The sequence below is a fragment of the Cryptomeria japonica genome, chromosome 3, assembly GCF_030272615.1.
Source record: "Cryptomeria japonica chromosome 3, Sugi_1.0, whole genome shotgun sequence".
Lineage (NCBI taxonomy): Eukaryota > Viridiplantae > Streptophyta > Pinopsida > Cupressales > Cupressaceae > Cryptomeria > Cryptomeria japonica.
The window spans coordinates 607,697,258-607,841,436 of NC_081407.1; the positions used below are offsets into that span (position 1 = coordinate 607,697,258).

At 38.3% G+C, this 144,179-nt stretch overlaps 1 protein-coding gene across 3 annotated transcripts; it reads left to right on the plus strand.

Moving 5' to 3' along the window:
* Positions 1-46,233: 46,233 nt before the first annotated feature.
* Positions 46,234-103,788, plus strand: LOC131063904 (uncharacterized). Of its 3 annotated transcripts, none has more exons than XM_059218467.1 (5): positions 46,234-46,393; positions 59,560-59,994; positions 102,169-102,302; positions 102,879-102,964; positions 103,054-103,788. In XM_059218467.1, exons 3-5 carry the CDS (start codon positions 102,240-102,242, stop codon positions 103,370-103,372), a joined length of 468 nt encoding a protein of 155 aa, XP_059074450.1. In that variant the 5' UTR covers positions 46,234-46,393; positions 59,560-59,994; positions 102,169-102,239; the 3' UTR covers positions 103,373-103,788. The 3 variants fall into 3 exon arrangements, with proteins under 3 accessions (XP_059074450.1, XP_059074451.1, XP_059074449.1); XM_059218468.1 differs by lacking the exon at positions 59,560-59,994 and adding an exon at positions 81,974-82,022; XM_059218466.1 differs by lacking the exon at positions 59,560-59,994 and having other exon boundaries at positions 46,235-46,393.
* The last annotated feature ends 40,391 nt before the right edge of the window (positions 103,789-144,179 follow it).

Below are 144,179 nucleotides of genomic sequence, written 5' to 3' on the forward strand. Positions count from 1 at the left end.
AGAGGCTAAAGGACCGAAATACGGGAGAGAGGAAATATTTTTTAGAGTGGTGGCACAAGCAAGTAAAATACAAAAGTGGAGATTTCAAACTTTTTCGAGACGTTGAATCTGGAGGATTTTATTGATTGGATTGGAGAGTTGGGGGTCTACTTTGAATTTGAGGATATTAAGGACCCATAGAGGATTAGGTTAGCACAAATTAAATTTAAAGGGCATGTTGCCTTATGGTGGAAAGAGTTGCAAAGAGACATAGTGGAGAATGGTGAAATGAAGATCACCCGGTGGAGACAGATGGTTGCAAGATTGAAGGCTAAGTTTGTTCTGAGAGACTATGAGTTGGAATTGTTCAAGAAGTTGTAGAACCTGAAGCAGAGAAACATGAGTGTGAAAGAGTATACTGGGGAATTATACAAGGTGATGATCATATCTAGACATAGAAAGATGGATAGGGAGAAGGTGGCTAGATACATAAATGGACTTGCATTTAACATTCAGGATGATATGAGTATGCTAAAGATTTCTACAATTGAGGAGGCTTACCAATATGCTTTTAAAGTTGGAAAGAAAGTGAAAAGAAGACAACAGAATAACCCTAGAGAAAAAGAGATATCTAAAGCAAATGAGTGATAGTTTAGAGAAGCAGAAAGTGGATGAAGAACCAAAACCTAAGTGGAATAAAGAATCAGATCAAAAGACAAAGAGAAAAGGTAGTGGTAGTAGCAACATAGGATTTTTGGCCAAATGTTTCAGGTGTGGAGAGACCAAACATAGATCTTATGAGTGCAAGCAAGCGGTGGCAAGAAATTGTGTGACAAATGAGGATCAGGAAGCTAGAGTCACCAAATCTGGATGTGCACCAAAGCAGGGAGAATCACTTATGTTTAAGAGAAACTTGATGGAGCAGAGCAGTGAAGATACCGAACCTACTCAGAGGAATCTTTTTTGGACTGTATGCAAAGCAGGTGGTAAGTGTTGTAAGGTTATTGTAGATAGTGGAAGTATTGATAATTTGGTATATGAGGAGATGATAGAGAATCTTGGATTGCAAAGGCTTACACATCCTTATCCTTACAAGGTAATTTGGTTACAAGATGATCAAAAGATAGAAGTGAAGAAGCAGTGTTTATTGCATTTTAATATTGGACCTTTTAGGGATGGGGTCTTATGTGATGTTGTGTCTATGAGCGCTTGTCATGTTTTGTTGGGTAGACCTTGGCAGTTTGATAGAAGAGCTATTTATGATTGTAGAAGAAACCTGATCACTATTGAGAAGGATGGGCAAAAGTTCACTTTGACTTTCTTGAGGGAGAAGGAGAAAGAAGTGAGAAATTTAAGTCTTGGGAAGATTTGCAGTAATGAGAAGTCAGTTGCAAAGGCTACATCGGTTGGCAGCATGGATTTGTAGAAGAATTTAGTAGATAAGACTAATAGTAGGATGGAACTGGATGGTCGTAAGGTTATGGTGGCAGACCGGATGAAGTCTTGTGGTAGAAATAAATCTGAGTTACATAGTAAAGAGAGAAGCAGTAAGTAGAGATAGTATGCAGGTAAGAAGCAAGGAAAGAAGAATAAAGAGAACTTGAAGTTGGAGAATATGGCTAAGGTTCCGGAAGAGGAAAGGAAGCGGTTTGCAAACAAGGAAGATGTTTGGATCTGAAATGAGCATGGGATTTATATTCTAAATCATTTTCAATGTTCATGAGTTACCACTCATGGAACATCTCTTTCTACCTGGGGTGTCTAGTGCAGGAGCATCCCCAGTCTCTGAGAAGTCTTGCATCAACCAAAAATATTTCCTTAGTTTTGTTCTTGTTCAGTTCATGTAGTAGTTTATGTGTTTCTTTCAGTGTATTCTAGTAACTGTTTATCTTTCATTGCGGATCAAATTTTTGGATTCTAGGCATGTTATTGTGTATTATTTTAGATTTCCAGTTCATTTGGGTTCCTTTCCAGTGAGTTGTTCCTTCCGGAGTAACTATTTTTGGGTTCCAGAGCAGTTTTGAGCTTATCGTCTAAGTTGGAGATTTCTTCTTTTTCGGAGTGATTTATTGGATTGCGGATCGGTTTGGCACCACACTCGATATTCTTAGGCCCTTGGCTAACCTTCCTTTGTAGTCCACACTTTTGGATTGTTCTTGGTGGATGAGATCTTCACATTTTGGGGCCGACCCATCTTACACGTTTCATTTTCCTTCCTTGGTTAATGTAATCTTTTGTGGCCGACCTGCATGTGTTTCGGAGGATATACATATTGTTTTATAAAGCCATTAGAGGGATATCAATTAGTATGAGGTTCTAAATTCATGATTAGAGATTGGGATAACTCTAAGAGTTCCGAATGGATTGTAATTTGGCATGTTAGCCTGCATGTAACCGGTTGATTACCAGATGTTCTATGATGAATATATGACAATGTAGATGTCTAATTATGTAATATTTCTATGTGTTGTTGTCGCTCCCATTGTGTTACTCTTGCTACATGATCTAGTCAATTCTCTTTGAGGACCCATTGGACCATGGTTGCATCACATTATATTAAATAAATATAGATCTATCAAAAAATGATAATTTCAATATATATACCAATTACTAGGTTCAAGGCTAGAGCTACAAAATTTATCTAAGTTGTGCACACAAAAGTGAATCTAGCACACAAATATGAACTTCCCTACAAAAATAATTTGTCTAAACTATGTTGACTAAACATGATTTAGCTCAATTTGATATAAAAGCATTATTAAAGTGATATGAGGTTGAGAGATACCATTTGGGCGACAAAAGAATATTTTTTCTCATTTGGCCAAACCCTTAGGCAAACCCATTTAATAATAATGAATATCAAATATAGCATGCAAGCATTCGATATGTCTAGAATTGTGACATGATGATGCAATTAAGATGCTCTGTGATTATCTCATATGAATGTTTATTAATGATCTTAAATGATCTATAAATGGATTAAGACAATGTCCTTAAATGCACCATATTAGTGTGCAATTTGGAACACATCTTGCTTTATTCAATTCATAATGACTAGTAAGGGAGGAGAAAATAGGCCCTATTCAAAAATCAAAAAATAAAAGTTTGGGGTTCAAATCCAAGTGTGTACAATTAATCTAAGTCAATTGTGCACATTTGAATTTGAACTAAGGTGATGAACAATGTATTTTGGTAAATAAGAAACACATTCTAATTAATTATACAAGGAGAGCGTTTCAATTTTGTAGATCTAACAGAATTTCAACAATTTATTGACTCGTCCGTCAGCAACACCTAAAAAAAAATCAAAATGGAGAAATGAATAGAGAGAAGTATTAACCCCACACGCACATGCGCGCGCGTGTGTGTGTATATACATACATATACATATACATACATATAGATACATAAATACATATACATATATTATATATACATATATATACATATCTACATATACATATACATATACATATATACATATACATATACATATACATATATATACATATATACATATACATATACATATACATACATATATATACATATACATACACATATATATACATATAAATATAAACACACACACACACACATATACATATACAGCATAATGTATATGTTTATATATCTATATATGCATGTATGTATATATGTACATATATATGTACATCCATATATGTGCGTATATATATATGTATGTCTATGTGTGTATGTGTATGTGTATGTGTATGTGTATGTGTATGTGTATGTGTATGTGTATGTGTATGTGTATGTGTACACACACACACACACATCTATATGTATGTGTGTGTGTGTGTGTGTACATATATGTGTATATATGTATATATGTGTGTGTGTGTGTGTGTGTGTGTGTGTGTGTGTGTGTGTGTGTGTGTGTATGTATGTATGTATGTATGTGTCATGCCTGTGAAGTGTGATACCTATGATACCTGCAACTGCAACGCAAAACACTCAATAGATCATTACAAGCATGGTTAATGAATTTAAAGCAAAGAAAGATAAAACCATAGCTAAGCGATCTATTACCTCCTAGTAAATGCGAGTATGAATTTTGCTCTCAGATCTGGTTAGGCAAATTCCAGTGACTTGACTACACCTAGATGGAGGATTTAAATGATAAATGATTCATTTAAGCTAGAAATGATAATGATTAAGCTACATGATTCCGTGATTATGCTAGAAAATATGCTAAAATGATGCAATTAAGCTACGATAACAATGCTCAGATGATAGACTAAGATTGCATATGCCTATAATAGCAATGCATGAGATGCAAAATGAGATGGGATCCTTATTGCTCCAAAATGGGGTCTATTTATAGGATTTCCAAGGCTAGGGGTGAGGTGGTAGGAATCGACGGTCGAGATTAAGTCTGAAGATATCAATGGTGAAATTGGAGGAGGTTGGAAAAGAGGTTGGATGAAAGGGAACATTTGTCATCTCTATGGTGACAAGTGTCAAGAGGCTTCTAGAAGAGGGGACATGTGGCCCAAGAATGCCATGTGTCTCAAGGGGAGAGTATCCACACCATAAGAGGTTAGGATAGAGAGGTTAGGATGTGCAAGCTAAGGTAGGTTTAATTAAACCCAGGTGAAGAGGGAAAAAGATTGATGCGGTAGGATAGTTAGCAAATCATGCAAATCAATCATAGAAACATATGAAATCAAAAGACATAACTTGAATCACACAAAAACAAGAATGAGATGCATATGTCTCATAAACCTTATGCCTTCTCCTTCATATGGAGCTTGATGAAGTGAAGGTGCCCTTGGATGATGCTCCACTTGATGTTCTCCTTTTGCTTGCTTGATGTGGATGGCTCTCCAATGTTGTGCACAAATGAGATGGATCTTGAGGGATGATGGGGATGAGATGATCAAGTATGGATGGGAGATGATTTTGACATGGCAAGGGTGCTAAGATGACTTTTCTAGGCTCAAATTAGCAGCATAAGATTACTAAACTTGGAGATGATGAATGAAGGGATGGAGTCCTCAATTTATAAGAAGAGGAGAGGAAGAATGGATAGCTAGGATGGATCTGAGATGAAGGGCTAGGATTTCTTGTGAGCTCACGCAAGGCCCAAGAGAGGGTGTGGAGACAAAGAGATATGCCTTAAAGGCATTTTTTGTCTCCACACTCCTCAAGGTGCATTGGGAAGACTTCCCAATGTGCCTTGAGGAGTGTGGTCCCAATGCATCTTGAGGAGTGTGGAGACAAGAAATGCCTTTAACCAATGTGCCTTGAGAAGAGCAAGGTGCATTGGGAAGACTTCCCAATGTGCCTTGAGAAGAGCAAGGGATGGGACATTCCTTGAAGAATGGGGAGGAGGAATTTAAAATTCTCCAAAAAGGGATGATCATGGGGATTTGAGGAATAAGAAGGAATTAAAAATTCCTTAGGGGAGGAGATGCCTAGAGGAATGTGAGATTTTGAAAATCTCACATTCACCTAGGAAAAGAGCATTTAAAGCTAGTGGTTGGATGGAAGGCACAAGGAGTTGACTTTGTGGCTAATCATGATGATTAGCCACTAGCAACTCATTAGGAGCGGGATTAGAGGAAAGATTAGGTGGGATGGGATTTGTAGGAGGATTTGACTAGGAGAGAGAATGAGTGGAGGGAATTAAAAATTAGAAGAATAAGGTTAAGTGAGTTTAGGGAATTTCTAGAAGGATTTATTAGGTTAATGATGCATTAGGAAGATGATTTGTAGGAATCATGTAGGTTAACTAATTAATTGAAATTAATTAGCTAAGAGGAAGATTTGTGAGGATTTAATTTTTAGAAGAATAAAGAAAGGGATTGATTTATATTAAATAAATCAATCACATACTATAGTGACAATATTAATTATAATTAATTAATATTGAGGAGACTTTGAATTAACATAGTTAATTAATTAATTATGTGAGGAATTAAAAATAATTAAAATAACTCTTGAATTCATTTTGTCAACCAATTAATGGGTCCCTGCAGGTTAATCCCCCTTTAAAAAAAGAGGAGGTTAAATGGGAACCGCCAAGCAAGGAATGGATAAAAATAAACTTTGATGGGGCATCTAGGGGAAACTCGGGAACCTCAGGAGTGGAAGTAGTTGCAAGAAATGATAAAGGGGTCATCCTTTTCAAGGGTGCACGATGACTGTAGGATGGAACAAATAATGAAGCAGAGGTACAGGCCACACTTATGGTAACTGAATTGGCTATAAACATGAAAATCCTAAAGTTGCACCTGGAAGGAGATTCCCAAGTGATCATCAACGCAATTGCTAAGGGCAATACCCCATCATGGAAATTATCCCATTGGGTGGAGATCATTCGAGAAAAACTCAACCTCTTTGAGGAGTTTCGGGCCTCCCACATCAGGCAAGGTGCCAATGCAGTGGCAGACCTTCTCTCCAACATTGGATGTGACATGACAAGCCAAATGGCCAAGTGGTGGAAGGGAGATGGCAGAGTGTGGAAGTGGATTTAATGCAGTCCTACAAGAATGAAATAATCAATATGCACGCAAGGCAGCCCATAATGACAAGTACACCCTCTCAAAGGCATTGTAATTAATGAGGCAGTTACCGAGTGCAGAGTATCTGTTCGAGATGATGGCGGAGGGCAGCAAATCTGCTGCGAAATCTCGTTCCTTTTATATCATTGATTATGCATTTATGACCCGTCGCAAATGACAGCAAAGGAATTACTATTTTGGTTTGTGAGAGAAGTATTATCAAATAATTTGATTAATGAGAGTTTTTATGTCATTTGCATTGTAGTGTTTGGAGATAATAGTTTTGTGCAGGTTCAATGGAGGCAAATTATACTCTGAGAACCGAGAAGAAATTGGTTCCTTTTCTGGGGACGGTGTCGGATAAAAGAATGTAGGGACTCTTCAAATACAAAGAAGAGAAACTGTGGAGTGCAATGTGTCTAATGTTGGGGGAGGAGTTGTCGCACATTCACTTCCAGTATAGGACGAATATGGAGGTTTACTCCTTGATTATGGCCTGGGCATGCGAATTTGAACTAGAGGTGGAGAAAATAAAGCTCACAATGACAAAGTTGATTGACGGTGACTATCTAATCAACCTTGACTCCATTTTGGAGTGGGTTGTCCCTCAGACAGGAATCCGTATTCGAGAGGGAGATGTTGAAGAGGAGATATTACCTTTTGTTCGAGGGCTGGAAAACTGAATAAAGGAGCAATGTCGTGAGCGAGCTCGCATAGGCTGGGAAGCCATGAAGCTCTGCGTCAAACTAATTAGAATAGATGAAGTGTTGAAATCCCTTAAGGTGGTGGTGCATATGGAGGTTGGGAGAGAATTGCGAGACTGATTTGAGGAAGGGCGAGCGGTCCAATTTTTAGCAAGTCTAGAAGGAGACCCTCATTTTGGGAGTTTGGATTGCATCCCAAAAATGAAGACCGAAGCAGCAAAAGGAAAAGCACTGGCAGATATTGTAGATGAGGAGGAGAAGCAAACGAACAAGAACGATACCGACTGAGTAGCAATGGGTCTATAAATTTGTTTTACTTTACTTCTACTGTTGGTTTTTAAAAAATACTATATTTTATGGATGACTGTAATATTTTAGTGTAGAGATGCACAGTATTGGTGTCTTATTTCCTTGTTTTTAGCTTTGAATGCTCCCCATAGTAGGTTAGGACTGTTAGTTTTTGGGCCGATGTTTAAATCTGGTATGACCTCGAATGATTGTATCTATTTTTTTTAATCAATATACCACAAAATTACCGATCAAAAAAATAAAAATAATAATTAAAATAATTATTTTTAAGTGTCTACATTTTGCCCCTCTTTTACGCAACGACAAATTTGGTGATGTATAGAAGATAGAAGAGGAAAAGGATGCCCCAACATAAAGCATGGGAAATGTAAGCCCCCTCGAGAATTTTTTCAAAAAAAAATGCAAAAAATTCTTGAAAATAAAGGAAAAAGAATTTGGATGGAAGAGGTAAGCGAGGAAGAAATATGAAGCAGTCGTGAAGAATTTGGAAAGAAGAATAGGAGATGCGAGACCGCTGAGGAAAATGGGCCCTCACGGGGACCCATATAAGCCACAACGGGCCCAATGAGGGGTCATTATTACACACAAGCCTTGGAGCCACTCAGAGTGAAGAAGAGGAGAAGGAGAGATCGACCACATTCTAGTTCGTGATCATTGCGTCGAGAGGATCCGATGATTCGACTGACTGACAAGCTATGGACCACCGGTGAGTGGGACTATCCCTCTTTTGAAAATTTTGATTTTGAGTAAGTTTTAGGGCTAGAAATTGGGGTCTAGGTTAGGCGAGGCGCACACACTGATTGTTGTTTCAACGTGCACGTCCCTAGGTCAGCACGAGCGCTAGCGACCAATGTAGGCACTCGCTGGTGGGTCAGGTAGAATAGAAGATTTGGGAGGGGAATGGGGGGATCAGCGCGGGTGCTCGCGCGAGCAGTCACTCTTTGATGCGAGAATAGCGCTTCAGCGCGGGCGTCCAAGGGATTACATGGGCACTCCCACTGAAGTGCGGGCACTCTCGTTGACAGGCCCGTGAGGTGGGTAAATAGAGGGCAGGGTTCTTCTATTGGTGCGAGTGCTTGCAAAATGGTGCGAGCGCCATGATTTTGGTGCGAGTGTCTGGTAAATCAGCACGTGCACCTGGGATGGGGGAATGACATTTTGGCTTAGAATTTTGGAATAGGGGGAAGGGTATGGTTGGTTCCGGAGGTCAAGAGGGGGTTTGGAGATGTGAAAGTAATGATTTGGTGTAATGGATGCAAGTGGAGAGGGGACCACTAGCCTCGAGAGAGCATTGGCCTGCGACGATGAGCCTGTACCATGAGCTAGGCCGCGATGAGTTGGAAGTTCTAGATGCGCTGGAATTGCATTATGTAGGCAAGTGGCCTAGGATACGGGCGCACATTGCTATGATGACTACGCTAGTGGAGAGGTGGGGTAGTTGGTATAACACCTTTCGTTTGCCGATTGGAGAGGCCACGGTCACCTTGTTAGATGTGTGGAGGATCTTGAAGATCCCTGCTTGTGGTGTGATCCCTGAGTCTCAGTTGGATGTTGTTGATTTTTATCTACGGGAGATGTGCGAGTATGAGATGTCACCAATGTTAGATAGGAGCAGGATGCACCTGGGCTAGGCGATGGGTGTTCGTCAGATTCATCGATTGGTGTTGGTGATTTGCGGCTTCCTGAGTGGGCGGATCATTCCAGATTTGGGCGAACATGGATTCCCTCTAGGGTGGAGTAGATGTGTTTACTTCATGGTTCATGATGGCATTCAGTATGTGTGGGGGTCAACGATGCTAGCCCAGTTGTATCATGACATGCATCTAGTGGTTTACAGGGAGTATGTCGGTTTATCTGTTGGGGTCACACTCTTACACATTTGGGCATGGGAGCATATTGCGGTGAGTCGGCTAGTGGGGGTGTAGGACAGATGATGACAACAGTCGTTTATGGACAGGTACAAGGGACTGATGCACTATACATAGATAGTGTCTGTGTGGTTCTGGAGGAAGATTTTGGATGAGCTCACGCAGTTCACCTGGAGACCATTTTTGGGATGTGAGTGGTGGAGGGATGACTGACGGCTTCATTGGGCGGGAGTGGAGATGTGGATATTCGAGAGATCAGTCTATATCATGGAGTATTATGCTCCATTCAAGGTAGCTCGATAGCTTGGACAAATACAGGATATAGTGGGGGATATTTTTGTGTATCCCTGGATTACACGAGAGGTGAGGTATCGGGGCCTACAGCGAGTCCCTTGGAGGGCTGGACGATCTTCTAGACAACATTTCATATAGTCTAGGATGAGCGGATGGGGGCAGAGGAGGATCCAGGCATGACAGGTGGTTACAGGAGCTGGTGGGAGGGGCACTTGTCAATGCGGCTTACCATTCCTAGAGTTTTGGATGATGAGGAGCTACAGTCAGGGGTTGATCAGGTGGTGGGTGGGGAGGATGATGGTCCAGAAGAGAGAGTTGTGGTTCATGCAGGGCATGGTGTGGGTGGACAACAGAGGAGAGTTTGGGTTATGTGGAGGCGGGATCCAGAGGAGGGAGAGGGAGAGGTTGCAAAGGCTGCGGTTGGCGAGGGAGGGAAGGTTGTACCTATGGATGTCCCTGAGGCATAGGTAGAGGAGAGGGGAGGGGTGTCGCAGGCTTATTTTGATCGTGTTCAGCAGGAGTGGGATGCCTATAGAGTGAGGCTTCATTCAGTGGAGGACGAGCTATATGTAGAGAGTTCTCAAAGGGAGAGCATGGGGGCAGAGGTGGAGCGGTTGACACGGGAAGTAGCTGATCTGACAAAGAGTCTCCATACTGCCAGGACAGAGGTGGGTGCCTTGAGGGCAGAGGGGGAGGAGGCAAAGAGGATGCTAGAGGAGGCCTGGACAGGGACAACCATAGTAGGACTGCAAGATGCCCTTCGTCGGCAGGATGTCGAGTTAGAGGGGTTACAGGTCAGAGTGTAGAGGGCAGAGACAGATGCGACACGGTTGCGGGGGGAGAGGGATGCAGCCTGCCAGGCATTGGTTCCTGTAGGATTGGCATAGATATTTTATGATAGTATGCAACAACAGGAGAGGGCAGAGAGGTCAGCCCGAGAGGCACAATATTATAGGGGTCTATATCACGGAGTAGTGTCTACAGGACAACGAGCAGCCTCATACACTAAGAGTGTGTGGTCTCACAGGGGGATCAGTGGGTTTTCGGCCACCAGCAGGGGGAGCAGGAGGATCAGGTGGGGGAGGTACAACAAAGGGGGGTGGAGAGATAGGAGGGGAGAGCTAGCTCCTTATTTTGCTTGTGTATTATATTTTGACCCTTCAGGGCGATCATTGTATCATGACAGACACATTTTCCTCTTTATATATATATACATGATTTAATTGGTGATAGATGATGTGTATCCTTTATTGTGAAGGATTTTTTTGTTTTTCTTATGATGTCATATATGGATGCAATTATGGGTGTGTTATGCTGACTTACTTGTGATGCAGAGTGGATGCTTATACATGTATGTTTATGATGTGTTTCTAACATATTTTTGGATGAAGGATGAGTGATTTTTATGCTTAATGTATATATGCAAATGTGTGATGGATTCCTAGATGTGAAAATGATTTATGATGCAATCTAAATGTTTTGTGAAAAAATGACTATCTAGATGAAATAAGTAATGCAATCTATATGATGTGAATGAATAATACAAAGAGGGAATATGCCAATAATAACACAATGATCTTAGATAGAAGAATATGGAATAGATGGGAAATGGGGGAAATTGAGAACTCCGTGGGATTATTGAGTTTAGGATTTTATAGAATGATAGTGAGATTTTGTGCACAACAAATGTGGAGAGCCAACCTAGTTTGATATTGCCTGGGGTGACTTGCACCACTGATTATAGGAATCAGGATGCTATGAGAAAGCTAAGGCATGGACTGACTCTCAGATAAACGGTAATTCCTTACACACAGTTATGCAAGTGTTAAGAAACACTAATACGAAGTTGTGGGTATGTGCAAGGAGACCCTCAAACACACAGATAACTCTTGTACACGAGAAGGTAAGTGTTGACAAACACTAATACCAATTCGTTGGTTTATACAAAAGAAATCCAAAACATGCCATTCTATGAAAAATATGCCCCAGTATGCGCCTTTTGTAACATACCTGGATATGGCAAATCCAGGCAGTCGTAAATAGTTGCAGTCGTAGGGAAAAAGATGCAAGTCTAAATGAAAAGATCCAACAAAATCTAGCAAGTCACTTCTTTGTGACCAAATGATACCTCTTGCCAAGAGTAGGACTAGGATGGAGGATTAGGTTGCCAGGCGAGGGAAGGAATCATCCCTAGGGTAAAGTGGACTTGTGGATTTAGACAAGTGATTTTATGGTTTTTGAAGAGTGACTTGCGGGCTTGGGATTGTTTTCAAGACTTCTTGAAGCTCACACAAAGGCACAGAAGCTCAGCTTAATGGATCATTCCTTGTTCATGACTCAGGCGAAGACTCATCATCATACGCGTGTTTTATTGGGAGGCGGAAGGAAAGGAATGTTGCGAATGGGAGAACTGGATGGCGGGTGATTTGTAGTGTCAACCTAATAGACAATGAGTCCAGTTATTTAACTTGGCGCCTACATGGAGGTTTTCACCAAGGTACTTGTCCATAGCACCACAAAGTGGTTTTCACTGATGGAGGAATTTGTTTCTTTTTATTTTTTTTTCTGACTTTTTTATTTTTTTGTGTCACCGGGTGCCTATTTGCCAGGTTTTCACCAAAGTGATGCTTTTTTCAGGATCTTTTTTTTTTTCTTGATTTTTTTTTTTTGATATTTTTCACAATTGAAGACTTTCTAAGGACTAGGCATAAAATCTTTTGAGGTGCATGATATTCATTGGATCATCCAAAGGATCGCCTTCAAGAGTAGCCAACTGATAATCTCTTGATCCATATTTTGCTGTGATTACACATGGTCCAAGCCAATTAGGCTCGAACTTGCCTTTCTTTTCTCTTTCTTGTAGATTTTTTTGATTCTCCATGAGGACAAGATCACCAATTTGGAATTATCGGGTTCTGGCTTTTTTGTGATAACTCATGCGCGGACGGTTTTGATATACCCGGAGATGATTCAAGGCTTTGAGGTGCCTTTCATCTAGCAATTCTAGCTCTTGTAAGTGGGAAATTCTGTATTCTTCATCTGGTAAGATATTTTGCAGCAATACCCTTAGAGAGGGGATCTCAATCTCAAGGGGAAGGATGGCTTCGGAGCCAAAGACCAAGGAATAAGGGGTGGCGCCTATGGGGGTGCGAATGGAGGTGCGGTAGGCCCACAAAGTGGGATGGAGTTGGAGGTGTCAATCACGGCCAGCTTCATTGACTGTCTTTTTGAGGATTTTTATTAGGGTTTTATTAGGAGCCTCAGCTTGGCCATTGTGTTGGGGGTAATATGGAGTGGAAAAGCGATGTTGGATGTTGAATTTTTGGCAGTGTTCTTTGATATCCTGGTTTTTAAATTGTCTGCCATTATCTGTAATGATAACTTTTGGGATGCCATATCAGAAGATTAGGTAGTTCAGGATGAATTTGGATATTTGCTTGCCAGTGGTAAAAGTAAGAGGGATAGCCTCTACCCACTTGGTGAAATACTTGGTGGTGGTGATAATGAATTTATGTCCATTGGAGGATGAAGGGTAAATTTTCCCAATGAGATTGAGCCCCCACTATGAGAAGGGCCATGACGTAATGAATGGCTGCAATTCTTGTGACGGTGTATGAAACTTGTTGCCATGTTGCTAGCAAGGGATGCATTTTTTCACATAGTTATATGCATCTACTTCCATTTTAAGCCAATAGTATCCTATTCTCAAAAGTTTTTTAGCCAATGTGAGCCCACTTGAGTATGCCCCGTAGATGCCCTCGTGTACTTCATGTAATGCCCAATCCACTTCTTGTTTATCTAAACACCTTAGGAGGGAACCATCAAAATGCCTTCTGAATAGGGTGTCTACAAGGATGTTGTAACGAGTACATCGGCGAATGAATGTTTGTTGTTGGGTTTTGGTGAGATGTGGGGGAATGGTGTTGTCTTTGAGAAAAGCAAAGGTTTCTTGGTACCAAGGGGACTCGGGACCAACGAGAACACACACCATTTCAGACTCTGGTAGGTCATATGCTGGTATAAATAATTGCTCAACCAAGAATTCACACTTTTGACTATGTGTTGACATTTGAAGGAGGGAGCCAATGGTGGCCATTGCATCTGCAGCCCTGTTGTTTGTTCATGGGATTTGATCAAACTTGATTGTCGTGAAATGTTGCTTAAGATCTTCAACCATGGTATAGTAGGGAAGGAGTTTATCATCTTTTGTCTGGTACTCATCATTGACTTGTTTTATGACAAGCTGGGAATCGCCATAGACTTGTAATTCCTTTATTTTCTAGTGGATAGCCAAGCGCAAACCTATGATGAGTGCCTCATATTTCTGCTATATTGTTGGTACATACAAAGGCTATCTTGTATGATTTTGGGATTCCATCTCCTTGAGGTGTGATCAATAATATTCCTACCCCCAATCCATTTTGGGTGCAAGAGCCATCAAAGTACAATCGCCATGTGGAAGATGTGGTAACCGTCATAATGAACTCATCTGGTAATTCTGTGAGAAGAGGATGGTCACCTGGAAGTGGAGCTTTAGCCAACTAATCTGCAATGACTTTTCCCTTGATTGCCTTTTTGTCCACATATTCAATGTCAAACTCGCTTAAGAGCATGACCCATTTAGCGGTTCTGCCAGTGAGAGCAGCTTTTGACAAGAGATGTTTAAGTGGATCAATCTTAGCAATTAGTTTTGTTTTGTTTTTTAGCATATAGTGTCAGAGCTTCTGTGTGCTAAATACCAATGCCAATCATTCTCTTTCAATGGGGGTATAATTGAGTTCATACCCCACTAGCGTCCGACTGATGTAGTAGATGGCATGTTCCTTCCCTTGATCATCTGTATGTGCCAGTAATGCCCCCAATGCCACTGCAGTAGCACATATATACAAAATATGGGGTTTTCCTGGAGTAGGCGGCATCAATAATGGAGGTGATGCTAGATATTCTTTTAGTTTCTCAAAGGCCTTTTGGCATAAGCAGTCCCATTTGAATTGTGTGTCCTTGTGCAAGAGGTGTGTAAATGGATGGCACTTATCTTCTAGTTGTGAAATAAAGCGTATAACAGATTGGAGTTTCCCCTGAAGACTGCGGAGTTGTCTGAGAGTTTTTGCTGGAGGCATTTCCATGATAGCTTTTACCTTTGCAAGATCGACCTCGATGCCTCTGCGAGAAATAATGAATCCTAATAGTTTTCCCGATATGACTCCAAACACACACTTTTTGGGATTCATGTGTAGTTTTTCTTTTTCTAATCTTTCAAAGATCTGCTTTAGGACGAGGATGTGTTCTTGCCTTGTCTTAGATTTTCCTAGCAGATAATCCACATAGTCCTCCATAATTTTGTGCAAGAGGTCATGAAAAATTATTGTCATGGCACGTTGATATGTAGCTCCCGCATTTTTTAGGCCAAAAGGTATGACTCGGTAACAAAAGGTACCCCATGGTGTTGTGAATGCAGTTTTATGTTGATCCTCATCTGCAATCCTGATTTGGTTGTATCCGGAAAATCCATCCATAAGCAACATCATCTCATGTCCTAATGTAAGGTCCACAATCATATCTATATTGGGGAGCAGGAAATCATCTTTAGGACAAGCTTTATTTAGATCTCTAAAATCTGTGCAAATGCGGATGCCCCTGATGGGTTTGCCGACAGGTACAATGTTGGAGACCCATTCAGTGTAGTCTATGGGTTTGATGAATTCTGCATCTAACATCTTTTGGAGTTTCACCTTGACCAGGAGAGCAATATGCGGGTGCATTTTGCGCAATTTTTGTTTTACAGGTTTTGCATCTGGGTGGACAGCAAGATCGTGAACAACCAAGGCAGGATCCAACCCTGGCATGTCGACATAGGACCATGCAAAATTGATTTTTACCTCTGTAAGGAAGTTGATGAAATCTTGTTTCTCTTTTCTATAAGGGACTTAGCAATGAGCACATTTTGTGGGATGGCTTTGGTGCCCATGTTGATGCTATCTGTTTCTTCTATCAACAAATTTGATATGTCCTATGGAAGGTAACCAATGGTAGGGAGGTCAAGTCCCTCATCGTCAAGTTCCTTTTCCAGGTTTTCACTTTCGGATACGCCCTTTGTTTTTATTTTTTGCTCATCCAAAGGTTCCTCTGAGAGGTTTTCACCTAGGGAATCATGTTTTTTGCTTTGATTATCTTTTTTGCGGCTAAGGGCATTGACCTGACTACCAAAGTATCCCTTTTCATGAAGTTGAATACCCTCTACTCTGTTACAATCTTCCAGATTTTGCACCGTCATGAGAATAATGAGAGCGTTATAATCGGCGCAGATGTCTAATGTGGGTTTGTCTTGTTGGCCCCAGTCTATGAGTTTAGGGTGGACAAGATTAAGCTCATGTGAAGTGGAAGGGGTTATGGGGGTAATGGTATTGACATGAGTGTCAAAGAAGATATCATTTTCATATTCATAAGGCATTTCGTGGAGCTCCTCTTCGTCAGCGCTTTCGATATCCAAAGAAGGACTAGAAGGGGCACCAACGATAGTAATCTTAGGCACCGGGTGTACCCCAAGCCTCTGTTGTATTTGTAGGAGATAGGATTTATGGGTGCTTTTCTTCCTTTCTCCTCTGGTCCTAGGCCATGTCCTTTGTAACCCATTTTTTCAACTATGGCTGATGCTTTTGGATACATCTTTTTGGATATTTTTGTTGGATCTTCATCTTCTTCCTAGTACAACCATGAAGAGACATCTGCTTCGAGGCTCTCCTCATCAAGTGGGCCCCATTGCTGGAAGGTAGTGTTTTGGCATTGCATGATTGGTTTCAGGTCTTTTTTGAGCTCTTTCGGTTTGCTAAATGACTTAGGACAGAGGGGGAGGTTGCCTATTAATAAAACATCCTCCAATTTGTACTCTCCATAGCCATTGTCCAAGATTTTGATTTGGGTATCCGATTGGGATGAAGTGGAGGCAACATTTGATGTGTCAGACGGAGGCGTTGGTGAGGGTCTATTTAATGGGCAATGATATGGATGCTTCCCCTCTAAGAGTTTGCAATATTGAAAAAGGTTGGGGATCACCTTTGATAGTGATCTCTCTTCCATTAAAGGGGAATTTGATGCATTGGTGATAGGTGGAGGGCATGGCCTGGAAGGAGTGAATCCATGGTCATCTGAGGAGAATGTTATAGGGGAGATCAAGATCTAGTACTTGGCAAGGGGTTTCAATTGTAATAGGGCCCACTTGAAGAGGTAAGGTGATCATGCCCTTTGAAACTCTCTCTGCATCATCATATGCTTTTATGGTGATCCTTCCTGATGTGTCCATCAAGTCCTCAGAAAGTCCCAATTGTTTTATTAACTTGTATGTACACAGATTAAGTTTGGATCCACAATCTATCAAAATGCGTTTAACCTTGTGTTTTTGGATAAGGGCTTCAATGTGCAAAGGTTTGTTGTGATCTTCATCTACAAGAGCATCTTTGGAGGTAAATACAAGGTGTTGATGGGCAGCAAGGTTTCCAATGAGAGCATGGAATTGAGTAGCATTGATGTTATCAGGAACGCAGGACTCAAGGAGGGCTTGTTCCAAAATTTTCTTATGTACAGGGGAAGTCTTGAGAAGTTCCAGAATGGAAATCTGCGCAGGGGTCTTCCCAAGTTGGTCCAGGAGGTCATATCAGTGGGTGGAAGACATGGGTTGGGGGTTTGGTGGGGGAGGAACTCCTTGGACGGTGACTTTTCCTCAACGTGTGGTTACATTACAGTCATTTTAGGGATGGGAGGTGGAAGGCATGGCACCTTGAATGACTATCCTAGCAGGGTTTGGTCTGCTTTGGGAAGGGGGAGGGTTAACTCTTTGGATAGTTATGACATTAACATGGTTGTCTGCAGGCTCGATGCGACCTACTAAAGAATCAAAGTCGGTTATGTGATTGGTGTAGTCATAACCCACTGCATTAGATGATGAGCTTTTTCCTTTATCATGCTTCGGGAAGGGTTCCTGGTACATTTTAAGTTTGTCTTTGTTATTACCAGGTTTCGCATTTGCTGCTTCAATCTCACCCCTATCAATGAGATCTTGTATGTAGATTTTGAGCTTCATGCACTTTCATGTATCATGTCCCTTGATACAATGATACTCGTAATACTCATTCTCATTATACCATCTAGGTTTGGGTTTATTGGGGTCAAATGGGCGAGTGATCAGAAAAACCACTGCGCCTGCTTGGACAAGTTTTTGAAACACCATTTCAATAGGTTCAGCAAGAGGAGTGAAATCTCTTGGAGTCCTGTTATTTGATCGGGGTGGTCGTCCCTGGACTGAGACATTGTTGTGAGTTTTTTGGGATTGATTTTGATTGTTTTGAGTGTTGAATTGGTGATTATTGGTGGTGGATTTTGGGGGAGAAACAACTGTTTGGACCTACTTTGCATCAATTACACCATCGTTGACCACATTTTTGTTTTTAGACCAGAATTTTGGTTTGTCGTTATGATAAGAGGAAGAACTTTGTGTCAATTTCTGGTAATGTTTCAAGGTTCCTTCCTCCAACAAGACATGTTCAAGAGTGAGGCCCTTATCGGTCAATTTTTGGAAGGATTTGATACATTGGGATGTCAAAGGTCTTGAAAGTTTGAGTACCAAGTTCTTTTGAAATAATTTAATTTGATGTTTCTATGGCATGTCCCACTAAAAGTTCTTGATAAGATATCGCCATCTTTGTAAGAAGTTGGCGAAAGTCTCTCTGAGCCTTTGTTTTGTGTTACATAGGTCCATCATGGAAACGTCATTAGCCATGTTGTAGGCATAGTGAGCTACAAATTTATCTACCAAGTTTGGAAAGGAGACAATGGAGCCTTGTGGTAGAGATGACAACCATGCAAGGGCGTCTCCTGTGAGACTCTTGGGAAAGAGTCAACAAAGATATAGGTCACTATAAGAGACTTCTTGACATAAGATGAGAAATTCCTGGACATGGTCGCGAGGGTCTCCTTTGCCTTCATACTTGGTGAATTTAGGAATCTCAAATCCTGGAGAGTAAGGTGCAACTAATATAGACGGTCGTAAGGACAAGGACAAAATTCCTTAAATGAGTAAGGTTTCCTCTTGTTAATCCCTTCTTTCATGTCCTTGATGATATTTTTCATGTCTTGAATTTCCTTGATGAGGTCTTGTTGTGGATTTTGATAATGATGAATTGTATTTGCCCCAAGAATTGGATGAGTCAAGGAAGGTGCACCACCACCAATGTATTGATATGATGAGGAGGTGGGAATGTGAGATGTGATGACCTATGTCGCGGGGATTTGGGTGATAGTTGGTTCCGAACCGCAAACTGTTGTGATGGGATTGAGTACGACTTGGATAAAATTTGCAACATTGTTGACAAGAAGGGAAGTTTGTGGAATAGAAATATGTGGTTGAATGGAGGGAGGTGGTATAGAAGCATGTTGGAGAATAGATGAGATCAAATTTGATAGTGGTATAGATGGTGAAGAGGAAGAAGGTGGGATGGAGACCATGGTGGGAGGTGTCGCAGGTGGCATTGATTGAGTTTGGATGATTGGTGGGGCTGCAATTGATTGAGTTTGAATAATAGGTGCAACATTTTGTGTGGGAGCAAGGTCTCCTTGTGGTTGTTGGCTGAGAGTGGATTTATCAAATTCGGGTGGAAGTTGAGCTCCATTTTCAAGGAGAGTCTTTAGAAGTGCAGTAGGATTGTGTTGGATGAACTTTTCAATCATCTCTTGGTTATAAGAGTCTGCTAGGAAAGTTTTCACTTCTGGGGAGAGTTCATCTTGGCTAACCATGTTAGGATTTTGGCTTTGATCTTGATTGCTAGGTTGCCCACTTTGTGTAGGATCTTGCGTGGGATCTTCATATAGGACACTAATGTCCAGCATGCCATATTGTTGTTTAGCCATCTTTTTCTTTTGGGATTGAGTTGTGACCATACACAAATAACCTTAGGAAAGCTTGGAGGAAGAAATCTTTGATGAAAGGACTTAGCAAGATATTTGTGGAATTTTGGATTTTGTCTTTGAAGACAAGGGATTTTGCTGATTGGTGGGGTTCTTGGATTAGAGCTCGGATTTGATTAGGATTGACACCTTAGTCCTTGGATGAGGATTTTAGGTGGTGGATGAAACCACAAGCAAGGTAATGACCAAGTTGGGTAGAATTTAGACCTTGGAATGATGATTAAAAAGCCTCTCTTCCACCAAGGGTTAACTAATGACCCTAAGCAAAGTAAAGGTGTGAGTTAAGAGTCTTGATCGACTCAAAAAGGATTAGGCAAAAGATACTTGGAGAGGATTCTTCTTCAAGCACGAGAGCCAATTGATTAATGATGAGGTCTAAATGGAACTTCACAAGGTATGTAACCTTAATGTGAGGTTAAATTAGATTAAAGGATGATTGGATTTGGATTTTGATAATTGATTTGATAGTGGTGGGAGATTGATTTGATGTGCTAAGTCCTTAGGAAATTTGAGGATGATTGATTGAGGAGGTGTGATGGTGATGACTTAGAAGAAACTTGATGACTAGGTTGTTCTTGGCATGAACATGACTCAATAGAGGATCGATTCGAATGGCAAATTGTATGAAGGGACATGACCACCCTGATTTTGATGATAGTTGGTGTTTTAAAGGATGAATCTAAACCTTGATGGAGATCATGGACTCTTAGTTTCTCACTTGGGCTTATGAGTCATGGGACGAACGAAGTTTGGACGCAATTTTGGACTTTATGGGTAAGGACTTGGATAATTGTTTGTGTCTTGACAAGTGTTTTTGCAAAGTGTTTGGGATTAGTGAGGTGTTTTTAGTCTAGTCTTGGCAAGTATGTATCAAACAAAGAAAACACAATGATCAAATGCATATTATCTCAAAGACACTCATGCTCATGTATAACACTCTTAAGGCTGGCAAGGACAATAGTCGTTGGATCCCAATTGGTTTCCCAGCTACGCTTACCTAGAGCGGACACTTAGATGCTTGACCCCACTGGCTCCCCTCCACGGCACTCACTTCTCTGGGGCAGCCAAGCATCAATTCCCATGAAAACTCCTCATGGTGAACTTTGTGTCTCTACTAAGGGTCATAAAAATATGGGCGGCTTCAGAGGTCCGACCTCCTACACCAATGACTAGAAGGTTTTTGGCCACTATGAACAAGGCGTTTAGTAAGTCTTCCCGTTAGGAACTACCCTTCGTAGTTGTGCAAGTGCAATTGAGGCCTATAGCCCAACAAAGCACCAAGAACTTAGCAGTCACACAAGCGTGATTGAGATCTCTAGGATCCTACTAAGTACCCAATGTGAGAGTGAACTCTCATATAGCCCCAACCATTGACCCTTTCGTAGTCAATGACCTATTTATTATAGTAAGTTGGGAACCCCAGGTCCGGGTGTACTCACTTGGGTCGTTCCCCTCTTACCTTCTCAAAGAGCAAGTTGGGAGGGCAAGTCCGCTAAAGGTAAACATGCAATCAAATAAGAAAAGGTTGGAGGGTCTGGATTTCTGATCGTCTAGCTAGACGAGAGCATACTCTCCTACCTTTACGTTTTTCTTAAAACACATAAAACAATGGTTCATTCCCTTTTAACTAACATCTAGGTGCCTAACTACAAAAATGCACAATGTTTGGTTGAGTCTGATAGGCAACCTACAAAAAACTTGATTAGTAGTTTTTCTAACTTTTTAGGTCTTGGAAAATTGATTAAACTGCAAAACTAAAAAAAAAAAAGACTAGTACCTACTGCACTGCACATACAACAGATGCACTGAAGTGCAGTCAGTTGCGTTGAAGCGCCTGTGCAGGCGCACGCCAAAACTCCTGCGTATGCGCTGAACTAAATAGAACCAGTAAACAAAAATGACAGCCAACACAGGATAGAGAACGGTTTTATACCTGTCTATCGCGCTGATTAGAAACGCTCGTGCTGAAACACCTGCACTCGTGCTAAACCTTGAAAACAGATACCTGGGGGATTAGTGGGTAAAATTTTCAAAATTTAAATTCAAATAGTAGAGCGAGAATTTTGAAAAAGCGGTCGCGTTGGTTTGAATCGCTCGCATCGAAACACTTGCGATCGTGCCGAAATGCTTGTGCACACAACAAAGAAACAAACAGAGAGTGAATTTTTTAAATTTAAAAAATGAGAAGGAAAAAAAATTTAAATGTTAGGATGCGGTCGCGCCGATGCGTGTTAGCTCACGTTGATGCGCCTGTGCTTGCACCGAAACAAGTTTTATGTCGCGCTAAACCCGAGTCGCTTGCACTGATTTGCAGCCTCTTGCGTTGTTCTGGAATCTGCGTCTCACAACTCACAAAAACATTAGTTTCTAGGGACATGGGTCCCACCGGGCATGCCAAAATGAAAAGGGGAAAAGATTGATGAGGTAGGATAGTTAGCAAATCATGCAAATCAATCATAGAAACATATGAAATTAAAAGACATAACTTGAATCACACAAAAACAAGAATGAGATGCATATACCTCATAAACCTTACGCCTTCTCCTTCGGATGGATCTTGATGAAGTGAAGGCGATCTTGGATGATGCTCCACTTGATGTGCTCCTTTTGCTTTCTTGATGTGGATGGCTCTCCAATGTTGTGCACAAATGAGATGGATCTTGAGGGATGATGGGGATGAGATGATCAAGTATAGATGGGAGATGATTTTGACATGGTAAGGGTGCTAAGATAACCTTTCTAGGCTCAAATTAGCAGCATAAGATTACTAAACTTGGAGATGATGAATGAAGGGATGGAGTCCTCAATTTATAGGAATAGGAGAGGAAGAATGGATGGCTAGGATGGATCCGAGATGAAGGACTAGGATTTCTTGTGAGCTTACACCAGGCCCAAGAGAGGGTGTGGAGACCAAGAGATATGCCTTAAAGACATTTCTTGTCTCCATACTCTTCAAGGTGCATTGGGAAGACTTCCCAATGTGCCTTGAGAAGAGCAAGGGATGGGACATTCCTTGAAGAATGGGGAGGAGGAATTTAAAATTCTCCAAAAAGGGATGATCATGGGGATTGGAGGAATAAGAAGGAATTAAATATTCCTTGGGGGAGGAGATGCCTAGAGGAATGTGAGATTTTGAAAATCTCACATTCACCTAGGAAAAGAGCATTTAAAGCTAGTGGTTGGATGGAAGGGACAAGGAGTTGACTTTGTATACACCTAAAAATGGTCTGAAGACAATTAATTGAATAAACAATTATTTAATTAATCCTCCTCCCCACCAATTTAATTGAATTCATCAAGAATTTGATTAAATCCTCCCTTTTCATCTACTTTTTAATAAATCTAAGGATTTATTTAATAGTTTCATTTCAATGACCCCCTTTGATTAATTAATTCAAATTAATTAATTATTTCCCATCAAAATCATTTCTTCTAATCTCCTAATTAATTAAAACAAATCAATTTATGAGTTGTTGAGAATTAATTTGTCTTTTCCTATTATTTGAATTTCTAAATTAAAATTACCCACATGCCTCCTAACTTCTAACCACCTAACATGTGTGTGTGTGTGTGTGTGTGTGTGTATGTATGGAAAAACCTTTGAGTAAAAAATTGACCTCTGAACCTCTACTTGTAGACACCTAAAATTAATATTTAATTAATTTAAGCCTGTCAACATAATTAATTGAATTAATTGTGTTATCCTTATTCTTCTCAGTGTTAATTAAATCTAATTTAATTAATCCTATCACTATTGTCCAATAATTAATTTATCAAACAAATTAATTATTCCCTAATTCTTCTAAAGTCCCTCCAATAATTATTTCCTCTAAACCCACTCAGTTAATTAATTTTAATTAATTAACCTATTCATGTGATTCCTACAAATCACTTTTCCTAATCCCACTCAACCTAATTAATCTTTCTAGAATCTCTCATAATCATGCTTATCATTATCCTTCAATTTTATATTCCCACTCATGTCACATCAACATTGAGTCTCTCAAAGAAATTCAAATTTCTTTGAATCCCGCAATGCATCCTTATTTTGGAATTTTTAATTCCTCATTTTGAATTCAAATTTCTCCCCCCTTTCCCCAAGAAATTTTATATTCTTGTTTATTTTCCCAAGGCATCCTTGATCCATGCCTTCCAGTTCAAATCAATCTCAGCCCTTCATGATCAAATCAATCTTGGCTCTTCATTGGCCTCCTCCAATCTATAAGTTGGATGATCCTTTCCTCACAATGGATCCACTTCTTCTCATAGCATCCTCATGCTTATCTTTTCTCCTCTCTCTTCTTCTTTTAATCCTTCAATTCAAATCCATCCAAAATCCTATCAAATCCTAACAAAGCTATCTCGTTGACCACTTGGAGAGCATTCTACACACCCATCAAGGACCACTCCACTCAAGTGAGGAAAGGGGCACATTCTTCACTTCACCGAAGGTCCAATCCGAAGGAGAAGGCAAGAATTAGCAAGGTATAAATTGTCATTTTATGTTTATGTGTTTGAATTCTTTATTTGAATACTAACCATCTAATCTCACCTTGATGGTTTTTCCCCTCTTCATTCTGGCATGCCCAATGGGACTCACGTCCCTAAATTTAATCTTTTTTGCAACTTTTTGTGAGTTTTTGCTCGCAGGTGTCGAAACCATGTGAGTGACTGTAGAATAACGCAACCGCCACGGGATCAACGCATACGCACACGCTTTGGCGCGTGCACACATGCTTTAGTGTGTGGGATAGGAGTTTGAAATTTTCTGACCTGCCCCTTTACAAGTCTGCAAAACAACGCGAGCACCACAGGAACAACGCGTCCGCTTCTAGCATCATCCTATTCCTTCTCCTCTTTTCCCTTCTTCCATCTTCTCTTTCTATTAGTTAGTTTTTGCATCTAACTTGAAAACACACTAACAAGGCTAATTTTTTTTTTAAAGAAAAACATTAGTTAGTTTTTTTTGCATTTAACTATCTTTTTTATTTTGGATCTGTCACTTTAGCGCGAGCACTCTGCGAATAACGCGAGCGCTCTGGCAAAATCCCGCCTATTTTTGAATTTTTGAAATTTCAAATTTTGGTTGTGCTAACCTGCTTCAGCACAAGCACACATGCTTCAGCACGACCACCATCAGAACAACGCATCTGTCAGCAGGTATATTTTGGCATTTATTTCACTAACCTGCTTTAGCACGAGCGCACATGCTTCAACATGACCACCATCAGAACAACGTGTCCGCCTCAAGTATATTCTATTTTTTTTAATTTTAACATTTTTCTGCATTTTTTGTTTTTTCTCTTCTCGGACCCCCTGTAGTGCATACACAAGCGTTTCAGCGCCTCCGCAGGCACTTCAACGTGAGTGTCTACAAAACAGCACGAACGTTGTTCCTGATTTTGTCTACTAATTAGATTTTTGAGTTTTACAGGTCCTGCCTGAGCAATCAAAGACATAAAACAAAACTACTAATCTGATTTTTTGTAGGTTGCCTAAGGAAAACCAACTAAACATTGTGTTTTTCTTAGTATTCTTATTCTAGGCACCTAGATTTAATTAAAGGGTAAAAGAACTCTTGTTTTTTGTGTTTGAGGAAAGTGTAGAGGTGGGAGAGTATGCTCTTGTCTACATAGACAATTAGAAATCTCGACCCTTGAACCTTTTCTTGTTTGCTTTCATGTTTTACCCTTAGCAGGCTTGCCCTCCCGATTTGCTTAGGCATTGGTGAGAGGGGAATGACCCAAGTGAGTACAACCGGACCTGAGCATTCTGACTCACTATAATAAATAGGCCTCTTGAGACAAAAATTTTAGAGGACGGAGCTATTTGGGAGTTCACTCTCATATTGAGCACTTTGTAGGGCCCCTTGAGGTCTCAATCACGCTTGTGTGACTACATCATGCTTGGTACTTTGTAGGGATATAGGCCTCAATTGCGCTTGTGCGACTACAAGGAGTAGTCTTCTAACGAAAATCCATATTAAAAACCCTAGGAATAGAAGCCACTCGGTTCACCTCTAAAAGGTGGATAATCTTTGTGCAAGGGAGATAGTAACTCCCCCAAGAGACTTGCCATATTGTGCCCCCATTAGCATTTGGAGTCGGCTAATACGACATTGGGAATCCATTACATGAGACCCAACGGTCGTATTTTGATTAGCTATTGGGTGTGTACTTGAGTTAGCAAGCAAAGGTTTTCCTCCTCATCCAACTTCCTAGGGTAGCACGTTGTGTTTTGTTTATTTATGTGCGTCAGTGGCCAACATGTATTCATTGCTTGATATCTCTTGCAAAGTCAATCATTCCTCCAACCAATCAATCCTCCTCCTTTCCAAATTTCATCTTTCCATCATCAAATCTTTTATCCATTTCTATCTATCCAAGTAATTCTCCAATACCCAATCCACTTTCATCCATTCAAACAATCATCCTTCCTCAACCAATATTCATTCTTCCTCTAATCCAATCAAATCTCCAAAATTCCAATCAATCAAATCCATCCATCTTTCTAATCTAGTTATCCAATCCTTCATCAATCAATCATCCAATCCTTTAATTCAATCAAATCCAATTCATCATCAATTCCCATCTAAGTCCTAATCTAAAGTCTAAGGTATAATCCTAATCCAATTCAAATCCTAATCCAATCTCAATCCAATTCAACCCAATCCAATCAAGTCCTAATCCAAGGACCAATCCATTCAAATCAATCCATCCTTAATCAAAATCCAAAATTCCTAAGGCCTAATCCTCATATTCATCCAATTCTCATCTAATCCTCCATTCTCAACATGGCTACCTAGAATTTTAAAGCTTGGTATGAGCAGATTCTCATGGAAGTTCACGAATCACCTCAATCCGCCTACCAAGTCAATCCCATAATCTCTCACTCACCTATCATACCTTCATCCATCCCACCTCAGCACATTGCACCCAATATCAATCTATACCATATCTCTTATCCTTCCTCTACCTTTGACAAGGGAAATCCATCTTATTCCCCATCCATACCTCCATATTATCCCTCGTTTGCACCCATATCACAATCCCCATCCTTTTGAAACACATTCATTACCTCTACTCCCCATCCAAATCCTTTACTCCATAGTCCTCCAATCATTATTTCTAATTCCAAAATCCATTATCCTAATCCTCCATCCAATCCCAATCCTCCACTTAATCCTAATCCTCCAAAATCCGTATTATCCACATCCTCTAAGTCCATCATCCATAATCTTATCCAAGACGTGCTAGCAAAGGAGAAAAAATCCCCACCTCGAAGAAAAGTGACCAAGTCTCCTCAAGTCCTCCATCCACCCCAATCACCTCCACCTCAAAACAAATCCCAATTCCCTACACTTCATGATACCCCCATTTCCCCATCTACTCACATCAAAGCTTCCATATCCTCCTCCATCATACAATCCACGCAGCTCCAAACATGCCAAAAGTTTGTTCTAAAGCATTCTAGCATAGATTCCTCTCCTCTTTGAGATCAAATCATCTCTCCATCTCATGATTCCTCTCCATCTCAAAATCCATGTCTACCCTCTACTCCATCTAATGATCCCATCCCCTACACTCCCTCTCATGATCATACGATTCCTACATACAATCCTCTCTCACCATCGCATGATCCTCTTCCATCACATGATCCAATCACCCCCCCTAATCAAGATCAAAGTATCCCTTCATCTCCATCTCATGATCCCAATCCATCTAAAGATCCTAATCTTCCTTCCACATCCCATCCCCCTCAAAATGGACTCGCATCTTGTTTTTGAAATAATAGGTGTCCTCAAGCTAATGCTCAAGATGTTGGTACATCCTCTATTCCTCCTAAATCCAAAGGCCCTTCATATAAATCAAAATCCTATCATCCCTCGTCATCCACATCCATTTTGGGACCCTATACTCCAAAGCTAAATCCTCCATTCCTTCCATCCATTTTGGGTCCTTACATCCCTCCATCTGCCACCCTATCACCTCAAATAATCCTAAAGCGAGATCAACAAAGGCACACATCATTGAATGCCTCCCAACACTCTCCTTCCATCATCCCACCATCCATAAAATCCTTAAGTCATTCATCCTCACTCACCCATCCCATTGATATTGGAAGCAATTTGGATGCCCAATCTAAAAAGCATAAAGCTCAAAATCCACAAAAATCAAAGGATCAACATGTCCCCTCAGAACGACATTCTCAAATGAAAAATATGATCTGAAAAAAAAAATCAAAAATACCACAAAGGCCACAAATTCCCCAAAAGAAAAAAATCAAAAACTATGTGGATTCCCAAATTACTCAAAGAAGAAATGCATCCCAAAGTAAAATCAAAATTGGCATCCAAACTTGCTAATCCAAAAGCTCCATCCATTCATAAGTCCTCCAATCCTCTATCTTCAAAATCCATTTTGGGTCCTTATGTCCCAAAATCCACTATCCCAACTCCATCGTCCCCTTCTTTTATTTTGGGTCTTCATGTCCCAAAATCCACACTTTATCCTCCATCTAATCCAAAATCCTCTCCTCCACTACTCCACCACCCATCAAGGTGTGTGCATATATTGATCTTCCACAAATTTTTCAAAACCCAATCCATTATCCACCATCCATTTTTCACAATCCCATTCTGTTAGTCCAATCCTTTGCAAATCCTATATTCCAATCCTTATCCATTTCATCTCCCCAATCATTGTTACCAACATCTATGAGCATACCTCCAGTTCAAAGAAATACTAAGGGATACCATATATGGAACTATATGCTTGAGTCCTCCCTTCCTCTTTCACGCATCCACTATCTTCCATATCCACTCATCCTCATCCTCATCCATCAAAAAACTATTCCAAAAAGGGGAAAAAAAAAGTAAAGAAAAATCATTTCATCCAATGGTGAAAACCACTTCTTGTGGCGCCTTGGGTAAGTACCATGATGAAAACTTGGCAAAGCATCATGTGTAATCCCCTCATCCTCTTTCACCCTACACTTGGGAGAAAGCTTCATCCATCTGAATCCTATCTAAGCCCATTCTCCTTTCCTATCCTTGATTTTGATTATCCTATCAATATCCTCCATCTCATATCCCTCATCCTATCAAAATGAATCCTCCATTCTTATCTTTGATCATGATCATATAGGGGTAAAATAATGCTTATGCGTTCTTTGGAAATACACAAAGCCTCAATCCTCTACCATCCATATCCATTACACATTATCCTTCCATCTCATACATCATGATCCACCATCCTTACATCCTTAATTCCACAACCTCTAGTGTGAGGCATTGTACCCCCTTTGCAGAATAGTCCTTGGGTCTCCATCATCTTATCCTCCATCCTTTATTCCTCCATATCCCATCCATATCCATCCACTTGATCCATATGCCTCCTATCCAAACAAATATCTCTCTCCATCCATCCATCCATCCTTTTACCAATCCTTGGTTCTCCCTTGTCATAGGTTCCAGTCAACCAAATCCTATCCACCAATCCACCCCATCCTATCAAATTTCTAATCCAATCCTATCTCATCCAATCATATTCTCCATCTCTTCCAATTCAATCATTAATCCCATCCTCAATCCAATCCTATTCAATCATCCATCCCCCTTTTCATCCTATCTAATCATTAATCATTCTTCCAATCCTATCCAATCCATCGAACTGAGCTCTTATCATCTACCTGAACTTACACTGACTTGTGCCTAATCCAAGCACCCATCCATACTTTGATAATAAAATCCAAGCAACAATCCTCTATAGCAAACCTTGCACATCCAACTTGTCTTTTGTCATCCATCAATCAATCCATCATTCTGCCCATCAGGACAAATCCTTCCCATGTCTGGTAGTTCATCCAAATCCACACCCTGCCCATCGGGATGAATCCTTCCCATGTTTGGCAATTCATCCATCACCTACCCATCGGGATGCATCCTTACCTAGTCCGACAGTTTATCCAAATCCATGTCCTACTCTCGGCAAAAGATGCCAGTTTGTCATGTGCCTGTTGTTTGCATTGTTGATCTTGCTGCTTTGATTTTTATCTTGTGTCCCAGGACCATACTTGCTCATGGCTTCCTTGATCATCCTTTATCTTGGTATGTCTTGGCTGGTGTATAATGGGGCATAGTTTTCATGGTATGGTGTGTTTGAAGGTTTTCCTTGTACGATCCAGCAACCCTGCATTAGTGTTTATCAACACTTGCATGATTATGTGCAAGACATACCTGTTTGACTAAGTATCAGTCCACATCTTGGATCTTCATATCATCCTGGTTCTTATAATCAGTGGTGTAGACTATCCATGGCAATATCAAATCTAGGTTTTCTCTCCATATCTGCTCAACAAGAAATCCTATCCACTCATTTCATTTCATTCATCCATCTCATTCCAATCAGAGACTCCAATTTATTTATCTATTTTCATCCTCCTCCTCTCTTCATCTAGTCCTCTAATCCATTTCGAGAGCACACCCGTGTTCTTCGAACCCACATGCCTTCTCGAGGGGACATACAACTACTTCCTCGTCATCCTTCCTCCTTGTCACTCTTCCTCATCTTATGACTGGGGCATCGTGCTACTAGTCCTTATCCTTTTCTTCCACTATGTTTTATTCTTCTTTGATATAACATCATTTCATGACGCTATATTAAAGAGGGGCAAAATGTAGACACCTAAAATTAATATTTAATTAATTTAAGCCTATCAACATAATTAATTGACTTAATTGTGTTATCCTTATTCTTCTCAGTTTTATTTAAATCTAATTTAATTAATCCTATCACTATTATCCAATAATTATTTCCTCTAAACCCACTGCTGACTCTGAATTTTACTTTGGAAACAAACAGCCTTATGAGAAATTCAGTGGTGGGGGACCGATTGCGCAGGTTTCATTGAATAACCTCCAGGATTGACAAGTCGGCTCTTCCTTGGTGCTTTGAGGAAAGGGAAAGAAAGAAACACCTTAAAAACAGTAAAAACTAGACTACTAAGGCGATACGCCAGATCATAAAAGACATGAGCATACAAAATTCAAAAAACATATGACTTTCATAAGCCCATTCAACAATCTACAAGTCCAAATCAAGAACATAACCAAAGATACAATTAAATTTCTTTGTGACATAAGGAAATACTCATCATGCATTTACTAGTTAACAAGTGCGAAACATAGTTTAATCAGCAAAATCTTAGATAGATATATTCCCAAAGTTATTGGAATTCTAATAGAACAACACAGAAAAGACCATCAAAGCATACTGAAAGAGGTGTCATAAAGGCCGCAGGCACAATTTGAATAACCTTCTTTAGACAAACAATAATAGTTTTAAAGGCTGAAAACCTCTACTTAGTAAACTTAATTGTTCTTTTAAAAGTTTTGAACCCCCAGCAACAGGGAAAATACCAGCATAAATAGAGCACTCGGCTCCTGAAAACAACTCCCAAAACACATCAAAAAGGCATAACCTCCCTGAACAAAAAAACATGTCATGTCGCTCTGAAGATCACAGCCAGCAAAATGACCCCTTCCACTTCTCGCCTGCAATAGTCTTCATACTGCCACAAATCGAAAAGATTTTACTAACCGCGAACAGGTTGTTAGAAACTACAGAAATGCGGGTAACCGCTTGCTTACTGCGCTAAAAGGTGGGCCCCGAAAGGGAAACCAGTCAACACGCCTTGCCATTTGTCACTATCATGCTGCTCCAAAAACTGGATGCCAAATATGGATCGAGGGAGTAACGTCATGCGGATAATTGTCCTATGTGTCCTACACTGTTGGAAAACTAAAGAGGCAAACCAAACAGGGGAACCCAGCGACAAACTTTAGACCGAGGGGGTTTAATGTGAACATTTATTGGCAACTAACAGGGGAAATTCTGCCTGCGGAATTGGAGAACCCAAAATTACTGGCTCACAGACCAGATTTCATGCCAAAATGGGACAAAGCAGATTGAAGGCCTATTGCAAAGGCAACCATTCATCCTCAAAGAGCATAGCTTGCGCCTCTAAATTTTGGAAATATTTATCCAGGCAAATTACTTCATCAAAAGGTAAGGGTATAGGCTCGTCTTGGACCTGTTTCAGGAGAGCAGAGAGCAAGGCCAGAAGGTGTAAAAGGCACTCTACCTCGGTCATCAAAATAGGATTTCCCAGGCGCTGCAGGAAAGCTCTATCTTGTTTCAAATACTCGACCTGGCGTAATATTTGTTCAATCCCTAGCACAGTATAATCCGTAGGAAAAGGAGAGGGCAGGCCCAATGAAACGAACCTCTCTAAATGTCACTTGATGTCTGGAACTGGAAATTGCAAAGGCTCCAGGGCCGCTGAAGCCTGCATGATTATCCTATGCCATTTTATGAAAATGTTCATCTTTTTAATCAATTGATGGCGGTTAGCAATCCCTTTCTCCCTTAGTCCCTCATCCTGGGTGAAATACAACAACTGAATAAGACTTTGGGCTACTGGGAACTTAGGATCGATGACAAGCATGGAACTGCTAATGAGAGCATCGGCCTCAGCGCAGAGGGACTGCGCGTCACTAAGGAATCTTAACATAGGCTACAAGGATGGACAATATTGCTTTACCTTTTCCTAATGAGAAACATACAACTCTGTCAACATGGTAGAAAATCTGGAGAAATCTACTGCTGCAGAGGAATGTTTAGTAATCGCGAAATTTTATTATCCTTCGCAACCATTTCTTGCTAGAGCCGACTGCATTTACTTTGTTCAATGGCCACCTGATTTTCCAAAGTAAGGATCTTTGTCTCCCCAGTCCGAACATCTTGCTGCAACTACAATGTATGATCTTGTTCATGCCACAAAAGAGTCTCCAACTCTAAAGTGCTCTCACCAAATTGTCCAAGACTAGCCTCTCTCGCTTTTAGCTCTGCTTCAAACCTTGTCTTTTCTTTAGACAATGATACTTGGGCCTCACTCAGTTGATGGGCATAATCCTCTTTGAGAAGGATTTATTCACGTAGCTGCATCTGGACCTGGGCAACATCCCTAGAGGCAGCCTTTAATTGTTGTATTTCTGCATCCCTCTCTTGCAATTCCTTCAAAGCCACATTCCTTGTCGCTTCTTGGCCTTTTAGCTGAGAGCTCACATTGTTAAAGGTCGACTGCAACTTCCCTTTCTCTAAATTAGCCTGAGCTAGCAGACTTTGCAGACGATTGATTTCTGAGCCTTGGGCTTTATCTTCCTTCCTTTGCTAGGTAAGGGAATCTCGGAGACTAACATTCTTTGCTTGAATCTTTTCCAGATGATGACTTTTCTTGATAAAATCTGTGGATACTGCTTTTGAAGTCTCCTCCATCATTCCAACTTTGTCAGATGTCGTGGCGCTTTGAAGACTAACGCCGATGGCTTGTAGCGCGTAATCATCTAGTCTCATCTAAGATTCTATTTTATCGACCTTAGGAACAAAATTTGCAAAGTAGATGCAATCCCTTTACTCACTGAAGTGTGTTTGTAAACAAGGGTGGGCTAGATGAACGCCTTCCTTTTCCTTCTGCTTGCTCATCTTACTCAGGCTAGCGGTTCTATCATAAACAACCTATTGCTGGAAATCATCTGGATGATCGATGGCTTGACCTGCAAAAGTTGCACCAAGAGGGACTGCAAAGGGGAAATGCGAAATGGGTCCAACGAAAGCATTCTGGATGGGGTGGGCCAGAGCCGACGGGGAAAATAATGGGACAAAAGGGGAACCCCCTAACGGGAAAGGACTTGAGGATGCTGCACCCATAACCTGGGGAGATGACTCTTCAAAACCTAGCCTATGCGACACAGGGGTTGCTTCTGATGCAGGCGATGGAAATGTTGCAAATATGAAAGTCATGGTCGAGAAAGGGACAAAAGCCTGCAGGAGCACATCTTGAAGGTCAACTAGCGTACCCGTCGGGGCTAGAGTGAGAGCGGTAGGGACTGAGGTTTGCATTGTGGTCTTGGGGACAGTCGAAAGAATATCCTGAGCCAGAGATGAAGGAAAAAAGGGATGTACCTGAACAACAAAAGGCGATGGCTGCTGAAGATTTGAAGATGTTGTCGAAAATTGAGAGGGAAGATTTCCTCTTGACGTGCTAAGATATGGCTTTTTCTTTGGAGGGCTCTCGAAGGATTGCTTCTCAGACCTCCTCTTACTGACCTGTGAATGAGGGCTGTGAGTTGCGCTATCTAAAGGAAGGAGAGTTTGTGGTTCCAGCTCTTGCTCTTCGATATTTATAACCTCAACCTTCTGTCAAGCAGCCACCTCAGGAGACGAGTCCCTGTGTGAGGAACTCACTTGTCTCATCATCAGATTTATTTACCCTACACCATTCCTGCTCAAAACTCTCATCCAGGGATGCATTCCCGATGCTGGCTCTAGGCTGATTTACCTCATGTCGATAAACCCAAAAATCTTCCCTTTTCTTTCTGGACCAAGCTAAAGTCTTCATGTTTTCCAACAATGCCTGAGGAATAGGCTTCGCAGGGTTGAACCTTTGCATGGGAGAATAAAACTTTAGCCATGGGGGGAGTTCTAAAACAGGAAAATCGCCATGGCCCACATATAGGTTTGGGTCATCAACTCAAGGGTTTGTGCGCTCTGCTCATAAGTTCTGAGGTTCATGCCTGACAACATTCTTTCTTTTGCTTAAGCAACCATCGGGATCATAACTTCAAGAGTCATTAATTACTACAAAACCAAGTTGCACCATTTTTTACGTCAGGGTTTCCTCTGCAATTTTTCTTCTTACTAGAGTGATTGGGCCAATGGCCTTGTTATCTTTGGTGATAGAGGTATCATGCTTTCCAGCATCGATGGCTTGCTTGATTCTCGCCAACTGCCTTGCCATTTCAAGGGCCAAGGTTTGGTCAATTACGTAAGTGGGCAGCTAGAAAGGTTCTTCGGAGAACCCATGCACACGAATGAAAGAAAAATCAAGGCCCATGAACCAGTCGCAAGGAGGACTCTCATTTTGCATCCAATTCATCTGAATCTGAGAGAAACGGGCTAATGGCTCATTGGGGATCACTCCAAATTCCTTGAGTACGAGATCCATGAACTAATATAAAAACTGATAACAATCATAGGAGACTAGCAGCAGGGGTGTCCAGCAGGACACCGACATTACATTTCTCGACTCGTCGTAAGTGGCCAAGCGCATGAACTGTGCGAAGAAAGCTTCATTTTGGTGCAAAAGCAGGTGTACCAATACCGAAGAGAATCTGAAGCATCCCAACTGCTGGAACTCAGATAATTGCTTAATGATGGCTCTAGCAATAGTTACAGAGAAGTCAAAGTGAAAAGGTTCTCTTTGCTTCCTACATTTGAAGAGAAAACCCATCATGGAAGCTGTGATGTCCCGGTCGCTGTCATGACCACACAGCCATGTCAGGGTAGAAGAGATATCTTTGAGGTCGTCTTGCTTTAGGTCACTATAGGACAAAGGGAACTTCGAAAGTCCAACCAACAAACTTCGATTGAGGGTACTTTGATAGAAAGTTAAAGCATCTCTCCTGGTGCTCCAGAACTCCTCCATTGATTTTTCTGAGAAAACCTCTATTATTTTGAAAATTGGGAAGCACATCATCTCCCTAATGACTTTTGGAGATATGACCAATCTCAGGAGGGAGCCGCTAACAGAGCATGAGGTGGGATAAAAAACCTCCGCACAAGCTGCTATGAGCTCAGGGCAGTACGGGACTGCGGGAACCAAGGATTGGCGAGCACCACTTTTCCAGAAATGCACTGCCATAGATTAAGGATCATTTCCGTGATGCAGCATCTTCGAGCAAGTAGCCTCTCTGAGGTTCTTAGGCTGCTTACGGATCTTGGGCTCGAAAATATTTTTCAAGAATCCAGAACAACAGACGCATTCTGGGTTGTCATTTTAGCCTTGGCCTTCGTCTTTGGATACTCCTTCTTTGGAGGGATAGCATGCACAGAATAAGATAGTTCTTTGAAAACATTAACCCAGAAACCTCTGGGAACAACACTTGCAGATACGACCTCAGAATCCATTGTAGGCAGAAAACTTTCCTTCTTTTTCTTGGAAAAACTAAAGATGGGAGATAATACCTTGGTCACCTTCCTTTTCCTTCGCTTTTCAAAACAAAAAAGACTGATAGGAGGGAAAAAATTCATGCCTTAAATGCATAACGCGCTTGGGTTTTCGCGAAAGCCAAGTGCTTAATGGCAAGGTCCTGCTTGCACACATGGTAGCTCAAATTTCTACTGCAATAAACCCTTGCGAATGAAGGGCGTCATCATTTCCACTTCCCTAGAAAACCTTTGGCTAATTCGATATTACTCAGGGGAAGTTCCTTAGGCAAATATTTTCTTTGATCGAGGGGATCGGTCAGAAATAATGATCGCGCAGGCTGAAACAATCTGGCGAAATTTAAGATTTAAAGTGCGACGTACCTGAATGTGCACATGGCTCTTTGCTCACATCCACTTCTCTCCTCGAGGTAACTGACAAGATCTCGGTATCCTGAAGACAATCCCATTCGTATGACGTGAATTAATGGAGACATGATAGAAACATTAGAATTTGGGAAGGCATGAGCTCTGAGCATTGGATATCTTTCTACCAAAAATTTGCTATAAATATGTCTTTTCAAACATTCCTTTTTACCATATTGCAAGCTTTAACGACGGAGCTTCTGTAGAAATGGATACTCCTGTTAGGCTCGTCAACAAGAGGGTGCAAATCACTTTTTTGGGAAACATTTCCGAATGGAGGTTGCAGGGGATGACGTGCAGGAAGAACCCTTTAATAATAGTCATCATTAAATGGATACTTGGAGAGGATTTTGTTGGTAACCCAGATCGATATAGAGTAAATACAAACATCTTCTCGCGATTCATAGCCTCTCTGCTAGATTGCGGTCAGTCTGGGATGCTAGCGATGCAGCTGACTCGGGCTCTCTTTTTCGAGGATTACTTGGGTGGACTGGAGAATGTAGTTGCATACTATATACCCTTTTGAGGGCTCCTTATGACATCTGACTTGGAGCGGTTTATCACACTCAACGAGGAGGTGGCCTGACATCCACTCATCGGTGGGCTGAAAAACCATGACGTTGTCCTCTCACCAGTATCACGTCGAGCTTGCCGCAGAATTTCTTCTGCGCCTTCATTTGATAATCCCAGTTCTAGAAGGCACAAACTGGTATACTAGATTCAAAGACTACATCTTCCGGAGAATTTTAATGCCAGATCAGCAACCAAACCTAGTTGTCATTTTCATGTTTGAGGAGCTCGAGAGAGCCTTTGACTCAGAGTGGTTGGAGGAAGAAGAAAACTCTGACATTGATGGGGGAGAGACTAAAGAAAGTCATTGAAGAGATGACGAACCATCAACTTGGATTTGAACCAAAAAGATTGTAGAAAAAGGAGAGGCCAAGAGCTTACTCACTTTGTAACGAAAATATAAGAAGCTCGTAATGTAATTGATTTTTGTTTTTCTCTTTCATTTGTCTTTTCTTTTCCTCCATTTGCTTGCTTGATTCTAACTAGAAATAAATAAGATAAATAGGCATTATATACATTATGAACATGATATACATTATATACCTTAAAAAGGGAAGGGAACCCTTAATGAAAAGGTTTGAGGTAGAAACCATTAATCGAGATGGGGAGGGGGTCCCCATCCATGTCTTCTAACTTGAAAGCATTGGAACCTTTGCAACCTATAATGCGGAAAGGTCCCTCCCATAGGCAGTCGAACTTGGCGTGCTGACCAGGTTTCGCCATCCTCTCGTTATATTTCAATACAAGGTCTCTGAGGGCAAAAATCAAATTAGAACTCTTTTTACTGTTAAACCATCTTTTGACGACTTCCTGTCTGTCTTGGAGAGTCGTGAAAGCTGCCTCCCTCACTTCTTCTAGCTCCATAATCTCTGCCAACCTTACGGCCATGGGGTCGTTTTCGGCAACTTCCATTGATTTTAGCAATTGCAACGCCGGGATCTCTAGTGACATGGGGAAAAGTGAATCTTTCCCGTATACCAACTTGTACAAGGAGTTTTTTAGAATCTGTTTGGGCGTTATGTGGTCTGCCCATAGTGCTCTTCTTAGGTGGTGGTGCCACTCCCTCTTGTATTCAGAACCTATCCTTTTGATAAGTTTGATCAGGTTTTTGTCAGTGGATTCAGCAAGTCCATTCCCTTGAGGATAGTAGTTAGAAGAGGTTTTGAGATAAATACCTCTGCTGAGGGCAAATTGGGTGATTCGCGAGCCTGTGAATGTGCGCACATTATCTAATATAACAGTTTTTGGGGGACCGTACTGACACGTCATATCCTCTAGGAAAGCCAACACCTCGCTTTCCGATGAATTCTGGAAAGGAACGACTTCGAACCATCTGGTAAAATAATCAGTGGCAGTCAGGATCCACTTATGTTCAGTTGAACTTGGGGAGTTGATCATTCCAATAAAATCAAGGCCCCATTGAGTGAAAGGCTCTTCCACTGACACAGGCCTGAGTGGCATTGCAACTTTCTTACTTCTTGTGTAATATTGGCACTCTTCGCATCCCCTTACTAAATCGTGTGTATCTTTGAACATGGACGACCAAAACTATCCAGCTTGAGTAATCTTGATAGCGGTTGTAGGTGTAGAGAAGTGACCTCCTGAGGAGCCACAGTGAAACTCATGTAGGATTTTATCAGCTTGGCTCCGGTCCACACAATAGAGTAGAACTCTATCAAAATTCCTTTTGAAAAGAATTCCATTTATTAAGCAGAAACCACTATTTTGAAGTCTGTAGAATCTCTTCTTAGCCCAGCGAAGATCTTCAGGAAAAATCTCAATCTTCATAAAATGCTTCCTTTTGTCAATCCAATTGTCACTAGGAGCATCCGGCACAAACATAATCGTTTCCTCTATGGGCGATTCATCATCACGGGGTTCACAGTCTTGCACTATATATTCACATAGGCCTCTCCCACAAACCAACTTTGCTGGCTTGATATCGACATCATATTCTAGAATCTTAGTGATCCAATTTTCCCTCTTTTCAGTGATGTCACCCTCCATGATGTATTCCCTTACCGCGAGATGGGTTACGTATACCGTGATTTTGTTACAGGCGATGAAATGCCTGAATTTCTTTAATCCTTTTACGACGGCTAAGGCCTACTTTTCGACAAAGTTGTATCAGGGCTCATAATCCTTAAGAGTTTTTGAATGGAAAGCTATGGGATGCTCTCCTCCTTTTTGGATGTCTTTTTGGGTTAGGACCATGGTGATGCTATGCTGACCTGAATAAACGTACATTATGAAATCCTTAGACATGTCTGGGTTAGACAATACGGGAGCAGAACAGATAGCATTTTTTATTTCATCAAAAGCTTTTTTGGCTTCAACAGTCCATTTGAAATGTATATCTTTTTTTAGCATGAGAGTGATGGGTCTTATTATTCCGACAAAGTCAGAGATGAAATGACTAACAAAGTTGACCTTTCCTAGAAAAGATTGGACTCCCTTTTTGTTGACCAGAAGGGGAAGGTCTTTAATAGCTTTGACTTGGTTTGGATCAATGGAGACACCCTCTTTTGAAACTATATGCCCAAGCAATTTTACTTGAGGAACCCCAAAGATACACTTTTTGGGGTTTAAGGAGATCCCAAATTCAAGACATTTTTGGAGGACTAACTCGAGATGATCAAAATGGTCCTCCCAGTTTTTGGGTTAACACAGTCAGGTTATCTAAGTATATTAAGATGATCTTATTAGTTAGCTCTTTGAAGGCTAAATTCATGGCCCTTTGAAAGGTTGCTCCAGCATTTGACAATCCGAAAGGCATCTTTTGGTATGCAAACGTTCCCCACTTAGTAGTGAACGTCATCTTGTGCTGGGCCTCCGCTTTCACACTTACCTGGTTATATCCCGAGAAACTGTCGAGCATTGAGAACATTTTTGATCCGGCCACTGTACTCATTAATTATTCCATGGATGGCAGGGGATAGTGGTCCTTGAGCGATGCTCGATTCAGATCTCGGAAGTCCACACAGAACCGGATATCTCCATTTTTCTTCCTAACATGGACCAAATTTGACACCCATGTATTGTGCTTTATGGGATAAATAATCCTTGATTCGATCAACTTTTTCAACTCTTGAGCCGTGAAGGATTCAATTTTTGGGTTAACTGGTCTTTGCTTCTGCCGGACTGGCTTAGCCTCATTTGCAAGCTCGATGGTATGTTGGATGATGTTAGGATCGTAACCCCTTAAATCCTCATAAGACCAAGCCATGACGCCTTCATATTCATCACAATATTGGGCCAACTTCTTTCTGTCTTTAGAGGAAACACCTTTTCCTACCTTGAGAATTCTTCCGCTGTCGATTGACATCTCGACGTAATCTTCTTTATTTGCTGTGAGCTTTCGCTTATCCCTTTTAGCATCCTCATGGTCAAACAGGTTCTCTAAGGTGATCAAACCATTAGGGAGCTTATTTGACTTTAACTGAATGACTTGATTCCTATAAGCTTCTTTTATTTTAGGCTGTAGTTGGTCGACAAATTCTCCCGAGCTTTGGATGAACAAAGCGATCTATTCATCACTTTCAAACACTTGCCAATATGTATCAATATCAGGAATAGCCGGGCAAACCACCATGTTGACTGCTTGGGAGCCGGTTAGGAAGTTCGTAGCAGGATCAAAATGTGCTCCTATGGTGGCCATTTGATCTGCTATGGTATTTAGTTTTCAAGGAATGCTTATGATATTGAAAGCATTGAAGCTTTCTATTAGATCCCACACTCTGGCATAGTAAGACCTCATTCGGACATGCTTAGCACTGGATATCCCTCGAACTTGATGAACCACTAGCTCAGAATTGCCAAGGACTTTCAATTTTTTAATGCCCATCTTCTCTGCCATGTTCAAACCTTGAATCAGTCCTTCATACTCTGCTTCATTATTTGAGCAAGCAAATTGCAATCGGAAAGGCTTTAGGATTTGATCGCCCAAAGGGGGAGTGACACAAACTCCTGCTCTGGAGCCCATTTTGCATTTAGCGCCATGGAAGTGTAGGGTCCATAGTGCCAAAGATAACTGATCTTCAGAGAACAGATCCTTAGTGAGCTTTGGGATGATCTGATTTTCTTCAAAAATGCAATAGGTACCCAGGCCAGTGACATGGTAGTTAGAGAAGGGGTCCAAATCTATGAACTCATTCAGGAAAGCTTCTTGCTCGGGCAGAATCTCTCCCATTACTTCTTCATCTTCTAAAAGCTCTACCACCTTTCGTTCATCATTGGATATAGAGCTGTGGGTAGGCTCGAAATTAATCAAGGCTTGGTCAGCTATGTGCTCAGCGTGAAGGGGTTCTGAAAGGATTTTCATCTTGGTGCCATGTCAGGTGTAGAGGATAAGATGGGACCAAACTAGGGACATATAGCCTCCTATTTTAGCGATAAAATCTCGAGAAAGATAGAGTCCAGAGACAAGGGGGATATCGATGACTACTACTTCTTGGGACACTGTCACACTTGGACATGCAAATAATGTTAAGGGGAGACTTTTGATGAGATCTACTGTTGAACTTTGTTCCCGTTGAGCTGCATGACTCATTTATTCAAAGGATTATACCTGATGTTTAATACCTCGACAATTTGCTTAGGCATGACAGTAGTGCTAGCCCCAGAATCTATCATGGAGTTTTGTAAAAGTTTATCTCCAACTATAAGGGTAAGGTAGAAAGGATTTGTCTTAGGCTTACCTTCTCCTTGGGCAGTAGGGGGTGAGCTTTCATTTGTCAATATGACCGGAGAGCGCGCTTTACTAGCTGCTGGTCGAGGACCCATTTCGTCAATTTGAAGAGATTGTGGAGCTACCGCACTTGCGTCCTTTTGGTCACAAGACAATGCTTCTCTTAGTCTATTCTTTTGCTCTGGGATACTCAGGAGATCCCACAACGAGACATGAGTCGAGGCTTTCTTCAACTGTTCAACTATATTCAACACCTAAGGTGTGAGAACTTTTGGCTCTTCCGGCTTATAAGGGATGAACTCTTTCCTTAGATAGATAGAATTGATGACCGGTGGTTTCGGGGGCCTGTCCACGGGCACTGATCTCATATTGTCGGCGTCTTCCCCGATCAAACACCTTTTAGAGTGAAGGTTGTAATCTGAGTGTACAAGAGGGGCTCCGTCCTTTGGGGTGATTACGCCATTGGTCAGTACTGCGTCCTCGTCCTCCATCCATGAAAAAAGCGCATGGTCAGGGGCAATCTCCGCTTCTTGTTGTAACAACATCCCTTGCATCTGAGCGACAAAAGCCGCATTATCCATACCCGGAGATGTATATGTAGATTCATCCAACGTCATGCCTGAGTTCTTTTGTTCTGCAACCTTTTGCTGCAAATTCCCCCTTGGGCAATTCCTCAGAGTATGAGCATTGTTGTACGGGAAACACCAAGAGTTGGTGTCGTCCGCCAAGTTATTTTGACCTACTGTCAGTTCTCTACCAGCAGTTGGGTAGACAACCTGCAACAGATTAGGGACTGGGACTATTTGGCCATTCGGCGGAAGAGGTTTTTCAGCATGATGATTCGTATGTTGGTACGAAGGTCGGTTTCATTGGAAATTTTGCTGAAAAGGGGGCTTGGCGGGCAAGACCTGGGCTCTTCTTAGGTTAACAATTTCATTGGAGAAGGATCTCAGGAGATTTTTCATATCACTAACTTCAACAGCCAAAGAAGTAGTTTGGGGAGTAGGGAATGAGTACATAGACTACAGAGCGGATGTACTGGGAGCGACCTCTTCCATAACTTGGGTAGATATTTCAAGGAATACTAGCATTATAGGGCGAGGGGCTAACTTTCCAGCGTCGATTAGGTTATTTTCAGCTTGGATTGCTATATCAAATGCTTGCGGAAGAGTATTACCTCCTAAAGATTGAATCATCACTGATATGTCAGAATTGAAAGCTTTTAGATAGAATACAAAAGCCATATCCGCCAGAGGACGAGCAGACAACGGTATCCTCTGCCAAGTTCATTGAAATCTCAGATTAAAATCAGTTAGTGCTTCGGTCAGAGCTCTCTTTATTATAATGAGTTGGTGCATTAAGGACGATCTGTCAGCTTTATCTGAGAATCTTTGAAAGAAACGATCTCCCAGCTAATCCCAATCTCCTATAGTGCTAGGGCCTAAGGATATGAACTAGTCCAAAGCTTTTCCTTTGAAAGATGCTACGAGCAACCTCAGAGCTACGTTCTTCTCGGTGATACCATGGACAGTGCAGACAGTAGCTACATCTTGCAGATGCTCCCCAGGGGTTTTATGACATTCTCCTATGAACTTAGGAACGACCTTAAGTGTGGCTGTCGGGATGGCTCCCCAAACCATGGGTGGAATTAGGGGAATGAGGGGGCTACCATTATCCCAAGTCACAAAATTTCTGGGAGGAACTTGTGCCATCACAGCGTGTATGATTGTGGGAAAACCCTGAGAAGGCAAAACTGTGGCTGAATGGACGGTCATCAATGGAGGAAAAAGAAGGTGAGGGTTTAAAGCTATTTGACTCCTGGTGACAGGCCTATGACTCATAAACTAGCTTAGAAATATATTTTGAAGTAATTGGTCCCATCGGGCGTGCTAGAAAAAGAACTGTTGACTTTGAATTTTACTTTGGAAACAAACAACTTTATGGGAAATTCAGTGGTGGGGGACCGTTTGCCCAGGTTTCACTGAATGACCTCCGGGATTGAGAAACTGACTCTTCCTTGGTGCTTTGAGGAAAGGGAAAGAAAGAAACACCTTAAAAACAGTAAAAACTAGACTACTGAGGCGATACGCTAGATCATAAAAGACATGAGCATACAAAATTCAAAAAACATATGACTTTCATAAGCCCATTCAACAATCTACAAGTCCGGATCAAGAACATAACCAAAGATACAATTAAATTTCTTTGCGACATAAGGAAATACTCATCATGCATTTACTAGATAACAAGTGCGAAACATAGTTTAATCGACAAAATCTTAGATAGATATATTCCCAAAGTTATTGGAATTCTAACAGAACAACACATAAAAGACCATCAAAGCATACTGAAAGAGGTGTCATAAAGGCCACAGGCACAATTTGAATAACCTTCTTCAGACAAACAATAATAGTTTTAAAGGCTGAAAACCTCTACTTAGTAAACTTAATTGTTCTTTTAAAAGTTTTGAACCCCCAACAATAGGGAAAAAACCATCATAAATAGAGCACTCAACTCCTGAAAACAGCTCCCAAAACACGCCAAAAAGGCATAACCTCCCTTAACAGAAAAAACATGTCGTGTCACTCTGAAGATCACACCCAGCAAAACAACCCCTTCCACTTCTCGCCTGCAACAGTCTTCATATTGCCACGAATTGAAAAGATTTTACTAACCACAGATAGGATGTTAGAAACTACAGAAATGCGGGTAATCGCTTGCTTACTGCGCTAAAAGGTGGGCCTCGAAAAGGAAACCAGTCAGCACGCCTTGCCATTTGTTACTATCGCGCTGCTCCAAAAACTAGATGCCAAATGCGGACCGAGGGAGTAACGTCATGCAAACAATTGTCCTACACGCCCTGTGCTGCTGGAAAACTAAAGAGGCAAACCAAACAGGGGAACCCAGTGACAAACCTTAGACCGGGGGCGGTTTAATGTGAACACCCACTCAGTTAATTAATTTTAATTAATTAACCTATTCATGTGATTCCTACAAATCACTTTTTCTAATCCCACTCAACCTAATTAATCCTTCTAGAATCTCTCATAATCATGCTTATCATTATCCTTCAATTTTATATTCTCACTCATGTCACATCAATATTGAGTCTCTCAAAGAAATTCAAATTTCTTTGAATCCCTCAATGCATCCTTATTTGGAATTTTTAATTCCTCATTTTGAATTCAAATTTCTCCCCCCTTTCCCTAAGGAATTTTATATTCCTGTTTATTTTCCCAAGGCATCCTTGATCCATGCCTTCCAGTTCAAATCAATTTCAGCCCTTCATGATCAAATCAATCTTGGCCCTTCATTGGCCTCCTCCAATTTATAAGTTGGATGATCCTTTCCTCACAATGGATCCACTTCTTCTCATAGCATCCTCATGCTGCTCTTTTCTCCTCTCTCTTCTTCCTTTAATCCTTCAATTCAAATCCATCCAAAAGCCATCCAAAATTCTATCAAAATCCTATCAAATCCTATCAAACCTATCTTGTTGAGCACTTGGAGAGCATTCCACACACCTATCAAGGACCACTCCACTCAAGTGAGGAAGGGGCACATTCTTCACTTCACCGAAGGTCCAATCCGAAGGAGAAGGCAAGAATTAGCAAGGTATAAATTGTCATTTTATGTTTATGTGTTTTATGTGTTTGAATGCTTTATTTGAATACTAGCCATCTAATCTCACCTTGCTGGTTTTTCCCCTCTTCACTACTCATCATAATAACACTGAACATGTGTACAACATAATAAGAAATTTATTTGTGCTATATCAAGAGATCTCACCATCTCTTGTAAGACATGTTCTTCATCATATGATCAATCTACAAATACAAGCAACCATGTATCTCACGCCATAATGCTACAATGTTACAACCAAGAATAACAAGAAAGAAACACTCTTTAATTGTGGAATAAATCTAACATCATAACCCTACATACACCTACTACATACCACTAGCCAAGTGCTTGCTTATATAGACAAGCAAGACACAAAAGCACCAAGTGGTATTGCAAAATAGTTAATTAAAAACCATGAGCTAATTTATCAACATGCAAGTAGTTCCTCATTCCACATGTTTGAGATTTCCAAGAGTTTTTCTTGAAGTTTTAAGACCTTTCCCTCTAAAAGTGACACCCAATTCTATTCTAAGACAAAACAACCCCAACTATTAGATAAACTACGATCACCAGTCCATGCATAAGATAAATTAGCCAACCCACTTGCCCCATTTGGAAAGTCAAACCCCAAAAAGGATTTCCTCACATGTAACTCCCCATTATATGTTCCTCCTACACCACTTCCATGCAATTGCAATGTGTTTAATGGTACCTTACAATGTAAACTCTCACATTATGTCCCTTACAACCAATATTGCCAAGTGTTTAGGAGAGTGTTCCATTCACATGTACATCTAATTATGACATATGCATTCCATTCCACGATCTTGGAGGAGTACACAAACAATATAATTTACAACAATTCATTCTTAAATTAGATTACAATATGGTTGTGTTAGGATGAGGTTGTAGTTTGGTAGACATATTACACATAATTTTAGTAGTAGATATTGAAGATCGCATTTGACACTTTAGATATATCTGAATAAAATTAAAATAAAATAAAATTGTGTACCAACTTCCATATAAGAAATACACTAATTTATATACTAATTAATACATTAAAAAACCTAATTGAACTAAATCTACTTTCAGTATTAATTCCAATTACTATGACTTCAACGATAATTATTATTTGTTTAAAAAATATTTATTTTTAATATTAATTCTAATAAAAAGTTCTATATTTGAAATATCGAGTAACTTTTGTTTTTGGTATTAGGCGAAGGTTCGAAATATATAAATGAATGAAACGGTAAAACCTTTGGGAAATTCACATTATAGAAACTCGTTTAAATCTCGTTACCGCTGCAATCTGTATGACGATTGTTTGAATCAGTTTTAAGTTGCGGATCCGCACAATGCTCGCTGCAATCTAACATTCTACCATGTTTGGAAGGTACCATTTTTTGGTTTCATCATAAATAATTAGGAACCGGCAGAATTGAGTTGTTAGCCTCATATATGTCTGTAAAATCTGTGCTTATTCAAGCTTTCTATTTATCGTCATATTCTGAAAGAATTGTTGGTGCGGATGATTCGATATTCTTCTAAACATGTGTTTTTTTTGGGTCAAATTAACCGGATTTAAAAAATCCTGATTGGGCTTGTTCCATTTTAAATGAAAACAAAATATAATTCATCATAATTGGTTTCCTGTGAATATGCCTCTCCATTCTTTGTATTTATTTATTTCATCACTGCTTCATGTACCTCAATTTTATCCTCTTTGGTGTGTCACGTTAGCAACAATGCTTTTATAAGGGATATACCTGGCTTATTATTAGCTGCCTGCTTGGTGAAAATTCTCCTTTTTTTTCTAGCAAAAAGGTTTTCTCTGGTAGGACGGCCTGCATAGATAATTTTTTTAATAAATGGCACCAAACATTTGGAGAATTCACATCGTATTTGTATGTCATCCATTGTATACAATAGTACACACATCGAGAGCCCCTGACATCCTTTTGATAAATAAAATTTGGGTGGGCAGCCAAACACAAGATTTGCATTTGCTTTTGGCTGACTTTCTTTGATCCAAACATTCTGTTAGGACTGTCAAAATGTGCCACAGTTCTGCTGGTATTTCTCTCCTTTGGGTCTTTGTAGGGTTAGGGTTTTTGAAAATTTTGTCCAAGTCCTGGGTTGTTTTGTTTTGCCCTAGGCGTTAGCCTTTCCCTTTTTTATTTTGGTGTTGACTGGTTGGAGTGGGTAATCTGTGTTTTAGTATGTCTTTAAGGGTTTGAAGTCGTTTGATTACCGGCCCCCGCATTTTGACAAGTTTACATTTCCACCGGTTAATTTTTCTTCATGGGTCGTCTGTTATTTTGCCTAGGGTTCGAATTGTCCTAGCATCTATGTCTTTCATGAACCCCCTGACCCTTAAGTGCATAGTGACCATGTGCGTATTTGTCTCACTTAAGTGATGGTCTCCCCTCTACCCCACGAGCCTCTTTTTAGGAAGCAAAGTATGTTGCAGTGCAGCAGGAGGATGTTTGTGGCTCTATCTCATATTCATCCCCTTGCCCCCGTGTAGTTAGCCCAGTAATTGAAATGATACTGCGGGAGTGTGGGAATGGTTAATTGTGTTCAGAATGATGTTACCCCTCTATCCCACAAAGAAGTTTAAATGATTAAGTAAACACTGGGAAAGCGAGGCCATGATTGGTGCCGTTCAGAAAAGGGAAATTCTTCCTCTCTACCTCGCATGGTTTTCTGTGTAAGATGTGGGCTGGAGGGAGAGGTTGGTTACAAGCTTTTGATGTTATTCCTCTATCCCGCAAGGCTTCTAGAGGCCCAAAAAATTGCTGCAGGATAGTGGGGAGGAAATGATATATGGTCGAAAGGTTATCCTTTCATCCCCATGCGGTCTAGATCATAGTTAAAATAATGCTGCGGGATGGAGTGGAAAAGTGAAACTAAAGAATAAAGGGGGTAATCTCCCGTGTTCCCACTCTAAAGAGATAAAGGAAGAAATAATGATGCGGGATAGTGGAGAATGATAAAAGCAAAGAGTAATTCTTTCCCTCTATCCCGCGAGATAGAAACAAGGGATAAAATACCCTATGGGCTAGGGGGGAGAGATACTAAAGAAGAAAAGGCACTCCCGTCTACCCCGCAATGGAAAATAAAGAGAAAAAAGGTGACGAGGGGTAGTGAGGAACATGAAAGAAGGCCAAGGGGCTGTGATGATGAGGATTGAAGGGTGCCACCTCGGTAGTCAAATGGAGTCAGAATGAGATTGTAGCCGTCCATTTCCATATCAACGGTAAAATTCAAATTTCGAAGCCCACAACTCACCATGATCGCACAAAATAAAATTAATGGCGGATGAATTTCGAGCCGCTCGCAAGAAATAAAGTTGATTTTTGCAATTCATTTGTTCACCCAACGATTGAGAGATTGAGTGAAGAAGATTTCCAAGCGACCAAAGGCGATTTGCAGCGACAAAATTGTGTAGAAAAGCTTTCCTAACACAAGTAGCCATTGTAGCCATTGTGAGCTTAACATGGGTGCGGAGTGGCAAGGAGAGCGGCGAGCGGGAATTTCAAATTTCAAATCTGGGAATGGCGGATTTCCTGGGGATGGCAGTCTTTCTGTGGGTGGAAATGGCAATCAGGCTAGTTTCTAGGCATCCCAAGGTACTGAAGGGGACAAGGAGGCAGTCAAATCGGTGGAAGACAAAGATTCCAAAATCGGGGACCCACATGATAGAGGTAAGGGTAAAAAATGGTCTTCGCTTTTTTCAGTGAAGCCGCTGGTAAAATCAGGGCTACCGGAAGTTAAAAATATTTCTGATCCCGCAACAGGGGTTGTCGCTATTTCTGTTCCGGATAAGCTAGTTGATCTTACTGTCTTTGGATTAGCTATGACATTAGTTGGAAGGTTTGTTGGTTTTAGGCCTAACATCGATGTTGTTAGGAATTTTATAAGGAGGAAATGGGTTCTCAAGGGTCAAGTGGATGTGGCGGCTTTGCCTAGGGGTTTTTTTTCGTTTGCTTTTAATTCTGAAGAAGATATGAATAAAGCTCTATGTGAAGGACCATGGATGTTCGGCAAGTCAACTTTGGCTTTACAGAAATGGGCTCCAAACCTTTCTCTTGACGAGTCCTTTTTTGTGTCGGCGCCTGTGTGGACGCGCCTCCCGGGCCTTCCGTTGGAGTTCTGGAATGAGGAAGTCTTCAAGGGGATAGCGAGTTCTTTTGGAGAACTTCTCTCGATCGATCCAATGACTGTAGCTAAATCAAGGTTGGTTTTTGCCCGTATCTGTGTTAATGTTAATCAAACGACGGATATGCCCCAATCTATTGAGATTATTTCTAAATTAGGGAAATGGACCCAAGCGATTGAATATGAATCGCTCCCGTTTGCTTGTTTTCATTGCAAAAAGTCGGGTCATTGGGCAAAATCTTGTTAGCTTAAGAAGAGTAAGAATAGCAAGAGTGATAGTAGTTTGAAGCAGAAATGGCAAACGAAAGATAAGAGAGAAGACCCATTAGTAGAGTGTGTTCCAGATAAGGAAGTGATTGAGCTGGAAAATGAGGCGAAGAAGGATGCGAATAGTAATAATGAAAAACCTGCTTGTGCCTATTCTAATAATCAAATAGAAAGTACCAAAGAAGAAGAGCAAAGGATAGAGGCAAATGCTCAAAAAAATGATCCAGAGGACCAGAAGGGAGGGCCTGTCAGTCAGGATAAAGTAGAGGAGAGTTCCAATGACGATGCTTCTGCTTCATCTTATTCAAAAGCAAACGAGGAAGACTTCAATGAAGCGCAAGATTACAACATTTATGATTTTGAGCCTCTTTTGTTATTAACCAATGGAAGCCCTAAGCCGTTTCAATGCAAAACCCCATCTAATAGTGTGGAAATGGCGGCCCTGGAGGGAAATCTTAGGATTCTCGGTACTAAAGAGGGAAAATCGAATAAGGAAGGACCCAATGGAGGTATCTCAACTAGAAGCAAGAATAGGAAAAACGCAGATGTTGGAAGCCAAAACAAAAAGCAAGGGAGACCTTCTCGAAAACATCAAAGGGAACAAGAAAGTTGGAAGAACTGTGCTGATGGAACACAGAGCTCCATCGAGTTAGCTCTATCCCCAGTTAAAGTATGAAGATAATTTACTGGAATATAAGAGGGTTGAATGCCCCTCACAAGCAGGATGTGTTACATAATATTATAAGAGATCATAAACCGGATGTGGTCCTTGTTCAGGAAACTAAGATGTGTAAGGATAAAGTGGAAAGGATTAGATTTTTTAAAAATAATGGAGTTATAGGAACTAGTTTGGAGGGTGCCTCTGGAGGAACAACGATTTTTTGGAACCAAAAAACTATTAAAGGTAAGGAAATCATTTCTGAAATCAATAGGAATTCTGTGTTGCTTGAGCATATCAAGGATAACTTTGTTTGGGTTATCACTAATGTCTATGCGCCTAATACCAAAGCTGAGAGATTTAAATATTGGAGAAGCCTTGCAGAAGACAAACTAAATTTTGTTGATAAAAGCTGGATAATAATGAGAGATTTCAATACTCCGCTTAAAGAGGAAGAGAAGATGGGAGGCCTCCCCTTGCAACTTGATGGGAAACAAGATCTTATGGACTTCATCAATGATCAAGCTCTTATGGATGTGGATCTCCAAGGGATCAACTATACCTGGACTAATAGAAGAACTAGAGCTGATCTTATTCAAGTTAAGTTAGATAGAACTTTAATTTCTTCTGAGTGGTTATCTAAGTATAGTTGTTCTTTGGCGTCTATTATTAAGATTGGATCTGATCATTACCCTATTTCTTTTACTGCCAATTCTTTTTCTGCTAAGAGAAATTTCCCTTTTAGATTTGAAAAAGCGTGGTTATCCCATCCATCTTTGGAAGTTTGTGTTGCTGATTGGTGGAGTTCTGAGGTTGAGGGAACGACTTTATATAGAATAGCCAAAAAGCTCAATATTATAAAGGCTAAAATCAAAATTTGGAACAAAGAGACTTTTGGGGATATCTTCAAAAGTAAAGCCCAAATCAAAACTGAAATAAAAGAAGTTCAAGATAAAATCCAAGAGGACGGGCTTTCAAAAGATTTGAGATCTGTGGAAAATGGTTTGTTGTCTAAATACCACACTATTATTTCTAATGAGGAGACATTCTGGAGACAAAGATCAAGAGCCTTGTGTTTGAAGGAAGGTGATAAAAATACCCGGTTTTTTCACTTAATTGCTCTTAAGCACAAGGCGGCTAACAGGATATCCAGGTTATCCTGTAATAGGGGGATTTTAACGGATGATAATGACATAAGAAAGGAAGTTCTGGATTATTTTAGCAACCTCTTGGGAGAAGTGGATGATCTTGACGTCAGTAATCAAAACCTCCTTTTGTAGGCTATTCCTTCTACCTTGACTGAGGAAGACAACAAATATCTTTCTCGAATACCTTCTAGTCAGGAAATCAAAAAGGCGGTGTTTTCTTTTCAGGGAGATAAGTCTCTTGGTCCGGATGGTTTTCCAATGTTCTTTTTCCAATCCTTTTGGCACATTGTGGAGACTGATATCTGTAAAGGAGTTAAAGAATTCTTTGGTTCTAGAAGGCTTTTAAAAGAATTGAATGTGACCTTCATTGTCCTAATTTCGAAGATTTCTGGAGCTGAATCTCTCAATAAGTTTAGACCTATTTGTCTTTGTAATTCTGTTTACAAGATTTTGTGTAAGGTTCTCACTTCAAGATTGCTGGATATTCTTCCCAGAATTATTTCTGCTTAGCAAAATGGTTTTGTCCCCGGTAGACAAATTCTGGATTCCATTATTTCAGTTCATGAGAATATTCACTCTCTAACGGTTGCTAAAAATTAGGGCTTTTTTCTTAAGTAAGATATGTCTAAAGCCTATGATAGAGTGAATTGGCAGTTTCTTTTTAGGATTATGAAAGCCTTTGGATTTGGAGAAAAAGTGATTCAACTCTGTTCTCAATTGATGGAAACTTCCTCATCTGCTGTTATTTTCAATGGATCTCCTTCAAGTTTCTTCAAAAGCACTAGAGGTCTAAGACAGGGGGATCCCATCTCCCCTATCTTGTTTACTATTTTAGCTGAAAGTTTGGGCAGATTTATTTTTAAAAATGTGGAAGAAGGTAATCTCAAAGGACTGAAACCTTCTTCGTCCAATATTACTTGTACTCATGAACAGTTTGTTGATGAATCGATCATCATGGGGGAAGCTACTATTAGGGAAGCAAAAAATATGAAGAATGTTATGGATATTTATGAATCTGCTTCTGGCCAAAAAATTAATTGGGATAAGAGCTCATTGTTTTTCATCAATACCCCTGTTCAAAGACAATTAAGGATTGAAAGAATTCTTGGATGTAAAATTGCTGAGTTTCCCTCTACTTACTTGGGGCTTCCCCTTTGTATTAAGCCTGCGGATAATTTCTGGATTAAGTTGGTTGACAGATTCAACTCTGAACTGGCAGGTTGGAAAGGGGCTGTCTTTAGTCAAGCGGGCAAGGTTACGCTGCTTAAAGCTACTCTCCAAAACTTGCCTATTTATGCTCTCAGTCTGTTTAAAATCCCTAGAAAGTTTGCGGAGGCAATTGAAAGAATCCAAAAAAAGTTTCTTTGGTCGGGAGTGGAAGACAAGAATAGAAATCCCGTTATAGCTTGGAATAAAATCTGCTCTCCCAAGGCCTCTAGGGGGTTGGGTTTAAGGAATATAAGCTCTATGAATAATGCCTTATTAGCAAAACAAATCTGGAGAATGAAAGTGGAGGAAAGAGAGTGGAATTTAATCTGGAGAAAGAAATATCTTCATATGCAACCTTCTGAGGAAGAATTTCTGGATAAATCTTTTACTGTTGAAGGCTCTGCAATTTGGAATGCAGTTCAATTGGCTAAAAGGTGGGCTGCTGCTAGAAGAATGTGGAAATTGGGGAATGGTAGAAGTATAAGATTTTGGGAAGACAGATGGCTTATGGATAAACCTTTGGAGGAAATTCCAATCCTTTATGATTGGAAAGATTGGTTCAAAAACAGGCATGTGGGTTTGGTTAGAGACTACTGGAGAAATGGGAATTGGATTGAGTTTAGCCAGCATTGTCCGGGTTTAAAGTTTCTTGAGATTTTGCTTTCTTCTAAAATTTGAGGGACAACAAAGAGGATAGTTTGATTTGGAGGGAAACTCTGGATGGGAATTATTCTGTCTTCGGTTGTGGCTATCCACAACAAAGTTATGGAAGAGATTCTTATTTGGGCTAAAGTGTGGAGTAAGAAGTTAATATCTTTTTTTGGATCTTTATCCAAAACAAGGTGTTGACTTTGGACAACCTTCAAAAGCGAGGATTTGTTTTCCTAACAGGTGTTCTCTTTGTTGCAGTGAAGAAGAGTCTGCTTGCCATATTCTCCACCAGTGTACTTTCAGCGAGGAAATTTGGAAAATTATTTTTAGTAGGTGGAAGTTGATCTGGGTTTTTTCCGAACTCTCTCGGGGAATCCTGGCAGCAATGGTACTGTCCTAATTCCAACTCTAAGATTGTGGAGCTTTGGAAACTTACTTTACCTAATGTTATCTAGAACATCTGGAAGGAGCACAACAATAGGATTTTTAGGGATAAAAATTAACTCTGAAGTTGTGGTGGATAAAATATACAGAAGTATATTTGAATGTCTCAATGGTACTGATCATGGTCTAGTTGCTAAAGAAGACTTTAATGACAGGTGGAACCTTTCTACAACCAAATCCAATAAGGAGAAGGGTAGGGAAGGTCTGGCATGGTGCTTTCCACCTTAGGGATGGATAAAGGCCAACTTTGATGGGGCGTTTAAGGGGAATCCGGGTAAAGCTGGTTATGGGGGCATTGTCAGGAATTTTGCTGGAAGTTGCCTAGTGGTGGTTGTTGGCCCTCTGGGTAGTCAAACCAGTCATTATGCTGAAGCTTCAACTGCTCTGAATACTCTAATTATTGCTAAGAACCTAAATCATGACAACTTATGGTTGGAGGGAGACTCACTAAATATTATCAAGTGCTTGAAGGGGGAAACCGAGCCATTGTGGTCTATAGAAAACATAATTTTGAAAGCTAGAGAAATTATTGCTAGTTTTAAAGTTATCATAATTGAACATGCCTTTAGAGAAAAAAATTTGGTTGTGGATGGCTTGGCGAACCTAGGCGTTAATTCCAAAACTCAAACTATCGGGGAAGATAATATTAATTTTAGTATTAAAGATCTCCTAAGAAAGGATAGATTCACGGGGAAAGAAGGACCGCATAATTATGATAGTTGAAATGAGTAATTTATGCTTTTATAGAAAGGTTATGATTACTTGGCAAAGTGGCAGAATCGCAATCAAAGATATTAATACTCTACACACTTTGTGGGTTATCATTTTCAAAATTTCGAGAGACAACGGGAAGAAAGCTTTGAGTTTGCAGAAGAACAGAGGTGAAAGTCTGAAATTGAGTATGGGAGGGGATCTAAGGAGGGAGGAACTAGGCAACATTTCCAGATGGAAGGAAATGCCAAAAGTATGGATGAAGTTGGAAAAAGGGTCCTTGACAAATTTTATGGAGAAGTTGGTTGATTACGATAAAGGTAGGGTTAATCTTGCAGTTTCCAAAATAACTGAAAATTGGAGTAACGGGTCTTTTAAAATCCATGGTGTGAGGTTCAAATTGGATGCGGGCCTCATTGTGACTATAACAGGTATGCCCCACTTAGGGCTCAATTGTTTTAGAGATCTTAAAGTTTCCAATAATGCGGTTAAACTTTTTCCGTGTAAGGAAAAGGAGAGGGCTAAAATTGGTAAAGCTACGGGGGGTTATTATGATGCCTCCAACATCAAGAAAATTTGGGGTTGGGTGTTGAATGCTATCATGGAATACATAACAGTTGAGGGTCGTTTTACTAGGGCCCATACATATCACTTTGTGCTATTAAACCACTTCAGGCATGAGAAAAGGGTTTCCCTGCCCTACTATCTCTTCAGGTCCTTGTCGAGGTCTCTCAACAAACACAACAAGAATCCCTCGAACTCGATGCTTCATTGTGGCCTCATTCTGCTCATTTATGAGCACTGCAAAATCCTTCCCATTTAGGAAAACAAGAGGTTGTCTGCTTCTCCAGGGAAAGGCAAGAGAAAACTGGAGGAAGGCGGACCCAGCAAGGAAGAGTCTATTCAGAGCAAAAAAAGCAAGAGCGCCACTGGGATGAAAACCCAAGACGACAAGAATGACACAGAGGAAACTCGAAAAGATGGCAGTGAAATGGAAACAGACGAGTCAGGAGGTGAGGAAAGTTGGAAAGATGAGGACGTGGGTGCAGAGGAAGATGAAGCTGAGGACGTGTCCGACCAAGATAGTCCAATTCACAGTGCTAGCTTAGGCAATGACAAGAGCCAACCTATGGTGGATAAGGATGATAAAGATAATGAGGAAAAAGATATGGATTCTAAGAGGGAGAAGAATAAGGAACCCGAGAAGGAAACGGCTAAGGATAGTTTGAGTAAGGATAAGGAGTGTGCTGGAGAAGGGTTATTCCTGGATAACCTCAAAAACCTTACTGAGGCTAGATTGGGTTTTGACAGATGGACATATGAATTTTTGAAGAATTTGGAAAAAAATGGGAAGCAGATGGATGAGAAAAGAAAGGAAGACAACAGGAACTAGAAGCAATGGATGTAGGACATGGAGGAAAAAGCTAAAAAGATGGCTGCTCAGATTGACTATTTGGAAGAAGGTAAAGTGGCAATGAAAAACCTGTTGGGAATGATTCCGAATATCTTGTTTGCTGTTACAAAGAACCTAGAGGATATTTCTAAGGTCCTTGAAAACTCCAGCTCTCCCAAACCGGTGGTGGACCTCGACATTGATGAAGATGCTATCGAGACTGGGAGCGGGGAAGCTACGCCTGGTGGAGCGGCAAAGAGAACTAGGGCGAGTGTGAAGAAAGCTGTTGCGACGTCTGCTAAGGAAATCCCTAATCTCAGGGATAATATCAAAAATCTGTATGGGATTAGCAGTAACTTGGCTAATGCCCTGAAAAACATAAATTAGTTCCTTTTCTGTGCTTTGTCTGGTTTGGCTGGTTATCGCTGGTTTTTTGGGGATTTTTTGTTGGTTTTTTCTAGTTGTTATGCTGGTTTTTCTTATGTATGTTCCTTTTGGTTTCTTAATGCTTTTATCTCGTAAGGATATTTTGTAAAGGGTTTCGGGGCCCCTTTAAAACCTGTTTTTACCTTAATCAAAAACACAAGTAGCCATTGTAACTTGTTACTCTGTAATTCCGTCAAAAAGCTCAATAGATTGGTTGTAGGGTTTTTCTTTGTTTAAAAGAGGAAAATTTAAAACCCTAGCTGATAATTATGGTCCCAAAATGCAAAGCCACCAATGACCCAACTGTTGAAAAGACTCTCGAGCAAGGGGAAGGCTCCAAACCTAGGAGGAAAAAATCCGCCATTCTACAAATAACAAAGGCCACCTCGATTGTCGTTATTCCTTTTGCAAACTTAAATCTCTAACGAGCTTGTTGTTGAGCAAACCCCACCCGCTGAAGCAGAGAGCTCGAAGCCAAGGAAAAAGAGAGCCTCCTCTTCCAAAAAGGCTATAGCTCTGCCTCCTGTCCAAACCCCACCACCTGCTCAAGGCTTGCCACCTTCACAAACCCCATTGCTGTGGATGTGAGCACTGAAACCCTCGGCCAGCAAATTGAAGAATAGCTAGCTGAAATGGAGAAGAAAAAAGGGAAAGACGTAAGAGGTCTCCACCAAGATTTGGTGGATTTATTTAAGGGGTCAACTATGCAAGACTCCTTGAGGAAGGTATTTTCTGATAAATGTTTGAAGTGTGGGGATGCACTCACTACAGGTAGGGGGTGGGACATTTTCTATTATTTCTATGGAAATAGGGACAAAGATGCACCTGCGTCAAACCCCTGGGTGCTAGACCTGGCCCCAATGTTTTTGTGGAGCCTGCACTCATCAGGTTTTTATCATAGCAATATCACCTTGAGTCCATGACTATGAGAATTGTTGGTGGAAAATTTTTGGTGGATGTTGGCAAGGAAGCAATAATTTCTTGTTTTGATTTGATTAGAAATGCCTTGAAGGAGATTGATTTGAGTAAATTGGAAGATGAACATAATAGGAAGAGGGTAGCACTGAGGAAAGAAGAAGTGCCAAGATACAAGAAAAAATTGTATGAGCGGGAGAAATTATTTGCTTTAGTCAGAGTAAGAGCCGCTCGGTTTGGTCACTTTTGAGCATTATTTTGTGAAAACATGCTATGCTCTGTGCCAAGTTTTGGGAATTGATGCAGGAAGAACCAAGATGCCTATAGGAATGATGATGATAGCAATTTGGATCCAACATCCCCAATCAAATGATTTTGCCACATATGTACAAGATAAGTTGCATGAGGGTTTAACGAGAGTAAAAAATGATTAGATTTTAGTAGATTTCAAATATTATTCCCTCCTACGCCATTTAATTCTTTTCCAAAATAGAACAGAATGGGTCCTGTTGTGACGTTTTCACACATTGCCTCATTCCAAATGGGGACTCCCTTTTTTTTTGCTTTTAGGTTAGGGTTCTAGCGTCTTAGCATTTTGTCTCCAATTTCTCTCGTCTTTGCAAATGAGTCAGGGTTTTGTGAAATTTCGAGGAGTCATCAGAGCTAAAAAATGAAGCAATGGTCAAAAGAATGTTTTGATGCTATAGATGGGCTCAAATGGGTTGAAGGAGTAAAATCGCAATTTCTCGGGGTCAATTTTGACAACTTGTTTTTTTTAGGAAATTTTTCTTTTTTTCTTTTTTTCTAAATTTAGAAAGTTTTGTTTTTGGCATTTTGGGGCCAATTTGGGAACCTGCTTTTTCGGCCTGCTTTTTTCCTAAAAATAGAAAGTTGCTTTTTGCTTTTTTTGAGGTTTTGGATGGTTTTAGGTTTAGAAGATGTGTCAAGTTAGAGGAATTCATCGATAATGCACCAATTGTGAAATAGTTTTCAAATTCAGAAGATGTGTTCCTAAAAAACTAAGCTGAAGATCTGAAAAAAAATGGCTAAGTTTGAAACCAAAGTCGAAATTCCTTGTTCAAATCATGGAGGTTGCTTGGAAAGAGGAAAATTTTCAATTGAAGACCAAGGCAAGTGGAAAACTTCCTAATCCTATCATGAAGTCCACCCAAGAAGGGGTAATAAAGGTGATTAACTCCATCCTTGGCATGATAGAATTTTCAATTTAAGTGAGAAGTCCGCCCAAGGAGTAAGCATGAAGAATGACTAAGTGCTGGGAGAAAAAATAAGAATTTTGGTTAAGTGTGGCAAACATGAAATATTTCCTATGTGCTTGCAAAGTCCGCCCTACCTCATGGTGAATCTTCCTTGCACACTTGCAAAGTCCGCCCTACCTCATGGTGAATCTTCCTTGCACACTTGCAAAGTCCGTCCATGCTATGGTCAAAAGTTCCTTCGCTAGTATCAAAGTCCGCCTAGGCAAAATTTAGAGGAAAAAAAAAAGCTGAGTACAAGGAAAAATTCGCCCAACTCATGAAAGAAAAAGTTTGAACTTGGCTAAATTAAAAAGAAAATAAAGCAAAAAGGTTTTTAGAAGTAAGCAAAGAAAGTAAATTGCAATAAGTTTTAAAACACAAAAGCAATAAAACACAAGGAATGTTCGATTTGAAAGCCAAAACTTGACTACATACATTGCCCATTAAAATTCATCAAAACTTTTGAAAACAAAAAACAAGGCAAGAGCAAGTTCGAATTCCCTATAAGTATAGGCTTTGGCAAATTTACCATTCACAATTTTTTTATCATGCTCAAGGAATTTGAACTTTTCCAAAATTATTAGGTGGATTTCAAGTATACTTGCAGGTTCACAACGTATTCTAGGGAAGAATTGAGGCTTTCAAATACAAATCAGAAGCTTTTCTTTGTGGATTTTCTTCAATTCTTGCAGGTCTGAAGCATTTTCAAGGCAGAATTTATAGATTTTGGTCTTCAAAATTCCCTCTTTTATTTTAAAATTCTGATAATCAGGCCTTTGCTTAGGTTTTCCATGTCAAATTTTCGAATTTCATCAGAAGAACAGGGTGTTGCTTTTTTATGTTTTCTTAATCTTCTGGGCAGAAATTCTCAAAATCAGAATTTGTTCCATAATTTCCATAATTTTCTAAATTTGATTTTAGCTCCAAGAATCTTTTTCCAAGTCTGATCAGACTTAATTTCACGATTTCAAGAGTTTTTCTGAGTCTGATTTTGATTTCTATAATCTTTTCAAAGTCTGATTTTCATTCCTAAAGTTCACAATCAGACTCAATTTTATAATTTCTACAGTTTTCCCAAGTTTGATTTCAATTTCCAGAACGTTCCTAAAGTCTGATTTTCATTTCTAAATTCATAATCAGACATTAATTCCATAATTTCCAAGTTTACTAACTCTGATTTTTCAATTTCAAACTTGATTAAGTCTGATTTTGAGTTTAATTTCAAAAAAATCTAGTCAGAAAATCAGAGTTATTTTTCGAAAATTCGTCAAGTAGACTTCAAGTTTATTTCTCTAACTTAAAAACTTTTCATATTTCCAGGAGATCAATGTTAGCGCAGGAAGAGATTTCCAGAAAGATGAAGATGAAACAAAGGAACCAATTGGAAAATGACCAAAGGACAACATTCATGCTTCAAGGTGGAATCCAAGGATAAAAGGAACAAAGAAGAAGGATTTACACCCCATCAAGACATTCAAGAAGATTAATTCATACAAGGATGAAGAGCTCTACATCAACCTTGGATTTTTTTTGGAAATCCAAAATCAAAAGATTCCATACCAAGGAGCGATAAGTTTAAGACACAATGAGAATGAAGAAGATGTTTTAATCATCTTGAATTTCCTTCGGATCAAAAGATATTGCCTAAGGCATCAACACTTCTTCGTGATGAGGAATGAAATCTGCAAGGTAAGCTGAGGTGGCATCCTAGTCATCAATCGGCCAATCCAAGGGTTCCAAGTCAAACATGTCCAGGTGCAATGAACCAGACTCAATAAGTGACTCCTATTTTCTCAATTGGTCAAAAAGAGTTTTTTTCCAAATAACCCTAATTAGGGTTTTATCTGTTAATCTTGGCCGTTGATCTTGGATCAATCTGGGCCATTGCTTTGTAATGGGGTGCTATATAAGCCCTCCTCCTCTCATTTGTAAAGAGAGAGATTTATGAGAAATTGTTGTAATAATGCTTCTTAAGTGCTAAGGCACAATTCATTGTTCAATTGTTGGTGAATTTTTGTCTACTTTTGCAAGTTAGCATGGTTTCTTGGCTCTCCATAGAATAGATTTCATTTTCAAGTTGTTAGATGGAATGAAGGATTTGATAGAGTTGCTTAATGTGGAATGACGTGTTCATACTTTTGATAATTGGATGATTTTTAGTTATCGTGCAAAGTTAGCCTGAACCAATAACAAAAACTTAACTTCTATTGCTATATTCATTGTTCAAGATATTGGTGAATGTAAGCGATATGAAAATCTTTGGATTTCCTTAGAAGATTGCAATGTTCTTGTGTAGTTGTTGAATTTGGCGAAGCAAGGATTGGTTTTCAATTCCACTTTTGCAATTTCCGTCTCCTGAATTCATAGGATTAGATTAGGATTAGATGTAGCTCCCTAAATCCTCATACTTTTTCCTTTTTTTTCCAAGTCTTAGTAGAAGTAGGATCAAAAGAGCCTATTGCAAAATCACTCCAAGAAAGAAGAAAGTTAAAAGTGTCAACAGTCAATAGAATCCTTTGATTGATTCACTTGAACAATTATGCAAGTCCCCCTTGAGATTTCCAGCAAATCACAACGAATCAAGACTATCCGCATGAATCTGGAACTTTGGAGTCGTCTTTGTTATCACATAGTCCATCTGTTTATCACATAAAAAAAAATGATCAAGAGAGAATAGGATATCTCTGGGTATTTTATTCTGAGTTGAGCGTGCATAAAAAAAACACCAACAGGTCCCTAGCTTGAACATAAATATGTTTTATCCTAAAGAAGGTGGCAGGTGGCCAGTGCAAAGATGGACCCAAGTATGGGATAAGGGGTCCAGATGGTCAAATTATCTGGCATTCTTCGACTATTTTGTTATGAAAGTTCTGAGATGGTGTGGGCTCCAATGCTCGAGGATCCCCAATAACATTATGAAAATACTGAGGGCCAAAGGATATGCGATTCCCTGAGGATGCATTCACCCACAATTTTGGTGTTTTTTTCTTGTTTTTAGATCATACAATTAGAGTTTATGGATGCTCTCAAGCACCTCACAGGCTGCCAATTTTTGACTCTCCAAGGATTGCATTTATTGGATTTATGTGGCAACTAATGTGGATGAAAAGACAATGGGTTCGACTTGAGAAGAAGGGAACTCATCTTCCCAGGTATACCATATGTGGAGATTTTGTAATCGACTGTGATACTATTAAGAAAGTGTAGGAGTTTTTGAGGGACAACTGCTGCTTGCAGAGTGGGAAAGCTAGAGAATATGATCCTGAGGGGTATATAAATGACCTCAGGGTAAACAAGATGAAATGAAAAGAGGTTTTCATGAGCATTATGAGTATGCGGATTTGATAAGAAATTGCTCTCCTCAAAATGCATTATATAACAGGAATAAGTGGGATATCCTCAATAGGCTTGAAAAGGAGAGGAAACAAAGAGACCCTAGCTTCAGGGGATTTTGCTCAAACATTTCAAATGAAGCCATGAGGATGTACCACAAATTGCAAAATTTTGAGACAATTTTTGTTGAGGCACAAGGAGAGTCTTCTGGCCAGGTACTAGAAGAGAGGCCTGGTTACCAACCTCCAAGAGTTGTTGCCTATGATAGGAAAGGAAAGCAAGTTTTAGGGCAAGAGCCACATATGCCAGCTTCTTCTCAACAGGAGCCCCCAAAAAGCCAGCTTCCTACAAGGCAAGAGAAGCATTTTGAAAAGGAGAGAGTTACTCCACTAGATTTCGTGGAGATTCAGGATGATGAAGAAGATGTAGGAGCACCTCCCTCTTCCCCTCCTCAAGATATCTTCCAGGATATTGATTTTGCGGATGAGCCTCTAGATGCTAATAGGACTATTATCCCAACCACAATTCCAAGGAATGAAACAATAGATGAAAGGATAATAGCCACTACTCTGTTTTTGTTAGATGATGAATTCATCAAAACTCCTGAATTCAAGAGTTTTTGGTTACAAGCAAGTTAAAGGAGCTGTTAGAAGATGAGATGGAAGATTTTGACAAAGATAATGTAGATATTACTTTGGATGAGGCAAGAAAGATGATTAAGAACAGTGGTATGTTATTGGTCCTAGGATGGGATGTTGAACAAATTTTTGTTTTAGATCAAGTAATGAAATAGGAGGACCCAATCTATGCCAAGGAATTTGGTACTCATGGAATTGGGTTTCATCCTAGTATAAAGGCATTGGCACAATGGTCTAAGGCCCCAAGCACAAATATACCTAGACTCTTTTTGGGGTTTGGGAAAAGGTTGGGGATGCAATTGTGAGAACACTGAAAGGTACATCAGCTGTTGAGGCAGCAACAATTGCAGTTCACTCCTCACTTTTTGCACAGGCAGTGGTAGAGGAAGAAGAGAAGAGGCACGAGAATTGAAGAAGTAGCATACAACTCTCAATGCCTCTGTCAATCAATTATATATGAAAAACATTAGATTGAGAAAGGAGATAGCGATGAAAGAATCTTCCTCTGCTATAATAATTGAGCAGCAACCTCCTCCCCAAGAACAACACAAGTAGGTTGAATTGGGAGAATTTGATGACGCTCCTTCCCCCTCCATTTTTGATCTTGAGATGTTGAGTGATGAAAATGGGGCCTTGGCATAGGTGATAAAGAATAATGATAGAATGTTGGATTTGGCCAAGATCAAAAGAAAAGAAATGTTTGGGTGTCATGAGGGACACAGTGTTGCATTTACTTGGGCAAATTCTAAATAAGTTGGATGAGTTTCATGCCTCCTACCAACACATTTTTTAGGTCCATAAGCAAATGCAGGACCTTGCCACATTCTTTAAGCCTTTGAGGACTACATGGCAACCTAGGGCTACAATTTTGGAAGAATTATTTTCAGCAATGAAGAACCTGCCTTTAGCCTCCCTAATCATTGGAGCTACATGGAAAAACTATAATGTAATGATTAGGGAACTTCACTATATTGAAGGTCGTGAGATAGCATCAAAGGGAAAAATGAATTCTTTCAAAGATTTACAGCATTGGACAATTCCCAAAATCTTGGGAAGGGATAATCAAATAAAAACCTTGGGGGATTGGAAAAGGGATTTTGAGATGGCCATACAGTTAGCATTAAATTAACTTACATGACGAAATCAACCCCTAAAGGACACATATTATTTGATTATTGACAAAGTTTTAGAAGCTGATTCTTTGTATCATGAATTTAATGCTCAATTTAAAAATGCAATGGATAATAAGACAAGGGAAGCATTAAGTAAGCTGCAAGAACCAAAAACTTTTAGCTGGCCCACAATTGCACAAATCGAGAACTGGCACAAGGAGCATTGCATGCTGGAAGAAGACTAGCCAGAAGAAGAGTAGCTTTCCTTGTCAGTTTTTGTTTGCCATATTCTTTTTGCAGGTTTCTTTTTACAGATGGACACTTTTGCCTCACATTCAACACGTACCTCCTGAGAGCAAAATCAAGTTCAACACAAAATTTTGAATTAAATAGGGATGGATGCCAGAATATAGAGACACCTCAGCCCCACTACACTTCAGCTTGCGGCTCTGTTGTGACGTATTCACACATCGCCCCATTGCAAATGGGGACCTGTTGTGACGTTTTCACACATCGCCCCATTGCAAATGGGGGCCCTTGCTTTTTTTGCTTTTTAGGGTTTGTTTTCTAGGTCTTTTAGGGTTTTGTTAGTTAGCTTTTGCATTTTGAGTGCTGTCGGGGAGATCAATAGGATAGCAGGTCCTGCTAGTCTGAAAGTCCTGATTCTGAAAATTTGGCTAAGTCTGAAAGTCCTGATCCTGAAATTTGACTAAGTCTGGAAACTGAAAAACCTCAAAAAACTAGATTTTGCAATATAACTCCTGGAGGTCTGAAACCACTCTCAAACATCCTGAAAGTATATAAGGAATATAACTTAAAGTATAACTTATACTTAAATGTTATATTCCATTAAAATTGTCCTGATAGAGAGTTCGAAGAGTCAAATTTCGCTCCTGACCTTCATTGAGGTTCCAGAGCGAAAAGCGCTCCTGTCCCTCTCCAAGGGTCCAAGGCGAATCGCTCATGTCCCTCACCAAGGGACCAGGGCGAAAATGCTTAGTGGAGTCATTCCTAACCTTGTTTGGACGAATTGAGACATCAAAGGCATGATGGAGGACAAAATGAACGTGATAGAGCATCCAGACTTGATTAAGGACGATGAAATGATGGAGTATTTGTCTAGAAAGGTAAATTCGCTCCTGTCCCTCACCAAGGGACCAGAGCGATTTTATTCATATACACATTTTTAGACCTTGTTTGGACTCGAACTTTTATTCATGGCGTGTAAAGAGATGATATTTTCCTCAGCGAAGGAAATTTGAAGTGAAAAGTAAAAAGATTTGGCCCTAAGAGCAAAAATCGCTCCTGTCCCTCACTGAAGGACCGGAGCTTGAATTCCAATTTCGCATTATCCTTGCAAGATTTAAGTGGTTTCGCGATTTGAGGAGGTCAAGGGAAGTATGTTTTGCCCGTTGAATATAACTTAAGTACGCCACAATGAAGAAAATCGGCCTAAGTAACAAGTTCGCCCTTGTCCCTCTCCAAGGGACCAAGGTGACTGGCTAGGGCGCTCCTGTCCCTCTCCAAGGGACCAGAGCGATTTTCCCTCAAGACAAGATTCGGGCAAGAGAAAAACAAGTTTCGCGTTTGAGGTGGATGGAGGAAGACACAATCGATCCGTTGAAGATAATTTTCGAAGCTAGCAAAGGACAAATTGGCTTGTAATTGCAAAAGTGCTCCCGTCCCTCATTGAAGGACCGAAGCTTGAATGTCAAATTTGCACTGTTCTTGCAGGATCAAGACAATTTTATGATTTGAAGAGACCAAGGAAAACATGATTTATCCATTGAATATAATTTGGAAGGCTAACAAAGGACGGATAAGCTTGGATTTGCAAAATAGCTCCTGTCCCTCACCAAGGGACCAGGGCGAAAATGCTTTAAAGTGCACTCATTTCAAAGATCGAATAAATTGAACTCAAAATTCTAAGTAAAAATGCCATCTTCGATGTCAAAAATGAGGTCTTGGACGTAAAAAAACAAGAAGTGTGAGGTCTAGAATGAGATCGCTCCTGTCCCTCACCAAGGGACCAGAGCGATCTTGTTAATAGCCATTATTTTTCATGATTGGGCGCCAATAACCTTCAAATTACATTAAATGCTAGATTCGATAAAACCTTGAAATATTTTTGGCATTTAATAAAAGCGCATGGTATTTAATAATTAATTTTGAGCCTAAAAAAAATCGAATTTTTTAATTATAAAGGCATTTAAAATTAATTATTATTATTTTAAAAAAATAAAATAAAATTGGAGCGCTTGGGGTATTATTTAGTGTTTTTATCAAGTCGGCCTCTTCTTTTATTAATTTTTATTTATCTTTTGGCCTATTTTTCCAAGTCGGCCCATGGAAATGAAATGGTGAGCGCTCTATATATTTGAGGCATGTTTTTCATTACTCAAATCATTCACTCATCATTTCAAGTGTGATTTGGAAGAGCAATTTGAGGAGCGAATTTCTACCAGGAGTGGAGACTAAGAAGGGCGAAATTCATATTGAAGGCTAAGGGAGAGGCGAATTTCTTGCTACATTTGAAGGCGAATTTCCAGATCTTGAAGAAGCTAGCTAATGGAGGCGCAATTTTATCCAAGGGAGAGTCTTGATCTACATTTTGCCTAGCGAATTCTCCTATTTTTGCATCATTTTTTAGAATTAATTCCCAAGTGGAGGTATGGCGTAATCACCTTGGCACCATTTTTTAAGATTTAAATTTTGCTTTGAAAATCCTAAATTAGGAAATGATAACTCAAGATTTATCATGAAGTTTCCTAATTAAAATATTGAATCTTCCTTTTAAAGTTTAATTTTTGCAAATCATGTTACTAATTTTGAAATGTTGTGTAGGTATCAAGATGGCGACTCCCGAGCTCGAAGGATCTACAAGTCGGAAGGCTCTCATCAAGGACAATCAAGCCAGATCAAGGACGGTCAAGCAAGGACAAGGACGACCTTCTTCGATACAACCTAGCAAGGACAAGGGCGACCTCCTCCAGCCTAGCATCGACAAGGACGGCCTTCTTTGGACTAACGTCATCAAGGGCGACTTCTCCAATCCAGCATTCCAAGGCAAGGTACATCATCATCCTGCAAATCAAGGACACAAGAAGTCAGAGCAAAGGGTTTGTTGAAGAAGCAGATAATTTCAGAAGAATTAATTAAAGCTAGCTTCTCAACAACACCAAGTTGAATATTTACCAAGTTACAAGTGTCAGACGAGGTGGCATCCTAGTCATCACTTCTCCAGTCAGTGTGGTCCACCTCAGCATTTCCAGATTCAATGTACCTAACTCATGGAAGGTGGCATGAACTCCGATGTACCTACCCGGCTATCCATTGGTCGATTTTTTCAGAGAGGACATGTGTCCAAGCAATACAATTATTTCATTGGTCAAGCATTAAATGTTATGTAATGATTGTAACAAACCCTAATTAGGGTTTTCATTGTAAAATCTTGGCCATTGATCTCGAATTGATCTTAGCCATCGAATTGTATTGAGGGCACTATATAAACCTCGACTCTTCATTTTGTAAAGGCAATTAGAGATAGTATGTAAATAGTTGAAGCAGTTAGAAGATAGAAAGTAGTTAGAAGGTGATTAGAATAGCAATTAGAGTAGAGTAGAGAGAGAAGGCAAAGATTGTTGCCAAGAGGTTGTTGTAAAAGACTTGTAACTTCATTGAAGAAATGGTGAAATTTATGGGTCAATTCGACAATTTGCATGGTCTTTATACTTCTCATATTTGATTTCATGTTATTAGATGAGTGGAAGAAATATGCTTGATTGATGGTGAAATTCGCATATCCATACTACTAGCAGTTTGTTGATTGCAGACTTGCCTTGTGTAGTCAATTGGAATTGTTCAGCTTAAGCTTAACTTCAATTGTCGCTTCTTCATTGATATGCATCAACCTGATGGTGTCTATGCCTGCAGTGATGATTTGAACATCATAAAGCTTCCCTTCGAAGATCGCACTAGCCTTGTGGAGATGGTCCTGCGATGTCAAAACAAGACCTAGTTAGAGTTTCATCAAAGATCAATCATTGCTCCTACATTCTTAGTATTAGGATTAGATCCTCTCTTCGCCCTCATCTTTTTTCCTTTTTTTCAAGTCAAAGCCAGTAAGAGCCTATGTTCCAGCAATATTCAAAGCAGATCAGACATTCAATCATCAAATGTAAGTCCCCTTGTGATTCCAGCAAATCGCATCATACCACAGAGAGCTTATCCACACGTAGAGACCCTACATACAAGAACCTTGGAGTCATCCTGATTGATCCTTTTTCGCGATATCTTCAGCAATCAGAGGCTTTATTCAAGAGAGGATAAGGTACCCTTAGGTATTTTATTCTGTGTTTGATTGTGTACAAAATACACGTCAACAAGACCCCTACTTTTCTGCTTTTTGGGGTTTGTTTTTCTAGGTCTTTTAGGGTTTTGTCTATTAGCCTTTGCATGCTGAGTGTTGCCAGAGGGATCACTAAGATAGCAGGCTCTGTTTTAGCTAAAGGTGAGTCAATGGATGCTTCGGGTTAGGGTCATCTTTGAAGTCTTCCTTAGGACAAAGTTTTGCTCTTGTTGCTAATTGTGTCTTGTTTGAGTTTTAGGAGGTCAATGAAGCTTGGTGAGTGAATATCATCCTTGAAGGTCTGAGTTAGGTCAAATTGGTGAGTGATGAAGTCTGGAATGTCATCCTGATCTTCAAATGTCCTGAAATTTGGCTAAGTCTGGAATGTCATCCTGATCCTGAAATTTGACTAAGTCTGGAAAATTGAAGAACCTTCCAAAAACTAGATTTTGCATTATAACTCCTGGAGGTCCGAAACCACTCTCAAACATCCTGACAGTATATATGGAATATAACTTAAAGTAATGTCACTTACACTTAAATGTTATATTCCATATATGAATCCTGACGGAGAGACCAAAATGTCAAATTTCACTCCTGACCCTTCCAAAGGGTCCAGAGCAAAATCCACATAACCTTCATTATCTTTCTTGTTATGGCCAAGTTCTTAGTTTCTAAGGCATGGTTGGAGTGACCTTGAGGTGTTCTAGCCTTTGAAAGGAGGTTTGATGCGATGAAATGGTGAAAATCAACCTAGAATGGAAATTTCGCTCTTGACCCTTCCAAAGGGTCCAGAGCGAAATTCCCTATAGGTCTTGTCCTTGGCCTAGGTCCAAAGCGAAATCCTCATTTGACCCCCTATTTTGCCTAAGGCATTGAAAGGCGAAGTTTTCAAGCTAATTTGGTGGTAAGTGGACTTGATTGTGGTGAGAAGAAATTGGTTAAATGAAGTTTGAAGTGAGTTGAGGAGGAAAGAGGTGTGAAATCAACCCAAAACTTGAATTTCGCTCCTGACCCTTCCAAAGGGTCTAGAGCGAAATTCTTAGAAGACACCCACTTCTTCCTTGACTAGACCAAGATTTTAGTTTCTAAGGCATATTGAGAAGGTTTTGACATGTTCTTGCCTTAGGAAGTGAATGAAAGCATCAAAATGTGAAGATTTTGTCCAAGATCAAGAATTTCGCTCTTGACCCTTCCAAAGGGTCCAAGGCAAAATTCTTGCAAACACCTATTTTTTTCCTTAGAGGAGGTCAAGTCCTTGGTCTTTATGGCGTGGATGGAAGTGAGATAACATGTCTTTTCCTTTTGAGGTGGTTTGGAGTTAGAGAAATGAAGAATCAAGGCTAGAACTTGATTTTCGCTCCTGACCCTTCCAAAGGGTCCAAGGCGAAATTTCACAAAACCACTCTTTTCTCTCAATTTTATGCTAAGTCAAGTGTGGGCTAGGGTAAATTAAGATGGGGGATGTCTCTAGGCATGACTTTGACTTGTTGGTGATCTTCAAACTTGAAGGAATTGAGCAAAAACTAGGATTTTGCTCCTGACCCTTCCAAAGGGTCCAGAGCGAAATTCTTAAAATAACCTATTTTCCCTTCAAAGCAAGTCAGGTCTTTGGTTTTTATGGCTTGGATGGGAGTGAAGTGGCATGACCTTGCCTTCGAAGATGAATTGAAGTGAGAGGAATGAAGGAACAAGCTCAAAATATGGAATTCGCTCCTGACCCTTCTAAGGGGTCCAGAGCGAAATTCCTTAAAACACCCTTTTCCTTTCATTTTTATGCTAAGCTAAGCCTAGACCAAGGTGGAGAAGTTGGGGGATGCCCCTAGGTTTGCACTTGAATGGATTGTTGCCTCCAAAAATGAAGATTCTAAGCTTGGACAAGGATTTTGCTCCTGACCCTTCCAAAGGGTTCAAGGCGAAATCCCTTATAGGTCCTGTCCCTGGCCATGTTTTTTAGCGAAATTCTCCTTTTAGCCATTTTTGAGGCCAAGTAAATGTTGTCAAGCAAGTTGAGAGATAGATCCAGAGGTGAGAAGCAAGTTAGATCAAAGTGAGAGGAATGGAGTTGAGTGAGGGAAAACAAGCAAAACATGAATTTCGCTCCTGACCCTTCCAAAGGGTCCAGAGCGAAATTCTTCAAATCCACCATTTTCTCCTTGGGTGAAGCCAAAACATTGATTCTTGTGGCATGTTTGAAGGTGGAGTGAGGTATTCTTGCCTTGCAAGATGAATTGAGGTAAAGGAAGTGTAAGATCAAGCCTAAAACTAGAAATTCGCTCCTGACCCTTCTTAAGGGTCCAGAGTGAAATTCTTATAGGGCCTGTCCCTTGGAGAGGATATTGAACGAAATTCCATTTTGATGTCTTCTCATTAATGATTTAAGGTGGAAAATGCTATGTTGAAATGAATATGTCATATGTGCTTAATCATCCTTTGGTTTATTTTGCAGATGGGAGGAGACCAAGCCAGGACAGGGACGACCTCTTCCAGTCCATCATCATCAAGGACGTTCCACATGCAGAAAGGGAGGACTCAAGTTGCTTTGAAGCGTTGGAAGACTAGGGGTGTTCAAGGAGTTCAAGTTAGCCTCAAGACCTCATTCTACCACATGATGACAAAGAAAGGCTTTGCCAGCACTTCAGGGCGAGATATGCTACTGGAGAAGGAAGACTTGACAATAAGGAAGCCTCATCAAGCAAAAGAAGTACATCATTCATCACGTCAGAGACAGAAAAGGATCAACCAAGTCACAAGCGTTAGACAAGGTGACATCCCAGTCATCATTCCTCCAGTTGGATTGATCCACCTCAGCATGACCAGATTCAATGTACCTAATTTACCAGAGGCGGCACAAACTTCGGTGTACCTACCCTTGCTTCCTATTGGTCCTCGCTCTTGGAATGTAATTTTCTCATTGGCTAGAGGAAGTTTGTTGTAACAAACCCTAATTAGGGTTTCTATCTTGTAATCCTAGCCATTGATTCTAAGCAATCAGAGCCGTCTATTTGTAAAGGGTTCTCTATATAAAGCCTTGGCTCCTCATTTGTAATGGTGAATAGTCGGTGAATAGTTAGAAATAGTGAATAGTTAGCTGATAGAATAGCAATTAGAGTAGATTAGGAGGACAAGGCAAGAAATTGTTGCCATTGATTGTAAATAAACTCCATTTTCATTGAAGTTATGGTGAAGTGTGTTGTTTCTTTGCCATATGCATGGTCTCTTGTTGAATCTTCATTTTAGATGATAGATAATTAAATTGAATGAAAGAAGTTATTGAATGCACTTGTGTGGAATCCACCTAGTCCAAACCACTAGCCTTTTGCTGACTGTAAGTGCGCCTTGTGTGGTCAACTAGCATAGAACGAGCTTAATCCCGAGTCCTAGCACCTCTGTTGTTCATGCATTATCTTGAATGGTGATCAATATCTGATGGTGTACGATTTGAACATCTTTCAAACATCCCTTAGAAGATCGCACTGAGTTGGTGTTGAATTGTTCAACCTGATGGTGAGACCCAGCCCAGTAGGACTCCACCTAGTCATTCATCCATCTTCTCACATTCTAGGTCTTAGAGTAGACTTCCTGAACCTTGTATCTTTTGCCATTTCTTTATCTTCCAGTTAGTAAATAGGACTTGTGATTCCAGCAAATCAGACGTTCAGGTCATTGAAAGTAAGTCCCCTTATGATTCCAGTAAAATCACATTGTACCACAAAGAGCTTATCCACACGTAGAGACCCTACAACAAGAACCTTGGAGTTGCCTCGATTGATCCTTTGGCGAGATCTTTAGCAGTCGGGAAACTTTGTTCAAGAGAGGATAAGATACCTTGGTATTTTATTCTGTGTTCGCATGTGCATGAAAAACACATCAACAGGCTCCCATTCCAAGAAGTAGTTATCTCAGCCGCCTATTCCTCTTTTTCAAAGCTGTTTTTTGTCTTGTACTAGTAAAGATGCCTTATAGCACATTCTCATTGTAATGCAATCATTTTTTGACATGTGTACTATTGGCTTGAATCTTGTTTTGCTCCCTTGTGCTATAAAAGGGAAATCAAGGCCATTAGTAAAGGATTCTGGAACTCGAAAAGTAAGTAGAATGTATAGGGTGTAAATTCTCAAGTAATAGATAATTTTTTTGTAGAGTTATATTGTTTCATTGTGATAAAATGTATAGATTATTTCTAAATTAATGAGAAGAAGCAGTTCAAATTGTCTCCAATTTTGTGTATGCATTACATGAATCTGTATGTAAATGATGTATTGATTTGTCTTCTCTAATAGATAATGTGTAGTTTGGGTAGTGGATCTCTTTTTATGAAAGGATTAAATACTGCTTCCCATTCATAGTAATGCAGTTGCTATTTTCAAGGAGTCGAAATGCTTGTTTCAGCAACATTGTATGTAAGGCATAAATGTTGAGTTGAGGATTACTATGTGAGTGTACATCATCATATTGTCATAGTTATTCTGCAACTTGACTTTGTTGCCTAATGAATAGGGACTGATTTTACTTTCTTGGTTGTTTCCAGGGTCATTAAAGTCATAATAATCTTTACTTTCTGTTGTAGGAGTAGTTTAGTGTAGGAATTCATCTCAATTTGCACTTTAATGTTGTCAAACCAAGAGGAATAGTCTTAATCAAGGATATATCAACTTTCCTTGGTATATTTTCATTGAGATGCATCTGTTATTCAGCAATACCATGGATATTATGTCATATGTTAAAGGTATCGCAAGTACACCCGCCTAGGTCTTGCAGACCCTGAAGGGCAGGAGGTTGTCAGTCTTTAGCTGAAATCTCATTCATTGGTCATTGACCTGAAGGTTTGTTGATTAAGCCTGACAAACTTATAGGAATCCTTCAGACAATCAGTTGGAATAACCAACACATTCATTTATGGAAAATCTATATCTGCTTTCCCCATTTTCAGATGAGCTAGTTATATCCAAAGATGACATTATATTCTCCTATTTTAGCAACCTGCATAAATCTTTATCCTTGTCATCTGAATAGGAAATGTGGTAAGAAGACAAATCTCCATTTACTTTATTTTTGCCTGGAGCGAATTGAGGCAAATTTGGTAATTGTAGAGTTTTCACTTTCTATCAAGATCCACGTTAAAGTAGCTATGAATGTTGTTGCCAGTGATCTGTTTAAGGTGGGGAATGACCTGGGCTGGACATTTTTGCCAATGATTTGTTTAAGTTGGGGAATCACACTAAGTCTGCTATCTAGCTTGGGGGATGAGAGAGGACCCAGGGATCATCCCAAAAAATTATGTTTTGCACCATTTTTTATCTATCATCTCAGTCCACCTTACATAACATCTAGGTTTTTAAACATGAATTGACAAAGTTATAGATAGTTGAGCCTTGGGGCACGACATCATTTGGTAACAAACTACACCCTTCATTTTAAAGTTACTTGCTTGTCATGTTTCTGGTTCAATAATCCGTCTTGTTTTGAATATACAACCTCAAAGCAATTTTGCTTTAACTGTGTTATCAAACAAAGATATTAACCTCCGTCGTGGCTTGCTCCATTTATGTCGCCTACACACATTGTGCCAAATGAATAATGGAATTCTGAATTTATCATCAGTTCCTAGCCTTATAAACTTTCTCGGAATATGTTTGGTTGCTGCTACAATTTCTTCTAGGGGCTTTTAGCATATAGATCATGTGTAGGAAAAGATTGCAAAGTTACCTTCAAAACTATAACTTTCTAGTAAAGGATAATCATTTACTCTTCCAGTTACTAAGCCTTAATTGAAAACTGTTGATAAGTTCTCCCAAGTTTTGTGGAGTTTCTTCCTGTAAAGATGGTGATATTTAGATCAAAGTTCCCAGACTCGGACTCGGCTCTGACTCGGCTCGTGACTCGGCTCGGACTCGGCAATGACTCAGCAAAATAAGAAAACCCTTGAACTTTAGAGATTTTTAACGATTTAAAACTTGTTTCATACACCCATTATTGAATTAAGCTTAAAGACACTATAACATCATCAAATAGAAGCTAATTTGATCACATACATAAACATACATCCATCACATGCGTAGAAATGTAAATTGTAGCTGAAGGAATTAGAAAACATAGATATATAGAGTTATAAATGTTGTCCAATGTATATAAAATCCATGATTTTATCACACTCTTACGTAGCATTATAAATCAGATTTAAAACATAATCAGACTTGGAATAGTCTTCAAATACATGAAAGGATTGCTCAGAAATGTTTCAAACACCACTACTAGGCATTCAAATGATAAGGGCAATTGGTATGAAGGTCCTCCAAGTCTTCAAACTCATATAAATCTGCTCCAGCAATGATAGAACCTTAACCAGCAGTATAAGGCACCCAAGATTGATGTCAATAAGCCACCAAATAGCAGATTTCAGACCTGTTATAACTCCCATGTGCCAAGGCAAGATGTACAAACTTCCTGGAGTAGGGAGATCAGCCTAGAAAATTCATTTCTTATCCAAATATGACAAATGATCGCTCAAAATGCATCGCCCAGCCGAGTCACGACCCTCTGACTCGGCGAGTCAGGGAGTGACTCGCGGCGAGTCACACCCCCTGACCCGTCCGAGCCCGGGTCAGGGTCACTGTGACCCGGCAGGGGTCACCCGACCCGTTGACTCGCGTGACTCTCTGTGAGTCACGGAACTCTGATTTAGATAAATGTTGGGTAGAGCACTTGAATTTAAACCCGAAATCCTCCTTGGCCTAGTATGTTGATCTAGGTTAAAAGTCAAGAATTTTTTTTGGATTTATTTGCATTATTAAATGTACTGTTTCCCTCTGATACCCAAGTAATATTTCCTGAATGTTTTGTGCCTAAGTGATGGAAGTGCACCCAATCAACAGTGTGTCATCTACATATTAAAGGTGGGTAAAATTCTCCACATTGTGAACTTATTGTTAAAATTGCTAGCCACTACCTTTAGCTGCAAAGAACTGTCATGATAGTACTTCCCAAATGCCTCAACCATTAAATGAACATTTGGGGGAGGATGTAAAGGCCTTGTGTTAATGCTTGTTTTTTTAATTTTTTTAAAGAAACTTGCTGGGATACCATTGGCCAAAATGGACAATATTTGGCTATTAAGCAACATCTTACCCAATTGCAAACAAACTTTTAGTGAAGCCATATTTTTTGACGACTTTTAGATGGATCACTTAACCTTATCTTGAACCTTACTCATGTCAAGCTTAAAGATTGCGGCTGTTTTGTTTTGTTGTGTGTATAATTATGTTATCCAAGATTTGTTTATTTCATAGCTCTAAAAATTGCTAGGAACTATCAAATATTTACAAGCCAAAAGTTTTGTGCAAGTAATTTTGCTAGAAACTTGAGAGATAAGTTTCTAACTTTCTAGTGAGTACGCACATAGTTTTATTGACTTTCTGTAAGTACTTGACATAAAGTTGCATGGACATGGATATGGATATACTCTTGGATACTGATAAATCTATTTTACAAGGACTCTAATATGGATACGATATTCATAATTTTTTTAGATATGTATATACATACACATGGGGGTGTGTGTTTATATATACATATACATATAATACTGAAGCTGTGCTCTCGAAGAACTTTGGCATCCCCTTTTCCTTACCAATTAGCCTATGGGAACTTAGGAAATAGGCTAATTGTCACCAAATTGACTAGGATTGAGAAGGGGACATCATGGGGGGGCGGAGGAGGGAGAAGCGGCTAGGGTATGTCCCCTAATGTCTTGCCCTCCCTGAAACACCTCAAGGGACAAAGGTCAGGGTTGGAGGGGTTGGGATGCATTCCCATGTCACACTATCTAAAATCAAGATAAAATAATTGCTTGAGGCTTTAGGCCAAGCGGTGTGTACAAAGGCTTGTGCAAACTTATTGATCTTGTCTTGCATGATATATCAGAGAACTATGATCTGGTCATAAATCCAAGGAAGGGAAAACAAAACCTAGTGTTGTGGAACTATTGCCAAATGCACCTTCCAGTTCATGTAGAGTTTGTATGTGTTAGCCTTTGGGTGGTTCTTCTCCACTTATGTATTAGCAATGCAAAATGGAATGATCTCTAGTTCTATTGTGGTTCAATCTATCCAAAGTTTGTCTTTGTAACATTTGTTTATTATGCCTTCCTAGTTGTACTTTGATGGTGAGCTTGATGATGACTTCGCCAAATTAGATGTGTCACCTCAGAAGATATGAAAACTAGTTGCTAATACCGTAGAAAAGCATGTCCATTTTGTTCGTTTTGCATATCTTTCTCCAATGCCTGTGGTCATGAAGATTGCTCATGCAAATATTAGTGGGATTCCTTTTCTGAATAAGTCTCATTGTGGCTACCTATATTGGTGTGTTGTCAGTGTGACAAATTGGACAATATTCTCATATCACTTTCAACATATTGCATAAAGTTTGAGCATTTTGAATGTTGTGTGAGGCATCTATGTTCTTTAAGAACACCAAAGTGCCACTCAAAACCACTAAAAAGTTAATGTGAGTCTTGTTCTTGTCATTTGTCTGTCCATTTGAGAAAACGTTGCAACCCTTGTATTTTAAATTTTTCCTAACTTTTTTAATAGCTGCCCCCCCTAGAAAAGGCCAAAAAGCACCCCATACCAGAAACGCGCCTTGCCGTCCCCTACCATCCTTGTCACAAAAACTTGGGGGAGCATTGTGTTGATGTGTTTTTCAGACACCTCTAACACATAATAAAATACCAAAGGTATTCTATCCTCTCTTGATCAAAATATTCCTAGATGCTAAGTTATATGATCAACCAAGATGACTCCAAGGTTTCTTTAGTCAGATCTTGACGTGTGGATAACTCAATTGGTTGATGTGATTGCAGGTAATCGAAGGGGCCTTATGCATATGTTTCTTTAAGAGATATTACTTAGTTTCAAGGAATGATTTTTGAATGATTTGCAATATGGCTCTCTTACAATTACTAATGGGTGATTGATAAAAAAAAGTGCAAAAGTTGAAAGGTTGAGAGATACTAAACTATTCCTAAGAATGCAAGGACGAAGGATGACGTTTGATGGAACTCTACTAGTCTTTGCTTTGACATACAAGAACAACTCCACAAAGGCTAATGCAATATTCTAAGGAAATTAAATGATTTTCAAATTACTATCAACAAACATAGACACCATTACTTGAATGCATATCAACGATTGAATAGTAATCGAAGTTAAGTTCATATAGGAATTCAGTTGACCACACAAAGCACTTAACAATCAGCTAAGCACAAGTAGTATGAAAATAAGAGTTTCACCATAAATCATGCACAACGTTCTACCATTCAACTAAGATACTTGAGCAAATTCAAAAAAATCTTTGAATTGAGAAGATGAATAACCATGCAAATGCTCCAAAAGTAGAATATAAAATCACCACACTTCAATGTCATTATATTAATCTGGCAGCAAAATAGCAACAATTCTTCAAGTCTCTCTTCTTAGTTACAAATGAAAAAATGGCAACTTATATAGAGCTCCAAAAATAAAATAGAGGCCCAAGATTTCCCTAAAATGAATGGCTAAAATTGAGACAACTAAAACCTCATTAGGGTTAATTGTAACCAACCTAGTTTCCAAAATCAGCCAATAGGAAATGAAAACCTTTTTGGCACAAATTTTGATGAAAATTCCCCCAATGGGAAAATAGACACCACATGGGATCACAACAAACTTTCCTCTAGAAGCTTGTTTCCTTTATCTCTTTCCTTAGAAGCGAATTCAATGAATTTGGTCATGATGCGATTAAGCTTGTCTTCTAGAACATTGGGCATGATCTTCATCTAATCTTCCATGTAGTCCAACTCCTCAATAGCTAAAGCAAAGATCTTTTCCCATTTAGGTCCTAAGTCACTAATCTTACCCACAAGTGTCATAAGTGATTGAATATGCTCTAGTTGTCCTTCTGAAAGTGATTCGGAAGCTCCAAAGAAGACACTTCAAACCTTTTCCGCTATCTTGTCAACGACCATGTCAGCTTCAGCTTTCATCTCTACTCCAAGAATCATTTCAGTTTATCATTTATTGTTTCTATCATATTTGCAACTCGATCACAACCACTACTAATGTTTTCAAACATACTTCTTCTCATTTTGAGCGTAGAATACCATCCACGGAAGTCATATTTCTGCCCATTCCGTATTATTCCAGCATCCATCAAGGTTTGTCTTGGAATATCCATTAGAGCTTGCAATCTTGGGATGGTGAAATCCCTTGTATAAATAAAGACATCATAAGAAGCCATAAGAACAACAGTTCGGTCAAGTATGGCCGAAAGTGTATCAAATACATGAGCCAACTCCCCCACAAATTCATTCGCCTTGATGAAAGTGTTAATCCATCTTTTCAACATTTGGGAATTATTTCTCATCTCCTCCAAATCATCTATTGAGTTTGGCGGAAGCAATGCTGGGGACATGCTTGAAGGATCAAATCGCCTTATTGGATTCTTAAGTTGTTGCACATAATTTTTCAAGGCATTCAATTCTTTTTCTAGCTTCTTACTGTGCTGTAGCTCAATTTGTAATCTCTCACAGATTGTCTTCACTGTATCATCCAAGTCTTCCATTGCCTGCTCTGTAGTATTAGGTCTTAACCTACGTTACCCAAGGATGTGTCCCCTATTTTTTTTTTAGGCGTCCCGAAGACATCTCGAGGACAAGGGACTTCTAGGGGACATCCCCAAAAATTCTGCATAATGACATTGAATTTTGACAATGAATTCTATAAGCAATTTGACTTTGACTCTCAATTCAACACAAATTTGGCATAAGAATTCTGCTAGTTCTTATATGTTGAGGTTCTATAATGTATATGTGCATGCTTTATCCACGTTTTCATTTGAATATTTTAAATTCCCAATATATTTTAATTTTCCCTATTCTTATATAGCCGTCCCCAAAATTGGCAAAAAAATCACCGTCTCAGAAACACATATCCTTGTCCCCTGTTGTCCCCGTCCCAAAAATTCGGGGTAACAAAGGTCCTAACTCAATTGTCTCCAAATCATACTCATCAACAGTGATCTCATACTTTGGCTTGTCCACTCTTTGAGTAGCAATCTATATGACTCGGGATCCAACACTGTCTTTTGTGATCTTTGAATGCTTGGTAGCCTTCCTCTTCTCCTTTGTCGGACCAATCCTATTCAAGAAGTCATCCAAGTTGTCAATTGTTTCATCTTCGGTTACTATCACTTCCTTATTGATTGTCTCTTGCAGCCATGCTGGAATAGTGGATCTTTCCTTCTCTATCAGTAACTCCTTGATTTGATGTTCTTCTTAGGGTGGAGAAGTTGCCTCATCATGATTTCCTATATCCACATATTCATCTTTGGCATCCTTGTCATTTGCAACTGCTTCTTGTGCTCTTAGAGGGTCTTGTACATGGGGCTGCTTTCCTTTAGCTGTCTTATCTCCCTAATTGTTATGTATACTGGATTCTAGTGATTCATTTGCACCTTGATCACTACCTCCCTTCCAAGATGATTGCCCTTCATTGTTGGCCATCTTGTTCCTATTGACCTCATGGATGGAAGAGGTGCTGGTGGAAGGATGACTTGTACTTCCTTTGCTTCTTCTACTTTGATCCCTCCTTGTGGCTTCCTTTTCTTTTAGAGCTCATAGGTCGGGTTGACTAGGTAGTGTTCTCACTTATGCTTACGCTTTTTGTTTCCTCATCTAAAGAATCCAGATCTCCCATCATATCAAAGGTGAGCTGGACATTTTGACTCTTCAATTTGTTATTTTGACAATCTACCCATCCTTGTGTAAGCCAAGACAAGTTTCATCAACTCATTCATATTAGTGACTTCTACTTCAACCCAATTGACTTCCACTTCTTTATCCTTTACTTGCTCATAAGCATGTTGTAGGCGCCTTCCATCATCTTGTGCTTGATCTGGGATTGTGAATACTCTGAATATCTTGATGATATCTATAGGCAATTTGGAAAACATCATCTTTTTAATCTCAAAATCATCTTTGGCATTCATCCAATAGTCTTCCATGTGTGGCCTATGTCTGTGTTTGTGACCATTCTTCCTCTTTATATTGCCGTATGGATCAAAATTAGTCCTTAAAGGATATTCAATGAAGGGATAAAATTTCATCTCTTCTACTGACCTCTTAGCTGCCTACAAAGATGGACATACCTCCAATGATTGTCCAACCACAATAGGAAAGGAAATCCTAGTCTTATGTTTGTCCTTTTTAGTCTTGTCATATGCAACTAATTGTCTCAACACATCTAACAACACCATCTTGTTGGTAGGATAATGTGGAAACTTGTATGGTGGAGATGAGCATCCTTGAACTCGTATGTAGGTGAACTTAGGAAATTGAATGAACCACACACCATATTTCTTCACCAAGTCTTGTGCCTGCGAGGATAGTCTTTGATGGATACCGCCTTGCAACTTTCTTGTTATATGCATGAGAAGGCATCATTCACTCTCCGATAATGAGCCTTGTTATGAAAATGCAGCTGTGTGTAGTTCTCGCATACCCTTATTTCTCCCTTTCCATTGCTTATTGGGCCTCTATACATCAATCCTGTGCATTCTTTGGCTCTGGCTAGTGAGTAGATGATGTAGGAGCTCATATGAAATTGTTTGGTGTGCTCAAGTCTTCTCAATTGAAGATCAAGATTATTACTTATAATCTTGGCCTAATTAATCTTCTCATTTCCGGTTGTTACTGCTTCTATGAAGTAGAACATCCAATTCTCAAATGAGGAGGCATGTGGACTTCCCATGATCCTGTTGAGCAGGGTAATCAGATCACCGAATTCCTCCTTGAAGTCGGTTTGGTGGAGCTTGCTTGGAACTTTGTTAAGAGCAGGCCAAGCCTTTGACAATCAATACTTATTGATGATGCTTGAGCATTTATCGGGGTCATCCTCATAAATTGCCAATGCTTTTTATTCTTGTATATCATATCTTCAAGCTCGGGTATGTTGAATGCCTCACTGATAGCTGTCTCTAACAAGAATGCTAATACTTTGCCATCAGGTGTCTTTATTTGTCTTGTATTGACATGATAGTGTCTTGCACGTTCAACTATTAGTTCATTGCATTGGATGGTAGGAAGGAAACCAACTGCTTGGACAACTCCATTTTGAATCATTTTCTTTGAAATCCCAGTTGGCTTACTTGTGTAGAGGGGGCCTTCAAATTTCTTCATGTCAATCTTGCCCAAGTTGGTGTCTCTCACATTTGCCCATAGTGAAGTAATCTTTGATTCAGGCATAGTTGAATTACTCGCCGGGTACTCGGCGAGTTGCAAAAACTCATAGAGTTTTTCTTCCTGGCAAGTATTTACGACTTTTACTCGCCGAATTGACTCACCGAGTTTTGGTCAAAAACTTGGGCGAGTCCGAGTCAAAAACTCGGCCGCCTGTGCGTGATAAGAAAAAAGGCACAAAACAAATTCATTTTGTGTTTTTTGATTGGGTTTTGGGCTAAGAAGGGGGAAGGTTGACTTGGAGTGATTTTTGAGTGATTCCAAGTGGAGCGCAATTGGAGCTTGTCTGAAGCAATCCACACGAAGAAGAGGAGCAAGTTAGCACAGAAATGCCTCAATGACCTTGTCTTCGTGCAATATAACCTTCGATTGCGCGTAAGGAAGGTAGAGGAAGTAGAAGGTGGTCCAATTGACTTGGATGATATAGATTCTTACAGTGATTGGACATCACAGGAGCAGCCTCCATTGTTTTCTGAGGGTGAAATCACTGATTTGGAGAGGCAGGCTATGGGGGAGGAGGGGGGTGGATTTGGTTTCACGCTGGATGACATTGAGGAGGAAGAGGATGAGGATGAGGAGTCATTGCCAGCGCCATAAGAAGGTGGAGACATAGCTTCAGTAATGATGGAGGATGAGCCAGCCATACCAAGTGAGGAGGCATAGACACTCACACGCCCACTGCAGACTTCTAGGACTAGACCCTCTAGATCTACCTCTCCCAAATTTTTTGCTAGAGCTGGGAAGAGGAAGTTGTAATTGTAATTTGTAATGATGTATTTACTTTTGGTTTTACAAAAACTATTTACTATATTGCTTTCAGGCTTCCAGCCATCAGCATTCCTTATGAGGATGCGATTTTGTAGACACTTTGCATTTAAATATATCTAGAATCAGCTTGTTTCTTTTGTGTTGTCATTTATTGACTCATTGGATGCATCTTCTCATTAAATTTTGCATAAAAAATGCATTTTTTATTAAATTTAAGCGTGTTTTTAAGTTGCCGAGTTTTTCTGAGTTTTTTTCCCAGGGGCTTGATGAGTTTTGCCGAGTGGCGAGTAGTTCAACTTTGGATTCAGGTAATGCTCCTTTCACATCTTCCTTGATGAGAGCTTGCCTTGTGAGACCTCCAACTTTCAAGGTTGCCATTTACCTTCTGGAAGAATTGTCTAAGTTAGGAACTTAATATGATATTAATGTTTGTATGACTGGAAATCTCTTACTAAGTTAGCAATCTTCTTTTAGAATTGATACTTCACTTGAAATCTTAATAAATTGCCAAACTTAAATGCTGATCCTAAAACTTTGATTGTGAAAAATCAGACTACTGCTTCAAATATGATAAATAAATTTCATAAAAGACATGAATCAGCCAATTAAGATTTTCTAAAAACAAATGAAGAAAGAATTTCTCCATTAAAACCCTTTTAAAACCCTGATTTATGATTGAAATCACACAAAATCAGACCTGTAAGAGATTGTGAAAAATGCCCGATTCTTAAAATATGCCTCTTAGTTTGACAAAATTTGTTCCAGAAATCACAATATCAAATTGCTGATGAAGAAAATCTGCCTTGCTCAAATTTGCTGCCTGATAGAGAAAAAAAAAGAAATAAATAAAATCAACTTGGATGGTTGATCAAACGAAATGATCAACCATCCCTTTTATAGGCACTAATCATTTTTCTAAGTGTGTGTCCTTTGGCCTTTTGTATTCCTTTCAAGGCTGACTTGTTTTGTTTGTTTAATTATTTTTTTCTTTTTAAATTCCAATGCATCGATTTTTGGTTATAGCCGACTTTGCTCTTTTTGTTATTTCTTTTATTTTATTTTTTTTAGCTTTCAACGGCTTTGTTTTGAAATGTTTTATTTTTAGAGTTTGAATTTTCAATGCCCAAGTCGGATTTCATTTCCTTTTGTGGGCGCTAGCTCTTATGACTTCATCCTTTCCGTTGGGTGTTTTAGACTTAAGAATCACATGCCATAGTGGCACCTTGGTGGAGGATATGCTTAATAAAGGGTGTCGCGATGGGAGACTTGGGAGGGATATGAAAGTAGGATGTGCCACGGTGGAGAGGAAGTAAGGAAGGTTAGGGATTTGGACTTAGGCATATGCCACGGTGTTGATGAGTGTTTTATGCACATACAAACACACAATAAAATACCAAAGTATTTTACCCTCTTTTGAACAAAATCACCTCAGATGCTAAATATTTCTATCAACTAAGACGATTCTAAGGTTTCTATGGTTAGTTCTTGACATGTGGGTAACTCAATTGTTTGATGTGATAATGCTGTTTTCACTTGGGGACTTACGTAATTGTTCAATTTGGGAATCTTTCATGGATTTGGAATTGGAATAGGCTATGTCGATGACTTAAGATTTTGCACCTTGAGTTCTTGATCTAATCTAACGTGGATTTATAAAAAAAAGGATAAAAGAACTAGGGTTTAGGAATTCTATTCTAAAGCCTAGAATGCAAGAAAAGGGTGAATAATTCAATGGAATCCTACTAGGCAAGGTCTCGCCATCAATCGAACAATTTGACACAAGCTTAGTGCAATCATCTAAGGTATATTTCAAAGATGTTCAAATCATTACCATCAACCATTGATACCATTCAATGCAATGCATAACAATGGACGTATAACAATTGAAGTTAAGTTCGCATAAAATTTCAGTTGACCACGCAAGGCACACTTACAATCAACAAGAGGCTAGTGGTATGGATTAGATGGATTCCACACAAATGCATTCAAAAAATTCTTTCATTCAATCTAAAAATACTTGAAAGTAAATTCTAATCTAACTTGGAGGCAATGAGAACCACAAATGCATGCACCACTTAAACAAAATCACCATCAATGGAACAATGACTTGTATTCAAATCTGCAACATATAATCGACAATTCTCAAAAATCTCTCCCTTACAAATGAGAGGAAATGGGGTTTATATAGAGCCTCAAAAGAAATGAATGACCAAGATTCATTTAGAATCAAGGGCCAAGATCATGCTAACACAACCCTAAAGTTGCCCTAATTAGGGTTTACATAAAAAATGGAGCCACCAACATGTGACCCAATAGAATAGTGCCTAATCATCAAGTAAGGAATCTTCTAGAAGATTCTGGCCTGCATTCCTTTCTCTTACAGCATATTCTAGGAATCTAACCAATATTGAATCTAATTCCTCCATGGTAATGCTAGGCAAAGTATCTTGCTGCACATCAATCACATCCAATGCATTAGGTTAGGCATCCAAAGTACTCTCCCAATGTGGCATAAACTTCTGCGAATTATGGACATGAATTAGCAAGGAAACCAAATCATCTATCTGACTCTTCTTCAAAGAATCCAATTGACGTAAGTACATGGATTTCATCTTATCTCTCAATTCTTCTAAGTGTAGACCACTGACAACACTGACATCTACCCCCAACAATTCTTCAATAGATGTAAGGATTTTCGATTGTATCTCCTGAATTGATCCTTCCATCTTTGCACAATCCTTTCGTGCATGTTCATAAGTGGATTTCCGCATGGCCAATGAACAATACCAACCATGGAAATCGTATCTATCTCCTATGTGCACAACTTTCTCTTGAATCAATGTGGACATTGGAATTTTCTTCAACACTCTGAGGCGGGGGATAGTCCTCTTCTGAATAGGTTGGAATTCATCCCAAACTCCCTCCAAATACTGTATCCTGAATATGAGTGCCATTGTCCTATCAAATAATTGGACAAACTGAGTAAGGAAATCATCTGCTTGCCTCTTCACATCTTCAATCCAATTTCCCAACTATGCAAGTGTATCTCTTGCTGCCTCATGATTAAAATTAAGTCCACGGTCAATGGCAATAGTGGGGACAAAGGTGGGATTCTCACGCCTTATCCCTGCAATATACTCTCTTAGCTTGATATTCTCTTCTCTGCACATTTCTTTCTTCTCAATCTCCCTGTCTAACCTCGCATTGATCACCCGAATTGTATCACCAAGCTCTTGGAATTCTTGTTCTTTTGTAGTCCGTCCAAGGGCAATCGAAGTGATCTGGAAATCCATAGGAGTAGCATCATCTCTAGTCACATCACCAATTGGGATAGCAACTTGTGCAATCCTCATTCATGTTTCATCTCTAGCTATATTCAAAAGTATCTTAGCCTTCTTAGGTTCCTTCTTCTTATTGCTTCTGGCTAAGTAATCATCAATATTATCAACAGGCTAGACCTTTACCATCTTCTTACTCTTCTCCATGCTCCTCATCAACCAATCGGGAATGGTGGACATTTCCATTCCATCATCAAGACACATTTCCTGATCAAGTTCCCTCAATGCCAAGATAACATCATCATCATCCTCCTTGTCCTTAGTCAAATCATGAACATTATTACCTAAGCTAACCTCCAACAGAACAGTAGGAGGTCTCAGCTGCTCATCATCTTCATTAGGTGGTGTAGATTGTGCTGTAGCATGCAACTCATGAATGTTCTTTAGAAAAATCATTGTATTGGAGCATTATTCAAACTCCCTGTTCTACTCTGGCATGTCGATCTCCTTGATCGATGAGAGACTAAGGGGAGACAAAGGAGCGCCAGGCTTTTGTTTCTTCTCTGACGGCTGACTAAGTATCTCCTTCCCCTTCGTCTTGGATTCTCCAGGTGTATTCTTCCTACGTTTAGGAGCTTGACTCTCCTCATTTGCATGAATCCTCACATCACTAATTGTCTCTAATCATCCTCAAGAGAGGATTTCGCCCGTTTCATCTTCTCATATGTGAAGACAACACCCATACCTATCAATTTGTTCATCTGCTTGTCTATCCATTCTCTAGAGAAATCCATGACATCTCTCATAAGAACATTCAAATCTGTTACCTCTGGCTCTGACCAACTAGGTAATAGGATAGATTTCTTCATTTCATTTTCATAATGCGGATGAGTATGATCACTATCATCCAATATTTGATCAAGAATGAGAAAGAGTTAACACTTTCTCATGAAATCTACGGACATCCTGGACCACATTCTCCTCTTCACTGCTTGTTCATCCATCAGGTTAGCCCATTAATCTTCAATGTAAACCTTTTGTATGAATCTCTCCTCTGATCCTTTCAACATTCTTATGTGGATCAAATCTGTCTCTTTTCCTATAGGTTCCAAGGCGATAGAACACAAGCTCATCAATCATTGTACTAGCTGTAGCGGCAAATTGGCACACTTCCAAAGTTTTCCCTATAGTAATAGGAAAAGTCATCCCTGTTCTATGCTTCTTTTGGATGAAATCGAATTCCATAAGTTGTCTCACCACCTCAAGTAGGATCATTCTGTCTGTAGGATACCTAGGAAGCTTGTATGGTTCAAATTTGAATCCCTGAATCCTTAGGTATGTGAAGGTGGGAAACTGTACGTACCACGATCCATATTGTTCATTTAACTCCATTGCCTCTTTGGACAACCTCTTGTGGATTCCGCCTTGAAACATCCTTGTAATATACATGGTGTATGCATCATTTACCCTCCTATAGTCTTCAATCCTATGCATGTCAAGTTGTCGATAACATTCATAGCTTCTATACTATCCTTGTCCAATCCCGACTTCACCTTTGCATATCAATCCTTTGTATGTGACAAATCTAGTAAGTATATACACAAGGTTGGAAGTCATGGCGAATGACTTAGTTCTTTCCACATTTCTTAACTGAAAATCCAGATTGTCACTGATGATTTTCGACCCATTGATCATTGTTCCTCTTACACAATCCTGGATAAAATAAAACATCCATCCTTCAAATAAGGCACCCTATGTCACCCCATCACTCGATGAAGTAGGAATACCAAATTGCTATATTCCTCTTTCAAATGTGTGCACATGAGTGTCTTAGGCACCATCATTTTCGACCCATTGATCATTGTTCCTCTTACACAATCCTGGATAAAATAAAACATCCATCCTTCAAATAAGGCACCCTACGACATCCCCATCACTCGATTAAGTAGGAATACCAAATTGCTATATTCCTCTTTCAAATCTATGCACATGAGTGTCTTAGGCGCCTTGGAACGATGAGGCCTTGGCTCAATCATCCACTCTTTATTCACTACAGTCTTACATGCATCTGCCTTCAACTTATACTTCGCTTCATATTCATCCTTCATTCTATCCTTTATGTCTGTACTGTGGGGAATTCCAAACACTTCAGCAATTGCATCCTCAACAAGGTAGGCAATGGTTACCCCTTTGGAAGTTTAGATCAATCTGGAGAGAGGAACACAGTGTCTTACGCATTCCAGAACAAAATCGCTGCATTGTATGGATTGTGGAAATCCAGCGGCATGATATATGCCACTCATGATATTTGCATAGGTAGGAGAGGGAATTTGGTTCCTCATGCCTAACATCCTTTGTCGTATCTGCTCCATATTTAGGAAATTCGTGTTTGTATCTGTGATCTCTTTCAATCGAGATGATAACTTGGAATCCGGATAAAATCCCCCTTGGACTGTCTTCAACTATTGCTTCCAAACTCCAATCCCGGATTTAGACATAGTACCTGTACGAAGCTAGAAGCCAATAACCTCAGGAAAAATTATCTTGATAACTATTTTCAGAATTGAATAAGTTCTCTTAGAATTTAGACAATTTTTAGGAATGGAAATCAAATATTATATTCTTATTCCTAACAAATTCTGAAAATAGAATGTAAATATGACAAGAATAGTGTATAAAACCCTCATAAAACCTTAAAAAACCCTCATTTTCAGACTTAGATAAGGTCTGATATGAAAAACTAAGTCTGAAGACACTTAGTATACTAAAAAAAATCATCAAAATTAGGGTCATAAGAGTACCAAAGGTCAAATTTCACTTGGAACAGGTGAACAAAGTTCTGATTTTCAGTTTTAAATGTCTGAAGACACCCTTCCAAACTCAACAACGGCTGCCAATAGGTGTGAAGACAACCTGCAACACTCAAAATCAGTCATTTAAAATTGTTGCAGTCATGCATAAACACTTGTGTTTGATGAAATTTACCTCCCAAAGTCAAAGTGATCAAATATGGGCACGAATAAAGGGCTCATAAAAATAAATGTCTGAAGATAGGTCTGAAAATGGAGTTTTAGACCTTTGCCAACACCTTAGGAAATGGTGACATACTCAGAAAATGACCACAAAATGTCTTAAATGCTTCCTCAACAAAGTCGCCCAAGTGTAGAAGGCTGGAAATGAAACTCTAAGTCTGAAGACACACTGAAAATGCTTCAAGAATGCTTCCAAAATGATCTTCAATCAAAATCACCTAAGTGGGAGTGAGCTGGAAATGAAAGGTTAAGTCTAAAAATTGAGTTCCCAGCCAACAATGGAAGTCAAAGTGGTTCCAGCAATGGTGGAAAATGCAGGTCTGAGAACAATTGCAGCCTCCTAACAGCAATGGTGCCCAGAAAATACAAAGAAATCGCCCCCCAAAATGGAAGAACTCACCCTCCAAGCAAAATCGCTAAACTCCCAAGGGTGGCGCCACTCACCAAAATCACCCAATGTGGTCAAAATGATTACCCAACTCGCTGTGATCCTTCTTCAATGGCAGCGCCCAGGTGTATTTGAGCAAATAAATCTCTAACTTGCAGCTTCAGCCCTTCAATGGTGTCCAATGGACACTTCTCCAAAATCGCCCAGCTGAAAAAAAAAAACTCCTCAATCAGCCTCTTAGCTGTCTTCAATCAATCACATCAGCAAATATAATAATATTATATTGCTGGCTGACATACTTATTCTTGTTTTCACCTTGTTGATTCACCACACAAGCCATGTGGGATAAAAAACTTGCTTTTATAGCTTGCCGGGGAAAATCAATTTGCAATAGGAAAATATTTAATCATTAATAATTGTTGCAATTCATTTAATAATTGTTTTTGGTAATTAAATAATCATCACGCAATGCAAAAACAATTAAATTTGGGCCCACCTTTATTAAAATCCTTCAAAAATTAATTAAATTGGGCACTTGGGGAAAATCGCCCCATGTTTGGATTTAAAAAAATCCAAATGAAAACTCATTCAAAATGTCATAATTGCCCTTTGGGGAAAAATCGATTTCCTTTGGGATAAAATTCCCAATCAAAAATCATCAAATTCGTCAAAAAAACCCCTCTGGGAAAAATGATTTTCATCTGGACTCAAAAAAATTCATTTCATCTTCATCGCTAAGTCCAAAAGTTCACCTTTGGGAAAATCGCTCCCTATCTGGATAATTATCCAGATCAAAATTTCATCAAAATTTGCACTTGGGGAAATCTGTCATTCATTAGGACAATCATCTGCATAAAAAAAATCCATTAAATTTATCACAAATTGTCCTGGTGGAAAATTGATCTTCATCAAGATATCAAATTTCATCCGCAACAAAGTCATCTGCATTCCCAGGGGAAAAACATGAGTCATCAGAGAATTTCCCACAGTAAAAAATTTACCTTCCTGGTGGAAAATCGCCCTCCATCAGGAACTTGAGTGGGGAAAAACAGGGTCCATCGGAAATGTGGGGAAAATTCATCTCCCATCAGGATTTGAGTGGGGGAAAATCATGGGTCATCGGAAATGTGGGGGGAAAAGCACCTCCCATCAGGATTTTTGACCTTTAGACCATTAAAATATGGATTTTCATTAGGAATTTAATAACTTTTCTACTCAAAATCATTTGGACACTCCAAATTTCATCAAAATGCATCGGGACTTAGCCAAATTGATCAAAAATTGAGCGAGAAAATAGGAATACCATCGGGATAAAGTGCAAATTTAACTTGAATAACCTCCTAGGACCAGGAAAACAACCCCTAAAGGACCTTTTAACACTTGGGCACAAAAATATCTCCGACTCAAACACTTTAAAACTCATTCACACTCAGTCTACACTTAGACAAAATCAGGATCACCTAGACATTTAACATTTTACACTCTTGATCCTACTCTAAACTCAAAACCCCTAATAACAAATAGGCATGATCACACTTTAAAATTCGAGACTTGGACACTAGAAACTCAAAATTGTCGTCTCACTGCCAAAACCCTAAACTAACAAGACGCAGAAAGCAAGAAAGAGGGGGTCCCTGTTTGCAATGGGGTGATGTGTGAAAAGGTCACAACACACGGTAGAGAAGTGGAGAGGGATGTCCACGTGGAAGGGGGGTGTCGTGGATGTGGTTTGGAAGGATGCCGTGGTGAAAGGGGTGTGAAGGATGTAAATGGAGGAATATGTCGAGGATGTAGGAAAGGGGAATAAGGAGTTGGCGGTGGGTAGAAACTAGAAGTTGGGAGGTATAAGGAATGGAAGGTGTGGGAGGTAAAAGGTAGTGAAGGATGGGATGGGGGTTAGGTAAGTGAAGTAAGGGTAAAGGGTATTGAGGTGAAAGTTTAGGATAGGATGTAGGAAATGGAAGGGAAGGTAAGTGGTTAGTAGATATGGTAAATGGAAGTTGGGAGGTATAAGGGGCAATGAAAGGTAGGAAAGTGAAGGGGGTTAAGGGATGGGGATGTGAAAGGATGAAGGTAATGAGGGATGTGGAAGGTGAAAGGGTAATGAAAGGCGAAGGGGAAGGTAGGTGAAGGAAAATGGAGGGATAAGGGATAGGATTGGGGCAAGATGGAAGGTAAGCTTAGGGGAATAAGGGAGGTAAAGGTTATGAGGTGTGTGGTAGGAAATGGGTGAGATGGAAGGAAGGGTAGATGAAAAATGTAGGATGGAAGAAAGATGGAGGGTGGAAGGAGATGAAGGAAGATGAAGGGAAGATGGAGGGGATGGACGGAAGGGAGGATATAGAGAGGCATGGAAGATGCCGCGGCTAGGAAGGTGTGAAGGATATGGATATGAAATGGAAGATATGGGATGAAGGGAAGGATGGAAGAAAGATGTGCTCCACCTCTTATAATCCAAAACTTTCTCATACTTAGGCAATTTCAAATGACCATATCACTTCAAACTCAAGCAATCAAATTCAAATCTCTCAAACAACCGCCTCTCAACCTTGATCTTAATCACCAATCCAATCTTTCTAGAAGTTGATATGACTCATTTTATCCTAAGGAGACCTAGAATACTACTAAGCTGCCTAAAATTGAGACTGCAAGCAAAAAAGGGGGTCTCCATCTGCGATGGGGGAATGCATGAAATGGTCACAACACATCAGTATAAGTACTTTTATGTTGCACAGGTTTGTGTCCCTTGGGAATTTTTACTCATACCCCACATTGGGGAATTTTTGGGGATGCAAGGATGGGTAGGAAATGTTTTTGGGGCCATCCCCTGTAAAAGCAAAATTGTAAATGTTTTTGGTACTTGAAAAATCAATCAGGAATGACTAGGTTTCAATCAAAAAAAAAAAAAAGAGAAAGAGACAAGGGCCCTCACATCCCTTCATAAACAAAGACACCAACACTTAAAAGCCAATCCAAACCCTTTTACAACAACCTTAGACTGAAACAAAGACACCAACACTTGAAAGCCAAAAAACTTCCTCATTTTGCCATTTTGCATTTGTGAGAAGACAAAGAAAGAGAACAAGAAGAAGAAAAGAAGAGAATAATAGTGAGAAGAAGACGAGAGCATAAAATTACATCATTTGAGATAAGTTTACTACCTGTTGTGACCATTTCACACATCGCCCCATTAGAATGGGGACCCCCTCTTTTTCGCTTTTGTTTTGCTTGTTTTTCTCTCTGCCTTTAGGGTTTTGAGTGAGTGAGTGGTCTGTCTGGGCTAGGGCTAAACCTTAGGGGTTTCTTTTGATGTTATCCAAGCTAAGTCCAGTCAAATTTTGAAAGTTGTTAAGTATCCTCCCGAAGAATTGAGACGATTAAAGTAAGGTAAGCCTTTCAGGGGAGTCAAGTAGGTCTCAGGTTAGGTCTAATAAAGGGGTTTTTAGGGTAAAATCCAATTTTGACTAAGTGTTAGCATTTTTGAAGGTGAAATTGTGTGTTCTTGCCTAGGTGAGTTTTGATCAAATTTTTGAAGCAAGATGATGCCTGAAACAGACAAATCGCTCTTGACCCTCAGACAGGGCCCAGGGCGAAATTTATCCTGAATACCATTTCTTGTTTTTGATGAACTTGCTAACTGGTTCCTGACCTTGAAAATGACTTGACTTTGCCTTGTGAAGCAGTTGGAGACTTAAATTTGAAGCAGTTTGGCCAAAAGGGGTAAAATCGCTCCTGACCCTCAGAGAAGGCCCAGGGCGAAAATGTTGTTTAAGTCATATTTGTCACTGACTTTTCTAAATTGCTTTGTGCAGGGTCTCCTGGAAGGATGATTGAACGTGACTTGAGGCTTTGGACGGTTTGGAGTTGTGAAAGATGGTGAATTTTGGAAACTAAGGAAAAAATCGCTCCTGACCCTCAGAGAGGGCCCACAACGAGATTTTGATTTCCTTCATTTTGCAATGAAAAGAGACCAAGTTTTGATCATAAATGGAAAATAAATGACTTTCTCCACCCGCTTGAGGAAGTTTTGGCTAGAAATGATGAAGGACCTTGTTGAAAATTCAAAAATCGCTCCTGACCCTCAGAGAGGGCCCACAGCGAGAAATCTTATAAGGGTCATTGCTAGCCTTATTTGGTCGATTTGAAAGGCCAAGAGCATGATGAAGGATAGAATGAACATAATGAGGTATCTAGACTTGATCAAAGATGATAAATTGAAGGAGTTTTGCCTAGGAAAGGAAAAATCGCTCCTGACCCTCAGAGAGGGCCCACAGTGATTTTGTTTGTGTGCACATTTTTGGACCTTTCTTGGACATGAATTTTTTTCATAGCAAAGAACAAGACGATATCTCCCTTGGCAAAGTGATTTTTAGATGAAAAGTGAAACATTTTGGTCCAGGTAGCAAAAATCGCTCCTGACCCTCAGAGAGGGTCCGCAGCGAGATTTTCAAATATGCATTATTCTTACAAGATCAAAGTGATTTTATGATTGGAAGGGATGAAGGAAAGCATGTTCTATCCGTTGAATATAATTTGGAGGATCAACACAAGAAGAAATCAACCCAAAATGAAAAAGTCTCTCTTGACCCTCACTGAAGGCCCACAGCGAAAAATCGCTCCGGACCCTCAGAGAAGGCCCACAACAAGAAACCTAAAATGGGAATTTTTCATTCAAGTTTGAGGAAGGCTAAGGTTAGGCATGGGTTTGAAACGATGTTTGAAAAGCCTTGAAGTGAAAAGAAATCGTTGAGAATCAATATTTTGAAGGCAATTACAAAAATCGCTTCGGACCCTCAGAGAGGGCCCATAGCGATTTTCCAGTTTTCTCTCCTTTGTTTGAAGAATTGAGATAAAAACTTGCTTGGACAGGAGGAGGACGTGATGTATTATGCCTTGGAGGTGATTTGAAGATTAAAAGATGAAGGAATTTGCCTAGAACAAAAAAATCGCTCCGGACCCTCACTGAAGACCCACAGCGAGATTTTCAAAAAATGCATGTTTTCTTCAAAATGGTGCTAAGGCAAGGTTTGGACAAGGAGAAAAGACCTCCAAGAGCAGGATGAATATTATTTTGCCTTTAAAACTTTGATGATTTTGGTCAAAAAATGAAAAATCACTCCTGACCCTCAGTGAAGGCCCACAGCGAAAAATCGCTCAGGACCCTCAGAGAGGGCCCATAGCGATATTGTTGAAAATCCTCATTTTACCTTGCAACAACAAAGCGAATTTGGTTGGAGTGGATTAAGGGAAGGCATTGCCAAATGATGAATGAAGTTTTAATGAAAAATGATGAAGAATCAAGCCTAAATTGCAAAAATCGCTCCTGACCCTCAGAGAGGGCTCACAGCGAGAAACTTCAGAATCACACCTTTTCTCCAAAATTGGATTGAGCTAAGTTTGCAATTCAGTGAAAGGACCTAGTTGAAATGTCTTGAAGAAATTTTGGAGGTGGAAAAGTGCTAAATTTGAGCAAAAAATGAAAAATCGCTCCTGACCCTCAGTGAAGGTCCAGGGCGAAATTGACAATTCCACCTATTTTCCTCATGAAAAAATGTCAAATTTGAAGTGCAACGCATCAACTAGATATCGATTTACCCTCCAGGAGATTTTCTCGTCAAAATGTGAAATATTCAAGGCTAAAATTCAAAAATCGCTCCTGACCCTCAGAGAGGGTCTAGGGCGAAATCCTCAGGAAGTTTCATTAAGCCTTGTTTTAAAAATTAATATTCTCCAAATTGCATTTGATCGCCAAAATTGCTAATTTTGAGGCATTTGAAAAAATTAAACTTAAATTGGCATTAAATAAAAGACATTTTGGCATTTAATAAATTAATTTTAAGCCTTAAAAATCGAACTTCTATCTTGGAGGCATTTAAAATTAATCTTTATTAAGTTAAAATTAAATATAAAGCGCACAAGGCCTTATTTTCATTTATTTTGCCAAGTTGGCCCCCTTTTTTTGGAATTTTATTTATTTTTAACCTCTTTTTTGTCAAGTCGGCCTAGAGGGAGCAAAGGGGTGAGCGCTCTATATATTGGAGGTGTTTTTCCACAATTCAAATCATTCAATCATTGCCTTAAGAGCGAATTTGGAGAGCTAATTGGAGGTGCGAAATCTGGTTTGCTTGGAGCGAATTTATTTCAATTGTTGGAGACTAGAGGGAAGTGGAGTTGATTCTTGTGAAGGCTAAAGGAGGCGCATTTTATCCAAGGGAGAACTTTGATCTACATTTTGCTTAGCGAAATTCATCTATTTTTGCATCATTTCTTAGAGTTTAATACTCAAGAGGAGGTATGGCGAAATCATCTTGACACCATTGTTGAAGATTTGAATTTTGAACTTTTGTTTTGAAAATTCTAAGTTTGGCATAGTTAATTAGGAAATGATAACTCAAGATTTATCATGAAGTTTCCTAATTAAAATCTTAAATGTTCCTTTCTACTCTATATTTCTACGCTTCAAGATATATTACTAATTGTGAAATGTTGTGTAGGTGTCAAGATGGCGACTCCAAAGGCGGGAGCATCTACTAGTCTCCCGGCTCTCATGAAGGAAGATCAGAAGAACGAAGAATTGGAGACCAGGATTGTGTCCAAATGGAGTAATATCGGAGATACCAACTTGGGAAACTTCAGTGTGAAGAAGTTTCGAGAGGTCCCTTACATTGGCAAGCCATCACCTATTGCGAAGAAGATAATTGAAAGTGGCATCATCAAGGCGGCTGGTTTCCCCCTAGCAGTCCAGTGTCATGAGCTGATGATCGAATGTGCCCGCCATTATGACTCACAATCAAGATCGATCGTATCCAAGGAAGGAAACACTTTAGCTTACCTTTCAGAGGAGGCTATAAGCGAAGCTCTTCATCTTCCAGAGCATAAAGATATGATTTACAAAAGTTTAGAAGGAGCCAGGTCAATGTATGAAGATGATCCTGACACTTGCCTGAATCTCATCAACAAGAATTGGTTGCTCAAAAGTCGTCCTCACCTGAACAAGATTCCCAATACACCGCATAGGATTGATTTCCAGGAGGAGTACAGAGATTTGATAACTTTGCTCAATCGAGTTACGGGGGCTCCTCAAGCCTTCTACTTCGAGAAGTGGATGTTCTTCTTCATTCAGGTGATTGTCCAAGGAAAAGGAACGATTCATTGGGCCAGAATTATTAGCAATAGCCTAGATGTGCAGTTGAGAAGACTAAGGCCTACCAAGTCGTTCCACATGAGCTCATATGTCATATATGCCCTGATCAGGAGTTTTGAGTATGCAGGGCTACCTCACAGAGGAGTGATCGGAAGAGGACTGGGAGAAGTGAGAGTTTGTGACTCTTATGTTCATTTGCATCATCCACCTGGAAGTGACTACAAGTTAGTCAATGATACCTTCATGATGAACATCACTAGGATATTGCAAGGCGGGATTCACAATCGACTATCTCTGGATGCACAAGAGCTTGTGAAGAGGTATGGTGCTTGGTTCATCCAGTTTCAAAAGTTTACATACATCAGAGTTCAGGGATGTCCTTCACCTCCCTACATGTTGCCGAGGTATCCGACAGACAGGATAGTGCTACTTGAGGTAACCAGACAATTGGTAGCTTGTGCGAAGATATTCAGACACAAGGATGGAAATGGAGTTCCCGTGCCTATCATATTGGGAAATTCAGTTGAGGTATGTCCTAATACTCAAGCTTCAGAGGATGCAGAGAAGGAATTAGCCTTGTATTCATTCACCTTCTTTGCCCCATGGGAGAATTTTGATCCGTATGGTTATATGGAGGAGATAGTTGCTAGGAAGTACGGACATGAGTTTCAGGTGTAAGACTTTTGGATGAATCTCTCAAGTGATTTAGAAGTTAAAAGAAAGATGCATTCCAGATTACCTTTAGATTTCATCAGAAAATGCAAAGTTTATAGAGTAGTCGATCAAGCCCAGGACAACAACAGATGCCTCCAGTCATCCTATGACAAAGAAGATAAGAGAGTGAAGATAGATTGGAGCGAGCCTGAGATTTTGGATTTGAGAGCTTTGATGGCTCCTGTTTTGTCATGTACTCGCAGATGGGTGGATGTACAACATCAGAAGTTAAGGGAGCAGAACATACCAATGACTTTTACTTTGGAGGAAAGATCAGAAGAAGGAGGAGCAAGCATAAGTGAAGACAATTCTCATCCTAGAGGCGCAAAGAGGAAAGAAAGACTTGAGAAAAGAGAATCTTCCAAGAAGAAGCAAGAGGCCAATCGAGATCGCCCATCAGGCACATCTTCTCGACATGGAAAGAAGGCAAGTCAAGCTGAAAGTCAAGAGAAGATGGTACCTAAGATTGATGAATCTATGGAATCCATGGTACAGAATGATAAGCCAGAGAAGGGACAAACACCTCAACATTCATCAAGTCAACCTCTACAAATTTATGAGCTACAAGAGGATTAGGGAAATGATGATGAAGCGACATCTCCTCTCCGAGAAGATGAACCCACCCTTAAAGAAATACAAGTTAGAGAGACAAGATCCGCCATCCCAGATTGGTTGAAGGAGAGACTGACAAGGGTGATTGTGATTGAAGACGAAGAAGATGTAATTGACTTAGAGAGCCTTATAGGAAATTCTCAAGAAGTAACGGAGAAGAGGAAGGCCACGAAGATGTCCAAAGTGATAAGGGATGAGACAGGGTCCAGGAAATTGCAGATAGCTACACCAGTAGTGGACAAGTATGAAGGTGAAATTCTCGCAGATGAGTATGATGTAGAAAAATTTGAGCTTGGTCCACTCACTTCTAAACAGGCGATGGATGAGGCAACCGATTCATTTGAAGCACTTAAGGGCAAACTTAAAGAAGAAATGAAAAAGAATAGGAAGCTTGAGAGAGAGGTCGGTGCTTGGAGAGGCTACTTTAGTCATCTCAATCAGCCCTTAAGACGTCAGGATCCAGCTGTATCTCCTGTGCAAGCACTTCCCCTTGAATCAGTTGGTGAGGCAGAAAGAGTCAAGAGCTTGGTTCAGCTTATGAGCTCTTGGATTGACAAATCCCACACGGTAGCTGTTGAATTTACAACAAGAATGATGAAGACAATCCACCGAGCTATCCAGGTCCTTGAGATCGTCCACAATCTAATGATAACTGTAGCCGCTTTCGCTCACACTAGAGATGTTATCATTCCTGTTCTGCAAGTAATCAGGCAAACACCAAGGAAGATCCTAGCACAGGAAAAGATAATGGATGGAGGAACTCATAACCTACTTCAGTGGTCAACTCTACTCCAGATGAAAGAGGTTCTTTTCGAAGACATCAACACCAAATGCAATCAAGTTGAAGGCGTCATCCATCCAATTCAGGATAAAGTGTTTGAAGTATTGTGTACCATCCTTGGCCGACGAATCGAGATTGAGACAGATGTGGACATCCAAGAGTTGGAAGATAGAATCAAGGTCATCTTTTGCAAAGATGAGAATGTCATCACAGATGAGCAACGGGATCTAATGTTCACTACTATGCTCCTGATTGAGAAGATCAAAGAACTCGAACCTGGATGGGAAGCGGCTCTTCTCACTGCCTTTGATCAGGTTATCCACTTGGAGGAACGAATGAAGAATCTTCTTGAGATTCCCATTGTTGAGGTTGAAGGAATTGTATCCAGATTCGTTGCATATGCTAAGAAAGAGCATTGGAAAGGGAACAAGGTTCTAGAAGAAAGGTTGTTATAGAATGATGTGGCATCTTAATTATCATTGGTCTATGTTTCCTCGACTTTTGTGCCAATTAAATATTTGGTTATGCATTTAATAATGTTCATCTAAAAAGGGAACTTTTTGTAACAAACCCTAATTAGGGTTTAGGTGTCAGAATCTCAGCCATTGATCTTCTTTCGATCTGGGCCGTTCATTGTAATTGAGAATGCTATATATACCCTCACTCATTTTCATTTTGTCATTAGAAGATGAGATGAGATTAGATTTTAGAAAAAGAAATTAGAGAGCTTAGAGAGAAAGTTATTTTGTAGCAAGATTGAGTAGTGAAGAGAGAATTTCGAACAATTGTTGTCTATTTTGGCTTTGAGATCAATAAAATATTGAAGTTATGGTGTTTTATTGCAATTCTTGTGGCTATCTTCATGGTTGTTTACTTTCTTGAATCATTCTCAGTCGAAGTAGTATTTAAGTTTGAAGGACTAAGTGTTGTGTTTGATCTTTGGTGAGATTCACGTTCCAAACCACTAGCTTCTTACTGATTGTAAGGACGCCTTGTGTGGTCAACTGGAGATATTTAGATTGCTTGAACCTTCAATCATTATTGAACTATTGATATGTATCTTTATGGTAGTATCTATAATTCTTGATGATTTGAAAATCACTAATCACCTCAGAAGATCGCATCAATTCCAGTAGAGTTGTAATTCCTTGGCAATACTGAAATTGGTAGAATCTTACCAAGTCTAGCCTACATTGAGTCATTCTTAGGATTAGATTAGAATTCATCTCTTGAAAACCCTATCTTTTGATCTTTTTTGAGAATTTGTTAGTGTCAGGAAATTCCCGTTCCTGCAGTCAAGTGAGAGCAACTCAGAGCAGCTTTCAAAGTGCGTAAGACCCCTTGAAGAAACAGCATTCACAACGACCACTGGTGCTTATCCACACATAGAGATCCTACAGCGAAGAACCTTGAAGTCACCCTGATTGATCCTTTTTGCGATATCTTCAACATTCAGAGGCTTTACTCAAGAGAGGATAAGGTACCCTTGGGTATTTTATTCTGTGTTTGATAGTGTACAAAATACACGTCAACACTACCCATTATCAATTTTTGTATTAGCATTCACTTGTTAAGTTGTTGCCCAAGAATTGTAGATTTGTTGGGTAGTAATAAAAGTTAGTTGTGGAAAAATAAAAAATTCTAAATATTATACTTTGTCATTTGTTTTATTCTTTTTTGAAAATTTTGTTTGCAGATACATTTCTCCTCCATCTCACCCATTGTGTGGATCATTAGATTTGTTGATATAGACTCTCCTAATCTTGGAGAGATTTATGAGACATTTAACATCATGTTTGGGCAGATGGATCATACAATTGATAGTGGGTTTCATAATTTAGGATTATATGAGAGGCAGATTAAACCCATAGTGATGTAGTGGAGGAACACTTTGAACACCTTGCTTCATATTGCAGCCTATCCTCTAAATCCCAAATGGTATGCACTAGGGCTCGGGAGAGTGCCTACTCTTGATGATGAAATGGTGAAAAAGGGCTCATGAAGGTCCTTTGAAAGATGTATAACAACAAGGAGGCAAATTCTCTTCAAACATAGTGGATAATCTTTGTTTCAATCTTTGGGGTCCAACATTTAGCAAACTAGAAGTGAAGACCAGGTTTACATTATCTTAAATTAACCCTATTGGATGTTGGACATGGCATCAAAGATGCAATAAAGTTGAGGATGCTGGCCATTAACCTTCTTTCATAGATTGCTAGTTCCTTTGTTGTAGAGAGGAATCGGTCCATATACAACTTCATTCAGTTAGTAAAGAGGAATAGACTGACCTCTGAATGAGTGGAGAAGTTGGTGGTCATGCACAGTGCCTTGCAACTCTAGGATTGATAGGCTCCAGCTGCATGGTAGAGCATTGATCTTGAAGGTGCCATATAAATTGGTGATGGGGCGGCACATGAGGGATTTGTTGGGGTTCCATTGGATGAGGTGGTCCCTCATATTGGTAGTGATTGAGATATAGACTGTAATTTTGATTTAGATGAAGATAAGGTGGAGGCATATGAGTAGCATATCTAGTTGTCTACATTTTGTCATTTTGTAGTTTTAGCTTTTCACTGTTTTAGCATTCCATTTTGTTGTACATACACATTATTAATGAAAACTCAAATGATTATGGACATTGAAATGTTGTTAATTTGCATGTTGCTTCATGTGAATTCTACATTCAGCTGTAATGTTTCATAATATGGGTATAAAATAAATATGGTGAATGCCTTATTATAAGAATATTTTAAAGTTTCTGTATTTTTTAAATTTCCCCTATTTTTTTAATTGCTGTCCCTTAAAAAAGGCCTTCCATCCCGGCTGTCCTAAAACACGTTTCCTATCCCCTGGCATCTCCATCCAGGAAACTTGGTGGGGCATGGATTAAAATTGAATGTTACTCATGATTAACGGCCAAATGTGCTTAGAGGAAGTATTTTTGATGGATTATTACCTGGGCCAACAACTATGGTACCGTTGAAAATTCAGAGAAAGCATTGATGTTGTGGTTAAGAGAAGTTTCAGCATGTGGTCAGTCACACCATTAGAGATGGGCAATCTCCATGAGTGCCTAATTCTGCAAGCTCAATATTATCAGCCTTATTTGTAACATTTATCCTGTTTTTGATAGCTAAAGGCAGAGGGTTCTAGGCTTGGGAAGTAATTCACAACATTTGTTTTCTCATCAGCTTGTCAACTATCAGAGACAGGTATTGATTTGTCAGCAAGATGATAATTTCATTGTCAGGCCCTGCTGATACTTATAATTTATTGTAGAATTATAATGTAAAAAAGTAAAACTGATCTGCTGGCTTCTGTACATAGAATACCATTCTTATTTGCTGTTGTTCATCATTTAGTCACTTGTTATATTTCGAGACAATTGCATGCTTATTCATAAATAGCTAAAAAAACATTAAGAAATATTGTTCAGATCTTTAAAGTTTCTTTCTATTGATGGAATTATCTTTAGCAGCAAAGCCATAACATTTTTAAGAACTGAGTTGTCGATGTCTGCATCTGGATTCATATCATCTTTTTTAGCTGACCTGGATGTTGTAAAATATCATCAGAAACACTTGTTGAAGGTTTTGCAAATGGGGTAGCAAGTTAAGTGGGCTAGATCTTGAGAGAAACTCTATGGTTAAGTGTGCTTGAGTTGGAGTAGTATTGGGATGGGCGACCTCCTGGGATCTTGATGCTTCACCCCTGTGAGCATCACATAGATACAGTGAGTGCTTAGTGGACCATTCATTCTCATGAGAGATGAGTTTGTGTGAATCACTAGTCATGAAATATGGATCAATGAGTTTGACTCAAAAACTATGCAGTTGAATCGTGATATTAATCTCATCAACTTATATAGTTGATAATATTCATTGGACAATATGTGAAAGGGTGTCTGTATGGTGCCCATATCATGGCTTCTCAAAGATTGTCGCCTACAATAAGGAGCAATTTCTTAGAAGGCAACTTTGGTCACCTTCGTGACTGTAATATTGTTTGTTCATCTGACATGCTTAAAAAATGTTGATTGAAAGCATTGGACTAGACCAAGGATGTCCTTTATGGTGCTTCCAACAGTGTAATTATCCCTGCAACTCGGGTGTCCTAATTACGCATGTCTATTAGAAGTTAGTCGATTATTGATCCAGCTAAACTAAATTATTTAGTTGTAAGTGGTGTATTCAGTACTAGGCAATTTTTTCGTTTTAGGCTTAAAAAAAGATAATTTATTTTACAATTCACTGGCCTTTGTTTTAAGGTAGAGAGCTTATTGAATTTTTGTATGATCATACTTTAAGTTGATTTTATTTTGCTTCGTTACATGCCATTTTATGTACATTTTGAACACAAGGTTACACACTAGTTACTTTATTAGCAATAGGTTTTAACTTACCATATTGGTAAAATTCTTTTTGTTTGAAGCAAATGCCGTTTCCAATGTTTATATAAACTAATATTATTTTGTAACATTCACTTATTATGTTATAATTTTGCAGACAAGTTAAATTGAAGCTTGAATCTTGGTCTCAGCGATAGAACAAGTTGTGTATTGTGCAATATTGTACTCATGGAATCTTCAAAGAAAAATGATTCACAAAATGTGATCGTGTTGAACAAATCATTGAAATTGGTGAGCATTTTGTTTCTGTATTAATTTCATATGGTAGTGACGAGGTTCTTTGTTCTTATATTGTATTTTAAATCTTTGAATTTGTTTAATCCTAAATATGAATTATTTATAATTCAAATAGGCCTAGCCAAACTCCACTGTTTATATCTGCTCGAATTCTGGAATGACTGATTCAAGAACTGATTAAACCATAATAGCTTCTCCACTGCTTTAAACCATTATTAGTACTTATAATCTCATCGAGAACATTCAACTTGTAAAGAATAAATGAGACTTTATCTATTGTGGGAAAAATCAATCCTCCTTCTATGCCAATTATACTATAGTGTTTGACATGCTAATAGATGACTCGTGAAGTTCTTTCAATGCATATCCTCATTCTTAAGGCTGATTTTCTGGTAGGGTTTTAAGTTAAAACTCATTATTTGTTCATCTAGCCTTTTTTTTCCCAACTACGATCAAAGCTCTTAATAGGACTTACATTTTACAGAATTAATAGATTGTAAGACATTGTTTTATATCTATTTTGTTTGTTTTAGATGTTTTTGTAGCATTTGAGTCTCGTTTTTGTTTCAGGCTGAAGGATGGGTGAAGCAAATGAATGTAGGCGAAGACAGTGCAAAAGATGCGGAAGAAGTGGAAATTCAGATTAGGCCTCAAAGGTGAGAAAGTGTGCCTATATGCAATCTTAGTATTTTCTTGTGTCCTTGTTTTAAACAACCATTATGTATTTATCGTCTCTACTTTGAAGGTTGGGTTTAGGAGCAAAGTTTGTTCCTCACTCTAAGTTCGCAAACACCTTGAACCCTGTTGAGAAGAAGCTACGTGCAAAACTAAATGCTGCCAAACGACAGTCTGCTCTAAGCACTGAAGAGTTATGCTCTGCTGACAAAGACAGCAAAGCACATGAGCTAAAGCATAGCAATGTAGATGATTATGATGATGACGATGGTGATTCAGAGAGCAGAGCAAGTACGTTTAACAAGCATCGAGAAAAATATTCAGCTGACTCACTGCAAAGTTTAGTTACATATAGGAAAAAAGCAAAAAAGCAGAAGCAATTCAGATAGAGGCGGACTTCCTCTGGACATGTTTTTGGCCTGAATCTATGCAGATATCCTATTGGATGAGTTTAAAAGCTTGTGACAATCAGAAGTCAGTATATCCCTTCTTGTGATATGTTGGCACCAGTTCATTAACAGAGGACACCTCAAGAACAAGGAATATTAATTGTGGAGGAGGATAAACAAAGCATCATTTATTTTAGACAAATAAAAACACCAGTGACAGTTTCATCAGATTCTGAATCTCTAGGCTCGACTTTTAGTCCAGTGCACTTGTGTGGTTTGCTTTTTGGAAGTTGCAATTATTTTCATATCACTTCTGGCCTGGATGTGCATATGTTGTAAATGGATCTGATGATGGTAAACATGGTTGTGATAATAAATTGTATTTTGATCTATCTTCAAAAGGTGAGGATTATTCTCTTTGGGATGGTAGGAAATTAGAGATGCTGACAAAAATTAATGCCAATTTGAATTGAATTATATAGGATTAATATCGTGGGATTTCTACAAAGTTTCACTATTTAGTATTATCATCTCTGACATGGTTTCATACATAGTAGCAAAAATCTTTTGAAGAATAAATTGGCAAATTTAAATATAAAGGTTTTGGGATATAACAGGGAAAAAATTGGAATTGTATAGGATTAATACCATGGGATTTCTACAAAATTTCAGTATTTAGTATTATCATATCTGACATGGTTTCGTACAGAGTAGCAAAAATTCTTTTGAAGAAATAAATTGTCAAATTAAAATATGAAGATTATCATAAATATAAATCCCATAAAATATGACCCTAAGAAAGATACATATAAATTAAAATATGAAGATTAAGGGACAACCACAAGCAACAGACCCTAAGAAAGATTATAATTGTCAAATTAAAATATGGTCCAATTGGAGCAAGAAGCGGTGGAGCTTATCATAAACCTTTCTTAGGGTCTGTTGCTTGTGGTTGTACCTTAGTTGTTTCTATGTTGTCCCTCTGCCTCTTTTGGCTTCTTGTTGGCTTTTTGTCTTTGTCAGTTGTCTCTTTTTTGTGTTTTGCTGTCTAGCTAGACTTTAATGTCTTATTTTTTATTATCTTTATGTATAAGGGTTTCGGGGCCCCTTCAAAACTTGCTTTTCACTTAATTGAAAACAACTTAACAAGTGAATGCTAATACAAAATTAATAATTTTTCGTAAACTTATCTCAGATGATGTAATTTTATTCTCTCGTCTTCTTCTCACTATTATTCTCTTCTTTTCTTCTTCTTGTTCTCTTTCTTTGTCTTCTCACAAATGCAAAATGAGGAAGTTTTTTGGCTTTAGAGTGTTGGTGTCTTTGTTTCAGTCTAGGGTTGTTGTAAAGGGGTGTGGATTGGCTTTTAAGTGTTGGTGTCTTTGTTTATGAAGGGATGTGAGGGCCCTTGTCTCTTTCTTTTATTTTATTTTTTGATTGAAACCTTGTCATTTCTTATTGTTTTTTGAAGTACCAAAAACTTTTACAATTTTGCTTTTGCAGGGGATGGCCCCCAAAACATTTCCTACCCATCCTTGCATCCCCCAAAATTCCCCAATGTGGGGTATGATTAAAAAAGTTTAAGGGACACAAACCTCTGCAACATAAAAGTACTTAATACCAGTGCTCCCCCAAGTTTTTGTGACAAGGATGGTAGGGGACGGTGAGACGCGTTTCTAGTTTGGGGGTGCTTCTTGGACTTTTCTAGGGGGCAGCTATTAAAGAAATTAGAAAAAAATTAAAATATAAGGAATTTTCAAATATTCATATGATAACTTTTATATAATATTTGTCATAGATGTTAAAGAACCTTTGTGAGCATGGGTTATTGAATAGGAATTATGATTATGATATGCTATCAGGATTCAACTTTGTAGTCTTCGAGTCAAACTCATTGACCATGTTTCATGAGTAGTGGTTCACAAGAACCCATCTCTCATGAGAATGAATGGTCCACTTAGCACTCATTGCATCTAAGTGATGCTCACAAAGGTGAAGCATTGGGCCTTCGTGAGAGGTCACCCATCAGTTTTACTCCAACTCAAGAGCGCTTAACCACGAAGTTTTCTCCAAGGTTAAGCCCACTTAGCTTGCAACCCCATTCGCAAAACCTTCAACAAGTGTTGTGCCTTATGGACCATTCATTATCGAGCCCCTTTAGATCATCAATTGATAAGCAGCTAAGTAAAAAGATAATTGATTATGTTCCAATTTGACCTTTGATGGGATTGTTCTCTGAGTTATCTATGGAAATACATATTTGCATTATGAAAATGGCATTTCCTGCACACTATGAACACATATTCAACAATATACCTACTATAGCATGCCAACTTTGTTTATGGCAGTCCTTGTATACTATACTGTAAACAAGTTATCCAATTTATGAAACAAGATAGTCCTTGATTGGATCTTTGATTGTGAAGATGTAGAGATTTGTAGAGGGGATATGCATTTTCTAGATTTTATGATCATAATTGATCATTGGTCTATTACTTGATTAGACTTATGGATTGAAAAGGGTTTAGGGGCAATGCCCCCGATGAGGTCAAGGGGTAGCATCCCTAGCACACTCCCTATTGCAGTACAGGGCAGGGTCAAGGGATAAAGCCCCTGCCACCAAGCCAAAATTAACACCTTTAAAACCACGTAAACCTCAATGACAAACACATGATTACTAGGACACCGGTGCTAGCATTGGTACTAGTACAAGTACGTCTATTATTGAAAAATAGGAGTGGGCACTTGGAGATGCCATTTTCTTTGATCTACTTTAAATATTTATAAATTTGATACATTAAAACTGAAAAATATCTTGACATTTTCCAAAAAAAAAATTATTTTTTTCTTTTCATATGAAAAGTCATGTTTTTTAAGAACTGTTTTTAAAAAAAAAAAATAGTATGGAAATGTCAACAAAACATCTCCTGCAAGCAAGGATGTTACCATTGCTATTTGACTACCATTTGTTGTTTGTAGACTCCATTTAATTGTCTTGGTAGACCATACAGATCACAAAGGGGAGATTTATTGTTTTTAGAAGCCATATTGCTCACATTGTTGGTCGTACAACAAACTTGAAGGTTGGCATGAGGCTTCCTTAGCCCAAGCGCTGCAAATTTGAGGGGTAACCTTTGCTAGTTGTTGGTGTCTGACCCCTAGAGATTGGTTGTTCAAGTTATTGGATGCACCTTTGAGGTTTGCATGCTCTAAAGGAGGTCGTACAACCTGTTGTACTTGTTGTTTCTACTTTAATAAGTCCTACATATGATTGAACACAATTTCAAGTCCAATTTATACTCTTTCCAGGTGTTTGGATGAACTTTTGAATAAATTGGGAGTTGTTTGCAACCTATGTTGTTATTGGCAAGTTGTGTGTGCATTGGTCAAGATTTTTGAGTTATTATCTTGTTGTCTTGACTTTTACAACATGTTTTCAAGGCTCTTTCACACTTGCACCATCATTCTATTCCATTCATACAAGGTATAATGTTGTTATTTCCAAAAGGGTGGATTAGTTCATGATCTAGGGTACCTTTCGGGGTGTTTCAATAGTTAAATTCTCAAATCAGCACTTGTATCAGCATTATTATCTTTATCAACACTTTGCAACAGTAGATATATCACTAGTTTGACATGATTAGTTGTTTGAGCTAACATTGTATCAGTAGATGGTAGTACCACCAATGATTTGCTCTTAATTATCATTGATACTTAACCTACTGAATACGTAGCTTATCGTAATCTCTCACCACTGTATAAGTGGAAGAAACTTATTCTACATTTCAATATTGAATAAGCTTTCCCACTAGGGAACTAGAAATTCCCATAAACTTTTCCATTGAATAAGCAGATGTGCCCCTAAGCTCACCACTGAATTAAGTGGAAGATGCTTATTTACATTTCTTCTAATGCATATGCACCCCACTGAATAAGTGATATTAGATGGCTTTCTGCTTGGTGCTTTCCTTTCAGTGCTGCATTTTAGTGGATTGTAATCCAAAACACCATATGCTCTTACCTTGCCTATACCAAGATCCGAGGGATCAAAAAGTTGGAAGAGTTTTGCACTGCATCTTACTTTCGATTGGAAGGCATTTATAAAAAAGAAAAAAATTAGGGGTGTATGTTGCAGTGATGTAGTGCCCATCCCTGATTCATCCTTTATGAGAGGATGTGATAAATACTTTTGGATTTGTTCATGCTCTTGATGCTTCTTGTTTCACTTTATACTGATACTCTCTTTGACATTAGTGGACTCATTATGATTACTATGACGATGCTGACTCTATGTTCTGGTTTGATTATTGAAGATAGGTGAATGGTTAGTTTCATGGTTATTTCAGTAGTTAGGACAAGAGGTTCATGTTTATTACTTATGATGATTTATCTTAGACATTTCGTATTGACAGATGATACATTATGGTTTTATGTGGGTGATGATGTACTTAGGACTATTATGATTATTGGACATGTTTAGATATTTAGGAGCACTCATTAATTGTGAAGTGGTTTATATTGTTTACGATGTCATCATGTTATGTGCTAGCCCTACTTCATGCTTATACAGTCGGGCTTAATCGAGACACTCTAACCTGAAAGCATAGGTTCCCGGGCCCACATCTTTCAATAAGCCTTTGTTTTCGTTTTAGAATTTATTGTTGTCGTTCCCATTGTCATTTCAAACTTTTTTAATTGTCATCCGTGTTTTTAATCCCACATGTGCGAGTAATAATGAGGATGGGTTTATAATGATATAAAGAGGGGTTGCTCATAAAAAGGGATCATAATGTTGTTTAGTATACTTTTTTTATCTGTTTGAAGCATAAAATAAGTTGTTACTTCTTTTTCTTAACTTACACTCATGATTTTTTATTTATTTTTAAATGGACAATCATTCACAAAAAATTATTAATAGTTTATATAATTAAAAAAAATAAAATTTTAAATTCAACTTTCTAAAATAAAATGTTTAATAAATTGTAATTTATATTAGAAAAGAATTTATATTTAATTCTATTTAATCTTTTTAAAACATAATTAAATTTATATTCAATTTTAATTTTTGAAATTTAAATTATTTATAAATTATAATTTATAGTTGATATGAATAGTTTATATTTAATAATAATAAAAAATTGTTTTAAAGATTTTTAATCAATCTTTAAAGCAATCTACAATTCTATGGAAATCAATATATGATGAAAATAATTAATTGTGAAGTACATTTATTTTTTCTTGTCTTTTCATCCTATTTTCTATAGGTTTTTATTTTAATAGATAAATAATTGTAGAGGGGCAGTATCCGTTTCTATTATCTATTAAAAAATTTACAACCTGGTTCAAAAAGGAGCGGTAGGGGGAAAGAACCAGGGGAAGAAAACCCCCTACCATAGCTCCAAAAATCTAGCATGCTTGTTAACAAAATGCTGGATAATATTGTTAATACAGAGCTAGGCCCATGGCCTTCAACCATCCGCTAATCAGCAAACTATACTAACTGTAATATAGAAGTATCTATATATTTTTACAAAAAGAGATAGCAGGCCCATGGCCATATTCATAATTCTAACTAATTTATAATTCTTCATTTTATAAACATGGTAGGAGTTGCAGGGGGGACTATGGACCCCTGTTTTAACCCAAAAAAAAACCAAAAGTTCTGAAACCTGGTCTGGAGTGAATTCATGAAGCCTCGCCCTCAACATTGCTCAAACCTCCAGTGTCAGGGGTTGCTTCCTCATCTGAGCTCGAGTCAAGGGAACTGTGCTCCTCCGCTAGGGTAGCATCCAAGATGATGGGACACTCTTTGCCACAGGTAGCATGTGCTGCCGACTGAGCTTTTTCTCTGGGATGTCTGTCGTCGTCTAGAATCCACTTGTCTCCACCGTTGAAGCCCCAGAAATTACTTTCCTCAATGTCCCCATTTTCTAGGATACCAATGTCCTTTCTACCAACAAGGGCTTCATCATGTAGATACTTGCACCTCCAAGCTGATGAGAATCCAGTTTGCAAGCCAGTCGCTTTAAGAAGGAAGGAGATGTTCCTTTTCTTCTCAGGTCAGGTCATTTTTAAAGTATCGAAATCCAAAGAGTTCACTACAACATATTTTTTAACCTTTGCTCCATTCCCTAAGGACACATAGAAATTTTGCCTATTTTCTATAGGTTATACCATATAGTATGTTATGATTACTAATCCTCTCTTTATTTTGAACAAATAACTCTCTTCACCAATTAAATATAAGATAGCTAGAAATATAAATATATGCCAAGTGACTAAGAGAAAATGATTGTTCAAAGTATCTAGATGATAAGGATATGGTTAAGTCCTTGCTTGGGTCATGACATTTTTTAGTAATTCATGACTGGGTCTATATAACAACTTTATAGTATTTGCCAAAATGATCATCTTGTAATAAAATCATAAATTATGTTATCAAAATCTAAATGCCAAATTATGAATCTCTTTTGATTAATTTAAAATAATTAGTAATTAATAATAAATAATTAGAGTAGTTGCAAGCCTCCTATATGGGAGGTGTTGGGTTCTAGTCTACTCAACTAGTTCTTAGCTCTAGGGAAAAGCTAAAAAATACGGTTTCTGCTCTGACTTATCAAAAAATAAAATAAATAATTAGAGTAATTATTTAAATTCAATTTTTAATTTATAGTCTAATATCATATTGCAATTAAAATTTTTATTTTTAATAATAATTGATTGCATAAAGTCTTAAAAATAATTAAAACTAGTGATCATACATTAGTGTGAAATAGGTAGAGGAAGAGGTGTTAAAAGTTAATTAGAAAAACAAAATTGGTCTATTAATTGCATAAATTTGTGAAGTACATGAGGATAATTGGTAGTTCATTTAGCAAATGATGTTGTTTGTGCAACAAATGTGTCAAATGGAGAAGTGGTATCTTGAATCAATTATTCAGTGTCAAACGGAGAAGTGATATCTTGAATCAATTATTCAGTGTCAAATGGAGAAGTGATATCTTGAATCAACAAGATAATGAGGCTAGAGAAAGTGAGAGGAGTGAGAGGGAGAGAGAGAGTGGGGGATATGGAGTGAATAATATAGAGATACAAAGAGGGAGTGAAAAGGAGAGAGGTAGAGATATGAAGAGATAAGAAAATAAAGGAGGGATAAAGAAATAGATATACACCTTGGGAAGGATAGAGGAGGTGTGAAGGAGAGATACACATATAAAGAGGGAGAGATGAAAGGAGAGAGGAAAAAGGAGAAATCAAGATAGAAACCTCTAGCATGAGTTAGTAACATCATACACAGATACACACAAAATATTTTACAATGAGAATTGAGGTTAAAAATCAAGTTTTTTTTAAAGAAATCTTAGGTTAGCTTGTAGAATTATAGAATTAAAAAGATCCAATAAATATTTGAAAATTTAGATTGTAGTAAATGTAGATCTAGGTTAAAAAAAGCTAGGGTTTCTAGAAAATCATTGGTTGAATTAAAGTAGATTAGAGTGAACAAAGCTTGAAATGAAGGGATTTTTCAAATTGAAGTGGAGGTGGTTATCTATTTCTCTACCTCCTCTCTCAAGTTTTGGTCTCTTCCTCGTTGGCTTTCTACCTATATCCCTCTTTATGTATATCTCTTTCTTTTTCTCTATTTCTATCTATTTATATCTCATTTTCTATTTTCCTTATCTCTCTTAAAATATCACGATTTAATATATATTTCATTAAATTCAATAAAATACTATATAATATGAAATAATAAATATAAATATAATATTAATTATATAAAAAATATATCATAATACACAATATTAGAATAACACACTCAAATATTTATAGTTATTTTATAATTATTATAAATTTTTAAATAATAATTAATGAATTATGTTTTATATTTAATATATGTTGGAGTCTTAAAAATGAATAATTATATAGTTAAAATAAACTTATATAATTTTAATTATAAAAATTAAATCTTACTTAAATTAATCAAATATATTTCAAGTAATAACAATTCTCACAATTTAATTTAAAAACTTATAATTATAATTGTAATTTGATCTCTATAATTATAATAATAAACTCAATCTTAATATAATTCTCATTGTAATTATTTAAAAATATTACAAATAATTTTTTTGGTTATTTTCATCTTTAATCTTAATCTTAATTCTAATTAATTACCCTTAATCTTAATTTTAATCTTCATTAATTTTAGAGTAAAATTAATTTTTTAAACATAATAAAAATAAATTAAAAAAAATAAAAATAAAATCTAAACACTAAGATAAAACATAAAACCAAATTTTTAAAATGAAATAATAGTAGAATTATATCCCTCCCTACATTTCGAAATAGATGAATCAAGACGTAAAATATGGAAGAGGACAAATTGTCTATGTAGTTAGAAGAATGCACCGTAACATGCTTTTCTGAGTAGAACAAAATTATTTTTTGTTTTTAACTTTATTCTTATTATTGTTTAAAATGAATTCTTACTAAATATAAATTATAATTTATTAATAATGTTTTTTAAAGTTAAAATTAAAAAAATCATTTTTTAAATAATATTAACTATTAATAATTTATTATTTATAATTATTAAAATCTAAAAATTAATTTTTTAAATTTTATTTTAAAAAATGAAAATTGTCAATATTAACTATTAATAATTTATTGTTTAAGATTGTTAAAATCTTAAAAATAAAACTCTTTATCATAAGAAAAGACCAAAAAACTATTAATAAAAAAAACAAAAAAATAAAATGGCACCTTGTTTCAAATATCATGTTGCATGAAGAAAGAAACTCATTATGATACCTTTACACGGCTTATTATCACCCCGCATGTGGTATAAGAAACATGGAGCAGGATTGGCATCGTTTGAAATGGTGAGTCAACGAAAATGGTAATGGTAACAGTAACGATAAATTTGAAAACGGAAATGACAACGATAAATTTGAAAATGGAAACGGAGTATTATTGGGAGATGGAGGTTTGGCCACACAACCTGTCATGTTAGAGTGTGCCGGTTAAGCCCGACCCCTGCTAGATATATTGCGGCTATTGACGATGTTGTAATTGATGTGATTGTTTTACATCTGTGCTCGTGATAAGGACGATGTCGTATCACTCGTTACAAGCATGATATGACGTCGTGATTCTCTTTCACTTGTTTGACAATTGTATATGTTGTCTTGTGAATATTGGTGGTTGTAGGATTGCAAGTACTAGACATCGACTCCACCTAGTCTCACAGGTTTGAGCGTGTCTTTAATCTCAATGGCAAGTTGATCGGAGGTGACATGAGTTCCTACTATACGCTCTAGGCTTAGTTGGTACCTTGTCAATTTTAGTGTTTAAACCTTGGTCGTCTTGTTGGTTTCCTCGTGGTCTTGGTTTGATTGTTGATTTATGATTGAGGTGATGATATTATTGCTATGCATAGCCTTGTGTGTAAGCAATAAGTTGTTCATGTGAATTTTGTATTATTATGGCATTAGTATATTTTGTGGATTATAATATTTAGCATTTATAATTATATATGAAAGATTATTTATTTATTATATTTTATATATGTGTGGGAGGTATTAATGGTATCGAGTTTAAATTATATTATTTGAGCACTTATGATTATATATGAATTTGATTATTTATTTTATTGATTATTTGAAGTTGTGGAAATTAATTAATTAATTAAATTATTACATATTGCTCATTGTTGTAAATTATTAAATGATGGTTGGTACACACACACATATATATATATATATATATATATATATATTATTGATAAGTGTTATCCAAGGGGGATGACTCTCTTACATTCCAAGTACATACAAGCTATGCAACTCTAGTCTGGAACCAAAACCAATTCAGACCTATCTAGTAAAGCATCATAAAACTAGAAGGGTAAACTAATTCTCTAGATATAGGAGAATCACCGCCATATTCTCCTCAATCTCTATCACATGAACAATGGCGGCCGTAGAGAGCCAATTGTCATCAGAGTTTAGCAGCCTACAGAAGGGGTCCATATTCCTGCTCATGACCCCCACTCTAAACACGTCACATGCTTCTAGTATAAAGTTCTTCTTCCTCTCCTTCACGACCATTTCTTGTGCAATCTCCTCATCTTTAGAGTCTAACTTAGCCTCCTCATCGAAAGGAATGTAAAGGGAATAGTTGAAATAGCTTCCTAGAATGCTTGCCCATGTATCAGAATCCAAATCCAGAAAGAAATTCACAATGGCTTGACTGTTGATCGACTGAACACAGCCATGTATCTTCTGGATGCAAACTCCTTTAGAATCCAGGATATCGACCATAGGGAAAATTACTGCTTCGTAAACAAAACCATCACACCAATGACGACCTTTGCCCAAGGTTCCATTGACCACTCACCATACAACATTCCAAACCCATTCACTTGTATTGAATAGTCGACGACATTGCTCCTGGATTGTCTCATCTCTGCACATACATCTGAGACCGAAGTGGTGCACCATCCTTGTAGACCGACTCCACCAGAATTTGAGTCTCCTTCCATTAATCTGTTGATTTATAGAGAGTGCATTCTCTTTCTAGACAAGTCTAGAATCTACCATAATCTTGCAATCACACCATCTCCAATGCTTCGTAAAATAGCAAGATAACCAATTTTTTGCCATCCCAAGATCACTCTATACAACCATTACTTCTATTTTCGAGTCGATTATCCATAGGTAATTTTGCTACATGCCCATATGATTCGCCTATTATTCCAATAAATCGAGCGGATAGGCTCTGCATTACAATCCCTCGGAACTTGTATTACCAATTAGTTAATTCAAAATCCTTAAGGCCACTAAAACGTCTTATCTCTTATCTACGATTCAACCTTCCAGTGCTCTACTTCTGCAAGAACTCAGATTCCTTGTAATAGATGTCTTCATCCTTGAGCAACAGATTGCCAGTGACCCATGTGATCTTTAGGACACACAAGGATGCATTCCCCTTCTTATTTATCTGATACCAAATTTGTTCCTTTGATTGAAGTTAGCAAGATCGTCCTTCAATACCTGGGTTAGATCTCCCTACCAATTGCCAGTCGAGATGTGCTCATTTCCCATTTTCAATGATACACCAACATTAGCCATGTGATTTGCAGCTTTGTTTGCCTCACATAAAACATGATCTATTCTATAATTCGGTATCCGATTAAGGTACATTATGATATCGGTCAAATATCGATGAAGTTTCTAGTTAGGTGTTGATTCATTCTTGATGGCGTTGATTATAATTTGTGTCACCTTCCACTACTAGGTTCTCAATGCCTTGCTCTACACAATGTTTAAGGTCTCTCACTAGAGCCACCGCCTCTGCCTCATTGTTGGTAGCTATGCCCAAGTTATCTAATATACAAAATACAACTTTCCCAGCATCATCCCTGACAATGTACCCATATCCAACATCTCCAAGATTACCTTTAGCAACCCTATCGAAGTTGAGTTTGACCCACCCAGCCCCAAGGGGATCCCATCTAGCGTGTGATCATTTGACATGTTTAGATACAACATTTATATTTGGAGGAGTCAAAGTCCCCCATTCTATCTGGATTTTTTTATCCCACTGATATATATTCAATCTTCCTACAGTAGGCTTTTGTATTGGCAACTTTACAAATACCCATTTTTATTTTCTCGATGACCTTCTCAATTGTGCATTCTTTGTCTTCAAAGATTCTTCTCTTGCATTCTTTCTAGATCTGCCATAGTAGCATAGATGGAGAGATTATCCATAGCGCCCCCCATAAGGATTTTTGGTTCAGTATTGGCTAGCTTCTAATTCAATTTTTCAGGTTCTCTTCTGAAGCATAGACCCAACCCAAGATTTGGCATAACCAGTTCCAACATTGTCTAGCAAAAGGACAATCAAATAGTAGGTGATTAGTAGTTTCCTCGTTTTGTTTACATAGTAGACACATGCTCAACCCGCTTATTCCATAAAGCTTCAATCGCTTGTCAGTTAGAATTCTCTCGTGAAGAACTGTCCATAAAAAGTTGCCAGCCCTGGGGACCACCATTTTGTCCCAACATAGAATCGAGGGCCAATCACACTTTTCCCATTACAACCTCTAAATTTGATATCCAAGCTTGGCAGCATATTCACTAGATTGAGAAGCACACCAAATGACTTCATCATCCATATTCCTAATTGCAATCCTTCTATTCTTTAATATATATGTTAACTTTCGCTGATTATTCACATCCATATTGTCGACCTGAATGTGGATCCATTCATAAGTTCCACTTCCTGGATAAGATTCCCTAACGTAATCATCAACATATTCCCCGCATAAGGCTTCAGTCTCTTTCATTCGATCCCAACAGTCGAATAAATTACATAAACTTTCGTGGTCGTCCCATGAGTCATACCAGAACTTGGCATTTTTCCCATCCCCAATCTTCCAAGTGAGGTGGTCTGTAATTAAATGCTTGCACTCCTTCATGAACCTCCATATAGAAGACCCACCATTTTCTCCAATGGCAGTAAGAATTTTGTTAGGATTACTATCATTTAAATATTTATTTCGCATGATCATACACCATAACTTCTCAGGAGATCTGTACATTTTCCAGATTAATTTTGCGCTCATTGCTAGATTTTGCATTTCCAACATTCTGAGCCCAGCTCAACCCTCATCTTTTGCTCTACATGCGATATCCCAACTAATAAGTGGGATTTTCTTGATCTTTTTATCACCTTCCCATAAGAATTTCTTGAAGAAAATTTCCAAAGCCTGCAATGCTTTATAAGACAACTTGAAAACCGACATTGCATAAATAGGCATGGTCATCAGTACTGATTATATTAATTGGATTCTCCCAGGGAAGGCCAACCATTTATGCTTCCATGCTTCAGACTTCTATCTACATTTCGAAATCAGCTCTTCCCATAGTTTGGTTTTAGCAGAGCTTATAAACAATGGCATCCCCAACTATTTCTCCGACAGATCCGATGGGCCAACTAAGAGACTATGAAATTTTTGTTTGAATGTCCTTCTTGGTGTTGAAGAAGAAGATCTCAATTTTATTTTCGTTGATTTGTTGACCTGCAACGTCAACATATAACTCCAATGAATCTTTGATGATCTTTGCCTCCCTCAAGGTAGCTTTTCCAAATAAAGTAGTATATGAGTGAGTTTTCGACCTCAAATCTCTGTGAACACCAACACCTTTCCAAATTTATTCCTCCCGTAGTTTGGTGATGTGTCAGCTAAGTGCCTCGGCCATGATAACAAATAAGAATGGGGATATCGGATCACCTTGCCTTAAACCATTCTTTCTCTCAAAAAAACCATACAATGAGCCATTAATTGCCACCAAATAATGAGGGGAACTGATGCACAAATTAATAATTCTGATCCAACTCTGATCGAAGCCCATTTTTCTTAGCACATCAGTCAGGAACTCCGAACTCACCTTATCATATGCTTTAGAGATATCGAGCTTAATGACCATTGCTTTTTTCCTGTCCTTGGCAATGGAGTGCATAGTCTCAGCCATGAGTATGATGCTATCAATTATCACCCAACCAAGCATGAAACCATTTTGTTCGATGGAGATGAGTTTTGGTAGAACCTTCTTTAATATGTTTTTTAGTGCCTTAGTGATTATCTTGTACACTATGTTGCAAAGCGCTATTGGACGAAATTCATCTAGAGAGGCGGGGTTGGCCTTCTTTAGAATAACCACAAGCACTATATTATTTATCTCTTTGACAAATTTACCTTTCACTCTAACCTTCTCAACAACACTCAATAGATTAGACCTTATGAACTCCTAGCCGTTCTCATATAATCTTGTAGGCAAGCCATCCAGCCCTGGGGCTTTGTCAAGGTGAAGCCCGAAGACCGCAGCCCAGACTTCAGCTTCCGTAAAGAGTTCCATTAACATCTGATTGTCCTCATCTAACACTAACTTTCGAATGACATCTAACATCTTGACAACACAATGCTCCTCTCTCCGACCATCCGCGTTTAGAATTTTCTTAAAGTAGGCAACTGTTGCTAAACCAATGCTATATATGTCCTTGTGACAGACTCCATCTTCAGAGAGGATTTCATTGATTTGGTTTTGCACCCTCTTGGCCTTTACGAAGGCATGAAAGAACTTCATGTTCTTATTGTTAGTGAACATATTTGTCCTTCAACAAATACATACACATACTAACTCCAAATGCCCGGGATAAAAGACAAAGAGCACCAACAGTTGGATAGATTATCATTGAATTGATAATCTTCCTCTGAATTGAGAGGTACAACTCCCTCCTTAAAATATTTACAATGAATTAAAAAAAATATGAATGTCTTTGACCAGAAGACACGAAGGCATGTTAACACTCATCCATCAACATGGCATGGATGTGATTCAGCATTTAAATAACAAAGAGAGAAACAAATAAATAGCACACAGACCGTCTATTTGATCTTCTCATATGCGCAGGAACAAAGGAAAATTTAACATTTCATTCTACATATACGAATGTACAAAACCTACAGATTTTGCAATACACACATATACTTGACAAGATAGAATAGAACAATACAAGGAATGTGATTGAAGTGACCAACAGATCAATCTCAATCAGAAAAATAAATGTCCATACCAATAGATCTGAAAATATATTTATCCTTATTCCAAATACATAAATAAAGGTGACCAATTGATCACTCTATCCCTGCACCTAAAATCAAGCTATGCAGAATTTAAAAAAAATAAAAAAATTCCTCTATCCCTACTACATTCATATAAAATATTTCCTCCTTCCCTTCAGCACACAGACTTCCGGAAAAAAAAGAACCCTTTTTACCACTGAAAATCTCCTTTTTAAAGACTCCATTTCGGCTTACATAACTGTTTCTTGAAAATATCATTGATTAATCTCCTTTTTATTTAATCTTTCCTTTCTCTCCCGATAACTCCCTCTTTTTGAAGATTTACTTTCATTATAATGTTGCTTATAAATATTTTCCCATAGTATTATGAAAGCAAATTAGTAATTAGAACTATATGAATAGCGGAGATGAAAGATAAAGTTTAATCTTCCCTCTTTGAGCCCACTATCACCTATTCCAAATAATGTCTTTTGTCACAACCTGAGGATGTCATCATAAATCGGGCATTAACCATTGACAGTTAAAATGGGTCTCAATACGAGAGCCATAAATCACAATTTCACCGTTGGATTCGGCTCAATTTTTTATATGTTTTCGCAAACCTAGTTCTTCACGTTTTGACCGGAGCGATTGACAGAATAATGATTAGTTTGAAAGTTATGATTAACAGAATTGAGTATTATCAAAACTACCATGAAAAGATCAACTGAACAATGCCTATGCTTCAAACAAATCTTTTCCCACAAACTGTTGGAGTTCGTCATTATTGGTGTAAACACTCCGTCACACAATTCGAGCATCGTTTTGTATAGAAATATTCAAATTATATACTGCCCAATTGCTACATAACCTTTGTGATGATAGAAACATATGTTATGGCCATTTTACTATCCTTTCTGTATTCATCATAACAAAAGAATTTGAAAATCATATGTGTTGCTCATATTTTGAACTTGACTGTTGAACCTGCATCTTTGTACCTGATTGAACTGTTTGAACCTGGTGAATTGTGAACCTTGAACTTTGCTGAACCTAGTGAACTGTGAACCTTGAACCTTGAACTTTGAGTTTGAAAAGGTTCAACGGTTCAAGTTCAATGAGAAAGAAAACAATTGTAATATGCAACAACCTCAATGGTCTTAAAGTAGGGAACAAGCAAGACAGGACTGACGCACAACGAACCTTGAACCTTGAACCAAAATGGTTCAAAGGTTCAAGTTCAACAAGAACTTTCTAACATGAGCGATCACCTCTATCATAAAACAAAGCCGCGGGGACAAGCAAAACTAAAGACGAGTAATGAACTTGAACTTTGAACTTTTCAAGGTTCAATTACTTAAGTTCAAAGGGGAAAACAAACATTAAAAGAACACCTTTGAATTTAAATTTAAAGGGGAACTAACATTGGCTCTGACTGGGAACCAGGACTGTAAAGGACTAGGAGAATTCAGAATGTGTCTGGGAGAGATTAGTGCCTAGCAATTGGGCAACGGAGTCAAAACAAAGAAGAGCACAAAGAGACAATTGCAGAGGGCAGAGGGGAGCAAGGCAAACCCACAAGCCAAAACACCTAAGCCTGCGGCACAACAAAAAGACTAAATATGTACATGGTCACAAGACCTTATCAGAATATGTACAAGACTAATCATGCAAATCCATTAACCGGTTGTGAGAAAAAGGCACCTTTCCGAAATAATGGATTGTAGCCATTTGATGCAGCTAGAGATACCTGCCATTCTGCGACTCTCTTAATGTTGGACCTCAGATTTATGGAGTGCAGTAATAACATGTAGGCGTATTCAGATCCAAATAACCACTTATCATCAAAAATTGCTGAATCATCTTGAGCTCCTTGTATATTATTACTCAAGCAATTTTCTCCTTCTAATTGATTAAAAAAATGGCCAAGATCTTCTAGAAAAAGGGGAGCAACTTCTTTAAAATTTGCACTGCTAGGACCATCATTCTTAAAATAATTTTCAGCAGTCAAACCAATAGTGTGCAGGAATAACCTGTGCAAATGCTCATTGCCAAAAAGCCACCTTTCATAAAAAATTTCTGAATTCTCTCGGCTACCTTGTATAGCACTATTCAAGGAATGCTCCACCTTTAATTGTACATTAAAATGCTGAGAAACTTCTAAAGAAATGGCTGCATTATTCTTACTATTCTCAATGTGAAAATCATCATACTCAAAGGGAGTTTCAACATTTGCATCACCTTTGGTATAAAGGGAAACTTCATCAAGCATAGGATCAACATAAGTTTGAAAGACTTCATCCTTTTTAAAATTAATCAAATATGAAAACTCTCTATCCAGGACAGAAGCATAGCAAAAATTTATACCCGAGTCTTTTGCAGCGAAGTCTTCTTGCTCAAGGGAGGATAAAAATTGATCTATGACTTCTTCACAAAAAGAAGTGTCAACCAAACCATTCAACAATCCTTGAGGCTGCAATATTCTATCGATCTGACCATCATTTTGTCCCACATTTACATCAAATATTTATGTTATACCTTCATTTTCAGATTTTGACAAATCTTTAACCAAGCATGATCTTTCTTTATCTTCGTTACAAGCTTCAACTGATAAATCAAAATGAAATGATTCTAACATACATTCATTCAAAACTTCTGAATGTGAAGAATCATTCTTACTGCTTTCTTGTGCAAAACTGAAAGTTGTATATTCTGGCTGCAAGTTAATCTGAAAATCATCATCTTTACAATTTTCTAGGACAAGTCCACTTTCACTGGCCTCAAAATTGAAAGTCTCCATTTCTGGCGAAGAGAAAGATTCCAACATATCTTCACCTTCCAAGCTCACAACTTCTCTATTGTTTTCTTGATCATCTTTGTATGCTAAAGCTTGCTTTGTAACGAGTGTGCATGATGATTCGTTTTCCCCGTTACAGATACTTGACAAAGAAATTTCATGCTTTTCACTTTCAGCTTGTCGTAACCTTTCTCTTTGTTGTTGATCATGATTCCAAGCCCTTGATGTCTTGACCAAGGTTGGCTCAAGATCTCTTTCTCCAAAAACTGAGAAGATATAAGAAATTGACTCTTCATTTTTTGATTTTTCTTTTAATCTTTCTACAGCAGATATAGTCTTTTTTTCATAATTTTTGAGGTTGTGATACCTCTGATACACATTTTTCAGCAGCAAGGAAAATTTGTGATCTTTAGCAGGATCTATTTTACTCTTTTCAGCTTCATAGATACTTTTCTTATAAGCATTCCAGAGGTATTGCAACATTGGGTCATTTTCAGCCATTATTTCTTCAATAGTAGGTTCCTTTCTCAATTGCTCTCTTGGTTGGATTTCTTGATCACTCAAGACTATGCAATTTTGTGAATGGAATGACTTTTGGGCAACAAGAGCTTCTTCATCATCATTATCCCTTAACTCCTCTTCCAGCTGCAATATTTTCCTTGCATAAACTTGCAAAACTCTTGTCTTTTCTTTCAATTCTTTTAATTTGTGAAATCTGATGCAAAGACTTCTCCATAGAAGAGTGGATGCATGATCATCTTCCACACTTATATTGTTTCTAACAGCACGAGAAATACTTTCTTTGTAATGCTCCAAGAAGTCATATAGTACTTTATCATCTATTTCAATAATTTCCAAGATCGAAGGATCTGGTCTTTTCCCTTTTCTCATCGCTCTTGTTTTGAGCATGATGTTTATATAAAGAGTCACCAATCTCCTGCACTGAGATAAATCTAAAAATCTGAGGAAAGAAAATGCACTAATCTTTGATTCCGAATCCCCAGCAGAGTCACCAAAAATCTGTTAGTGAACAGATTTGTCCTTCAACAAATACATACACATACTAACTCCAAATGCCCGGGATAAAGGACAAAGAGCACCAACAGTTGGACAGATTATCATTGAATTGATAATCTTCCTTTGAATTGAGAGGTACAACTCCCTCCTTAAAATATTTACAATGAATTAAAAAAAAATATGAATGTCTTTGACCAGAAGACACGAAGGCATGTTAACACTCATCCATCAACATGGCATGGATGCGATTCAGGATTTAGATAACAAAGAGAGAAACAAATAAATAGCACACAGACCATCTATTTGATCTTCTCATATGCGCAGGAACAAAGGAAAATTTAACATTTCATTCTACATATATGAATGTACAAAACCTACAGATTTTGCAATACACACATATACTTGACAAGATAGAATGGAACAATACAAGGAATGTGATTGAAGTGACCAATAGATCAATCTCAATCAGAAAAATAAATGTCCATACCAATAGATCTGAAAATATATTTATCCTTATTCCAAATACATAAATAAAGGTGACCAACTGATCACTCTATCCTTGCACCTAAAATCAAGCTATGCAGAATTTAAAAAAAAAACAAATATTTTCCTCTATCCCTGCTACATTCATATAAAATATTTCCTCCTTCCCTTCAGCACACAGACTTCCGAAAAAAGAACCCTTTTTACCATTGAAAATCTCCTTTTTAAAGACTTCGTTTCAATTTACATAACCGTTTCTTGAAAATATCATTGATTAATCTCCTTTTTATTTAATCTTTCCTTTCTCTCCCGATAACTCCCTCTTTTTGAAGATTTACTTTCATTATAATGTTGCTTATAAATATTTTCCCATAGTATTATGAAAGCAAATTAATAATTAGAACTATATGAATAGCGGAGATGAAAGATAAAGTTTAATCTTCCCTCTTTGAGCCCACTATCACCTATTCCAAATAATGTCTTTTGTCACAACCTGAGGATGTCATCATAAATCAGGCATTAACCATTGACAGTTAAAATGGGTCTCAATACGAGAGCCATAAATCACAATTTCACCATTGGATTCGGCTCAATTTTTTATATGTTTTCGAAAACCTAGTTCTTCACGTTTTGACCGGAGTGATTGACAGAATAATGATTAGTTCGAAAGTTATGATTAACAGAATTGAGTATTATCAAAACTGCCATGAAAAGATCAACTGAACAATGCCTATGCTTCAAACAAATCTTTTCCCACAAACTGCTGGAGTTTGTCATTATTGGTGTAAACACTCTGTCACACAATTCGAGCATCGTTTTGTATAGAAATATTCAAATTATATACTGCCCAATTGCTACATAACCTCTGTGATGGCAGAAACATATGTTATGGCCATTTTACTGTCCTTTCTGTATTCATCAGAACAAAAGAATTTGAAAATCATATGTGCTGCTCATATATTGAACTTGACTATTGAACCTGCATCTTCGTACCTGATTGAACTATTTGAACCTAGTGAATTGTGAACCTTGAACCTTGCTGAACCTGGTGAACTGTGAACCTTGAACTTTGAGTTTGAAAAGGTTCAACGGTTCAAGTTCAACGAGAAAGAAAACAATTGTAATACACAACAACCTCAATGGTCTTAGAGCAGGGAGCAAGCAAGACAGGACTGACGCACAACTAACCTTGAACCTTGAACCAAAATGGTTCAAAGGTCCAAGTTCAACAAGAACTTTCTAACATGAGCGCTCACCTCTATCATAAAAGAAAGCCGCGGGGACAAGCAAAACTAAAGACGAGTAATGAACTTGAACTTTGAACTTTTCAAGGTTCAATTACTTAAGTTCAAAGGGGAAAACAAACATTAAAAGAACACCTTTGAATTTAAATTTAAAGGGGAACTAACACTTATCACCCTTCCTGATCCATATTTCTCTGGCTTTGTCTTTCCAGTAGATCTCTTCTCTGATTAATGTCTCTGATAGCATGGACATCAACTCCTTTTCGCAAATGTAATCATCTTGATTCATACCTTCGACAAGAACTTTCGAATTTAAAGCCTAGATAGCTCAGCCTCAATTCTTTCTTTCTCAGAGAATATATTTTTAAAAACATCCTTGTCCCAAATTCTAAGTTGATTTTTAATATGAGCAATCTTTTTAATGAGATAGAAATTGAGTGTACCTCTAAAAAGATTGCATTGGCTCTACCATTTTTCCAAATTATCTGTAATTGATGTGTCTCTCCACCACATATTCTGAAACTTGAAATAGTCGTTGCCTCCTTGAATCTCCAATCCAATTTCCAACTGTACTGGGAAACGGTCTGAGACGTTGTATGGAATAGTTTTGGTTGAAACCTAAAAATATTCCTTCAACCAATATGACCCTATCATAAATCTATCCGAACGTTCAACAATGTTGGAAAATCCAAGCCGTCTATTTGTCCAGGTGAACTAGCCTTCTAATGGTTTGCAGTCAACAACATCAATCTTTTGTACAAAGTTTCTAAATTCTAGCATATCTTTAGTGATCTTCTTTGAGCCAACACTCTTTTCTGTAAGATCTAAAATTGCATTGAAGTCCCCACTGATTATAAGTTTACTATTACCCCCACTAGACACCGATTGATAAATTTCTTCTCATAGAAGCGTTTTTTCTAGAGATTGCGTGGGACCATATATGTTCCATAATTTGAGATCCAATTGTTTAATTTTGCTCTGCACATGGCAAGATATCCAATTTTTACCCCCCGAGATCATTCCTATATCTGTAAAGGAAGGCTTCCAAAGAATGCCCAATCCCCTCACTCTGACATTAGCTAGTTGAAAGAAACCAGACCGCCCTTTACAATATCCAATTAAATTTTTGCAATCTCCTGTACTTCTTTTAGTCTCCTATAACATAACTACATCACTTGTAATTTTGTATAGATGTCATTTCAACATTCGATGCTTATTAGGGGCCATTAGGCCCCTAACATTCCATGTGGTGATTCTCATTTCTTCCCAAGGGAGCAATGGACTCCCTTGGTACTTTTTCTTTTAAAAAATTCAGCCACACTGAGTAGTCCTTTCTCAGCGACCTCCTCTTCTCTTTTCAGTTTGTTAGATTTTCTTCACTTACCATATTTTCCCTTATCCAAAAGATTAACCACAAATTGGCTAATACATCCAGTGTCAGTAATTCCCAATTCGCCTTTATCCTCCCCACCATCTGATTCCCATCCATCCTCCAAGTCCGATTCATGCAAGGACTCAATTTCCTTATCTGTGTGTGCTCTTTCTTCACTAACTCCCTCAGAATTTAGATTTGTCTGCTCTGCGTGCTTATCATTATTATGGTGTGAAGCTTGTTTTCCATCTAGATGCTCAGAGTATCCAAGAACAATATTTCCCCTGAGGTTTCAACAACTGCCTTTTGCTTGGGCCGTCGTATCTTTTTTTCTTTCTTCGAGATCCTGCAATTGTCTGTGGCATGATTTCTTCTACCGCAATTTAAGAAATAATACTTCTCCTCTTCAATTTCGATCGCTTGCTCCCAATCCACCCCCCATAGTCTCAGTTTTACTTTTGCGGGAATCCTCCTTACCGCGGCAAGTTGCATCCTTGCATATAGAAACATATCCCCTTAGGCAATATCTATATCAATTTCAATCAAAGTCCCAAGAGATCTTCCAATCTTTTCTAGGGCTTCCTCTATCCAATATTCCATTGGGAGATTGGTTAACATAATCCATATTGGCTTGTCGTAAGGATCCATTTTAAGAGGATTAAAATTCCTATGCCATTTCTATATGTAAAGCGGCTTAGAATCCATTGTCCAAAGACCTCCATCCAATATTTTTTGTCGTTCCTCCTCACTCACAAAAATCACTTTGAAGAAACCTTTTGGCAGGAACTTAGTGATTTGAGGCATGTGCCATGAGTCGCCAATCCACTTGATGATCTTCTTCTAGTCCGATCTTGGCCTAATGAATCTACAAATGATCGCCAAGTCCTTAAGAAATCCAATATCATCTCTGACCTCATCTATGACATCAATAACCTGAAGATGCTCCCCCTCATTAACTGATTCGCTCCATTCCCTTGGCTTCGACAGACCGTTATCACCAATAACCCTAGCACTGCCCTGCGAATTAGTGTTTTGTTTTCTTTCGCATTCCTTATTTCACTCCATTTTTTAACTATGCACATTAGCATCTTTGCCTATAAATATAATTATTATTTGGTTGAATTATATTTATTTGTACATTTAATTATTTGTTTATTGCTTATTTATTTATTGTTGGTTTATATATTTATTGGATATTTATTTACTTACCCCTTGTTGGGAGTTGTGTTTGTGAGATAGTATTATTTAATTGTTTATTTATTAATATTTATTTTATGGATTTAATTGGGTGTTTATATATATATATATATATATTTTAAATAATGCTTGGTAAACTTTTTAACGTGACCGGCGACGCTGGCATGACACGCCCTCCGACTCCATGTGAAACACTTTTGACTTGAAGCTATGAACCGGTGAGGCCACAATCGGGGGACCTCATCCCCACACTTCACTTGTTCAAACTCGCGAGCACAACGACCCAACGAAGACACAAGGCCTGCGAGCACAATGCCCCAATAGGGGTTTGAACCTTGGTGGCCGCTTCACCAACAAAGTGTTTTAACCGCGACACTACATGTCCAAAGACAATTGGGTGTTTATATTTATTTGTGCTCATGGTTTCTTTATTTATCTATTTATCTATTTGTTTATTTATTGGTATTTGGTTTATTTTTACTATTTACCCCTTTTATTTATTTAATTAATTAATTTACGTACCCTCTTTTACTATTAGCTCTTGTGAGTTGGAGTTGGAGGATAATATAATTTTATTATTTTTTACCTTGATTTTCGATATGGTTAGTAAGATTAATTTTATATTTTTTAGTTTATTTTGATTGGGTGATGAGGTATGGTTTTAATTAATTTTTTATAACTACAGTTTTCTAAGTTTGTGTGGGGGTTCTTTTTTGGCTGGAGAAATATTATTATTTTCAGAAGATTTATTTTGGCTTCAATTTGTATTTGGATTGCGATTATTCATATTTCTTGTGACCATTACTTCTATTACCAGGTTGGAGGATTTCACTTTATTTGCATTTTTATTTTTAAAAAGATAGTATACTTCGTGTTTGCGGAAAGAATTGGATCTATGAGATTAAATATATACAATTTTGAGTTTAATATATTTCTATAGTACTAGTTTTAAAGGAATTGGGCTTTGATTATGTGTTTGTTGTGAATATATGACTATTGGTTTATGCTTGATTTTCAAGTTATAGAGTGTATGATCTGGTTGTTCTATGTATATAGATTGTTTATTTACCTTGGCTTGAAAGGCCTAGTATGTCCTGTGTTCATGTGATCAATTTTTTTGTATTTTAGTGTTGTTGGGAGTTTGTTCCTGTGAAATGTTGGGAGGGTGCAGGAGCACCTAGTCACTCTTATGCCTCATGAAGATTTTCTTGTAATGGTTTTTTAAAATTTGTCTTGTGGAAGCATAATAAGGTCCTAAGGACCAATTGAAATACATACAATTTCATTTTCAAGGTCATACAATTCAATTTGTAAGGCTTTTAAGCCAATCATCATATGTAGACCAACATGGGCCAAATGTGGTCAATCATGGTCAAAGTACTCCAATTGGATGAAATTGATGTAATATGTCCTTTTAAGTCTATTTTAACATGTTTAGGGTGAGTATAGGTGGTTTTGAGTCATTTTGTTGAGTTTGAACAATGTTGTCAACTTTTTTCAAAAGCTGCTATACAACTTTCACAAAATTGTCATATTAATGAGCATTTCTTTGTAACCAACAATCACCTATTTAAAAATAAGTTAGGGATAGATGGAAATGGTTGAAAAAAAAATTAAATGGCCTCTCTTTGTTAGAGGCATGGTTTTTGGTGAGTTTTTAGTCAAAGAGAAGAAGAATAATATAAAATTAAAGCCTTGTTTCTAGAATTTTCTATGTTTTTTTGCTGCTATAACGTTCATAACTCTCTTGTATGGTCTAATAAGGATGTGGTATTGGTTCCATTTGAAAGATGGCTGAATCACCTTTCTAAGGATACCAATTTTATAAGATATCATTAAGATTTGAGTATTTTGTGAACATTTTTCTAAAATATGTTCTAAAACCCTACTTCCAAGGGTTTGATCAAAGAAATGTAAAAATATCTCCATTCCACTGAGGGATATTCATGAAAATGATGAATAATGATGAACAGTAAGTTCTCAACAGATACTGAGAGGGGGGTGAATCAGTATAGACAAAAACTTCCTTAAACCATTTTGACTGCAAAGACTGAACTAACTGGTAAACAAGATCACTGATCTAAATCAGGGCACTACCGGTAAAACATTGTGAGACTGTGACACACATAAACCAATAACACTTAGATCTTCACAAAACCTAATAACTCACTTCCACTTCATCCATATGCTTAAACAAGTAATACATCATCAGAAATATAAAGACCACTGGATCAACATGCATTACCACTTAATAGAAAATACTAATCATCACATGAAAAAGCATCACATATGACACATTGATTTTTCACGTGGAAACCCAACTGGGAAAAAACACGGTGGGGATGAATACCCACAAGTTGTTCTTTGAACTCTTCTGAAGTCTACTCTGTTAGGAGCCTAATCCGGTTAAGGACTTTACAATAGGTTCTGCTAGGAACCGATCCTGCTAGGGATCAATCGATTAAGGGATGGCTAAATACCCGACTAAAGGTTAGAACCTTGCTAAAGATTACCTCGCAAGAGGATTTGAAGAACTCAATGAATTTAAGTTACCCTGTTAAAGGATTTACAGAAAGCCTGTTAAAGCTACCCGGCTAAGGGATTTTCCAACTACTGAAATGGTTAGAAGTCAACAGGTAAAACACTGATATGATAACAACACTCAATGCCAAGGCAGATCCACTTTAATTCCTTTACTTTTGCAATCATACTCTGCAGGTATGAACACACTTCTTCAGTCTGGCAAGAATCAAGTATCTCTTCACATGGATACACACATAACATTTGCCAACAACTTCACAATGCAAATCATCATCGACCTTATAGACAACAGATAGGTCGGTGGCATAAACCCTAAACCCTAAACATTTAAGTTATCAATACAGTTGGTTCAATCTTGACCGTTTAAACACACTGCATTGAATAAAATAGTCTTGAACAGATCTCAAGACGTTCTCCATCGTTCGTTCTTTACCGCTTCTGGAAGCTGATAACCCATCACTCGCTCTCCACTGTTTACTGAGACTTCACACATTCCCGAGGTAGATAGGATCAATCTTCTTCATGCAAGATCCTCAAGGAAATCCTTCACGCACACAAGGTTGACGTGGCAACATGACCTGATCTCCATTTCAATGCTAACCCATCACAGGATGTCGTCAGTCGAATTACACAGACTTGAAATGCATCAACCAGAAACCCTAAAGCTGAGACTACCAACCAATAGTCATATCAAATGAAACCCCGATACAAAACTTTTCATATACCGGTTCTCATTCCAACATACCGCTTCACTTTTTCACATATACCGATTCACATCATCATACCGGTTCTCTTTCCAGTTTGCTTACTTCAATATACTGGTTCATACTACAACATATTGACATCAATGACAACATACAATATCATCATGTCATCAAGCTCTACACATATGCCAACAATCTCCCTCTTTGGTATTGATGGAAATATACAAAGATATCTCTCTGCTTCACATCTTCTCCCCCTTTGACAACAATGCCAAAGTGGAGGCACAGACAACTAATGTTCCTCTATGTTACTCCCCCTGAGGAGTAGCATCCTTCAACAAACCAATCTTGAAAATATTTGACAATGCAATACCTGACTGATGTGGAGCACATACCTTTAGTTTACCTCTTGAAGGGGCAGAACCCCTAATTCACCTGTTAAATAGGTAAATGTAGCCTTCAGTAGAGGCTTGGTGAATATATCTGCTAACTTCTCCATACTAGAAACATGTTCCAATACAAATTCTCTGTTCTGAACCCTTTCCCTCAAGAAATGATACTTGAGCTCGAAGTGCTTGGTTCTAGCATGCAAAACCGGATTCTTGGAAATATTAATTGCACTTGTGTTGTCACAAAAGATACTCACCGGTTCAGATACAGGGACTTTGAAACCACTTGATACACGCTTCATCCAAATTGTCTGAGTGTAGTTCATAAATGCTACTACATATTCTGCTTCTGCTATATACTGAGCGATACAACTCTGCTTCTTACTCATCCATGAGACTAGTCTACCACCAAGAAAGAATGCACCACCATTTGTGCTCTTCCGGTCATCCACATTACCAGCCCAATTGACATCCGTAAACACTTTGAGATTGAAATCATTACTATATGGATACCACAATCCATAGTCAATAGTTCCCTTCAGATATCTAAGAATCCGCTTGACTGCTACCAAGTGGGATTCTCTTGGACTTTTTTGGAAAAGTGCAGTAATGCCCACTGCATGTGCAATGTCTGGTCTGCTGTCTACTACATAGTGCAACTTACCAATCATTGATTGGTATTCCTTCTCATTCACCAATGCTGAGTCATCTTCTTTTGACAATTTACAACCGATCACTATTGGTGTACCAACTGGTTAGTTGTCTTCCATGCCAAAGGTCTTTAACACCCCTTTGACATACTTGGACTGAGTGATAAAGATACCATCTTTCATTTGGTGAATCTGTAGTCCAATGAAGAACTTAATCTCTCCAATAAGTGACATCTCAAATTCCTTCTTCATCTCATCTGCAAAATCATGACTCATCTTGTCATCTCCACCAAAAATTATGTCATCAAAAAATTCTTCACAGATCAGAATCTAATCTCCTTCTGACTTCAGATAGATATTTCTATCTTCACTTGTTCTTTCAAATCCAATCTTCACAAGATGGGAGTGTAAACATTCATACCATGCTCTAGGTGCTTGCTTTAATCCATACAAGGCTTTATGTAGCCTACACACCATATCACTATCTTCTGATAGGGCAAACCCATCTGGTTGCTCTATATACACTTCCTTTTCAAGTATTCCATTCAGGGATGCAGATTTTACATCCATCTGATACACTTTGAATCCCTTGAAGGTTGCATAAGCAATAAGCATTCGAACTCCTTCCAATCTAGCTACTGGAGCAAAGGTTTCTCCATAGTCTTCTCCTTCTTCTTGAGCATATCCCTTACACACCAGTTTGGCTTTGTTTCTTACCACTATGCCATCTTCATTTAGCTTGTTTCTGAAAACCCATTTGGTGCCAATAACATTTTTATGCTCAAGTCTAGGTACCAAAGACCATGTACCATTCTTTTCTATCTGGTCAAGTTCCTCTTCCATAGCCTTGATCTAGTCTTCATCTTTATGTGCCTCTTTAAATGTTTTAGGCTCAAATTCAGAGATCATGCAAGAATTTTCTCGGACCTTTCTTCTTGTCAGAATTCCTACTTCCTTATCTCCTATGATCTGCTTTGGATAATGATTCAACTTTACATACCTAGGAATGATCTTAATAGATTCCTCTTGCTTTTCCTCTTCATCAGCATCAACATCTACCAGTGTAGGAGCACTGTTACTCGTACTAGGTTGTTTTGCAACTGGTTCCCAGAAGGTTACAACCAGCTCATCTACCACTTGCTCACAGCTGGTTTCCTTAGGTTTCTCAGAGGTTTCATCAACTCTAACATTGACACTTTCGACAATTCTCAGAGTCCTATTGTTAAAACACTTGAGAGCTTTGCTCTTGGTGGAATATCCTATAAATATTCCCTCATCACATTTTGCATCAAACTTGCTCTGGTGTTCACTCCTCTTGATATAACACTTGATACCAAAAACTCTAAAGTAGCTTACTATAGGAGTCCTATTGGTCCAATACTCATAAGGTGTTTTATCCTTACCTTTCTTGATGAGTACCTAGTTCATAGTGTAGACTGCAGTGCTCACCGCTTCTCTCCAAAAGGTGTGAGCAACCTTCCCTTGAATCAACATTGTTCTGGCTGCTTCAACTACAATCCAGTTGTTCCTTTCTGTTAGGCCATTCTGCCATGGAGTCTGGAGGGTAGACAATTGCCTCTTGATGCCATTCTCTTCACAATATTTATTGAATTCTCCAGAGGTGAACTCACCTCCTTGATCGGTTCTAAGGCATTTGATCCTCTTACCACTTTCCTTTTCAACTAGTGTTCTGAAGGCTTTGAACTTTCCAAAAGCTTCATACTTGTCTTTCAAGAATGTGACCCACATCATTCTTGATCAATCATCAGTAAGAATCATAAAGTACCTATCTCCTTGAACACTCATAGTTTTCATAGGACCACACAAATCAATATGCACAAGATCAAGTAAATTTTCTACTATGAAAGATTTACCTTTGAAGGTTGAGGAAGACATTTTCCCCATTTGACATTCTCTGCACAGAGGATTCTCCGGTTTGTTCAGCACAGGAAATCCTCTAACTGCCTTGATCTTACTGGCCTTCACAATATTATCAAAATTTACATAACAACGTCTCCTATGCCATATCCAACTGTCATCAAACTTAGCCATTAGACATTGGCTGATATTTGTATTTAACTGAAATAGGTTACCTTTGGTCTGCATACCAGTGGCCATCAGTTCACCACTCTTTCCTTTTATTTTTCACACTCCATCTTTGAATTCCAAAGTGAGTACAATATCATTCAACTGAGCAACACTCAGAAGGTTATGCCTGAGACCTTCTACCCAATACACATTATCAACACTGCTTTTTCCATTTAGAGAGATGGAGCCTTTTCCTTTTACCATACAAGGTGTATCATTACCAAATCGGACTACAACTCCACCATACTCTTCCAAAGACAGAAACTTTCTCCGGTCACTAGTCATGTGGTGAGAACAACCACTGTCAATAATTCATTCATTAGAATTATCAAAGTGGGAGACAAGAGCCTTCTTGTTTGACACATCTTCCTTGACAGCTACAAATACAATGTCTTCATTTTCTTTGTCTTCTAATTCATCATCAGTGACACCTTCATCAAGTGCAACAAGACAGTTTCTCCTATTTCCTCCTTTGAATTTTTTTAACCTCTCTGGTTTGTCCTTATTATCACCATTAGGATAGTTTACAACAATGTGTCCTATCTTATTGCAAGAAAAGCATTTCAAAGGGAGCTTACCTCTGTATTTCCCAGTTCCCTTAGGAAGTCTCTTGGCTAGAAGAGCTTCAAATTCCATCAAGATCTCCTCATCATCCATATCTCTGCTTTGTTTAGGTTCATGACTAGTAGCTTTACTCTTTCTAGATAGTGCAACAAATGCTTTAAAGGTTGAATCAGTCTTCTGAACACTGCCATCATAACAGTTTAGCTCATAAGCGGTCAACTTAGCAATGATAGAATCAAGGGACACCTTTGTCTTGTCAATAGATCTCAACTCATGAATAGCGGCAACCCTTATTTCATAGACCGGTAATAAGGTTATCAAGACTTTGCTAACAATGGTGGAATCATCGATTGTACCTCCTGCACTCTTGATGTCTCCAACAACAGTTTTAATCCTTATCCCATATTGTTGAATGGTCTCTCCTTCAACCATCTGCATATCTTCAAACTTTCATCTAAGGCTTTCTTCCTTAGCTTGCTTCACATGCTCATGCTCATCACCGCCATAGATAGACTCCAGAGTATCCCATACATCTTTGCGATTGTCTTTTTCCTGAACATCTATAAACTCAACATCAAATAGATTGCTGATAAGAGCTTCCATTACTTGCCCATTCTCTTGAATTTCTCTTCTTTCATAATCGGTGAGAGTACCAGTAGGGACAACATAAGTATTATCAACATAGCTCCAGTGTTGATCACCCATGCCTTAATGTATATCTTCATTGTGTCCTTACATATCTTAAAGTTGTCTCTATTGAACTTAGGACCTTCCCTCTTCATCATTAGAATATGATCTTTTCATCAAGCAGTTAATCTTACAACACAGAGGACCTAGAGGACGCTCTGATACCAATTGATGAATAATGATGAACAGTAAGTGCTCAATAGATACTAAGGGGGTGGGGGTGAATCAATATAGACAAAAACTTCCTTAAACCATTTTGATTGCAAAGACTGAACTAACTGGTAAACAGGATCACCGATCTAAATCAGGGCACTACCGGTAAAACACAGTGAGACTGTGAAACACATAAACCGGTAACACTTAGATCTTCACAAAACCTAATAACTCACTTCCACTTCACCCATATGCTTAAACAAGTAATACATCATCAGAAATATAAAGAACACTGGATCAGCGTGCATTACCACTTAACAGAAAATACTAATCATCACATGAAAAAGCATCATACATGACACACTGATTTTTCACATGGAAACCCAACTGGGAAAAACCATGATGGGGATGAATACCCAAAAGTTGTTCTTTGAACTCTTCTGAAGTCTGCTCTGTTAGGAGCCTAATCTGGTTAAGGACTTTACAATAGGTTCTGCTAGGAACCGATCTTGCTAGGGATCACCCGGTTAAGGGATGGCTAAATACCCGGTTAAAGGTTAGAACCCTGCTAAAGGTTACCTCACAAGAGGATTTGAAGAACTCAATGAATTTGAGTCACCCTGTTAAAGGATTTACAGAAAGCCTGTTAAAGCTACCCGATTAAGGGATTTTCCAACTGCTGAAATGGTTAGAAGTCAACAGGTAAAATACTGATATGATAATAACACTCAATGCCAAGGCAGATCCACTTTAATTCCTTTGCTTCTGCAATCACACTCTACAGGTATCAACACACTTCTCTGGACTGGCAAGAATCAAGTATCTCTTCATATGGATACACACATAACATTTGCCAATAACTTCACAATGCAAATCATCATCGACCTTATAGACAACAGATAGGTCGGTGGCATAAACCCTAAACCTTAAACATTTAGGTTATCAATATAGTCGGTTCAATCCTGATCGTTCAAACACATTGCATTGAATAAAATTGTCTTGAACGGATCTCAAGACATTCTCCATCGTTCGTTCTTTGTCGCTTCTGGAAGTTGATAACCCATCACACGCTCTCCACCATTTACTGAGACTTCGCACATTCCCAAGGTAGATAGGATCAATCTTCTTCATGCAAGATCCTCAAGGAAATCCTTCATGTGCACAAGGATGACGTGGCAACATGATCTAATCTCCATTTCAATGCTAACCCATCACAGGATGTCGTCGGTCGAATTACACAAACTTGAAATGCATCAACCAGAAACCCTGAAGCTAAGACTACCAACCGGTAGTCATATCAAATGAAACCCTAATACAAAAATTTGCATATACCGGTTCTTATTCCAATATACTGCTTCACTTTTTCACATATACTGGTTCACATCATCATATTGGTTCTCTTGCCAATTTGCTTACTTCAATATACCGATTCATACTACATCATATTGACATCAATGACAACATACAATATCATCATGTCATCAAGCTCTGCACATATGCCAACAAAAACTTGGTGGAATGTTAGGGATGGGTCTTGTACAGATGGATTTTTCTTCATTTTTGCAGGGAACAAGGTAGGATACATCTTTGGAGCAATGAATGCCTAACATCTTCATGTGTTAGGCCAGGTAAGCATGGAAGTGAGGGTTGAAGTAGGTCTGAGACAAATCTGAATGTTTGTCCACTTAAAATTGGTAGAATTTATGGTTTGGAGATAGAATACAATTTTTGGATCCATTGGTTTTTTTATTTCATAGGTTTTTGAGGTACCTCCTTTGTAAAAGTGACCTAATTAGACCTATTTTGGTCCACTTTTGAGACATACATTCCAAAAAATACCTACCCCCTTTGGACATATGTTTTATAAAGTCCAAATGGGTATCTGAATCAAGTTTTCTTTTTAGGATATTGATTCTTATTTGAAATTTATGGCCAAAATACACGCATTGTTGCTCTAATTAGGCCTCAGGACAAAATTACTAGTCAATAATTGAGCCCTACATTCCAAAACAACCTATAGGGGTTTTGACATATGATGAGTAACTCTAAAAAGGGTATCTAGAAAGGTTCACACTTTGTTTCTATGATCAGTGGTTTGTGAGTTATTACAAAAAAAAAAAACTCTCTGGGTAGGGCTAGTAGGGTGTATGAGCCAATACAAGGCAACCCTCATAAGGAAGTGTTTTGGGGTCACACCTTTGAATTTGGGACTTTTTCTTGATGTATATAAGAATTCTAGATTCCTGCCCCTTGGTTCCATGGTCATTTGGTGAAGTTGTGTCAAGTTTGGTGTTAACCGACTAAGGGTTGAGATGCCTAGTGAGTGGGCAAATGAGTTGAGTCAAGAGACATGTCTTGGTAACTTGAAACCTATTCTTATTTGTTGATTTAGTACATCATAAATGTCTTTTGGTCCTCTGCATCAGTTTCGTGCAATATCGGGAGTTTGGTCTTTCGATTTGAGTTGATCTTTTAATTTTTTGATGAGTTGCGTTGTGTTTGGATTGGTTTTGGCATCAATTTGTTCTCTTAAGTTATTCTTTTACTTAGTCATATATTTTATTGTTGTTTTTGAGACTTATTTTCCTCTCTATCTTGTATGTGTTGCTTTGTTGGTCATATGCGCTACAACATTTTGTAAATGTGCTACGTTGTCCCTCGTATGCGCGAGTCTATTGCTTGAATGTGCTAATCTGGATCTTGAATGCGCTATGTGTTTGAGCAAATGCGATACATGATTGTGTGTATGAGCTATTTTGTTTTCTAAATGCACTAGTCTGGTTAGCAAAAATGTTACTTTGACATGTATATGCACAATTCTAGCTTATAGAGGCGCCAAAGAAGGTTGTGTATGTTTTATTTAGTTCTGCGAATACGCCAGACTATCTTATTTTCTGTTTTATGGTCCTTTTGGCTTTCTAGGTCGATTTTTCTCAATCTGTGCTTTTTACCATAGGCTATTTTTCAATTCCTGTGATTTCTGGAGTTCGTATATTTGTTTAGAGATGGATTTATTTTATCAGAATTGGATAATTGTGCATTTTTATGGCTTAAGCAAGATGGATCATGTCTTGCTTTGATCTGCATGATTCTCTATGAGGCTCTTGGTTGTATTATGGGATTTGATTTTATGACATCATGGCTTAATGATTCAGATTTGGATATATGGATCCTTGTATGGGCTTTATGTGGATTTGTAAGAGCCTCCTTATTGTTGTTTATATATTGTTGTTTACCCTAAGGTCTTGGAGCATGGTTAGGGGGAGTGGGCTTCCAAGTGAGTGTCAGGGTCACATGAGATAGGCCACCAAGAGGTTCCTTGTAAGGATGCTTGTGGGTCTAGACTAGCGAGATCTCATTGGAAGTTTTTCGTGTTTTAAATGAGTGATCTAACCTTAATAATTAATTAGTTGGGCTGGGTATTTAGGATTCATCTAAACAAGATAATAAATTGGTTTTGGTGCCCCATCTCATCACCCTAGACTGGAGACTTGAGATGAGCTTGGGAAGGCCATTGAGATGGAAAACCGAACTCCCTTGTTTCTCACATAGGTTGCAACAATTATGCATGTTTATCAGGGGTGTCGGGTGGAGACTCGTGATTCACCCTTCTTTGTGAGGATAGCATGCAATGACACATTTCCGTACATGTGTCCTAGTTCCTTATGCTATGTTTTATTGGAAAACCCCTGGGAATTTTGTTCTTTTTCATTTAGCCTTGTGATGTGATTTGGAATATTGTTCATGTGGTTTCTTTTCAGTTGTGGTTGTTTTTGTGTTATGTCCTTTGGTTGTTAGGTGTCAACCTAAGTCTAGAGTGTGTGTGGGACCTTGCATTATTCGTCATAGCACGGGGGGTGGTTCCTTATTGGTTCCACATGGTCAAGTGGTTTGATAACTTCTTCCATTGGGATGTTTTCCTTGGATGTTCGTGTGCATGGATGTGGATTCTCTATCACTTCATCTTATGGATGGATTCTTGGAGCAGTTTATTATGTACTTCGCACATTGATGACATTATCATTGTATCATGTATCATGAGATAGATCAATTTGTAGGTTGGTGACTATCTATTTTATTGTAGATGATATTGTAAATTTGTAAGGTCTGTTAAGATGATTATTCTTATGGATAAGGATTATGGTTCTTGATGGCAATAGACATTCTCTTATTGTTCTAGTCTTATGGATATGGTCTATGCAATTTGTATTATGTTGGATATGCATGGTTATTCTTATTGATGGAAGTGGACTAGATATGATGTAGGTAATGAATTAGTAATGGATTAATTATGGTATATTAGGTGATGAAAATAAAGGGATCAAGAAAATTTGGATTCGGTGCATTTAAAATGAATCTAAAGGATTAATGGTAATTGGGATTGTGATAGCATGTGTTCATGGTAGTGTAGATAAACGATGTTCTCTATGATCTTATTAGAAGTAAATGTTAGAAGGATTAAAATTTGAATTGATTTTATATGATTTTGATTCTTATGTTCATTGTGTTTTGCTAAGTAATGACATTGAGACACCCTAGGGAATGTTAGTCTATGAATTGTTATTTATTTCCACTTGCGTAACTATGTTCTTAAAATTTTGTTTAACTAGATGTATATGATTATTTGAGTTATATGTGTTGCATTAGTTTATTGTTTTTAAAAAAAAATCTATATCTGTTAGTTAGTTGGTTAATTTCTCTAGGGTATTTTGGTGGGCATTACATATAGTGGTATCACAACTAGAGATCTTTCCAGCCCTGTGCCTCTAAAGAACTCAAATATTACATTAGAGAGAAGAAAAAGACAAATAATTAGAAACAAAAAACCACAAATGAATACCCTTTGTCAAAAGTTCAGGGAGCACATCAAAGTTCTAGAGATAGTGACAGTTCATCAAAAAACATGGTAGAAAAAGATAAGGGAACAACCCCATCAAACAATCCAAATTTCAGAGAAAAGAGGAAGTTTGATGATATGTTGGATATGATGGCACAAATGCTAGCTAAAATAAATTAGATTATAACACTTACTTCTCCAGTTTAGAATGGTGAAACTAGTTCCTCTAACACAAATAATAAGCAAAACACTAATGGATATAATGTTGAAGCAACTTCTAGGTTTGTTCCTAAACCACTCAAACCTACAATTCCACATAGGGAGGAGGCTCAAGTTTTTTCTACAGACCCAAATTTTGTTGGTGGATGAAGTGAGGGCTATCTATGTAGAATATGTCACTCTCCCATTGGAGATTCATGACATTTTGTCTCTATAATAGTTCATAATTCAAAAGGAGTGTTGGAAGATTTAAGAACAAAGGTCCTGTTGTAAAAGGGACTACCAACAAGCCTCTGCAAAGGTGGCTCTTGCTCACTTTGCTGGAATTGATAAGTGCACTGCTCGAGCTAGGGTCCAAAAGTTGGGACTGTCCCTAAAACCAATGTTAGAGGAGGATACAATCAAGTTTGCTATGCTGCATTTAGATGGAGCAACCCACGAGTGGTGGCACCACAAATTGGTGACACTAAGACACAATATAATTATCACCTATGTTGAGTTTACAAACAAGCTTATTGAAAGATTAGATAAGTGGTACCCTAACATTTTGTTTAGAGAGCTTGCACAATTGAGAAAACATGGTACTATTGATACCTACATAGTAGAGTTTCCACAACTCTCCATCATGGTTCCCATCATTACAGAAAGAAGACATATAGTCCCTTTCAGTGAAGGACTAATGAAGCCACTTAGAAAATGGGCAAAATCCTTTGACCCACAAACACTATAAGAGCCATAAGGAAGGCAAAGAGCAAGGATCTTGTTGCTCCAAGGAGTAAATTTTAACCAAGGACCTTCCAACACAACAAAGACAAAAAGCATTTTCATAAAGATTCAAATTAGTCCAAGAATTTTCCATAAAAAATGGATAAAGATCTTCGAAATGAGCTAAGGAGAAATAAATTGTGTTTCACTAGCAAGGAATCATGGGGCCCGGGCCATAAGTGCTTTGAAAAGAGAAAAGTTCATCATTTAGAAGTCTATTTAGCTGATGCATCATCATCAAAAATATCAAAACAATAGTCTGATTTTGAAGAAAATAAGGAAGAAGAGCCTTCTGAAGAGTCAAAAGAAGATAAGTAAACTTAAGGCAATCTTGCCCAAATTTCTAGTTTTTTGGAAAAATGAGTCTTTCATAGCTAATATAGTCTTATGTGGGCAATGAGTAATTTCCCTTATTAATTCTAGAAGCACACAAAAATTTATTGGAGTGGTTGCTTGTAGAGGACTCAATACTAAAGATGTTGATGGTTTCAAAATTATGATATCTCATGGTTTCACCATTACATGCATAAGGAGAATGCCCCAAATGAGCCTATCATTGGGTAATTGTGAGGTCAAAGATGAATTCTATGTGGTAACTATTGTAGATACAAATGTAGTGCTTGGAATTTAGTGGTTGTGACCTTTGGGGCAGATCACCTTGAACTTTCAAACTATGGAGTTGAAGTTTCAAGCAAATGGAAATAAATTGGTGCTAAGGGGGATGTCAAATGGATATTCATGTGATGTAACCTTCAAATGGATGGAGAGGCCAATTCACCATGATCAATTTGAGTAGACATTAAAGTGTGCTATCATGCCTACCATTTATGAAGAAGAAAAATTATCATTGAAATGTGCAAACTTTGCTAACTAAGTGAATCAAGGTTTTCAATGGCATACCCCCTAGAAGACCTCCTAAAAGGGGTGTTGGGCATGTGATCAAGTTGGGAGCAAATTTGGTAATCAACATGCTCTGTCAACACCCAAAAAGACACAAAGATGAGATTTGGAAAACGATCAAGGAACTGTTGGAGATGGGACACATCCATCCAAGTAAGAAAATACAAGAATTAACAATAAAGATGTCAATGCATAATAGATACAGGAATAAAATCTATCTTTATTTGCACATGAAATTATTACAGAGAAGAAGATGTAGTGTCCCCTCTCTAGTTGACAGGCAGTTGAGCAGGATTAGTATATCATTAGGGTTCCCATAGGCTAGCGGAGTGGATAGGGGACCCATCTAGAAGTTTGTGGAGCTATGCAAGGGCTTTATAAGCCATTTTGGGTAGTTTGAGACAGTCTCCTATTTTTTAGGAGGGGTTCCTAAATTTTAAGGATGACTGGGAGTTGACCAAAATGTATTAGGAGACCTCAGGGATCAATCTGGAGGCTTGGGTCGCAATTCCTACTTTTTAGGGAGGATCCCTATTTTTAAAAAAGGGACTGTTAGTTTGCCTGCTATATTTGGACATCATCAGGATGACACATGCATTGTCAGTTTTCAGTTTAGGATGGCCAGGTGATGGAGTTTGAATAAAAATTAAATATTAAAGTATTGTCTTTAATTTTTAATTAAAATAAAATAAAGTGATTAATAATGTCTTTATAATAAATTATTAAAGTTGTAAAGGACCCCTTGTTCTAGTGAGTTAAATTTGTTTTAAAAAGGGGGCCATTGAGGGGTATTAACACATAAATAAAAAATGAATTATTGAATACATTATTTTCCAATGCACATCTTGAGGAGACATTATTTTATTAAAAAATGGGTAAATAAAAAGGTGGAGAAGAATAAAGTTTAATCAAATTTATTAAAATAAATTATTGAAACCCTAAAGCTACGATTAGGGTTTATAGTCAATAAAAGAACATGAGGAGGCTTTATTTTGGCATTCATTGATTCATTTTTACATCAACAATTGCAAAATTGAGATATGAGGATGAATGTCAGCAACCTTTCAGACTTCTAGGAACGAAAACACCCTAGAGATTTGTGAGTTGGACGGATACCCAGTTCACAGTTGTGGTAAATCTATACATGATTCCCATTTGTGCTTAATTAGAGTGTTTTACAGTCAGATTTACAAGTTAATTTTCAACAAATACGAATCAAGGGTTTGATGCAATCAGTTCAGCTAAATTCAATAAAAGTAATTGTTGCCAGCAAAATAATTTTACCAAAAATTAGTGAAATTGCTTGAAAGATTAATAATAAAATTGTTTGCACATAGAAATAAGGCAAAATATGGCAGATTTAGAGGGATTTGAGATTCCTCAAGTCAGTTGTACATTCTTCTAAGTTGGTCATACCTTTCCTGAGCCATTTGTACCATTCAGTAGACCCCAAATTGCACACCATGGCCGTACCAACCAAGGGGTTGGATTTTGTGCAAACTTAATTGTCAACATCTTCTAGCGATGATTTTTATAGGCTACAAGAGTTGATTTTGATTCAGATTGTTGTTTTTGTCAGTAAATTGAATAATCATGCTAGGGAGCCACGCGTGGGACTCAACAATTTCCTAGTATTTGTTTTTGGTAGTTATTGTAGAAGCAAATAAAGCCATTTGGAATCATCTTCGATTGTTGGGAGATCATATATTATGCTATCTTGAAATTCATCAATAAAATTCCTTCCTGGTTGAGCGTTGGCCTCCTGGTATGCAAATAGTTGTGGTGAATTATTTCCTTAATTTTGAAATTTATTATCTTGTTGTTCCAAAAATTCGAATTCTGAATTTATTTATCAGTCATTAATATTTTTGCATTTTGAGTTCAAAAGTATTGTTTCATTGGCATATGTTCATGATAAACCCTTATGTAATCATTGGAAACAAAACCCAAGCAAAAACATCAAAAAAACTATACTAAAAACTTTCAATCAGCAACGTTAAAAATTAGATTAATTCAATATAGACTGGCTAGGGATCTTTCAAAAGACCAGAGATGGTCGGCCAAGGATTCTAGTTCATCTGCCTATACCACACTACCTTCCTTGATGATACACAACATGTTTAAATGACCCGACGGTTGTCGAGAGGAACACAACCATCAACCAACCAACACATATAACTAACCGAGAGTGACAACAACTTAATTTGGACAATTAATACATTGTCAGATACCCAGTATTATCAAACATAACAATAGGCATTGTACATTGACTACAATTCTAAACAAATTTATTTAGAAGAAGTGAATATTTCACTTAAAATTATTTTGGTTGGGTTGTGATTGATAAGTATCCACCTACACATCAAAAGGGTTTGAATGAGTTAGTTGAAAAAGACAATTTTTGAAGATCAATATTGTAAAGTGTGTAGTTTGGAATTAAATTTAAAGTTATTGTGGAAAAAATTGGATTGACAATTGCATACCTCAATTTTTCGTAGTGAGAGTAATTGTAATGAAGCCTCCTCTTTTTACTAATAATTGTGTATGTATTGTTTTGCATTGTAGAATACCGCTCAAAAGAGAATATTGGTATAATACAAAGGTCATTTAATGATTTATCTTTCTATTTTACCAATACCAATTGTTTTCTTTGGTAGTGTTAGGCCTTGGGATTTATGTATTCTTATTGCCCATGCCACAGATAGTGATATTTGTCTATAATTACCTAGTGATATGGATAGTATAGATATACGCTTGGGTCATTTTGTTCTTTCAACTCCTACAGTTATTAGCCTAGTATAGGATAAATCTTGTAGTCAATACTAGGGTGGCTCATTTTTAATGGAAGTGAGATTCTTCTTAGCAAAGGAAGCTTGATTGATGGGCTACAATTTTTATCATTTTATTGATCTGGCTTGGTACTTGTAGGTTGGTTTGTATTTTGGGGGATATAAATGATTCCCAAAGTGGATATTGATGACGGATATTGAAAGAAGTATTGTAGCATTTCGAGTGGATAGCCTTCTTAAAACTGGCTAGATTTATAGTAACTTCACATTTAAGGATTTGATGTCATATTTGGAGTTTCTTTCTTCAATATTCTCTTGGTACTGAAGTCTTGTAGAACCTCAAACCAACTTATTAAAAAAGAGAACAAAGACTATTATATGTCCATTATAGGCTAAACAAACATGATTTGTGTATTATCTAATTTATTTTTATTTGTGTGCTATTTGTGTGATGCCTAAAATCGAACAGTGTCCTTTTAATCTTGATATATATTTTTCTCATAGTGTCTTAAAATTTTTTAGTGAAAACAGCTATAGCTTCCTTGCCAATTTAATCAAATACCCAATGGATAACAAATAAAAAGTATATTCACATAAAATAACAATCACTTACTAGTAAATCCAACGGTGTCCCATGCTTGTGCACAACCCTTCAAGGTTAAGAGAAGATTGAGATTGAGATAAAAAAATAAGATACTTGGAGCAAAGTAGATATTTCATAGCTAGAGCATATAATCATATAGAAGTTAAGACTCTCATTTGGCAGACAATCGTAGAAGTTT

Bases quoted from the DNA above. Each gene is read 5' to 3' on its own strand.
- LOC131063904 (XM_059218467.1), top strand. From the start codon at position 102,240: ATGGAATCTTCAAAGAAAAATGATTCACAAAATGTGATCGTGTTGAAC. The intron at 102,303-102,878 runs GTGAGCATTTTG...TTTTTGTTTCAG, and splicing joins TGAACAAATCATTGAAATTG to GCTGAAGGATGGGTGAAGCA. The intron at 102,965-103,053 runs GTGAGAAAGTGT...TCTACTTTGAAG, and splicing joins ATTCAGATTAGGCCTCAAAG to GTTGGGTTTAGGAGCAAAGT.